This window comes from Mytilus edulis, chromosome 6 (genome assembly GCF_963676685.1).
Source record: "Mytilus edulis chromosome 6, xbMytEdul2.2, whole genome shotgun sequence".
In the NCBI taxonomy this organism is placed as follows: domain Eukaryota; kingdom Metazoa; phylum Mollusca; class Bivalvia; order Mytilida; family Mytilidae; genus Mytilus; species Mytilus edulis.
In genome coordinates, this window is record NC_092349.1 from 86,872,379 (window position 1) to 86,989,390 (window position 117,012).

General features: G+C 32.9%; 3 protein-coding genes across 6 annotated transcripts; all 3 read right to left on the minus strand.

Annotated features, from left to right (window-relative positions):
* Positions 1–14,454: 14,454 nt before the first annotated feature.
* On the minus strand, positions 14,455–24,510 carry LOC139526716 (uncharacterized). The gene is made up of 6 exons (XM_071321880.1): positions 24,370–24,510; positions 22,291–22,480; positions 20,756–20,850; positions 18,599–18,679; positions 16,316–16,330; positions 14,455–14,555 (listed from the first exon to the last, which is right to left on the minus strand). Exons 1-6 carry the CDS (start codon positions 24,422–24,424, stop codon positions 14,455–14,457), a joined length of 537 nt encoding a protein of 178 aa, XP_071177981.1. The 5' UTR covers positions 24,425–24,510.
* Positions 24,511–28,236: 3,726 nt separating this feature from the next.
* LOC139528774 (uncharacterized) lies at positions 28,237–86,482 on the minus strand. 4 transcript variants are annotated; one of them, XM_071324974.1, is made up of 6 exons: positions 86,332–86,469; positions 81,794–81,880; positions 66,315–66,425; positions 63,976–64,974; positions 29,379–29,472; positions 28,237–28,513 (listed from the first exon to the last, which is right to left on the minus strand). In XM_071324974.1, the coding sequence occupies exons 1-6, from the start codon at positions 86,354–86,356 to the stop codon at positions 28,414–28,416; spliced, it is 1,416 nt and encodes a 471-aa protein (XP_071181075.1). In that variant the 5' UTR covers positions 86,357–86,469; the 3' UTR covers positions 28,237–28,413. The 4 variants fall into 4 exon arrangements, with proteins under 4 accessions (XP_071181075.1, XP_071181074.1, XP_071181077.1 ...); XM_071324973.1 differs by lacking the exons at positions 28,237–28,513; positions 29,379–29,472 and adding exons at positions 61,529–61,799; positions 63,417–63,510 and having other exon boundaries at positions 86,332–86,482; XM_071324976.1 differs by lacking the exons at positions 28,237–28,513; positions 29,379–29,472 and adding exons at positions 61,529–61,799; positions 63,417–63,510 and having other exon boundaries at positions 66,315–66,429; positions 86,332–86,352.
* Positions 86,483–91,956: 5,474 nt separating this feature from the next.
* On the minus strand, positions 91,957–97,476 carry LOC139528776 (uncharacterized). The gene is made up of 7 exons (XM_071324979.1): positions 97,320–97,476; positions 95,926–96,106; positions 95,602–95,687; positions 94,767–94,853; positions 94,339–94,359; positions 93,242–93,259; positions 91,957–92,154 (listed from the first exon to the last, which is right to left on the minus strand). Exons 1-7 carry the CDS (start codon positions 97,381–97,383, stop codon positions 92,033–92,035), a joined length of 579 nt encoding a protein of 192 aa, XP_071181080.1. The 5' UTR covers positions 97,384–97,476; the 3' UTR covers positions 91,957–92,032.
* Between the last annotated feature and the right edge of the window lie 19,536 nt (positions 97,477–117,012).

The window sequence follows — 117,012 nt, forward strand, 5'->3', positions numbered from 1 at the left end:
TGTTGCTAGTATTGATTCTATGATGGATATCAGCTGATAAATTTGGAGATCTAGTTCCCAATGTGTCATTCATGTATCTGATGTGATTGTTTAATGCCTTTATTTGCTTTAATAAAGTGTCATCATCATTTCTGAATTGTTGAACATCAGGATGTTTTTGATACGAGTTCCAAAGAGATACGGAGTATGGTGGAGTTTCAACTATCTTAATTTACACCCAGGATAACTCTTAAGGAGATCACCAATTTCTTGATAATTGTTAACAATTGTTTGAATGGAATCATTCGTTTCAGTTCTCAAGTTAATATGTCATAAATAGTGAGATCGCATGTGCCAAACCAAACATATAATGCAATGTTATCAAGATGTCCAATTTTATATTTAAGGTTTTGTTTTCACCATACAAGAGCTTGAGAGGAGCTACGCCCAGATTGATTCCACCATTAAATACTATTCTCGCCTGAATTTCTGCAATACCTTTCCAAATATTTCCCTTTACTGTCAGTAAACACCACAGGAGTCAGTTGTTTTACCCCAGCTGGTATTACGAATGGTTTTGCAAGATACTTTTAAAGTTTATGTTCCGTCATGAATAAAAACTAAGAGTGTCACTATATATACGATGAAGTTTAAGAGGGTAATATAATATTGTTGACTACACACTACTTTAAAATCTAGCTATGCAATTAAAAGCAGATATATCACGCAGGTACTAATTAGTTCGTGCAAGCAAGTCTATATATATGTTTTGCTAAAAGCCACAGGTGAATAAAATTTTATATAATGCTATATGAATTGTTGGAATCCTCCGATAGAAATTTGTTTATGTAGGATAAAACGAATAAAATCTAAAACTGAGTCTCATTTCTAGAAATCACTTCGATAAATTTCAAGATAATTCTGCTCGTTTAAAACCACACTGTTTAAAATAGAGGTTCACTAAAATGTCAACAATGCAATAGTATTGAGAAGTTTTCTTGTATATAAACTGACTACGTATTAGAATGATTGCAGATCGCTAAAGACCAGATTGTTTTAGCATGTTTAGTATTTTTTTTTTAAAGCCGCCATTTTTTCTCGTGCGGAAGTGTCGGGAAAAATTTACTTGTAACAGACTTTTAAAATGAAGGAATTGACGTTTTCTGAATGTAAAATAATAGTTTCTGGCTAGTTATAAATGTTTGGGATAACTAATAAACTTGAATCTTCTCAATGTTATGCCTCCATCACATAAAATACAATTTTCAATCGCACAGGTAAAATACACATCCACCACCTTTGAACATTCGGAACTCCATCAATATGATATAACATCCATGGGATATAACTTTAACACATCATTATAAATTAATCCGTGATTTTAATCTCAAAATAATCCAACTCTTGACATTCTATTATATAAACATTCTCACTATTTGCACTATCACAGATTTATTAAAATTCTAATTTTTAAATCTCATCAAAGATACCATATGCATCCCGCTCAAATGAATGTATCTATTTTCTTGTGTTATAAACTGCTTAGTGAAGTTTGAAGGTTCTTCAAAGCAAAATAATTATCTAAAATACATAAGAAGATCTCATTTGGTCCAATATCTCTTTTGTTAACTTATTATATGCCAACTTATTACCATGGAAAATTTAACTACATTGTATATAACATATTCCAATAATTATGAAATCTTAAGAAGCTAAATTGCCAGATTTATAAACCTTGTTTGATCTACGGTTAAAAGAACTGCATATAAATTGGAGAAAATCAGTAGCTATAGTTAATGGTTAAAAATCAAAGAATAACCAAATTATGTCAAATAGTGTAAACACTTTGAATGTTATCGTATGTTTTACGCTTATCCGGGGAATACATGCTATGCCGATAGTTTACTCTTGCAAAACGTTCGTTCTTGCAATTCAAGATTCTACAAGCATCAATTAGGAGTTATTTATTTGAAATTGTAAATTATAATTTACAATCTAAAATAAAGAACTCCGAATCGTCATTGTGTTTGTATTATTCAAAATTTAATTATCTTTTCATTGTACTACTACATTTCCTGAAATAAGTACAGTAGCTGTCGAGATTTTGAAATAATGCCTATCGTGTTCTTGTTACCCTTTATAAAAGTGAAAAAGGAACCAGCTCACATCATAAGTCTCTGTTGGAGAGTTTTTAAATATTCTTTAAACCACATGTCCAGCACTTAATCCTCTTCTTTTAATAAATTGTCTTCTCTTATGCGTGCATCGCTAATCGTTCAAATAAAGAGAGCATAGTCGGGAATAATACAACATCGGCCATTCAGGTGACTATGCTGGTATCTTAGTATCGAAGGTCAAGTAGTAAATATGCAGGTCGTGAGTTGATCAACCGACACCTGACATCAATCAGTTATTCGTGAATCTATCGAAATATACATTTTTATTGATATGAAATACAAAGATGTATGGTCCTCCCCTGGCAATTTATACATATGTTACCCTGCTCTGTTGCTCCGTTATTCTTGTATCACAGCTTTGAGACGAGAGCATGCATTACCATAGAATTGACAAAGTCTGAGGAATTATAATTAACGACGTCACAAAGTGTGCAGAGACGTAATAAAGCTCACATTTGTCGAGTGTAAAACTGTCTTAAGGAGGATGAAGAGACCAGTAATAGAACGACAAACAGAAAATCGGGTTTTCTTCATATATATGAGATTCTTGTCATATAGAAATGCAGAATAAAACGAATTAATGATAAGATTCGAGGCGGCACATCGCATATTTTTTTCTCTTTGTGCCAACTAGAAACAAACTGATGTTTAACATATAAAGTAATCGTGATCCGATATCTGTTAATTTTTTTGTCCTACTCCATTACTCAATAGAAGTTTAAGAGGTTTTAGACAGAAAATAATTTAGTTATAAAATGAGACATGTACTTACCAGGTACTTCAACTGAAACGATATTAATTAAAAAATTCAAAAGTTAATTCTTGAACTGGACTTTTTTAAAGGTTGGGAATTCTGCAGACATGGATTGAATTGTCTGCGATTAAAATAATTTGTTCTTATGTATATTGGTAATTAATACAATTCCGTAAATATTGCATATCTTTCTCTCCGATACATTATCAGGGGTTGTTAATAACTCAGTACAATTTATCACGTTGTTTTCGCGACGTTGCTAATAAAATTCAACATAATGTCGCAAAAGCAGACTTAAATGGTGTATCACAATCATAAAATGTTAATCTGTTATAGAAAGTCATAAAGTTATTTTACACTTACTTATTCGAAAACCGAAAAAAAGAAAGTTATGGAATGAAACAGCCAATACAAGTGTTCGAAACCCTTCAACACTAAGAAAAAGTTAAATCACAAAAGTACTGAACGAAAAGTCCCTAATCAATTGGCAAAATCTTTGTTATACCATTTATTTGACAAGTTTGCATTAGAAATGGTTGAAAACTTGTTACAATAAGAACTGCTGAAAAATCTGAAGATAATTTTCTCGGCAAAATTTTCTTGAATAAGAATCAACATTTGAGCTTTTTATTCTTTTAATTGATGATATAGAAACAGATATATCGTCAGTACAAGGTAGACCCTCTTTTACACTGAACTGTATATCAATATTTTCATCTATCTGGAAATATCACATATTGTTCATAAGTTTATCATTATTATCTTCTGTTATTGATATATCAGTGTGTTTTTCATATTAATATGCTTCAAATAATCTGTGGAATTAATGAATGAAAGAGCCGTTATAAGACCTAAGTGGTGTCCAAAAAGTAGACTGTTTTAATAATTATCTTACCTCCTATACATTTCTGGGAATGTGATTGGTTAAAAGCGTCCTCGTGGAAACCGTGCATATTTGATATTAGGTTAGTAGGGAGGCAGGGCTTATTTTATACAGGGTTAGTAGTGGAGTTACGTCCTTTTATATTCCATATAAGGTAGTAGGGAGGCGGGGCTTATTCCATACACAATTAGTAGTGGTGTTGCGTCCCTTTAGGAAATCAAAACAGTACGGAGAAAATTTTTTAAAAGATATCAACAGACGAAGAAATTGATGATTAAGATTGAAATAAATTCATAAAACACATTTAAATCTAACAAGTTGTCATTGTTGGCATCTGTTTTTGTAGGATTAATGGAGTAGTTTCTTAATCATGTGAATGCTAACTCGGTATTGAAGACTTGCTCATTTTGATAGGTCATTGGTCTATATTTTACACGTGATGATAGTCGGTAAGATAAATTTGTTACATAGTGTGCTAGTTACGTAACACGGTATATATTGGGTCAGTAAATTCCATATGGGGATTCGAGCTTCGCTCTCACCCCATATGGAATTTACTGACCCCATATATACCATATAAGGTCACTAGCACACAAGTAACTTATAATCTTTTGTTTAAAAGCATCAATCAAATTAAATAATTCGACGATTTCATGTGTGAATCTTATTTACGAATCAAATAAAATTGTGTAGCTGGATATCAATATTTTTTTAACTAAACTTCTTGATAATCATTCGATAATGTGTATTACAGAAAAAAATTGAATTTTCATTTTTGAAATTCTGTATGAATAATACAGCGAAAGAAAACTGAATGCGTAACATTGTTATTTAGATATATATTCTTACTAGATTTTTCTACATCAGAAAAAAAACCAACATTTTTTTTTATCTCAGCATTCTTATAAGAAAATATGTAAGTGGATGACCGCTGCTGGTCTGAGCCTCATGGGTTTGTAACCATTGATCTCACGAGCACCAAGGCAAATGGGAAGTATCGAAGCAAATTAGATAAATTCTATGTAGTGTAAAATAAAAGATGAATTTTAGATATGCATTCTTAATGCTTGAAATCGAACTGGAGGAAGGCAAGTTGGTTGACATCAAGAATGAAAAGGAATACCTCTTACATTCCCACTTCGAACTGGACGGCTATCCGAGTTGGCTCTCACTCTGGATAGGTAGTTGTGAAGGATGTTCTACCAATCACTATTTTGGTCAGTACACTGAGATGTATGACAATGGATGTAGCGATAAGGAATACAATGGTAGGAGAGTGATAGAAAAAAGTGATATTTGTCTATCCTGCATCCGCCGGCATATGGGTGAATTTGGAGAGTGTAAGTGTCCATGTAAGTACAAATGAGAGGTTTATTCTCGACTAGGGTAACTATATAATGCGGTAAAAGCGGTTATGTTAAGCCTAAATGCCCAATTGACTATGACGATTTTATAGGAAGGAATTGCAATTATTATTCTCGCCAAAAACTGAAACCAACACAATGTAGTGCTAAGACAGTTCGAGGCCACCAGTGCACACACCAATGCCAACCGGGCGTTCACACCAACGCTATGGGGCGTTCGATCCAACGCTTAGGGGCATTCACACCAACGCTTAGGAGCGTTCAACAGCGTTCGATCCTATAAATAAATGACGTTTATCAAGATTACCGACCCTAAGCAGCGTGAGGCACTTGCCAGGGAGTTGCAAGACACCAAGTGGAAGATTCAAGCCAGTAATATGAAGGATCGTCTCGACAAAATTGGACTCAGTCGGGACCTCTCCAAGGGGTTCAAACCTGTGGTTGAGGCTCAGCGGGAAGCGGCTTCAAAATTACCAAGACGATTGAAGATCTTCCTGTAGCAGTGCCAGCCCTCCCTCCTCCACCGCCCGATTTGCCGAACCACTACCCATCGCACCACCTACAGACACCGTTCTCAGACCTCGAACACAGCAGTATTTACAGCTCAGTATGACTCCTTCCGCCGAAAACACCTTTGGATTACGATCTGGAAACGATGGTATATTCATCGGAAGCTCACCAATAACTTTTGACGGCGATGATATTTTCGTGGATGGTGTGAGGTACAAAGGAACCCTTGGCCTCTGGGAACTCATGGTAAAAAAGAAACCAGAATCGTTCGAGCCTGACGACCTTGACGACTATGCAGAGATCCTAAACAGTTCGGGTGCCATGTATCAAGGCAATTCCACCCTATCAAGAACCCCAAAGGCGAATAAACGTTTCAAGTGGAAGGGAATCGTGTCCCACATCTACAAGAAGGATAAGTTTGGCAGTGGGCTGCAAGCCGTACTTCTTCCTGCCAACTTCAAGCAGCTTCTCGATCGGTGTTTATTAGGTAGGTCACATTCGAGGTAAAAAAAAAAAACAATTGTATACTAGTTACGATGACTGGACTATTTCCGTTGTCATCTGTAAAATAAATATTCCATAACGGATAAATAACTTATAGCGTCCGTAAAGAAAGGAAATAGCAGTATACCGCTGTTCAATGGTCATAAATTGATTTAATTGAAGCAAATTAGGATCACCCACTAACATTTCTATATGTGGAAAACTAAAAGAGAATTCGCCTAGTTTATAACAACAGATGTTTTACACAAGCCTCAAATTGTTTTTGTGACCCCAGACTATGTTTTCTTCGTAAACTGCAAAATCATTTGGAATACAGATGTAGTTGTGAGCTTTTTTCCTAACGATTCTGTTTCCACTTAAAGTATGAAGTTTATTGTTTTCAACGAAGGGTCAAGTTATTGCATTTAAACAATGCTGAAAATTCAGTTATTTCTTAATTTATAACATGTGAACATCAAATTTTCGCCTCAGCTCTATTCATTGTAAGGAATTGTTAAAAACAAATTCCAATGCACTTTGAAACTGATTTAGGAATCTATCATTTCAAATGAACGAAAGATGCACCCTATTGTCTCTAAAAATACCAAAATGCGTATACTTTAAATCTTTATTTAAGATAAAGTAACCTTCTGGTTTAAGCAAATATAAACGCATACCCTATTTGTTCTCCGTCGGTTAATTTACAAAGCTCCTGTTTAACTAATAAAGCGAGGATTTTCTTTTAATTTTTAAAGGTGAAAAAAGGCAAAACAGGTGGTCATCCTTCGGGCGACATATTTAGAGTTTGCTACCTAAGGTTGAATTCGATTTGGAACAGTTTGTCTCTGGTTACTTTGAGGTAAACAAATTATGTTTTTCATATATGAATTCTGCAATATTTTGAAACCCCTTGAAGTATCGGTAGATGCATATTTAGGCCTATATGTTTATCACAAAGTCCGAACAAAAGAAGACCCGTTTCGTTAGTATTTGAAATTTTGGTACGTTGATAACTCAATATATTGCTTTTATGAAGTTGAATACAAAATCTACACTCGTAAAAAGCGAACGAGAATCCGAACTTGAAACGGAAACATTCGTCAATCGGTTAGCTTCAAGTTTTGCTCCAGACATTTTTATAGACGTTTTATGTCGTAATTTTTTTTCGATTTTCAAAATAACTTAAACGTTTTATGAAAAGTCACCTCGCGTAAAACTAAAATATCAAAATCTAGATAAGAACGATCACTATCGTTTATTTATGATTTATTAAGTCAATTCCTTTGGATAAATTCATGCAGTGTACAAAATGTATTAAGAAAATTCACAATTTTTCAAATCATTAATATAACAATAATTGTTATTCAATTGATCAATTGATCGTAACTACAATCCCCTTCCCTTTCATGAATGTGACCTACCGAATTAGACTATTAACCGGATTTGTAATCACATAAGCAACACGACGGGTGCCACATCTAGAGCAGGATCTGCTTACCCTTCCGGAGCACCTGAGATCACTCCTAGTTTTTGGTGGGGTTCGTGTTGTTAATTCTTTAGTTTTCTATGTTGTGTCATGTGTACTATTGTTTTTCTGTTTTTCTGTTTGTCTTTTTCATTTTTAGCCATGGCGTTGTCAGTTTGTTTTGGATTTATGAGTTTGACTGTCCCTTTGGTATCGTTCGTCCCTCTTTTAAAAGAAATTTAGACGGGTCTATACTGAGTTGGGTCAACACCTGGGACTCTTTAACAATACAAGTTAAGTCTGTTTTGAAAAGGGCGTATTTTGGTACTTGTGAGGATTCAACGACCTTTTGATACTTGAATGTCGTTCAAGTGAGAGGTTTAGCGCTATAAAACCAGGTTCAATCCACCATAGTCTACATTTGTAAATGCCTGTACCAAGTCAGGAATATGACAGTTGTTGTCCATTCGTTTAATGTGTTTTGTCATTTGATTTTGCCATGTGATTAGGGACTTTCCAATTGAATTTTCCTCGGAGTTCAGTATTTTTGTGATTTTACTTTTTGATACACTTTATTGACAAATATTACAGGAATTTAGTCAAAGAGAAAGTTAACAGCTTCAATCATCTTGTCATACCTATAGGTAGTATACCTAGCATATTCAACTCTCATCTCAAAAGAAGGCTTAACATAAGTCGCGGCAAATACATTTTTCAAACAACTATTTATTCAAATAAGATAACTTTTGTTTGATAAGAATGTTTCAAAGAAAGGTGTAAAGAGTTGAAGAGACAAAACTGCCAGTAAAATCAAAAGGACCACCAAAAGCACAAAATTTGTCTTAAATTTCCGTTTTTTTTTTTTAAATTTCCCATAAAATAGTACTACCATTATTTTCATTCAACGAACTAGTTATGCATGTATTTGTTAAAATTACAAAGTAAATTGTGTTAGGACACTTTAGGCCGAGGTGAACCAATAGTTTCCTTTTTTTTTATGTTTAGTTGAGTTGCCATAGTATGAACCTTGAAATGGTCAGAAGATGCCTTTTAAAGCTGTAATGTGGTTATGAGATGACTATTTACTATTTGACACTATGTGGAGCTCACTGACCTGCATGTGAAAGAAGTTAAAATTCTATTCATAGGAATTTTCGTGTAGTATTTACATCATACAACCACAATATTGGCTAGTTGGTTGGCCGGTAAAACACAAATCGTTTAAAAGTTATCAAAGTTTTTTTTCTAGAAACAAGCGTAGTATGAACCCTTTTAGTTTATTTTGTTTATTTCTAAATCATTTTCATAATTTGATAATCGAATAACTACAACATTTATACATTTATTCAAATGAGAATCAAAAGATTTTTTTGTAATATGTTTTCCTTTCTACACTAATTTTCACAATACGACAAATGAGCGAACGACCAGACAACACTGTTTCTACCTATTTTAGACGGCGGGCGATTTTCTTGTCCTTATTGCAAACGATTATTAACAAGTAGTTCTTTAGTATGTTACATTTGAGGGACAAACAGATGGTATAGTGATTTCCATTGTGATCTGTAAAAGAAATATTATATAATGAATAAATTACTTATGTCGTCCGTAAAAATGGCAATAGTGTTTTACCGCTGTTCAATAGTCATAATCAATTGAAATTTAACGAATCCGGATCACACACTGAAATTTCTCTATGTGGGAAAATCTGAAAGAGAAGTAGCCGAGTTCATAAAAACAGAGTTCTAATAGAGTTTCCTAACTTTCTAATTACATTATGAAACTTAATGTTTTCAATGAAAGGTGAAAGGTCATGTCACTGCATTTAAACAATGCTGAAAATTAACTTCTTTTTATATTTACCACATGTGCACATCGAAGTTTTCGCCTCAGCTCTAAATTTTCTGTCAAACATCCCATACACAAACGGGTTGACAATGTTATTGATAATCATCATTTGTTCAATAAACGTGATAATAATCAGCTCATCCTCCGTTCTTTTGATCCAGAAATTGCGATTAAAAAAAAACGATAAGAGTAAAGCTAACTGAGGAATATAACAAAGAATGAATACTACGTTTATAACTATAATCATCAATGAAAACCGTTTAGCTGCATAAATACGTTCTTCTGGTATTGACGTATTCGTCCGCCGTTCAGTGACATCACAATTAGTAGACCTATTTTCATTGTTAGTTCCATTGGAGGTTTTTTCCAGGTCAGTTTCATCTAATGAAATACTCACAGAATGGATGTTGGTAAAACTTGTGTCCAAGCTGTTTCTTGATGCCGACATTTGTTCGTTTGTGGTTCTCATCCTCAAAACATTATTCACTATAGTAAACATTTTACTCGCAATTATCATTTGTCTTCCAATCAATAAATTTAAAATGATTAGCTCCAGCATAACACCAACAATGATAAAAGATCGATAGAATATAAATGTTCGATAGGCGTTCTGGTCAACTTTCATTATGTTGATACCACACATATATCCTGTCACATTTAATTCAATGTTTGGAATGGGTAATTGTTCCCTTATGATAATAAACGGAGCAGACACGGTAAGTGACAAAACAAATATTACAAGCAGTGATATACGTCTCGTCTTCAGAGCAAGTTGAGGTCCAAATTGTCGACATACTTTCAAATAACGCTGCAAGGTTATGACTGCCAGAAGCAATATTGACGAAAACCCAAACATGTTGAATAAAAACATCATAATCTGACAAGAAATTATATATGTAAATTTAACAGGCAGTAAATTTATCCATAGATTTAATGGTGCTTTCAAAATGCAGACAAACATATCAACAAATGCTAAAATTGGAATAAAGTACTTCCCTTCAGTTTGTTTCAGTCTCAATTTATAGACAACCAACACAACCAAATTGCCTACCAATCCCAGTATGAAATATAAAACGAGAAATACGTCGTGCAGTATGTACTTTCTAGCTTCTACCAAATTCCAAGTTGTCAGTCTATCTTCTTCTGAATAGTTCATTTTATTCTCCAATCGAATTCACTATATATGTATTAAGTTAGGTACTACAGTTTGTAAGTAAACACATAACATTAAAATAGTTGATATCTCATAAAGAGTCTACATGTGTATTGGAATTGCTTTATATTTAACAGTGGAGTAAAAGTCACGGAATAGCTGCGATCAAATAGCAAAATCATAATAAAAAAAAGTAAATTCCATACGTCGTATTTATGTATAGCTGTGTCATGTGATATAACAAACAAATACTGTGTTTATACAATTAAAAATTAATCCGTGATTTTAATAACAAAATAACCGAACTCTTGACCTTATTTTGTTTTTAAAGCTTTATAAACATTTTAACTCTTTGCAATCTCACAGATTTATTAAAATGCTAATTTTTAAATCTTATCAAAGAAACCATATACTTCCCGCTCAAATTAATGACTTTTTCGTATCTATTTTCTTGTGCTTTAAACCATTTCATGAAGTTTGAAGGGTATTCAAAGCAAAATAATTTTCTAAAATACATATGAAGATCACAATTGGTACAATATCTCTTTTGTTTACTTATTATACCTGAACGTATTAACTTGGGAGTTTTAAATATAAAAACATTGATGTATAGATATATAAACCCATTTATGATATAACATATTCACAAAGCTTGATAGCTATATTGATAAGCCTTGTTTGATCGACAGTGTAAAGAACAGGCTTTAAATTACTGCAAAAAGTAAAATCACAAAAATACTTAATCCGAGGAAAATTCAAAACGGAAAGTTCCTAATCAAATAATAAAATCAAAGGATTTAACACATCAAACGAATGGACAACATCTGTCATATTCCTGACTTGGTACAGGCATTTTCAAATGTAGAAAATGGTGGAATGAACCTGGTTTTATAGCGCGTAACCTTTACAACACTCTATTTAAATAACATTAACATAAATCAAAGAATAACCATCTTATATTACATTGTAGAAAGAAGACATATAAAGACTTTAAAATCTGTGTTATTGTTAGATTTATTTCTACTTGTATCTATTTGATGAGTTAAGCCTTTTTCAACTGAGTTCTATAGTTCGTTATGTTGTACTGTTACACCACTGTCCCAGGTTTAGGGAGGGTGGGGGTCCCGCTAACATGTTTAACCACGCCACAGTCTGAATGTATGTGCCTGTACCAAGTAATTCAGTGGTTGTCGTTTGATTTGATTTTTCGTTCATAGTTTTTTGTACGTAAATTAGACCGTAAGTTTTCTCGCAATCATACTACGTCTTCTTTTTTATATTGTAATGTTATCGTATGTGTTGAGCTTATCCGGAGAATACATTTGATGTCGATAGTTAATTCTGAGAGCACCCCAGTTTTGGTGGGGTTCGTGTTGCTTAGTCATTGGTTTTCTATGTTTACCAGATGATCTGAATTGTAAATCTACAAATGTTTATTATGGATTTAATCCGCCTGAGCATTACATCGTTTCTGTGACAGTTCGCATTATCGAAAAATATACAACATGACTAAAAATTCTCTCCGTAGACAAAAGAAGGTCTGCTAGATTCGACATTTCGGAACTGATACACCATATGGTTGCAAGGACAAAATTGATTGTATAGGTGTTCTATCTAGTCCTTCCTGTAGCTCGGTGAATGTGATAAATATTTTCCACCTTACTCCTCGACGTAGACGCAGTTTTGGTCATCATCAATAAACATCAAATATTCTGTATGATAAAATTGAGAATGGAAATGGGGAATGTGTCAAAGAGACAACAACCCGACCATGGAAGAATCTCTATTAATGACTTGCTGTCATTTATACAAAATTTAAAGCCGTTAGGTATTCATCACATTCGCACGAAACTTACTTCATTTCCCAATTCTCTGTTCAATTTATGTTACGAAACCACTGTTACAAACCCCAATTCAAACCAATACAAACGTAAGGCTATCATTTCGGATATTGCAAGTCGCAGACTAATCAAGCCAGATCGCATTGGAAAAAATGAAAAAGAGAAAAGATGTTTTCTGAAATTTTCTTTTGCACAACAAAGGTGTCGATGGCGTTTACTATCTCAATCTCAGGATCTCAATATGGACGATTTCAAGTTTAAACCTCTTAATTGAACCTGTGCTAGTTCACAATTCACATATAATCCGGCTGGGTACGTTATTACTGGTGACCTCAACGTTGTCAAGAACACGTCCTACGTCAATCTTTAAAGACCCAAATGTTGCAAAACACTTGTCCTACCTTCATGACAAATATTGTGTTATCCCCGCAGATAAAGCTCCAAACAACAACGTTTAGTGTGTAAATCTCATTGCATAAGTCAATTAGAGACTGACAATTCACTTGGAAACACAACATATATCCCCATGATACGTACAAAGGAGAAAATCCTGGATAGTCAAAGGTCTGTTCTTTGATCCTGTTTCCTTTGTTTGGAATTTCAACCAAAAATGAAGATCTTGATCTTCTATCACTGTATTGGGTACTAATTCCTTAACTACATAAGTGTCCTTACAAACACCGGTATATTACTGGGTCTTCCAAATTCTCCTTGACACCTCTTTCTAAATTATAAAGACTAGTTGATCAGCAATCAGAGCCGGGCTTCAAACTTATTGTGAAACTGTTTATTGTAGTGGTGGCGTGAATCAGATGTTGATACTTAGATATTCCAAAGATCTTTTAGAATACATACAATTGAGGACTCTTTTAACAATAATTGACTTTTCTACACTTTACAAAAGTATTGCCCATTCCAAACTAAATGATAAATTGAAATAGTTGGTATTGCTTTTCCTAAAACATGAATGGCCAGCGTAGATACAAGTATCTTGTCTTAGGGAGGGATAAATCCTACTTTGCAAAGAATCACTCGGATTCAAACAAAACTGCGCCCCTTTTCTTGTCGACTTGTTTCTTTATTATTACGAGGCTAACTTCATAACGGGACTTCTTAGGAAGAAAGATAAGAAGTTAGCAATATCCGTTAACTTTACTTCTCGCTATATAGGCGATGTGCTCTCACGAAAAAGTTAAAAATTTGAACGCATCTATCCCCTCGAACTAGAGATAAAGGATATAACAGATACAGTTAATTCAGCCTCATATCTTGACTTACATATAGAAGTTGACAATGAGGGTCGGCTGAAAACAAAACTTTACGACGAAAGAAATGAGTTGAGCTTCCCAATTGTGAACTCTCCATTTCTATGATGCAACATTCCAGCAGCGCTTGCATAAGGAGTATATATCTCCCAATTGCTACGATATTCCCTTGCTTGTATGTCCGATCATGATTTCCAAGATAAAGAGTTTGCTGCTCACAAGGAAGCTATCAAACCAAGAGTTCCATATTTTTGAAGTTGAAATCATTGCTTCGTTATAAATGTTACGAGTTGGTTAACCGTTATGACATAACCGTTTCACAGATGATACCGTAAATGTTCCTCATATCGTAACTACAATCCCCTTCCTTTTTCAAGAATATGACCCACAAAATGAGTCTATTTACCGGGTTTGTAATAGCATGAGCATCGGGGGCCAAATGTGGAGCAGGATCATCTTACCCGTCTGCAGCACATGAGATAACCCCCATATTTTGTTTGGGTTCCTGCTGCTTAGTGTCTGGTTATTTTATGTATTGTGTGTTGTTTTCAAATATTTGTCTGCATGTTTTTTTTTTAGCCATGGCGTTGTCAGTTTACGTTTGATCTATGAGTTTGACAGTCCCTCTGATATCGTTCGCCCCTCTCTTTAACACACTCTGTTTATACTTATACATGTAACTACTTATATATCAACTTTATAGTAATGTTTGTTTTATTAACATTAAAACAATTAAGAACAACAAAGTCCATCGTCTTCATTATCACATGCCTTGCACTGAATCTGTCCTGGTCGTGTTACGGGACATACCGTTGGTATATTACACTTAACGTCTTAAAATATACAAAAATAAATAAATCACATTTAATTAAATTCACAGAAATATGATATACAAAATGAATTTGTTGAATCTTTTCTTTGTTCCATATATAAAGTAATGACATGCATTATTATGCGTATTGAATTGCAAAATTAAATGGGAATTTCTTACCATATAGAAATGCAGAATTAAACGAATTATAGATTAAAAAACATGAACGGTAATTCGGTTATTAGATTCAAGGCTGCACATTGCATACTGTTTACTACTTAATCAAACTAGAAACAAACTTATATTACAAATATCGGATATATGTTTAACTTTTGTCCTACTCTATTACTCAATGGAGGTTTTAGAAAGAAAATCTTAGATATAAAATTATACATCTACTTACCAGGTACTTTAACTGAAACGATATTATAAAACAAATTCAAACGTCAATTGTTGAACTGAACGTTTTTAAAGGTTGGGAGTTCTGCAGCCATGGATTGACTTAATTTGTTTCTAATGTATACTGGTAATTAATGCAATTCTGCAGTTAATGAATATGTTCTATCCTATACATTAGCAGGGACAGGTAATAACTCAGTATAATTTATCACGTTGCTTCCGCGCCGATGCTTATAAACTTCACCATAGTGTCACGAAAGCAGACTTACGTCAACAAACAATCAACAACCTGAAAAAAGCCACATGGACAATACGGAAATGTGCTGCTTATAATGAATACTGTTTGACATAAAGCTGCAGTTCAACAACAGAAATTATATATTGTTGTGGTAAATGACATTTACACGATGATGTGTTGCATAATCAAAACAAAGCTCAGGGACGTTTTCAGTCCTTGTTCAATGCGATGAACCAATCACTATTTTTTGTCTAGTAATATGCAATATTTTACCATAATGTTAACATGTAAAATTATTATAAAATGTTATAGAAAGTATCATAGTTGTTTTTATACTTACTTATTCGGCATCCTAAAAAAAAGAAAGTTATAGAATGAAACAGCCAAAACAAATGTTGGAAACCAATCAAAACTAAGAAAAAGGTAAAATCACAAAAATACTGAACAAAATGTCCCGAATCAAATAGCAAACTCATCGTAATACCATTTATTTGACAAGTGTGCATTCAAAATGGTTAAACAATTGTCACAATAAGAACTGATTATGGTCTAATAATCCTTTTTTCAATTGCAGGACCAAAAATCTAAATCTAAAGATTATATTTCGGCAATCTGTTCTTTAATAAGGATTAACATTTGAGCTTTATTTTATCTTAATTTATGATATATCAACAGCACAAGGCAGATCCACTTTTTGTCTTGTACCGTATAGTTATTGCGTATTTTTCATAAGTTTATCATCTTATTGTTCTGTTAATAATATAAATATTTATGGTTCATGATAATATAATTAATGCATTCTGAAGAGGAAATAAAAGTAAGAAACGAATCATTGAATGAAAGAGCCTTCATAACCCCTAAGATATCTCCAAAAAGTAGACAGTCACCAGAATATCTTAATATTCTAATGTCCTTTTGTTTAAAAGCAACAATCAAAATAAATAATTGTAGGATTTCATGTGTGAATCATTTTTTACGAATCAATTATCAAAATTGTGTTGCTGGATATCGAATTTCTTTCTAACTAAACTGCTTGACAATGTGTAATACAGAAAAAATGAATTTTCATCCGTAAAAATCTGTAAGAATAATAACGCGAAACAAAGCTGAATGCGTAACATTGTTATTTAAACATATATTCTTACCAGATTTTTCTACATCTGAAATAAAAATTAACATTTTTCTATTTCCACATTCTTATAAAAAATATTTAAGCGGCAAAAAACAGGAATTATAATTTTTTACAATAAATGTTACAAAAATAAAGGTGTAGGTCCGGTAATGACCGATTTTGGCCTCAATTTTCAAGTTCATCTAACGAAAGATTTTAGACACTTTTTAAACACTTAAATGTCTATTTTAATTGATTCGATAAGTTTTTGTGATAGATTTTAACTGATTTAGTCATTAAAAACGCTCCGATTCAAGCTTAAATCTACAAATCTATCAAATATGGCAAAAAACCTCACTTTTTAGATGGCTTTTGTCAACCTTTATATATATTATGTATTATCAACAAATACAACTTATATTTCTATATTATAAATGAACACGAATGCGGCCACTTCCATTCAAGACGGAAACCGTCTAAAATTTAACTAAAATGCTAATAGATTTCAGTGATTTAGCATGACTTAATGGTGCTACTACCCGATATATGCGCATTGTATTGTTAAAAACAGCCAAAATCCATGTACAATGATGTAGCAGAGACATTCTTCTTTCCAATAAAAAGCTTAAATATTACATTTACACAATTTTGTAAAACTGCTATATTTTGGGGCCAAAAAAGGGGTCTTACTGAACCTACTCTTTTGTTTTCCTTCTCTCAATTCAGTTTCGATTTACTTCCTATTTATCAAAACGGTGATTTCTATCTTATATATATATATTAACGCACCAAACGGAGAATAGAAAAAATCTTCAGCTAAAAAACTATAAATGTTTAAAAATGAAACTATACAACCGTGTTTCATGCAGCCATGCTAATTAGTGGCGCTCGAGTCAAAACAGTTAAAGCCCACATTCTCACTTGTTGTAAGAGTTTTAAAAAAATTTTAGATTTGTTTCTTTACTGTCAATACAATCTGAAAAGCTCAAACTTTAACTAAGTTTGACTTATAGGAATGGAACGTTTTAAATGTCACACCAGGCAAACAGCAAGAGACTTCCATTTACTGACAACTGAGTTAACACAAGCTTTAAGTCGATTGCGTGGTGATACATTTGTACGTGTCGGATGTGTGCTGGTACGTGTCGGATGCGTGTTGAAACGTTTCGGATACGTGTTGATACGTGTTGAATGCGTGCTAATTCGTGTTGGATGCATGCTTGTACGTGTCGGATGCGTGCCGGTACTTGTTTAATATTATGTGAAACGTTTATGACTATATTGACTTTGCATCGTTTTTCTCGTAGGCAAGGTATTGTTTTATCTATGGATTTTGACTGACATTTGGTTCAAGTATTATTCCTTTTCAACGATAGAGAAAACATTTCTTAGAATGACTGTGTATGGCTTAAGTATTTACCCACAAAAAAAGATGCAATAAATTGGTACAAACTTGTTTTTGTAACATCTAGCGGCAATAAATCTTTTGTGTGCAGGACACAAGCTATTTTGAAATGAAGGACTTTTTGTATTATCATTGGAAATCATACCATATGTCCTTATTTTTTATAGTGTAGACAGTAAAGAACAGCTTGTTTGGAATTCATACTCTTTTCAGCTAGATCTAACATTTATACGTTCATCCAGCAAATTTAGAAGCATTCGTTCATTTACATACGAATTAGAGTCACGTCGGAAATTTCGAGTAAAAACTTCGTACCAATCACAAATAAAGTAAGAAAATGAAACATTTAAAAAAAAGGACGACAGATACCAAAAGGACAGTCAAGTTAAGATTGTTTCCTTTTGTAAATTAATTATATGAACATTAAAACATTTTACTTTAATTTTAAACGAGTAAGTTATTAAAAAATTACGATATGAAAAAAGACTATAAGATTATTCTAAATATCCAATCGTAACAATATTATTAGCATATTTAAATCACGTTTGTCGTTGTTTATAATGATCGCTTTGTTTTATAGGCAAGGCTTTTTGTAATATACAATATGTGAAAGTAGCTCTTATGTTTTGGCATGCAACATTTACTCCTTTCGTTTTTCACATGTTTCAGTCAACAAATGTAAAGTTAAATATTTTGTTTCATAGATTTTAATTTACAAAATTCATATAATTTACCGTTGGATACCAACTTCGTGGGTTTATATGATAAAGATGGACTACGATTTTATGCGTTCAATTGAGACTCGAAATCAAACTTCGGCAAAACAACAACATCAAGTATTGATCCAATTAAAATCTTCTTCATATAAAAACTGACACCAAAGTTAATCTAAATGTATTGATCAAAAATTACCGATTCCAAGGTGACTCTCCTTTTCTACATAATCAATACCAATGCACACGTCACAAATGGTTGGCAGTTTGGCGTATGGCGCTGAAAGTGAAATACAAGTTTAAAGGTCAATCTTTTGAATTGTTTGTTACTATGTTACTCATTTCATTTGCTGTAAAGTTAGTGGTACACATTTAAACCAAAATAGATATGGTATCAAAAGCAAACCTCAGATTAATAACAACGATCTTCAAACCTTAATTATACTTTGCAAGCTATTTATATTATAATAAAACGATGTGGTATGATTGCCAATGAAACGATCATCCATTATCAAAGTTCAAATGCAGGGGATGTAAGCAACTGTACGACCGCAATTGAACAATGTTATAAATACCATACTGTATAGATGAATATAAAAGGCCCAGACATAAAAGATATAAAACAATTCAATAAAGCGTCAAATTCATAACAAAACAGTTAACGAATAACAATTATAACAAACATGAACCGATGACAACCACTGAACTTCAGGTCCCTGACTTGAAATATCGGAAATTGATGAGACTGTCATTAAAGTGAGAGGGTTGGCGCTATAGTACCAGGTTTAATCCACCATTTTCTACATTTGAAAATGCCTGTACCAAGTCAGGAATTTGACAGTTTTTGTCCATTCGTTTTTGATGCGTTTTGTTATTTGATTTTGCCATGTGATTATGGACTTTACCAATTGATCTTCCTCTAAGTTCAGTATTTTTGTGATTTTACTTTTTGGTACAGGGACAAAAAGAATGAGGCGGGATTAAACATGTTTGTGAGCGATCAACCCTCCCCGTAACATGGGACAGTGGTGAAACAGTTCAAAATAGGAACACACTGTAAAAACCAGTTGGATACAAACAAAAAATGAGTGTACTAGCTTTTACTTACAGCAAGTTCAAAGCCAATATATAACAACTATTGAAAAAAAAATCAATAATCTAAGAATAAAAATCAATCAGTACAACTATGCGTACTGAGTTTTATATATGTTCCAGACCGTATGACTTTTTTTAAATACTCATACGCGTACGGTCTGACTAATAATGAAGTTTGTCAAGTTATTAGATACAAATGCATATTACAGATACAAATAACGTAACTCTAAAATTAATATAAAAGAGTTCAATTGAAATTGAAATAAAAACTTTATATTTTAACTATATAAAAAAAATCACGCTAATCAACTCTGTTATTCTTTTGTAATTAGCATGTCGGTCAGTTATACATTAATTAAATTATGATCACTGAAATTGAAGATATCTGAAGTAAACATAATATGGGAAGACAGTTGCTTTAGAATGTTTATCAACTTTACAAAAACATGTAAATGCAAAGGAACATGCATGAACTGCAAACATGTACATATTTAAATGTAAAATTATTATATAACTTGTTGTAGCAAGTGTCACCTTGGACGAGTGTACCAACATAGGATTCAGATATACAATTTAGTTCAGTTTATCCATCTAATTGTATTAATAACAATTTGTAAAACTAAAAATAAAGATTGTGATAAATTGTTTAAATATAACCCATATGATCCAATCACATGTATGGTCAGCTCGCACTGGACCATACGCGTATACTTATACGATCCGACCGTACGCGTATGATCGGACCGTACGAGTATACATATACGGTCCATACCGTACGCGTACTGTCTAAATACTCATATGGTCTGGAACATATATATATCGTTGTGCTAATGCTTTTTTGGTTTTACCAATGTGCAAGATAAATGGTATGAGCATTGAATATGTCAATCATCTCCAATTTTTTGTATATCTGTTTAAGGTTAGAAGCATGTTTTGTGGATGTTGTTTTCTGCATATATTTTTTTCATTTTTGCATAAAACCGCTGAAGATAAGTTCATTTGTATTAATTTCGATTTTATCATACTTGTTTTAACTTTCACTGGCTGTAAATGATGCTTCTAGCCTTTTTTCTAGGCAGTAATGATTACAATACAAAAAGGTTTTCATCATTATAGGGTGATATTTTTGTCCAGAACTATTCTAGAACCCTTAGAACTGAACACACACAGTTTCTTTATTTGTTTTGGTAAATCCGCCTCTTATATACATAGCCATTGCATAATATGTTTCATCGCGTGATATTTTGTAACAATTACATACCCCAGTTATTTGAAAGATAGAAAATTGCATCTCTATTAGTTCCATGAAATGTGTCTTGAATACATTTGTACAACCAGTTGGAACCATTGAAGAAGCTGTTATTTGAATATATATTGAATTTACATTGATATCACTAGTAATATTTAGTCAGACTTTTTAAATTCAAAACTTTATTTTTGATTGGAGGAGCAAAATTAGACTATTATAGAGGAGAGTATATATGTGTAAAACAAAGATTGATATCTGTTGCATAGAGCAACAGATATCAGTCTTTGTTTTACACATATATACTCTTCTCTATTTAAAATAGGTATAGATATTGCATTTGGTGCTTAAAACTCGCCAAATATGTTTAAGTATGCAAACCAATTGAAGGAGAATGTATGTTTTGCTTGTTTTACATTAACTCCCATTGTTTTGTATTTCTGAAAAATTTGAACTTGTATGTTAAACAAACTCTATAAAATTTAACATGGAGATCTATATTTTCAATAAAGTTATTAGTCAATACGTATATCTAGGTTCCATGAAGAGCATTGGACAGACAACATATGAGAAAAACATATTTCTTGTTTGTCCAGACTAGGCATACAAGTACATGGTTTAGCTAGCTATCAAACCAGGTTTAATCCAACATGTTATACATAAGAAAATATATGTATCAAGTCAGGAATATGACAGTTATTATCTAGTCGTTTGATGTGTTTTAGCTTTTCATTTTGTCATTTGATTGGGGACTTTTCATTTTGTCATTTGATTGGGGATTTTTCATTTTGTCATTTGATTGGGGACTTTTCATTTTTTCATTTGATTGGGGACTTTTCGTTTTGAATTTTCCACGGAGTTCTGTATTTTTATGATTTTACTTTATACCTAAAACTGAAATGAACTTAATAAAACGTCGGTCAATCTTTCGTTTATCCCTTAGAAATTGTTCATAGCTATATTTATTTATCATTATTCTATTTCGGTGTTCCTATTTAGGTAAACGTTGAATGAATTGTATTTCGACCATAAAATGGCCATAAAGATTAAGACCAATTGTTTACGGTTGAAATTGTTAGCATTAATTGGCAGCAGTGAAGGGAATTTGTGTTGGTCTATAGTGGCAAGCGCCCTTGATATGTAATGTAAAGATAAGGTGACAGTATGATAGGTTTTCAAAAACACATAAAAACAATTTAGTTTGATTCCAACATTCTATTGTCATGCTCGTTTATTGACATCCTCATTTCAAGTGCTTAATTTTCCGGAAACAAACCGAAATGTTGAATAATTCTAAGATATGTTTCTAGAACACAATGCAAATGTATCTTTATACTAAAAGTTTTACCTGTGTCGTTTTGATAATCGGTTGAACATTTGCACTTTAGCTAGTTAGTGAACTTTCTTAACTGTGTTTTCAATAGTAAGTTAATTTGTATCACTAGCAAAACCGAATGATATACAACACATATAATTGGTAAGACTAGTCTTGCTTTTAAACAATATCAATCAATTTGTATATTCGTGCTCAATCAACTAGTTTTTCATACCCAATAACATAAAATTCTCCACTTCTGTGCACACATTCGAAAGTAGCTTTTACCGTGCCATTTACTAATGTTAATATTTGCGTTAAGTTCCCAGGTGGACTAAAAACTGTTGATTGATAGCTAGTATCAGTTCCTATAACGGTAAAATGGTAAACCCGATTCTGCTTACTGCATGGAAATGCACAAGAGCCTGGAATTATAAACATATATTGATGTGATGATGCTAAATGATTAGTAAAAGGTCGAGTACATTATCACGTTGGTCAATTGCTTTCTTGCACTGAGTCAATAGATTTGACTTACTGTGAACCGACAATATAGGATGATAAAGTTTTTAACTTTCAAAAAGACACATCTGTATGATTGGTCTATCTTAGAATTAAATGGTGCAAAATTCCTTAACAAAAATAGAACCGAACAGAATTTCATTTTGTTAATGACTTCTACATCAGCAATATGACTGTATATTAAAGTTTCCATCTGACTGAATGGGTCCTGTTCGCCTAAAACACAATACATCTGTTTTAACTAATTTAACTAATTTGACATAGAAATTACATTCAATGACTTTTCTTTATTTCAATCAAACATGATTTATTTATCAAAAGCTCCGTTGATCAACATGTATTGCCAATTTTCCGATCCTTTCGGAGGTTTACCATTGTTTTGCCGGCCCTTTTACGTCTATTGATAACATTAGGGAGCTGTTAACGTTTTTGTTTTCCCCATTTGACAGTTTTTGCAAACTATGTCAATCAATTAGTGAATCTTATTAAGAAACTCAGGTTTCAACTCCATCAGGCAAAGTTGACTTTAGATGAATTTGGCTATTTATTTTAGGTATTTTTGACATATAGCTCTTTAACGGTACTTATACATCGTCGGATTTCAAATGTTTGGCTTTGAGCGTTTCTGATGAAGGTAAATCCAGAAAAGCGCTTCGGACGCAAAAAACATATTAAACGTGTTGTTTTCAATTTTTTCTTTATGTTCTAAACGGCACTTTCTTAAAATTGAGTACATCAACAGACGTATTGAGTTTGACAACTTATCGAGTATATTTAATGACTTTACCGTTTAAAACTTTATACTTCCCTATTTTGATAACACAGAACCACCTATAATTTTGTACATATACAAAAAAACAAACAGCAGAAGTTCCATTTTTAAGTATACGTAGGTAACACCAGACTTCAATATAGAAAATAATACTCCTTTAACTTGAAATTGTAAATCATCGAAGTTTAGATATGCTCAATATTGCCATATTATTACAGGGAACCTCATTATGGTCCAGGACTGAGAGGTGTAAACAAAATGGAAAAAAGGACCAAAATATCGTCCTTCATCTAAAATAGACTGCAAACAGTGTCGTCAGGTCACCAAAGACGCTATTTCCTCGTTTTGTAAAAATTGGTGTAAACGGGAAAGTCTGATAGAAAATCCCTTGATTCTTATTTAAATAAATGTATGAATGTTGTAGATTATAGAATATCACATTTTGAAAATGATTGAGAAATAAATAAAAGAGTACATAATATGCCTATTTTCAGAATAAGAAATAAACTTCACGAATTTTCAAATATTCAAAGTAATTTGTGTAAGTACCAGCCGCCGTCAACAATGTGGTGGTTGTATGTCATAAATACTACACGGACGTTCTTAAGAATGAAATTTTAAATCCATCTACATTCAAGTCCGTGCGCTCCACAGAGAGTCATACAGTGAAAAAACATATCATAACCACATCACAACCTATTGCTTCTACTGATCATTTGAAAATCCCTAATATACATTGGTTACCTAAACTACACAATAAAAACAGTGTAAAAGGTCCCTACTATGTATTGGTTACCTAAACTACTATAAAAACAGTGTTAAAGGTCCCTACTATGTATTGGTTACCTAAACTACTATAAAAACTGTAAAGTATATTAATTGTTTTCTACTCGTTTGATGTGTTTTAGCTTATGAACACAACATAGAAAAAACTATAAACGTCGCTGTTGAAATACACTCCATTAAAATATGTTTGAACTCCTTGCCTAATTATCAATCATAATTTTAGCGGCTACTCACCTAATGTTTGGGCAGTACATGCCATACCAAGGAACATAAATGCTTCCAAATACATTTTCTAAATTCGTAATCGACTTCTTTTGTCTTTAGAATTGAAAGAAATTTGAAGAACTGGCCACAGCGTGTCTTAGGAATAATTCAAATATGTAGTTTTTACGACATAAGTACGTCAGATGTTGTCCAATCTATAATGTTTTACTTACATTTGCATAAGTATGTACTTGATACACTATTGATTTCTCATTTCCATTTGGATGTAGAAGTAGAAAAACAATATTATATTAATATTCATGAGAAAACAATTTCATAATCATTTCCGGAAAAGACTTATTAAAAACGGAATACCACAAAGTACTTTTATTCGATGATGTTGCAAACGGGGCACGTAGATATAAATACGGTCTTGATAAAATTGTCGATCTTTTACTTAAAAACACTTATGTCAAAAGGTTACCAACTTGTGGATTATGTTTTAACTGTATACATTTTGATTGTGTTATCAGTAAATTCAAACCAAACTAAATAGCATCTTTGAAAATCATAGTGAATTGAATGGTCATGACTCAGCAGACAACAATGAACAAACCATTGAGTTAGAAACAAAAACAATGGTAGTTGAATTATGTGATGCTAACATATAACTGATGAAAAAGTTTCAGGATGACATCTACTGGTATAATAGTACTTCCTCGAAAGAGGGCATTTTCTGGTGGTGATACTCCTCCTGTCAATACGAGTGAGGGTCTGTCTGAAATTTCTGATATCGATATCAACCATGTACAAAAAGGTCCCTTTCTGGCCAGCAGATACAAGCTGATGCCCAATTCCGTTCATTGATAAAAGCGGGCACTTCCGGTGAGAGAAACACAAAGGTGTGATGATTAATGTGATTGTGCATGGCGGATTTAAAATTGGAACTAAAATTGAACAAATAAAGGGATGCTTGAGTAGAAACCAGGTGAACTTTTTTTTACAAATGCAAATTTAAATGTGTCTGAAGTCGCAATGCGTGATATGAGTGTGCAAGAGATAGCGCGTAAGATATCATTGAGTGAAGGGCAAGGTTTTGTGCATTGTCAATGTTAGAAAGGAAGTTGTAAGTCTGGTAGGTGTAAATGTAGAGGAATGAACGTTTTGTGCAACTCAAAGTGTCACATGTCTCTGTCTTGTAGCAACAAGTAAAAAATGTTGCTAAAAGACAGAGACAAGGGACACATTCGTGCTATTCATGGATCCGTTAGAGTAGGATTACTAGTGAAATAAGAGCTGTTAAATGAATTTGATAGCGATATTTTGAGTTCAGAATATGCAGAAGTATTATGGATAAAATTAAATTCTAAAGTGAACGATGTATGCTTCTTCGAATGTGTCACATGTCTCTGTCTTGTAGCAACAAGTAAAAAAATGCTTTCTAAAATGCATGAAATGTAAACTGTAAACTGCGTTTGATTCATGTTTTTTAATCATTAATAAACTTCAAATCTGCACATATATTCCACTTTATATATTACGATTGCTAGATCTCTTTCAAAACGTTTGAGGCATCATGGTATTCCTTTTAGATTTTAATATGAACGTGAAACAAGATGTTTGAATTTCATTCGTGTATTTTCAATGTGACTTCAGAACAATAGAAACGTTCGTCTTCCATTTTAGACGTTAGTAATTTCCATTGGCAAACAAACGGATTCAAAACTAGTATGGAATTTGGCGTAAATACAAAATGTAATCCTGGTATCTTTGATCAGTCAGGGGCATTACTTAAACAAGTAACAATTAAAATTACCTATACAAGTAATGTTGAAAACGAGGCTTATTTAAATATAACTTATATAAGTTATTTTTCTGAATATTCTTTTTATAGGTGTCCAAGAATACAGATTTTACTAGCTTTAAATAATTTTCACAGTTATCTGGTTATTTTTCCCTTGATATATAAAAACTAATTCTTCAGAAACACTAATTAACTTTCCGACGCACTTATCTTTCATACCGACGCTTCTGGGTCAAAGATTGGTCTCTTGGGACTATTAAATTATCATTTTCCTCTAAAATCTTGAAGGTAGACTGATATAAATAGTTAGATACTTGTGAATTAATTAAGACCTGAAGTTATTTATAATTTGTAACCTAAATCAATTACATATGTGCCTTAGATAAGTGTAATTGCTATTTTTTTCAAAAATGTTTAAAATAACTTATTCAAGTAATATTTTTGTTATTATTTTCAAAGTAACCCTTCATCTCTATACTCCTCTCAAATTTGATAAATTCTTTATTTTATGATATAAAATGTAGTTTAAAATCATGAAAACTACATTTAGTCTATGTTTCTATTGAAAATTAAAATAACTCTATTAAGTAATTTTATTGTATTTAAAATAAAAAATTACTTACATAAGTAATTAAAAAAAATAACTTTTTTAAGTAACGCCCCTGACTGTTGATGATAAAATTGAAAATGGAAATGGGGAATGTGTCAAAGAGACAACAACCCGACCAAATAAAAAACAACAGCAGAGGGTCACCAACAGGTCTTCAATGTAGCGAGAAATTCCCGCACCCGGAGGCGTACTTCAGCTGGCCCCTAAACAAATATATACTAGTCCAGTGATAATGAACGCAAGAAAACTAAAATTAAAATAACACAAGACTAACAAAGGCCAGAGGCTGTTTATTTACAACCACTGGGTCGATGCTAATGCTGGTAGAGTTTTAATTCTCCGACATATCACCAGCCCAGGAGTTAGCACTTCTGTGCTGACATGAATTATCATTGATATGGTCATATTTATAAATTAATTGTTTACCAAACGTTTGAATTTTTTAAATACCAAGGCTTTTCTACCTTAGGAATTGATAACCTTAGCTGTGTCTTATAATACATTTAGAAAGTTTGGTCCTCAATTCGTTCTTTTTTTGGTCCTTTTTTCACTTTTGTTGGTTCGAGCGTCACTAATGAGTCTTTTGTAGATGAAATGCTGGAGTAAATACACAATTCAATCCTGGTTTCTATGCTGAGTTTATTTACAACCACTGGGTCAATACCAATGCTGATGGAGTTTTAATTCCCCGAGGGTATCACCAGCCCAGAAGTCAGCACTTCTGTGCTGACATGAATTATCATTGATATGGTCATATTTATAGATTAACTGTTTACGAAACGTTTGAAATTTTTTAATTTTAAGGCTCTACTACATAAGGAATACATTACCTTCGCTGTATTTGGCAAAACGTTTAGGAATTTTGGTCCTCAATGCTCTTCAACTTCGTTTTTTTTTTTACCTTTTTAACGTTTTAGGATTCGAGCGTCATTGATGAGTCTTTTGTAGACGAAACGTGCATCTGGAGTAAATACAAAATTCAATCCTGGTATCTATGCTGAGTTTATTTACAACCACTGGGTCGACGCCACTGCTTGGGGAGTTTTAATTCCTCGACGGTATCAACAGCCCAGTAGTCAGCACTTCAGCTCAATTAGCATTCATTTGGTAAGGAATTTCGTTTTTATGTCAACAATGATTTGGCACGTGGCAATATATAAAATAATAGCTATTAGAGATCAATGATATTTGTGTACTCTGTTGAAAAACAAAGTACTAATCATTCCTCTGTTATATTTAAGTTTTTTATAGACTGTCAAACAAGTGAGAGGTTATGCTGGCTTTAAAACCAGGTTCAATCCACCAATTTTCTACAAAAGAAAATGTCTGTTCCAAGTAAGGAATATGACAGTTGTTATCCATTCGTTTGGTGTGTTTGCGTTTATGATTTTGCCATTTGATTAGGGACTCGTTTTGAATTTTCCTCGGAGTTCAGTATTTTTGTAATTTTACTTTATACATACAAAACTGAAACAATTCATAGTTGAGTATAACAATTTAATGTGTAACATCAATACTGTTCAACTCAATTTACATTTATAAGGTAAGGAATTTCATTTAAATGTCAACAATGTAATGTTTTGGCACGTGGACATATAATATTATCTATTAGAGATCAATGATATTGGTGTACTCTGTTGAAAGGCGATGTTTTAATCACTCAACCATTAGATTTAGGTTTTGTTTCCTTTGGTACAATGTCTGGGTGGACAATATCTATACTGGTTATACTTCCAAATTCTTTTTTCCTCGTCTTTTTCCTGAAAAAAAGACAAAAATTAATTTACATTTAATATGTAATCATGAACCTTTATGTTTAAAGACGTATTTACCAGTAATGCATACCAAATATCTTTTTTATAATATGTTTGATGAATTTATCTCATTTTTATCTGTTTATAGCATGCATCAATTTGTTACATTATTTGAAAAGATATAGTAATCATAATTATTCTACTATGTTATTTAATAGTATACTATAAATATATATAAATTTCAGATCCTTAATTCAGATATATAAACTGTATTACTAACGATTTTATCGACATAACTATACATTAAGATAAAAACTATCATCTTCCTAATTTTTCATTGATGATAAACAATACGAACTATAATTAGTTAACAGCATAGTATATATGGAGCCATTATCGCTCTTCAACTTTGTACTTGTTTGGCTTTACAGCTATTTTGATCTGAGCCTCACTGATGAATCTTATGTATACGAAACGCGCGTCTGGCGTATTAAATTATAATCCTGGTACCTTTGATAACTATTTAAGGACTCTGTGATTCCTTATATAGGGTGCGTACATTGTTATCGTGGAAAACCTGAAATATTTTTAAAGGATACAGAGTATACCAAAAATGTGCTGCATCGTTGATATTCGGTTTATTCGTACCATTTTGTGAACATTTATCTTGTATATCTTTTTAATATATACTTGTGGTTTCTCCTATTGATATCCACACTTTGTTTAACGAACGTCATGACAATCAACAAAGGACATTCGATACCAAGTGTAGTCATTCAAATACCTTGTAAACATTGTCACAAAAACGTTCTCATTAACATGCAATATCAATTATGTGATTATACTAAAATACTGAACTGTTGCATCTTACCTGACGTAATGCCTATATATTATATACAAAGTCGTCACGGCAATCAAAATAATAACAGCTATAATTGGAATGACCCAATAAGGAAAGGCTGTACCTGAAATGAAAACAAAACTGCGGAAATGAAATGTAGGCAAATGTATATAATTTCTATGAAAACCAAGCTTTTAAATCAATTAAGCATGCTTCGTATACCAGTTTGATACATAATACTGAAGGTTTGATTCAGAATCAAAACACGTAGTCTCTTATAATGTAATGAGCAATAATAAACCCGACAAAAAATTGATAGTTTTAAAGATTTTCCTTATCCTAACAAATACAAGCAATACTTTATAAATTGTATGCGTCTGAAGCGCTTGTCTAGGTTAAAACTTCACCTGGAACACTCAAAGCCGAATATTTGAAAGACAAGGATGTAACAGTAAAACATGTATAAGAACCAAAACAGTAAAAGATCGATATGACAAGAAAAAACTAACTTAAACGATAGCCAAATCAATATGATAAATCTAAGATCAACCGAAGTACTACTGTGCAGATAGTATCATCGAATCTGAAAGGCCACCTTTACATGTATCAACCCAGTGCTAAAATATATATTTGAAGTATAACATCAGTAACTGTTTATGTTAACCAAAAAGCTAAATCAAGTTACCGATATCTTGATTGTTAACTAATTTTTTTTTATAGCATTGTTTCTTGGAACCTATGAGATCACTTACTTTCCTATTTTATTCAACAAGGATCGCAGATTTTTCTGCCGAATGTCGCTAGTTTCTAAGGATTTGCTAATTTAAAACCTCCGCCTCAATATCCCAAGTGTAGCAGAAAATTGCGTTAATCACCAACAAGTAAACACAGAACAAATACTTCTTTTAAACGTCGCTTTCAAACATTTGTCTGTATGCTCCAAAGGCAAATCTTTACCTAATATCAACGTTTGGTTACGAGCATTCTTTGTAGGGGGTTGTTTTATTAGATCTTTATTTTGTCTGTGTAGTATTATGTGGAGTGTTGTTTGTCTTCACTCCGCTTTGATGTCCCTTGTTTCAATATGTATGTACTCATTTATATTATGTTTAATTTAACTCTAAAATTTCCTTGATTTTGGATTCGCGATCATAAACAGACACACATACAAATATGTTTGTATCGTTTACAAGCATAACGCATCTTCGCATTTTTGTATCTATGGTTGTCCAATATACCTTCTTTAAACAGGGCCGTGGGAGTATGTTGTGTTACAACTTTGCCAACATCTAATTTATTTATAAAGTCTCTAATACGATGATTTCCGAACAATTTTTCATCTAATGTTTTGAATTCACATTTATCTTATGATTCGCCATACACACACTTTGGTCTCATTGTAATCATATCCAATCAACGTAACTTATATCAGAATACAGTTGTATCTTCACAATGATCCTTAAATATTTAATTGTTTGGGTTTTTTTTCAAGCGACTGCCACCACAAACAATATTCTGTCTCCATGCTCAAATATTGTGCTTATAACTCCTCAATTTATGGAAAAGTAAACACTATTTTGTATTAATTGTGTTAAGTACTGTGCAAACGCTAGTTCAAGAAGGCAAGATAGATTTTGCTTGAGCAAAATCTCCTGAGACCAAATCTCATTAGGGATAAGTATATAAAGAATATGCACTTACCATTATCTTTTTTATCTTCCGGAATGGTACTTTCAAAAGAAGGAGTTGTTTTTATTGTTGGATGTTCTGTACTACTTGATGTACTCTCAAACAGACCATTTAGTGATGTTGATGTTCTTTGCTGTTCAGATGTTGTCAAGGTAACTAACATGGACTTTACGTCTTTTGAAGAACATTTGATTGGCGGAAATATAGTATACAATAAATCATGTACACTTGGTTCCGAAACCGAGATCCACGAATTATCTGCTGAAGTGTGACGAAATAATTTTGATGATACAATTGTTGACGAATACATTAAAGGCGTTGAGGTTACTGACTGCAAAGGTTTTGGTGATACCGTTCGTGGGGAATTAACAAACAAAAGAGAGTAATGATTTGTTGTTTTATCAAGTTTTGATGTCTCAAAAAAAATACTTTTACTTGCCCCGATAGTCATCGACGATGCTATAAAGTTCGACATGTTATGAGTTTGTGTGGTTGTTCGTTGGTCCGTATTTGATGATATGATAGCTGATAACTGACCAACAGTGGTTGGTGGTTGCAAAGATGACAAAGATACTAGTGACGTCAGACTTTTGTTTGGCTGTAGATTTGATTCTGGAGATAACTTAAATGTTGTGGATTGTGTTGAATAAAGCTCTAAATAGGAATACGATCTACTTGCAGTATGACTAGGTGGTGATGTAGTGATATAGGATGAAAACAAATCACTTGATAGAGTCGTCTGCTCCAAACTGTATGAATAACTGCTTGCGTCCAAAATAAAAGATGACGAATAGTGTTTTTCATAAATTTCGGAAAATGTTAGCATTGGTGTCACCTGATGATTTGATGTTTGACTAGGTATGTATTGCGTGGCCGTTGAAACTAGCTGATCATCCACAAAAGATGATGGTGACGGCATAACAGACACTAAGGAAGTACATTTCGCTTTATTATCAACACATTGTCCTGTTTCACATTGGTAGAAAGCTTCTAGACAAGGTTGAACAGATATGCCTGTAATTAGTATGAAGTAATATAGTCTCTAACACGTAGTTGTTAACATTGTAATCTTCAGGTGGATTCAAATAATAACACACGTAGATTGTTAAGAAACAACTTGTCACAACTTAATTAAATCCATCGCTTAAAGTTCCTATTGAAAAACAATAAACGCGTCTGACGAACCACATTAATAGCCTGGTATCTTTTATGAGTTACATTTGGTGTTATCAAATGATTGATTGTTTGTATTCGCGTGCATATAAAATGGTCACTAGTCATCGGAGTAAAATGAATATCAGCAACTTTTCTCAGACTTTGTAAAACGTCACAATTGTCTGAGCAGAAAGTTAATAAACCAGGGGTATGTCAAAGAACGTCTCGTCCTATTTCTAAAAAAATTCATCAGAAGGTACCAAGACCTTGTTTATAAATATTCCGTATCAACTTCGCAAATAATACATGATGGTCTTGATTAATAGATTTATCGTTATCGTTGTTTATCGTCTTAACTACGTGTTATATTGTTCTTTTATTTGTCTTTGTTCAATTATTATTTTTACTTTTACTGTGTGGTCTGTTTTATGATATATCCATTTGACGTGTTTCGGTACTTATACATCCCGTCAATGTGTTTGTATTATCTTTCAGTTTTGCTGGTGTTTTTTGAATATGCGACTTTTTGGGTTTCTTTGGTTCTTATAACGTGACTCTGTACTTTTAAAGATCCCGTCATTATGTTATTGTTCTATCATATGTCATTATGTTATTCTTCTATAATTATAACTTTGATAATACTTTGAGCGACAAAATTGTTTTCCTCTCGTAGTGATATTAACAATATATGGATTCTTAAAAATTCTAAGGAACTTCTGGATAATTTCAAATCTCGGTCTGTTTCTAAAACGAATTCGAACATAACTTTTGATTTTTTAACCCTGCATACCGCCACTCCCCATGTGAAATTATAATTGTTTTGAATATACACTGAACGAAAAAAAATCTTCCTATGTGACGTTTACAATTTCTAAGGCCAAACACGCGAAACAATGAATGCGGTTTTTAGTTTGATAGATGCTGTTTGTGCTTTTTTTGTAAATGTTTGCTCGTTTTGAGAATGTAACACAGGGATGACTGCTGTAATCATATTTTGACTATTTTATCGATTATGTCGGCTTTGTTCACTCACTGTTGTAAATATAACGGAATTTAATGCGACTGTCATACAAGTGAAAGGTTTATAAGCGCTATAAACCAGGTTCAATCCACCATTTTCTATATTTGAAAATGTCTGTACCAAGTCAGCAATATGACAGTTGTTGTCCATTCGTTTGATTTGTTTTATCATTTTATTTTGCCATTTGATTAGGGACTTTCCGTTTTGAATTTTCCTCGGAGTTCAGTATTCTTGTGATGTTATTTTTTGTTATAATGTATGTAATCATGATAACGCGACCCGTTATTTTTTAACATGACTTATATTCAACAGCATCAATATTGAATGAAAGTTTACGAATAAACACTATAGATTGACAAAACAGACCGAAAATAAAGATAACGAATAGCAGTTTTAAAAATATTGCTAATGTCTAATGAACTATTTATGAAATCATTCTAACTGAATGTTATCTGTAAACTCAAATGTATTGATTTGTGTTCTATATGTACTATGAATATATTAAAATTTCATATTATAAAGTATATATTTACAGTTAAGTTCATCAGAATAATCTAAACATTCAAAGTTATCGTCGCATTTGGCTTTGGCTGGAATACACTGCCCATTGGTACATTGGAACTGGTCAGCATCACATGATTCGACTGTCAAAATAGAAAAGCTCAAAAACAAATATTTAGTTTGAAGAAAAGCTTATGATATACATATACATTTACACTATAGACATGAAGTGGAATTGCAACACGTGTTCGACATATCTTTATGAAATCATTACTGTTTACCTTTATATTATTCTTATAAAAACTACATACTCAGGTAACGTGTAAACACTATCTTTATATTAACACTATCATAAACGTCTAAACAGAATCCGGAACATTTTAACAAAAAAGAATAACCTATTTTTAACGATTGTTGGTTTTTCAATTTACAAAGCCTATTGCATATCTGATCAAAAGACAAAAAATGTCAAAGTTTTCTCATTTTAGCTCACCTGGTCCGAAGGGCCAAGTGAGCTTTTTTCATCACTTTGCGTCCGTCGTCCGTCGTCGTCGTCTGTTAACTTTTACAAAAATCTTCTTCTCTGAAACTACTGAGTCAAATTTAACCGAACTTGGCCACAATCATCATTGGGGTATCTAGTTTATAAAATGTGTCCGGTGACCCGGCCAACCAACCAAGATGGCCGCCATGACTAAAAATAGAACATTGGGGTAAAATGTAAATTTTGGCTTATAACTCTGAAACCAAAGCATTTAGAGCCGTGGGGTAAACTTGTTTATCAGGTCAAGATCTATCTTCCCTAAAATTTTCAGATGAATCGGACAACCGATTGTTGGGTTGTTGCCCCTGAATTGGTAATCTAAGGAAATTTTGCCGTTTTTGGTTATTATCTTGAATATTATTATAGATAGAGATAAACTGTAAATAGCAATAATGTTCAGCAAAGATCTACAAATAATTCAACAAGACCAAAATGGTCAATTGACGCCTTAAGGAGTTTTTGCCCTTAATAGTAATTTTTTACCAATTTTTCGTAAATTTTTGTAATCTTTTACAAAAATCTTCTCCTCTGAAACTATTGAGTCAAATCTAACCAAACTTAGCCAAAATCATTATTAGGGTATCTAGTTTAAAAATTGTGTGCGGTGACCCAGCAAACCAATCAAAATGGCCGCCATGGCTAACAATAGAACATAGGGGTAAAATGTAGATTTTTGCTTATAACTCTGAAACCAAAGCATTAAGAGAAAGTCAATATGACCAAAATGGTCAGTTGACCCCTTAAGGAGTTATTGCCCTTTAGAGTCAATTTGTAACAATTTTCATTAATTTGGTAAATTTTTGTAAATTTTTACAAAATGTTTTCCTCTGTATCTAAAGGGCCAATTTTATTATAGATAGAGAAAATTGTAAGTATCAAATATGTTCAGTATAGTAAATAGTTATCAAAGGTACCCGGATAATAATTTAGTACGCCAGACGCGCGTTTCGTCTTCATCAGTGACGCTCATATCAAAATATTTATAAAGCCAAACTAGTACAAAGTTGAAGAGCATTGAAGATCTACAAACACATCAACATCCTAAAACACAACTTTGTCATGAATCCATCTGTGTCCTTTGTTTAATATGCACATAGGCCAAGGTGAGCGACACATGCTCTTTAGAGCCTCTAGTTTCTCAATGAGTTCAATAGAAGAGTATGTTTGAAAATTTAAAGTAATTTTTTAGCAACTATTAGAAAACATATGAATAGTCAAACTAAGTGATATTATTTAATATATATTTATGTACAAATGAAATATGTATTTTACAACTAATCACTACACATCAGGGGTATCTTGGACTCCTGAAGGATATTGTAACAAGCCAATATTTGAAATAAATATTTAATTATGTTGTTAAAAAAAAAATCCGGGTTTATTTTTATAGGCTTTTAACATCATATAGAGAGTGACAATGGGTAGATTACACATGGACATGCTAACATTTAGTCTATATAAATGTGTTTGGTACGTCCAGTTGATACATTAAATAACATTACAGTGCTGCTTAAAAGTTATGGTTATTCGTGGTCATGTCTCCAACTTTACATTTGTACACATGACACATACTATCTTGATAAAACTTTATTTTTCTATAAGCATACATTTTGCAAGTATAATCTGTAACAGTATATTGCAAAGGTAATATGAACAAAGAGACAGTAACCATATAAACACGTCTAGAGACTTAAACACTATTTATTTTGCAGCACAATATGTTTTTACCACCTTTGTATTCAATGAAAAAATGTTTAATGCAGCTAGAACACACAAATAAAACAAACGTTTTCTCGTTTGAATTGTTTTTACATTGTCATTTCGGGGCCTTGTGTAGCTGACTCTGCGGTACTGGCTTTGTTTATTATTGAAGGCCGTACAGTTACCAATAGTTGTTAATTTCTGTGTCATTTTGTGTTGACGAATGTATTTAAAACATAACACCATTTCAAAGTAAATGCATTAATAAAATCTTGGTTAATAACTGTTGATAAAAAATGCTGATAAAACAAAATTTTGAGATAACATTTACCTGAACAGTTTTCTCGTTTGGTATTCATTTGGTTTAGGGTTTTGCTCATTGTCAAAGGCCGTACGATTTACTATAGTTGTTATAGACAAGCCCACGTCCAATCTATGCTTTTGTTATTTCTATGTAATAAAATTGAGAAAGGAAATGGGGAATGTGTCAAAGCGACAACAACCTTACCATAGAGCAGACAACAACCGAAGGCCACCAATGGGTCTTCAATATAGCGAGAAACTCCCGCACCCGTAGGCGACCTTCAGCTGGCACCTTAAAAAATAAGTATACTAGTACAGTGATAATGGACGTCATACTAAACTCCGATTATACACAAGAAACTAAAATTAAAAATCATACAAGACTAACAAAGGCCAGAGGCTCCTGACTTGGGACAGGTGCAAAATTGCGGCGGGGTAAACATGTTTGTGAGATCTCAACTCTCCCTCACATCTCTAGCCAATGTAGAAAAGTAAACGCATAGCGATATGCACACTAAACACTAAAATTCAGTTCAAGAGAAGTCCGAGTCCGTTGTCAGAAGATGTATATAAAAAAAAATAACATGACAATAATACATAAATAACAACAGACTACTAGCAGTTAACTGACATGCCAGCTCTAGACCTCAATTAAACTGATTGAAAGATTATGTCTTCATCATATGAATATCAGGCACAATCCCTCCCGATAGCGGTTTAGTAACATACTATCATAAAATATATGAGAAGAACATAACCCGTGTCATGCCAACAACTGCTTTTTAAATAAATGTGTTTAGTTCCGATACAAAGACCTTATACGTGAATCAATATTAAAGCCAAAATATGTAATCTTTAATGACCTTACAATGGTATCGTAACTATATCCCTTCTTAATAAGTCTGTTTAAAGGTTTCGTAACCTTTTGAGGTGAATACTGACATTTTTGTGCTTTGTAAATAATATTACCATAAATGATTGGATGTGAAATACCTGAACGTATAAGATGTCTGCATGTTGAGTTATATTTACGAATTATTTCCTTATACCGATGATAAAATTTAGTAATTGTTTTGACTAGTTTGTGATATCGAAAACCCTGGTATAATAATTTTTCAGTAACACATAAATTTTTCTCGCTAAAATCTAATACGTTATTACATACACGAGCGAATCGTACAAGTTGAGATATATAAACACCATAAGATGGTGACAAGGGAACGCCTCCATCTAAGAATGAATAATTAACGATAGGAAATGACAAATCGTCTCTTTTATCATAAATTTTTGTATTAAGCTTCCCGTTAATGATAGAGATATCAAGATCGAGGAAAGGGCAGTGGTCATTGTTAGTATTTGCTTTATTTAAAGTAAGTTCAACAGGATAAAATTCTTTAGTATACATACTGAAGTCGTCATTATTGAGAGCTAATATATCATCCAAATATCTAAAAGTATTGTTAAATGTTTGTATCAAATGTTGTTTCGATGGTTCTTAGCTAATTTTAGTCATAAATTGTAACTCATAGCGATACAAAAACAGGTCCGCAATAAGTGGTGCACAGTTAGTCCCCATTTGAATTCCAAAAAAACTTGACGATATACGGAATCTCCAAAGCGAACAAAGATGTTATCAAGTAAACATTTAAGCGCATAGAACAGTTCTTAACTGACGTCACTGCAGTTAGGGCACTTTAGAATTTAGAAGAAATAAATCACTTCCAATTACTTTGCTATATAATAGCAGATTTTCTATATTTCTTTCTGATCATACGTTCTGAGCATACGTTACATGTACAAATATCGAAGTGAATAGGAGGTTATCCAACTCATCGGAGAAATATTTTTCTAAAATTGCATAGGAAACATCATTGTTTACGTTTCTTCGTTCCCCGTTTTTAACAGTCTCTTCATACATGTCATAAATATATCTCTGCATTTAATTCATGGAATTTTAATCGTAATTTACCTTGTTTGCCTTGGATTTATATTCATTTAAGATTCTGTTTTGACAAATGTTCATACGAAAATTGTACAGTGGATGAATTATGGGATATTAATGATAAAAGTGTTGTATTATAACGTAAAAAAACTATATACATTTGCACCATCTCGTCAATTTAGCCAGACTTATCCATAACGATTATAAAAGATATCTGGGAGTCTGACACTCAGAAAAATATACTCATCTGAACATGAATGAAGCATTTGCCACTGGACGTTCGGCTACAAACAAAATCATGCATTTTTCTTTGCCTTCTTCCATTTGTCTTCAAATTATATTAACAGTATACTATTCCAAGAAGAGAACTTCCCATACATGTACTTTTTATTTTAAAATAAAGTATATGAATCAGTCATGTGAGTGTTGGATGATGCCGTAAAATAGAGTTGTTTAAAAAAAAACATCACAAACTAACTGACTAAAAAAGTCACTTTAGTGACGGTTCATTATTATGGATACCAAGGATTTGTATAGTTATACAAATCCTTGTGGATACAGAGAGCAAATAAGGGTGCGCTAAATTTTTAGATATGGTATAAATACACCTTACCGCTATTTTTCTGCCATTACTGGATATCGCACAGGTTCCCGTAAAAATTTGACATCATAAAACAAAATATCTGACGCAACATTGGAAAAGTGATTGTTGTATGCTTCAAAAGTTCAAGAGGCCGGGTCAGCCAAAATATCTGACGCCACAATGGAAAAGTGATTGTTGTATGCTTCAAAAGTTCAAGAGGCCGGGTCATCGTGATATGTAACTACATGTATAAGTGATTTACTATGTGGCTATATATATATGTATATATATAATATCACAGTAGCATGGGTTCGAATCCCGGCGAGGGAAGAACCAAAAATTTGCGAAAGCAAATTTACAGATCTAACATTGTTGGGTTGATGTTTAGACGAGTTGTATATACATTATTTACACAGCCATGTATCACCATCATTGATGGCGATCCGATGGATACATCTGGTGTAGAGTTGTCACTGACTCAGACGTACTTATGAATATAATTATTTTCTGTGACTGTATATTACATTAATTTGTAGGATCCTTTACTATAGATAATTTAGCTGATCTGTAACAATAACATCTTCATGCCTTATATATCATGTACTGTAGTACGCCGCTAGATTAAAACTGACGTGGAAAGGTAACACATGCCCACCGAAAGCTCTTTTTTTAGAGAGCCCAGGTGGTCGTGTGGTCTAGCGGGACGGCTGCAGTGCAGGCGATTTGGTGTCACAATATCACAGTAGCATGGGTTCGAATCCCGGCGAGGGAAAAACCAAAAATTTGCGAAAGCAAATTTACAGATCTAACATTGTTGGGTTGATGTTTAGACGAGTTGTATATACATTATGTACACAGCCATGTATCACCATCATTGATGGCGATCCGATGGATACATCTGTTGTAGAGTTGTCACTGACTCAGACGTACTTATGAATATAATTATTTTCTGTGACTGTATATTACATTAATTTGTAGGATCCTTTACTATAGATAATTTAGCTGATCTGTAACAATAACATCTTCATGCCTTATATATCATGTACTGTAGTACGCCGCTAGATTAAAACTGACGTGGAAAGGTAACACATGCCCACCGAAAGCTCTTTTTTTAGAGAGCCCAGGTGGTCGTGTGTTCTAGCGGGACGGCTGCAGTGCAGGCGATTTGGTGTCACGATATCACAGTAGCATGGGTTCGAATCCCGGCGAGGGAAGAACCAAAAATTTGCGAAAGCAAATTTACAGATCTAACATTGTTGGGTTGATGTTTAGACGAGTTGTATATATATATATAGATATCACAGTAGCATGGGTTCGAATCCCGGCGAGGGAAGAACCAAAAATTTGCGAAAGCAAATTTACAGATCTAACATTGTTGGGTTGATGTTTAGACGAGTTGTATATATATATATATAATTTGCGAAAGCAAATTTACAGATCTAACATTGTTGGGTTGATGTTTAGACGAGTTGTAATATTGTTGGGTTGATGTTTAGACGAGTTGTATATATATGGTATATATATATATATATATATACAACTCGTCTAAACATCAACCCAACAATATTACAACTCGTCTAAACATCAACCCAACAATATTGTTGGGTTGATGTTTAGACGAGTTGTATATATATATATATATATATATACAACTCGTCTAAACATCAACCCAACAATGTTAGATCTGTAAATTTGCTATATATATATATACAACTCGTCTAAACATCAACCCAACAATGTTAGATCTGTAAATTTGCTTTCGCAAATTTTTGGTTCTTCCCTCGGCGGGATTCGAACCCATGCTACTGTGATATCGTGACACCAAATCGCCTGCACATATATATTAAGATTTACATTATAAAGTGTAAATATGGTCAGTTTTGGTTGATGCTGTCACATATGGTCAGTTTTGGTTGATGCGGTCAAATATGGTCAGTTTTCATGGTTTTGGTTGATGCGGACAAATAATTTTGTTATATCCATGAGTCAGTCTGAGATATCAAAACTACTGAAATTAGTTTACGATTCAAAATTTTGATTAAAAAGAGGACATGCTGGCAATTTACACTGTGTAAATATGGTCAGTTTTGGTTGATGCTGTCAAATATGGTCAGTTTTGGTTGATGCTGTCAAATATGGTCAGTTTTGATTGATACAGACAAATAATTTTGTAACATGAGTCAGTCTGAGGAATGAAAACTACTGATATTTGTTTCTGATGCGATATTTTGAATAAAAATAGGAAATGCTGGCACCCTCAATTAATGCGAGAAAAAAAATTTGTGGTCATTGATTTCCAATATTGCAGTTATTAATATACTACAGTCCCTCTCGAACTAAAATTATAACTAAATTGCTGTGCAGCTATATAGATTTACATAATAAAAAGCAAATACGGTAAGTTTTGGTTGATGCAGTCAAAAGATTTTATTACACGACTCAGTCTGAAGTATAAAAACTACTGATGTTTGTTTATGATTCAATATTTTGAATAAAACAAGGACATGCTCATTGGAGGATCAAGGGGAGGGGGTCCAGGGGTTGGAACCCCACTTTTTTTAAACATCAATTCATATGAATGGGAGCATATAGTTGGACCCCCAGCCTGGATCTAGCTGCCCCTGCATGCTGGCACTATAAATTGATGTGAACAATTACATGTTTTTCCAAAATTGCTGTTACTTGTATATTACAGTCCCTCTAGACCTAAAATTAAAACTGAAGTACTGTGCAGCTATATAGATTTGCAGAAAGAAAAAGCAAATAAAGGCAGTTTAGATAGATGCGGTCAAAAGATTTTTGTTAAACAGGTCGTCCGAGGTATGAAAACTACTCGTAAACAGATTATATTGGTTATTGAGGTCCGATAATTTTGTTATGTGATAAAAAGCCATCCTGACTCCCGGAATAACAAATGTAAAACAATTCAAATAATAATGCCCCCCCCCCTAATACTAACGGCCTAATTTATGTACAAAAATTGAGAGAAAAACAAAAATTTATGTAACACATCAACAAAAGAAAATCACTGAATTACATGCTCCTGACTCGGAACAGGCACATACATGCAGAATATGGCGGGGTTAACAGGTTAAACATGTTCTCTAAGGCAGCAACCATTTGATTTTCGGGGGGGGGGGGGGGGGCTATGGGTTTTTTTCTGTACAAACTTTTTTTTCGACTTCCGCGAAGAACAATCTATTTTTTAGCGACAAACCGAAAACAATTTTTATTTTTTTCACCAAAAACTGGAAACAAACTTTTTTTTCCAAATAAAAACATAGCCCCCCCCCCCCCCCCCCCCCCCCCTAGAAAATCAAATGGTTGCTGCCTAAATCTTGCCGATTATAAATCTGAAATAAAACCGGCAAAATAGCAAAACTCTATATAATTTAAATCGCGTTTTTACCCAACCCTTTATATTAAGGCAAAGTTTTCTTAAAACTTACAAATCAACTCTAGCCGTAGAATTTATTAATCAATTTTAGCCGCAGAATTTATAAATCAATTTTAGCCGTAGAATTTATAAATCAATTCTGGCCGTAACATTTATAAAAATCAATTTTAGCTGTAGAATTTGTAAATCAATTTTAGCCGTAGAATTTATAAATCAATTCTGGCCGTAGAATTCATAAAAATCAATTCTAGCCGTAGAATTAGAAATCAATTCTAACCGTAGAACTGTTCTATTAAGTAGAACTGACCAAATATCTGGTCAGTTGTAGCTAGAACTGTCAGGATCAGTTCTAGGTAGAACTGGGGTTACACTAATGTCCTGACAATGTCCTAACAATGTCCTGACAGTGTCCTGACAGAAATGAAATCACTAAATACTTTTTTATTATTGGATGGATTTACTTGAAATTTGGAATCAAGCAAGATGAGAACTTATAATTAATAAATAAAATTTAAAAAACAATAAAAAATATTTATAAGAGTTAGAAAACTTGACCTGACCCAAGTCATGAGCCTGTAATTCAGTGGTTGTCGTTTGTTGATGTGTTACACACTTGTTTTTCGTTCATTTGTTTTACATAGATTAGGCCGTTTTTTCGTTTGAATTGTTTTAAATTTGTCATTTCATGACTTTTTATAACTGACTAAGCATATGGGCTTTGCTCATTGTTGAAGGCTTTACGGTGACCTATATTTGTTAATTTCTGTGCCATTTTGGTCTATTGTGGAGTTTGTCTCATTTGCAATCATACCACATCTTTTTTTTTTTTATATTAGATGCATGATTTCTTTTATTAGTTGCTTTTGGCTGTCAGTAACTGCGTGTACTATCAGATCTGTACTAAGTGTCTTTTTGTTTTCGTGATGTTCAAGTACCCGGCCAGTAAAGTTCGATCTAATGTTGTACTGATTCACTACTGTCCCAGTTAGAGGATGGTTCGGAGACCACTTAAATGTTTAACCCCGCCACATTTTATGTGTAAGTTCATGTCTCAAGTCAGGAATCTGTAACTAAGTGGTTGCCATTTGTTGCTGTTTTATATATTTGTTTTTCGTGCATTTTTTTTTGTACATCAATAAGACCGTCAATTTTCCCGTTTGAATTGGTTTACATTTGTCATGTTGGGGCTTTTTAAAGCGGTATGGGCTTTGCTCATTGTTGAAAGTCTTACGTTGATCTATAATTTATGTGTCATTTGATCTCTTGTGAAGACTATTCTCATTGGCAATCATACTACAACTTCTTTTTTTTATAAAGGTCAAAACGAGTATTTTAATTTTCCTTGAAAGCAAACATTTTTTTAAGTAAGTCCAAAGACTGGTCAGGTGGTAGCTGAGAAGATGTATAGGAATGTGTCCATGATGTGTGCTATATCTGCTAGTACGTTTACCACTTAAACACTTCAAAGTATTTGTGTCAGTTTGATAAATATTTTTGTATAATAGTTTCATGTTTTGGCCTTGAATCTGCTGGTGCACTATTATGTCTTACATTGAAATCATATAACAATCTTTAATACTATACATATGTGCTTTTTCAAATGACAAGGAACACATCCGTAAATATTTTAACAGCAGAAATGTACGTTAATCCTTAACGTACAGATCTATAAAATGGTTTCCGGTTTTTTTCAGATGCATATTAAAAAAAAACCACACAAATTCCATTGTTTGCTTATTGTTTCTTTAACCCTAAGTTACACATATTTCATTCCAATTCAGGACGAGCACACATTCAAATTAAATCCACTATGCGGTTTAGCCAAATTTCGACTGGAAAATGTTTACTTGTATTTGAAAATGACATTCACCTTTCAAATATATGTCACCTTTGGCCATATGAAATTATTGCACGGTTATTTTACTTTCAGAGACACGGTCCTAATAAGAGCTATGGAGTGCATTATTTTCGTTTTCGGAGAACGTACGTCTACGTTTGAATCATTCTATATACCCCCTTGTTAAAAGCACCTCAGCAGGGATTGAAATGTTTTTAGTGATAATTCAGTATGAATATATATTATTTATACCCAAATCAAACCTTTTTTTTTGTGGTAAAAATGACACTGTTAATTTTTTACTTATGAGGGGCAACGGAAACAAAATTCGTAATCTTAATAGAAAATGGTGGTAGGAAAAATCGTTTTATTCTAAAATTACTGTTATCACAAGTGGTATTTATAATGAAGAACAGATGTCCACTCTATTTGAAATGTGATGATTGATTTCTAGTAAAATTCGATTATCTCAAGAGTACACCAGTTAGATTACAAACGACTGGAAATACAATCATGATAATATTTAAGCGTGTGCTTTAATCGGCAAATTAATGACAATACAATGTAAATTATTTATAGTATACTTACAAGAATAAATAATACACCACATCTTACCATATGAAAAGCAGACTCACAATTTCTTGTGTTTACTACACAGTTTAAACAGTTAAAAACGGTTTGCTGTCGATCTGCATTTCTGATTAAAACTTTTATGAAAGTATTTTATGTATACAGTTCGTATATTAAGAATCTCTCAACATTCTATAACAAATAGGTACATTGTATTTAATTTCAAACCAGGGTCATTTTTAGTAATTCTTCAATCTTTACTTAAAATCACAGTTTGTTAGTACATGCGTTGAATTATACACGGGGGGGGGGGGGGGGGGGTAACTTCGATATTTTCTTGGTAGGGGTGTGCCATTTTAGCCTAAAAAAAACGTACCCATTTTAATATATTAACATTCACTGAAATTCAGTACCTATAGTTATATAAATATTTAAGAAAGAATGACCTATACTTATATACAATATTTAAAATATGACCCATGCTTATTTAAGCACTAACTCATCGGTATTCATTTGGGAACTTATTTGAAAGCATTTTGTTTGAAAGGTGAACTTTCAAATGAATTGATTTGATTTAACATAATAATTGACCATTAATAATGTATGATTCTCAATAGCATATTTATTTATGATATGTAGATCATACCCCAAATCAATATATAGTTGTCAAACGCAAATGCATTTTAATATAGGATGTCATTAAAAAGGAGAGTCATTTTTATATAAAATCTCGCAAAATTATGACCCATATTTTTGGCACATCCCCGTATACCCAATAATAGGAAGTGGACCCCCCGTGGAATTATATTTGGTAACAAAATTATATGTCACAAAACTGTAAAATAGAGGTATTTCTAAACGGTTAACAAGAATTAAAAGAGGGACGAAAGATACAAAGGGACAATCAAACTCATAAATCTAAAACAAACTGACAACGCCATGGCTAAAAATGAAAAGACAAACAGAAAAACAATAGTACACATGACACAACATAGAAAACTAAAGAATAAACAACACGAACCCCACCAAAAACTAGGGGTGATCTCAGGTGCTCTGGAAGGGTAAGCAGATCCTGCTCCACATGTGGCACCCGTCGTGTTGCATACAGATCGCTCATCAAAGCAATTATGCTAGATTTGTAAGGTGTATCAAAGTTGTCTTCAGTCAAAAAGAACGAAAATTGCTTCAAACAGATTGATTTCGATGAAATGTTGTATTTATCACATCGGTCGGATTTTGAACCTTGATTTCAATTAAGGTCAAAAGGGGAAGTTTGGTCCTATCACTTTCATGTATTTGGTACATGTAAATAAAACCATGAGGCAGTATAATTATATTATTTACATTTGTCGATGTTATTGTTATTTTTAATAGTACATTGTACATTGTACTATAGAATAAAGGAGCATAGTCATGTAAACGTTTTAATATTGCTACATATCATTGTGTTATTATAACTGGCTGTTTCTGAGTTGTCACTGGTATAGATTCAATGTTTGCTGTATTGGCCTCGAGACCCGTATAACACTTTTATTAGATATTCCAACTTTTTCAATACATACTTGTTCTGAATGCTGTATTACATATATCAAATGTGAATATAGGGCCAATATTTCCAATACGGACTAGTAATGGTGTGAATATATAGGGCCAATATTTCCAATACGCACTGGCAATGAATCCTGAATTACATGCACAATATATGCTTACAGGTTATTCATGAGTCATTGCCAGTCCGTATTGGAAATATTGGACCGGGCCGAAAAGCAATATAGATCATGATTTATATGACCAGGACGACGTCACAAGTATGACACATGCCATTTCGGTTGTATTAGGGCTGTTTTAATCGTATTATTTAATAACATCTGGTATTTAAAAATATACGCTGTATTTAACAGCTTGTTAATTTCAATTGCTAATATAAAAGCCATTGTCCCTAAAAAAAAATACCTATATATCTATATGACAATCAGATATCTATATGAAAAAAACATAGTTTTTACTTACTAGGTATTGAGTTGTTGTAAATAAAAACACACACAAGTGGAATATTGTTCTTTCCTTCATGAACTCTGTACGTTAACGTCCCTACTCCTAAAATAAAAATTCAACAATACTCCGACGGATTTTTTTTTTTTTTTGAAAATAATATCAACATATTCTTTTTAAACATGAATTCTATCTAAAAGAATAAAACATCCTTATCACCAAGATCAAAATTACACAGCAACATGACAGCTCTTCATGTAGGTAATATGTATGGTTCTATCAATTTCTCGTTAACGTGTTTGATAAAGTTTGTACCTCATTTATTTCCCGTAGAATAGAAGGACAGAAGAATGTACAATGTTTTACTTGAAGATTGATGACCTTGCATGGTTACACGAATTGAGAGTTGAAATCGCGGTTAAATTTTTACACTTCAAGGTCTCAATGGTACCACTTAAAAGAACCTACATATGTAATTTTATACAACATTAACAATGAAGATATTAAGAAATGCATGTTTATTTCGATGCAGTTTAATAGTGCAGTTGTAACATGTGTAAGTGGAATACCTCACGTCTTGAATTCAATGATGCTGTAAATATTTAAAACTGTGATCATTAAATATTGAAGCGCGGCATGTTCATAATAACATATTTGATGCATATTTTAGATAAAACAAAGTATAATTAATTTCATTACTGAATTTAACATGTGCATGTAGAGTGTAATTGGCTGATAGATAAAAGTAAACAGGTGCGCTAAGCAAAGGAAATGAAAAGTCAGAGAAAATAAGAATTTTTGTATTGCTCTAGATCTGTACAGTCTGTTATCGTGAGAATCTCGAAATTTGTTCGACTTTTGTTGTGGTTGTAATATACCTTTCATAACCATTTAAAATGGGTCACTGTTATTTTCCCTTCATTTTCCGATATACATGTAAGTTTACAAAAAAATAAATCACAAAAATAAGGAAATATGATATGATTGCCAGTGAGACAACTGTCAACCAAAGTTTAAAAGGAGTGAATGTAAGCAAGTATAGGCAACCGTTCGGCCTTCAACAATGAGAAATGCCGTATGGTCGGATATAAAAGACCCTGACATAAAAATACGAAACAGTTCAATTGAGAAAAAATACGGCCTAATTTATATATATAGATATTAAACTTCGTATCCACTTCATTCGTCACTTGTGAGTAAGAGAAAAGGCTGTTCGGTTAGGATACAGAATACAACAAATGGACGTTTTTAGCGACATTGACTGGCTATACAGCCCTTGCACGGATACAGAATAATATGTCGGATGACATGTTTTCCTGTGGATTACATTATCAAAACGCAATTCAAAATCTTCCCACTGGACGTCAATCATACATTCAACATAATCGGGCTTTATCATAGTTGTATATGTGGTTCTTTCTTCGAGTTTTATTATCCTAACGCTTAGCTGTTTTGGTACTCTTCTATTCGTTTTAACTTCGTAATTAGGGAAATAATTTGTCGTTTATATAATAAATATATCTATATGTAAATGTACTACAGAACACACTAGTGTATAAAACGTACTTCAGATTTTGAAGATATTATACAAATTATATTGAAGACTGAAGACCCATTAGAGGCCTTCGGCTGTTATCTGTTATCTGCCTTTGACAATTTTTGCAATAGTATATACTACAGAGTATAGCATTGTAAAACGTATGCAAAGTATAAAAATCATTGAAATAAATATATAACAGGGTCTAGGATTGCAGTATATAGTTCTTCAGAGTTAAATTCTCCCTCGCCCTGCTCGTCCGAATTAAAGTATTTAATCTCTAAATTCAATAGGCTATAAACAAAACAAACACAGATATAGGATTAGTTGCTCGCAGTAACATCGAAACAAAGGAAATGAAACAGTTCAGAATAAGATGCCGATAGAAAAAGATATTACCAACTGATGATCTAAAAAATTTCTTCATATAACCATCTTCAAACTGACATCACGAGCTCTATTATACGATAAAGGTGTATTATCTTCTCTTAGCTAGTAAACACTTCGCGACTTCAAAGAGAACACAAAACGAAAATGAAATAAGATTCTATCAAACATAGGTATTGGTACGGCAACTGTTTGCCCAACTTCTGCCGTCCCTAGTTCCTTTTTGCTCCTGGCTATCATAGTGTTTGCCTGCTTCAGTTGACTATCCATGGCTCCAGAACGATGTCGAACTCTGTTGGTATCAATTTTACAATTTGGACGAACCACCTTTGAACCGTATCTCTCTTCACTTACAGTAGTACCACATATAACATGAATGTGTTTGTCACATTTAATACACATATGAGCTCCAGATGTATCCTTTTCACATACATAGCACTGTGAGACATCCTGAAAAATAGTTTCCATAAATAATAAGGTAAAATAAATCATTTGGTGTGGTCATACATCAGTTTTTAAGATTTAACTACAGTTTTGTGGTAATAAAGTGTTTTTGTTCAAAATGATCAAACACTCAATTTAAAAATACGAAGATGTGGTATGCTTGTCAATAGGACAACTGTCCGCCAGAGACAGAATAGTATATAAGATAAGACCTATAGGTAACCATACGGCCTTCAACAAAAACTCATAGTAAGCAGACTCTTTTTTTCTTAAGCTCCGAATATCATTCCTGTGGTTTATCTGTTATATATTACATGGAAGTACTTTAGTTCAAGCTCCCGCCAGGATTAAAGAGTCGTGTTTTTTTTTAATATTTCTGAGACTATTTTCTACTTACCTTTTGCGTTTCATCAGTGATTGGAGTAGAAGGTTCCACATTTGGTTCTGCAATAGATTCTGGTATATCAGAGGCATCGACAATGTTTTCTGTTTTATTTTCAGTTACAGGTTGATCATTTACAGACTCTGTCTGGAGCTTAAGTAAGTCCTCTTCCTTTTCTAAGGTCATCAATATTTCTTTCGGAATTTTGGTTTCTGATGTTAATCCAATTGTTGCACATTTACCAAATAAGGCCTCATAGGGGGACCGTCCAATGCCTTTGTTTAGAGCTGAATTCTTTTGAATTTGGACGAACTTGATACCAATTGACCACTTTGTTGATTCATTGTCCCTCAGCCATGCAGTTAGCATGTCATGGATATCTCCATTTGAGCTACCCTGTGATTGAAGATGTCTCGGTTTCCCATGAACGATAACAAGTTCTGGCCACATTAATTTTAACTCGGATATGACCAAAGCTGTGAATTCCCGACCATTGTCATTTTGCAGTATATGGGGCGCACCAAAAATTGTAAAAATATCAATTAGATTAAAAGCCACCTCTGATGCACATTTTGAGGTAAGGGCTTTAATGTTACAAAATTTTGTAAGGTGGTCTTGAAATACCATAATAAATTTATAGTTTCCATCTGGGTTTGATTGAAAATCCATCAAATCAACTTGTCCTCTACTGTTAAAGTCTTTAGATAAAATGGGTTTCACTACTACTCCTTTTCCTATATGTTTTTTTTTCATATTGCAATTTTCACAAAGTGACAGAAATAATTCAATTGCGTGAAATGTTAGCATATCCATTATTTAGTTGTTTTATCATGCGATCTCTGCCGCCATGACCTGTTTCTTTATGTGCCTTTTCCAAAATACCTTAGAGTTCCTCTAGGAAGACATAAATTTTGAAATTTCCCTCGTCATTCTCGCTGACTTCAGTTATCAACCTCTCAAAACCACCAATGTTAAAAATGTCATACCTTCTTAAATTGTAGTAATCTTTTGTCAATTTCTTTTCCGATGATTCCAAAAGTTTAATCTTTGCCAAAAGATCATGGTACTTTACTCTAGGGTATATGCTCCTTGTTTTCCCCGATTCGAATTTAGACCTCAAAGATTCAAGGAATTTTTCCTCAATAGACATGGTGTCACTTAATGCGAATAATCCAGATAAAGAAGTGAAAAAGACAAGATGGCCTGAGGGCATTTGAAAAATATTTTAACAAAGAAAATTTACTTATCCAATAAAATGGTATGAGCAAAAAATCATATCTTAATTTTGTCTACTTTTGACCAGTTCAAACCAGCTTGACCAGTGAAGTGTAAACATTTTCAAATAATTATTATAAGGATTATATAGAATCTCCCCTTTTTTATGGGATACAATCACTTTTTTATTTTTTATACTTCCACAAAAAAGTATGAGTTAATTCTGTTTTAAATAAGAAAAGTACTAAAATTTGAAGATTTGTCAGATAAACATATATTAATATTAGGAATATAATTAAGAAAATACTTTAGTTCAAGAAAAATCACTAAACATGCTAAAAACACCTTAATTCTAAAATTTCACTTATTGCCTAAAATCATGTTCGGCAATAGGATGAATACTCATCACCAAATTTCAGGTAATAAGCTTAATGCCTGGAAATTTCAGGCAATAACTTAATGCCTAGGCGTTAGCTTATTGCCTAGGATTTAAGATTAATGCCTAATTTCACTTATTGCCGCTAACATATACATGTATAGTGAACTAGACTGACGCTTTCACAGGAGATGGTAATGCAAAGACAACTTTTCAAATCTTGAATCATTGGATAATTTCCCAGACTGTTTCCATTGATTCTGCAAATAGAAGAAAACAATCAAAAACTTTTATATACATGTATGTTAATTAGATAAACATTAAACTTCTATTGATATATACATACTTCATATCTATATACAACTTATAATCAAACTGTGTGATTCTTTATGTTGCACTGTGCATCATAGCGCACGAAAGTCTATACATATCTCATATCTACATACATCAACTTCTAATCACATTGTGTGATTCTTTATGTTACATGTACACTGTGCAACATACAATGTAGCTCATGAAAGTCAAAACATATACATATATCATATCTACGTACATCAACTTCTAATCACATTGTGCGATTCTTTATGTTACTCTGTGCAACAAAGCTCATGAAAGTCAAAACATATACATATCTCATATCTACATACATCAATTTCTAATCACACTGATTCTTTATGGTACACTGTACAACATAGCTCGAGCTCGTGAAAGTCTATACATATACATATCACATATCTATATAACATATGAAAAAACAAAGACCACAATTTTTCCCAAAACGAAACCAGGATATATACATGAACTATTAGGTACAACTTGACTAAATTAGTGTGAATCATATACAAACAATAACTTATGTATGGTTGACATGAATGTAAACACAATAACTGAATAAATGAATAACTCAGGAACTACCCCGCCGGCTAGGAACAACCAAATAAACCTAATATAGGGGTCAACTGGAAACCTGGATCCGATCTAATGCGACAAGACGTCTCGCCAGACATACTCGGACGTGCATTGTTTTAAAAATAAATATACAAGTATCACTGTACATTCATAATATGAATGAAACTTGAATGTTGCCCTGTCTGCACCGGCCTATAAAGTGATAGTATCAGAGGAAGATTTCCGCTATAAAACAATCACTTATCTTAACCTTATACAAACTATACACTAGTATTGTACATACAATTATTTCTCCGTAAACTAACGACACGTGAAACATTAAACTTCTAACCACACTGCGATACTTTATGTTACACTGTGCAACACGACCTCTACATACATTAACATCTAATCACACTGCTACACTGTACATCTATGGTACAACATAGCTCATGAAATTCCATACAAAGTCCATCATAATACTGTATATTATGTCACAGAACAGCTATATTGTTCACGAATAAACTGTACACACTGTTTGCCATACCCTTATAAGTGTATATTATTTAAATATATACCTTCTAAATTACTATTAGACCGTATTAAATCTAACAAATTACTGTTAAATGGTTGCATATCAAAAATGCTGTATTTGTCCGATCCTTGCATAAAACTTAATTTGATTTCTCTAATCACGGAAATATCTTATATAGCATTACTGTTCGTACTGTAAACAATTCACAGCTGATTTTCACTTAAGTACCACTAATGTAGCTGTTGCTTTTTTCGCATATGCAGTATAAAACTAATTAAATAACCCTATCAATCAAATAATTATACATGTAGGAACTATCCAAACTAATGCAGTTATTTAATGCTGACCAATCATATGCAAATGCGTCAACACTGGATGTACCAGGTGTAAAAAACTTTAAGACTAACTACAACACCATATTTCTTCTGTCGGTAAATAAATCACAAATGAATGAACACCGTAACAGATCAAATTATTTGAAATTAATATCTGAAACACCCGGATCTTCGAAATCAAAATTTCACTAAATTTGTCAGCTTTTATATATTTATCTCTAGGAATCCATTCAGCTTTAATCATATCTAATACAATTTAAGCATATCGTTAAAAACTCAAAGCTGTGTCTGAAGCTCCTACTTCATACAAACTTTTCTTATTTTCTTTAGTTTATACATTCTAATTATCGGTGTAAATCTAAACTAATTATCCACTCAATAGGTTATGTACGGATTGTAAAATATAATTGCTTATCGCTTTTAATTCTCTCCTAGTTTAACTCTTGGTTCATTCCGATTTATCTCTCTTAAAATGTGTTACATTTATTACCTGGTACATCTGCATATTCGGTGGCATCGGAAAAAAACCCAAATCCTCTCAGGTATTCTATGAAAATATAAAAGATGCCTTAAATTAGATTTGTCATATTCAAAATACCCAAACCTAAGTTTTGTCTTTCAAAATACAAAAGAATCCCAATAAGCTCTACAAGATAGTCATACATAAAAGCCTCATCATAATTGACAAATACTGCAAAATGCTGTTAACATTGAAATTACTTTTCAACCCACTTTAACTAAATTTCCACAATTAATAGTAATATAGCATTCAAATAAAACAGATATAATGTTTTATAAACTCTCAAATTTTTAACAGGTATTTCTAATGTCCCTTATTTTAAATTACAATTAACACCTAGTCATTCTATAATTTGAACTGGTGTCCATATGCTCTAGTCTTACTATAATTTAAAATAAAACCATAGTTTAACTAACTCACTTTTAACCTGCAAGTCCATAATTTCACAAATTTTAGAACTTTCTGTCGCTCCCTATCAGTCGTCTAAATAAACCACAATCGGGATACTTACAGCTCTCCAATATTGTACTAAAACTCTGATCGTTTTCTAGTAAAACTGTGAAAGTAAATAATCTGATTTTAGTCAAATTTCTAGGTGAAAAAAATAAAAAAAAATTGAAATCTTTGATGATCACAATTCTCATCTATGCTTCAAATAAAATTTATACATATATTGAATTGTGTACAAACGTTTATACTCCATTAACACCTTCAAATTTGATCTTTCGTTTTTTTATATAATATAAAAATTATTTGTTTACACGACTCAAATCTAGTACACGTCTTTCTATACCTGAACTTTGTACTGAAACAGTTATCGGATTTAATACAAATTATGGACACTCTATTTCATTGATACAATTATAGAATTTCATAAAGACTTTTCAACAAAAATTGCATGCTTAAAAGCTGATTTGTTTTAAGGTTAACACAACATGCATTATATTAAATGGAATTGTATAACCAAATTCTATAGTATCTAAAATAAATTATAAGCCTGTAAAACGGTTTTCCAAAAGTATACATTATATTTTAAATTCGCTTTAACGTTAATAATTTTATCTCCAGACTTAATTTTAAAATTGTAAATACAATCAACATTATACTCAACTCCATTCATTATACTTCCATATAACATTGTTTCTCTTTCGCACCTTTACTTAATACACCAATGTGACCAACTTAAATTCGACGCAACTGCGAGCACCTTCGATAATATTACATTCAAATGCCAAACTTTATATAGTACCATTAAATCCCACCCGTAGAAACCGCCAAAACTTTCCTCGTGCATTATACACCCGACATCAAACTCTATAAATAGTACATACATGTACTGTTGCAGAACTAGTTATACTAGTTCACATCTATGAATAATTACCACTAATAGCAAACTGGAAAACACCAATTTCAAACGAAATAAAATATATTATTTCATTAAAATTGATAATGGAAATGGGGAATGTGCCAAAGAGACAACAACCCGACCATAGAAAAAAAAAACAACAGCAGAAGGTCACCAACAGGTCTTTAATGTAGCGAGAAATTCCCGCAGCCGGAGGCGTCATTACAATACATAGTACTACATTTTATACATAGTATACCACAGCAATGCATAGAAATACATTAACATAATTATCATTGTAAAATTTTACGTAAAAGTTATACAAAATATAAAAGTAGTGTAATAGATATATGACAGAGCCTATGATTGAAATATATAGTGTATCTTTGTAATATATTTAGAATAAGATCCTTATTGTGAAACTGCATATACATATAAAAAGGGAGATGTTGTGTGATTGCCAATGAGACAACTCTACATTAGAGACTAAAATGACACAGAAATTAATAATTATAGGTCACTGTATGACCTTCAACAATGAGCAAAGCCCATACCGCACATTCAGCTATACAATGGCCCGAAATGACAATGTAAAACAATTCAATCGAAAAAAATAACGGCCGTATTTATGTACAAAAATGAACGAAAAACAAATATGTAACACATAAACCAACGACTACCATTGAATTATAGGCTCCTGAATGGGGACAGGCACATACATAAAGAATGTGGCGGGGTTCAACATGTTAGCAGGAGCCCAACCCTTCCCTAATATAACCTTGAACAGTGGTATTTAAGAATTGAATGCTTCTTTTTGTAAATTTATTGGGGTGTAAAAGCGTTGACCGAAGTACATTTTGTATGAAGCGCGGAAGCGCTTCATTCTAAAAATGTGCGCACGGTCAACGCTTTTACAATCCTATAAAGTTACAAAAAGAAGCATTCAATACTTATAATTACATTTTTTAGCTATGATCATGAAAACACGAATTTTATATATTTTTTTATTTAATTTATCTGTGCACTTTATTGTTGGATCACGTGTTATCATGAGTGAAAGTTGTATTGAGCATTGCAACTGCTTACGGATTAACACGTGATGTGCAGTTAGCCAATCAGAATAAAGTATTATAATGAAACATACATCTAATGTAATTATTTAAGAATTAAATGCTTCTTTTTGTAAATTTATTGGGGTGTAAAAGCGTTGACCGAAGTACATTTTCTATGAAGCGCGGAAGCGCTTCATTCTAGAAATGTACGCACTGTCTACGCTTTTACAACCCTATAAAGTTACAAAAAGAAGCATTCAATACTTATAATTACATTTTTTAGCTATGATCATGAAAACACGAATTTTATATATTTTATTATTTAATTCATCTGTGCACTTTATTGTTGGATCACGTGTTATCATGAGTGAAAGTTGTATTGAGCAATGGAACTGCTTACGGAATAACACGTGATGTGCAGTTAGCCAATCAGAATAAAATATTATAATGAAACATACATCTAATGTAATTATAACAGTATAACATAAGAACGAATTATAAAAATCAGTTGAAAAAGGCTTAATTTATCAGATGGACAAAACGTTCATGTAATACGGAATATATTCCCTGTTTCTATTCTCAATTTTATCAATGGTAAAATTGACCTATGTCTATTAGTGCAAAACTATATTGGTTTCATATTTGTTTTTTATAAAACTAGGTTACTTTTTTTCAGATTTTCAGCTGATATCCTGCTAAGCATATTCAAAACTCTACTAAATTTCTCAAATTTTATTGAACTAGTTGTAAAACAAATGACGACGAAACAAGAATTGGTATTATCAAATGTATCTCCAGTCTACTATGTAAAAATGTCTACATACATCATAAGTAAGTACCAACTTCTGTCAAAGTGGTTATCTGATGTCTTGTGTTTTCTTATGAAGATAAAATAGAAGATGATTTCCAATGAGACAACTCTTTAAAACAGACCAATGACATAGAAAATAACATCATTAGATAGTCGATACTTATATATAAATTACAAATTATGTCCTAATCAGGAGTAATATATCAGGTATTCAAGAACAAATAAGTTTTGTACATTGTCAAGTTACCAAAGTTGCAAATAAAGAAATTAAATTAAGAATTAAAATGAGGAATATGTCAAAGAGACAACAACCCGACCATAGAGAAGACAACAGCCGAAGTCCAGCAATGGGTCTTCAATGAATCGAGAAACTCCCACACCCGGAGGTGTCCTTCAGCTGGCCCCTACAAAAATATACTAGTTCAGTGATAATGGACGTCATACTAAACTCCGAAATATACACAAGAAACTAAAAATTAAAAATCATACAAGACTAACAAAGGCCAGTGGCTGAACCCAATAGCATTTAATTAATACGTTAATATGCAACTGTCTCTTCTCTACAAGATGCATATTTCAACAATTAATGTCTTATCTTTGATGTTTAAATCGTGTCAATTACAAAGCACTTGAAATCTGACCAACATTTATATTGAGTGAAGGTAGAACCGCGCTGAAGTACGTCCATCATTCATAGTTCATTATTAAAAATTCAATAATGAATAATGAAATAGTTCACTATTCACTATTCAATGTTTAAAAAATGAATAATGAATAATGAAACAGTTTATATTTCTTTATTCAACTTGAAGCGGTGAATAGTGAAATAAAAATAAAAAAAAATGACTGTGACACTATAGCTATATCCCGTATTTCTAAATTCGTCTTTTTGGTCATATCTAACAAATATTCAAATTAATATCAGAAAAAGTAGATAAAACCACTCTTTAAATTTTGATTTTATATATTTATCTAGTTCCTAGTTTCGAAGGATAAACTAGTGGGTTTTCCTAACTATTTTTAACAGAAATTCCTTGGTTCAATGTATGGACGACCTGAACACCAGAACATTTTTTTTTTTTAAATTGAAATATTCTACGTGGTCTTTCTTTTTTTAATTTTCACTGGACCTTTGCTATTCTTCATGCTTTAAAAAAATGTAGATAAAACAAGTCGATTGTGTCGCAATGACCATTATAGGTGTTTTGGAGAACCTAAATGCCAAAATACGCGTGAAAAGAAATAGCCAATTTTGAATAATGAAATGGATATTTTGAATAATGGAATGCACTGCTGCGACCCTTTAGCCCCTAATTATAGATAAACCTTATACCTCATTCAAAAGCTTATTACGAGAGGAACAAAATATGTATAGTCAATTTGTTCCGCAACGAATATTAGAGGAGAAACGAAGGACTTAAATATCGAAATACTCGTGAACATTGAGAAATAGTTTACTTTGAATAAAGGAATGGACTGCTGCAACCCTTCAGTCCCTAATCACGTATATAATTAGGGGCTAAAGGGTCGCAGCAGTCCATTCCATTATTTAAAATATCCAGTTCATTATTCAAAATTGGCTATTTCTTAATTTTCACACGTATTTTGGCATTTCGAATGAGGTATAAGGTAAGGGATACATCAAAATAAAGCTTATTGGTAGAGGAAAAAACTGAGTATAAACGATACGTGCCGCAATGACCATTGGAGGTGTTACGGAGGACCTAAATGCCAAAATACGCGTGAAAATTAAGAAATAGCCAATTTTGAATAATGAAATGGATATTTTGAATAATGGAATGGACTGCTGCGACCCTTTAGCCCCTAATTATAGATAAACCTTATACCTCATTCGAAAGCTTATTACGAGAGGAACAAAATGTATATATTCAATTTGTTCCGCAACGATTATTAGAGGAGAAACGAAGGATTTAAATATCAAAATACGCGTGAACATTGAGAAATAGTTTATTTTGAATAATGGAATGGACTGCTGCAACCCTTCAGTCCCTAATCAAGGAAAATTCATACATCAAGATAAAGCTTATTGGTAGACGAAAAAACTGAGTATAAACGATACGTGCCGCAATGACCATTGGAGGTGTTACGGAGGACCTTAATGCCAAAATACGCGTGAAAATTAAGAAATAGCCAATTTTGAATAATGAAATGGATATTTTGAATAATGGAATGGACTGCTGCGACCCTTTAGCCCCTAATTATAGATAAACCTTATACCTCATTCGACAGCTTATTACGAGTGGAACAAAATGTATATATTCAATTTGTTCCGCAACGATTATTAGAGGAGAAACGAAGGATTTAAATATCAAAATACGCGTGAACATTGAGAAATAGTTTATTTTGAATAATGGAATGGACTGCTGCAACCCTTCAGTCCCTAATCAAGGAAAAATTCATACATCAAAATAAAGCTTATTGGTAGAGGAAAAAACTGAGTATAACCGATACGTGCCGCAATGACCATTGGAGGTGTTACGGAGGACCTAAATGCCAAAATACGCGTGAAAATTAAGAAATAGCCAATTTTGAATAATGAAATGGATATTTTGAATAATGGAATGGACTGCTGCGACCCTTTAGCCCCTAATTATAGATAAACCTTATACCTCATTAGAACGCTTATTACGAGAGGAACAAAATGTATATAGTCAATTTGTTCCGCAACGAATATTAGAGGAGAAACGAAGGATTTAAATATATAAATACGCGTGAATATTGATAAATAGTTTATTTTGAATAATGGAATGGACTGCTGCAACCCTTCAGTCCAATCTATATTTTTTACTTACATTTAAACAGTATGTACTCTATACACTATTGATTTCCCATTTCCATTTGATTGTAGAAAAACATTGTTTTATAAATATTCATGATAATACAATTTCCTAATCATTTCCGGAAGAAGACTAATTACAAACGGGATACCACATACTATTTGTATTCTGTTATGTTGTAAACGGAGCCAGTAAATATAAATACGGTCTTAGGTAAGTTTATCGATCTTTTATATAAAAAAAAACAGTTACTTCAAAAGGTTTCAAAATTTTGAATAATGTTTTAACTGCATTAATTTTGATTGTGTTATCAGTAACTTCAAACCAAACTAAATTCATGTCGACTCTGACTGTTTAAAGTCTGCACACAAATTTCATTTGATTTTGGATATGTCTTGATGGCGAGTTAGAGTCTTAGACACATGCTTTTGGAATAGTTGTTATTGGTTGTGAACTAGCTTTCAATAACTATACGGGCTAGGATGAAAAAATTGTCCTGCAAATTATAATTTCTGTCCTGCATTTTTATTTTTTCACTCTATTCGGTCTTGATTTTTTTTACCTTAAGTGTCATCGTGCCTTCATTTTGGCATAGTGTCTCAAACCTTTGCTAAAAAGTAGCTTTTATCAATTGTAATCTGATAAATTATCTTTCTGTCTTTTATTTCAATTTAATTTTTCTTAAGGTAATAATATTTTGTGACAATTATATCCGGAATCGTAGACTTAATATTCACTTATATCCTAAAATCATCCTCGTCTCTATTCCTATATAACGATTGCTAGATCTCTTTCATCACGATGGCACATCATGTAATTATTTCTAGATTTTAATATAAACGTGAAACAAGATATTTAAATTTTAATTCTTTTATTATCAATGGGACTTCAGAACAATAGAAACGTTCGTCTTCCATTTTAGACGTTTGTAATTTTCATTGGCAAATAAACGGATTCAAACCTAGTATGGCGTTTGGCGTAACTACAAATTTCAATCCTGGTATCTATGATGATTTTCTTTACAACCACTTGGTCGATGCCACTGCTGGTGGAGTTTTAATTCCCCGAGGGTATCACCAGCCCAGTAGTCACCAAGTATGTCCTGACATGAATTATCATTGATATGGCAAATTTATAGATTAACTGTTTACAAAACTTTTGATTTTTTTAAATACTTAGGCTTGTTTTACCTTAGGAATTGATAACTTTAGCTGTATTTTACAAAACATTTTGGATTTTTGATCCTCAATGCCCTTATACTTTGTACTTTTTTTTGTCTTTTTTTAATTTATTTTTTTAACTCTTTTGGATATGAACGTCACTGATGAGTCTTTTGTAGACAAAACGCGCGTTTGGCGTCGATACAAGATTCAATCCTGGTTTCTTTGCTGAGTTTATTTACAGCCACTGGGTCAATGCCACTGCTAGTGGAGTTTTAATTCCCCGAGGGTATCAATAACCCTGTAGTCACTACTTCTGTGCTGACATGAATTATCTTCTGTGCTGACATGAATTATCTTATGTGCTGACATGAATTATCTTCTGTGCTGACATGAATTATCTTCTGTGCTGACATGAATTATCTTCTGTGCTGACATGAAGTATCATTGATATGGTCATATTTATAGATTAACTGTTTGATTTATTTTAATACTAATGCACTTCTACCGAAGGAATAGATTACCTTATATGTATTTGGCAAAACTTTTAGGAATTGTGGTCATCAATGCCTTTCAACTTTGTTCTTTTTCTTTTGCCTTTTTAATTTTTTTGGATTCGAGCGTCACTGGTGAGTCTTTTGTAAATGAAACTCATATCTGGCGTCAAAACAAAGTTCAATCATGGTATCTATATATGATACGTTTATTTACAACCACTGGGTCGATGCCTCTACTAGGGGAGTTTTCATTCCTCAACGATATCACCAGCCCAGTAGTCAGCACTTCACTCAATTAGCATTTATTTGATAAGGAATTTCGTTTTTATGTCAACAATGATTTGGCACGTGGAAATATATAATACTAGCTATTGGAGATCAATGATATGTGTGTACTTTGTTGAAAGACAAAGTTTTAATTATTCCTCCGTTATATTTAGGTTTTCTTTTATAGACTGTCAAACAAGCGAGAGGTTATGCTAGCTTTTAAACCAAGTTCAATCCACCATTTTCTACATAAGAAAAGGAATATGACAGGTGTTATCTATTCGTTTGATGTGTTTATGATTTTGCCATTTGATTAGGAACTCGTTTTGAATTTTCCTCGGAGATCATTATTTTTGTAATTTTACTTTATACATACAAAACTGAAACAATTCATAGTTGAGTATAACAATTTAATGTGTAACATCAATACTGAACTCAATTTACATTTATAAGGAATTTCATTTAAATGTCAACAAATGTAATGATTTGGCACGTGGACATATATAATACTAGTTATAGAGATCAATGGTATTGTTGTACTCTGTTAAAAGACGAAGTTTTAATCATTCCTCCATGAGATTTATGTTTTGTGTTCTTTGGTACAATGTCTGGATGGACCATATCCATGCTGGTAATACTTCCAAACTCTTTTTTCCTCGTCCTTTTCCTAAAAAAAATGACAAAAATTAAATTTCCATCAAATATGTAATCAAGAACCGATATGTTTAATGACGTATTTACCAGTTCTTCATACCAAATGTCTATCCTTAGAATATGTTTGCATCTTGATTAATATATAGTATTTATTTTGACATAAATTAAAATTATTCGAAATATCTATTCATTCGAAAACAAATAATATGCTACATCTAGCTAGGATGCAATATACGACACAGAGATCATATCCGTTTCGTTCAATACTTTGTAATACTAAACTTAATATGATCTCATATTAAGTGCAGTATTGCGGAGCATGTATGGAACGGATATGAACTCTGCGCCGGAGATTGGCATCTAGCTAGGATGAAAATTGTGTCCCGTACTTTTGATTCAGTTGTTATCTCTGTCCTGCCTTTTTTATTTTTCACGTTTTTTGGTTCTGCCCTTTTTTATTAGTTTTTTATATCCTTTTTATACATTAATTGGCATCCTACCGTTTTTGTATAAAATATTCCATCTTGCCATTTTTTTAACTCAAAACACCTGTCCTGTCTATATTTTTAATACATCCTAGTACCCCCATAAAAATCAAATGATCAGTGGCGGATCTAGAAGTTTTCATAAGTGGGGGCCCACTGACTGCCTAAGAGGGGGCCCACTTTAGTCAGGCTTCAGTGATTCCCTATAAAAGCAACCAATTTTATTCCAAAAAGGGGGGAAGGGGCAGGGCCCCCTAAATCCGCCTCTGATGATAGATGTCTAACAAACGTCATGTCAATCAACAAAGTACATTTGATACTAAGTGAATGGGTACCAATACACTGTCAATGTTTTCATAAAACGTTGTCATAAACATGCAATAATTACATAAGATGTATAGTTTAATAGTTCGTTCTTATATTGTACTGTTATACCACTGTCCCAGGTTAGGGGGAGGGTTGGGATCCCGCTAACATGTTTAACCCCGCCACATTATTTATGTATGTGCATGTCCCAAGTCAGGAGCCTGTAATTCAGTGGTTGTCGTTTGATTATGAGTTACATATTTGTTTTTCGTTCATATTTTTATATAGATAAGGCCGTTAGTTTTCTCGTTTGAATTGTTTTACATTGTCTTATCGGGGACTTTTATAGCTGATTATGCGGTATGGGCTTTGCTCATTGTTGAAGGCCGTACGGTGACTTACAGTTGTTAATGTCTGTGTCATTTTGGTCTCTTGTGGACAGTTGTCTCATTGGAAATCATACCACATCTTCTTTTTTATATTGAATATAATACGTTATTCTGATAGGTTACACTGCAATCTCTCGTTATTCCTTAATCAAGCTCATTACACAATAAAATTTACCATTCATAATGAGAGGGGTCCCACAATAAAGTGCACAGGTAAATTAAATAAAAACTTGATAAAAATCGTGTTTTTATGATCCTAGCAAACAAATGTAATTATAAGTATTGAATGCTTTTTTTGTAACTTCATAGGGTTGTAAAAACGTTGACCGTGCTCACACATGCATGTTTAGAATGAAACGCTTCCGCGCTTCATACAAAATGTACTTCGGTCAACGCTTTTACACCCCAATGAATTAAATGTGCTGATATCAAAAAACTGTTGCCTCTTACCTGACGTAATGCCTATATATTATATACAAAATCGTCATGGCAATCAAAATAATAACAGCTATAATTGGAATGACCCAATAAGGAAAGGCTGTACCTGAAATGAAATCAAAACTGCGGAAATAGAATTTACAGCAAATGTATATTATTTCTATGAAAACCAAGCTATTAAATCAATTAAGCACGCCTCATAAACCAGTTTGATACAAAATACTGAAGGTTTGAATCAGAAATAAAACGTGTACATGTAGTATCTTATATTGTAATAAGCAATTATAAACTCGACCAAAAAAAAAATTTTTTTTCGTGCGACTGTCATCAAAGAAAATACTCAACTTCCATGCTATAAATAATGTGCTAAATAACTCATCAATTTATTGAAAAGTAAACAATATTATTTTTTGGCACATTTATGGTATTACAAAAATTAGCAAACGATAGTTCAAGAAGGCAAACGACAAGCACCAGAGTTCAGAGCCCATTTTTGGTTGAACAGAATCTACGGAAACAAAATCGAATAAAGATTACTATCCTCTTTTTGTATAAAAGTTATCGGACTTACCGTTATCTTTTTTATCTTCCGGAATGGTACTTTCAAATAAAGGGGTTGTTTTTATTGTTGGATGTTCTGTTTTACTCGATGTACTCTCAAACAGATCATTTAATGTCGATGTTCGGTGCTGTTCAGATAATGGCAAGGAAGCTGACATGGACTTTACGTCCCTTGAAGAAAAGTTGTTTGGCGGAAATTTCGTATACAATGAAGTACGTGTTCTTGGTTCCGCTGCCGATATCACCGAAATATCTCCCGATGAGTGAACAAATGATTTTGATGATACACTTGTTGATGAATACATTGAAGGCGTTGAGATTACTGACTGCAAAGGTTTTGATGAGACAATTCTTGAGGAATTAACAAACAGATGAGAGTGATAATTTGTTGTAAAATCAAGTTCTGAGGCATCAAAATTTACACTTTTGCTAGCTACGATATCAATCGAAGAAGCCATCATGGTCGACGCGATATGATTTTGTGTAGTTGTTCGTTGGTCTGTATTTGATGATATCATATATGATAACTGGTCAAAAGTGGTTGTTAGCTGCAAAGATGACAAAGATATAAGCGACGTAAGACTTCTGCTGGGCAGTATCTCAGATCCTGGAGATGACTTTAATGTTGTTGATAGTGTTGAAAAAAGCTCAAAATCAGTATGCATTCCACTTGCGGCAGGATAAGTTGTTGATGAAGTAATGAAGGGTGAAAATGAATCTGTCAATACAGTCGTCTGCTTCAAACTGGATGGATAAATAATTGCGTCCAATAGAGAAGATGACAAATATTTGTTTTCGTTAATTATGGTAAATGTAAGCATCGACGTCGCCTGATGATTGGATGTTTGACTTGGTATGTATGTCCTGACCGTTGTAACTTGCAAATTATCCAAAGTAGATAATATTGACGGCAGAACAGACTCTGATGAAGTACATTTAGCTTTGTTATCAACGCATTTTCCTGTTTCACATCGGTAGAGAGCTTCGGGACAAGGTTGAACAAATATGCCTGTAATAGGTATGAAATAATATAGATTCTAACCTTTTACATGGTAATTTTTATATGGATGCAAATAATAATACACGGTCAGGTATAGATTGTTAATAACATAACATATCACTTTCAAACCTAATTGCAGTGCAAACAACAAATACCTTTTGAATAACCTTGGTTAGTTTCTCGAAGTCAAAATGATGTCACATCTTTATTAAATCCATCGCTTAGGATTTCGAGGTATTTAAAGCTTAAACTAGGTATTGCATATTTTGTATGCCCCATTTATGGGCATTATGTTTTCTTGTCTGTGCATCCGTCTGATCGTTCGTTCGTTCGTTCGTCCGCCAGTTCGTCAGTTCGTCCATCTGTCCCGCTTCAGGTTAAAGTTTTTAATCGAGGTAGTTTTTGAGGAACTTGAAGTTCAATCAACTTGAAACTTAGTAAACATGTTCCCTATAATATGATTTTATCCAATATTTACGGCCCACTGAACATAAAAAATAAGACTGCTGATGGGGCATCTGTGTACTTGGGACACATTCTTGTTTTTCGAATATTTGTTGTTGAATGCTTTTCAACTTCATAATTGATTTTACTTTACATAGGTTTTGATTCGAGCGTAACTGATTAGTATTATTACTAAATGCGTCTGGCGAACCACATTAATAGCCTAGCTTATATCTATGAAAGATCTTTTTAGTGTTAATCAATGATCGTTTGTATTTTTGGCAAATATATGCATATACAATAGTCACAAGTCATTGGAGTAAATAGTTACAAAATGAGTGTCAGCTACTTTTTTTCATGACAAAACAGTTTTAATAAAATGTGCTATTAATGCAACAAATACGTCTGCCAGTTTTAGTGTTGACACATTTGTTAAATTCAACAGTAGTTTACCAGTGTGCAATACTCGTTAATCTATTTTAAATATAAAAACAACGAGAAATATAGAAAATAGATAAATAGAGACTATTTTTCGGTCATGATTGATATCGACAACTAGGCGAGCAAAATGGACTATCAAGAGCCTTAATTTCGCTGCATTGAAAGTGAAGAACCATTTCAAAAGCGAACATCAATTTATAATTACGCGACACGTTTTTTAAACATGACTTTTATTCAACAGCATTAATATTGAACATGTTGAATGGAAGCTTACGAATGGTCATTGTAGATTGGCAAAACTGACAAAATTGATGATACAAAAGAGCAGTTTTAAAAATATTCCTGTAATCAAATGATCTATTTATAAAATTATTCTGACCATTAATTCTATCTGTACTTTCAAATTTGCGTTCTATATTTACTAACAATATATTAGAATTCTATATCATAATATATATATTTACAGTTAAGTTCATCAGAATAATCTAAACATTCAAAGTTATCATCGCATCTGGCTTTGACTGGAATACACTGCCCATTGGTACATTGGAACTGGTCAGCATCACATGATTCGACTGTCAATATAGAAAAGCTCAAAAAACAAATATTTCGTTTGAAGAAAATGCAAATGATATACAGAAACTTTCACACTAAAAACATGGTTGCAAATTTGTAAACATGTTCAGCATATTTACATGTATCGTTATAAAATATTAGTTTCCTTTATATTATACTAATTTTTAACTAATGTGTAAACACTATCTTAACACTATCCTAAACGTCATAGGACAATCCGGATCATACAAAAATGTTTACCGTGCTTAGGCCACATCAATTTAATTTCTTGTTCTACGGATTTTTGGACTCCAAAATTTGGGGCGAGCGAGCGATTTGACAATTTTAATAAAAAAATATTTAATTTGCAAATTTTTGAGGCGAAGCTTGAAAAGTAAAGGCGAGCAATTATATATTTTTTTTGTAAACATAAAATAGTAGGTTTTGACAATATTAAAACTTGATTCATCACTTGTACTTTGACATTTCTTTAATTTCTGTAGTATTTGTTCCCTGCTCACCATTGTTCACCAAGAAATAATTAAATCTGGTCTATGTATGTGTGACTGACAATGAGACAATTCTCCGTTCAAGTCATAATCAGTTTGGGGGCAACCCCTAATGTTATAAATATCCCTTTTACATGTTTTATGACGGATCAATATAAGTTATAATATAATTGTTTGTACAAAAGAGCTCATATTTCTCAAAGAACTATATATTTATCTGGTATTAAATGGTCAAAGCATGTTCAAGAATTTTGTTATATACCTGGGGCCGGTTTCACAAAGCTATCCTAAGACATGTCACAAGACATGACATATCTTAGGACATGTCTTATGATCCTCTTATGACTATCCTATGACATATCTCAGACCTCGTCTCGAAGCTGTCTTAGGATCATCTTAGCTAAGACATCCCAAACCTGTCGCAATATAAATATGATCTACGGAAAAAAATCATGTAAATGTAGTATGTCTTACCATAAATTATTCTAAACGTATTGATTAATATAACGACATAATTTGTAAAATAAATATAAAAAAATAAAAGTAATTTATATATAAATTATCTTTAAAAAATACATCAATATAAATATGAAATTTTCAATGCAAAATTAAGAAAAAAAATATAAAATTATGACATTGTTTTGGTACAAGTGAGTTGAATTCAATTTCGACTTTATTGGTTATAAAAGGTTAAGAGATAAAATCGTGCAATTTTTATATCAATACATCGAATTTTCATTGTTGACAAATCCTGATAATCCGTCGATGTATATATGTTTTAAGCAGGCTTAGGAGAATAGATAATAAGTTAATAATAAGATATTTTTTTTTCAAAATTAATGTAACAAATGAGTGTAATTTATATAAATAAACGTATAACTATCATAAGACCATCATAAGACAGCTCTCGCGTTGTCCTAACTTTATGACCAACTTTAAGAGATGTCCTAATTTAGGACCGCTTTGTGAAACCCAGTTAGGACTAAGATATGTCGTAAGACCATCCTAAGACATGTCTTAGTCCTAAGACAGCTTCGTGAAACTGGGCCCTGGACTTTATACCATGTTAAATTAACACATTTACTTTAACAGTTTAATATTATTCAAAATAAGTGGACCCCTCTTTTAGAAAAAGTTGTTTAAAATATGATGTAACTCTCCTCTTTTTGAGTACAAAATCCTAAATTTTCAAAGGTTTTGTATAGAAGAACTAGAAAAATCCTTGGTATTTCTATTTTCTTTTCTACATCAGTAAAATGACCCCTTGTCTAAGGGAGGGTTGTTCTCAACCTGATAATAACAAACACAGGTCAAAGTACGGCCTTTTACACAGGGCTTTGATACAGACCAAACAGCAAGCTACATGTATAAAGGACCCCAAAATTATAGCGTACACAATTGGAACAGGAAAACAACGATCTAATTTATATATCCAAACGGGAAACTACCAATGATCTACATCAATAAACAATAACTGCTGAACAACAGGCCCCCGAATCAATCAGGACAGGTGCATAAACATGCAGCGGCTATGGATAGTTTTGTTTTGCAGTGGAAGGCAAATCCTTCAGAAGTTCTTTGTACTTTATTCTAACAACGAACATTTTTTGATAGGGAATATAAGTAAGGGGAAAGGAAACCAATTTTTTGTTCTTTACAGGTATTTCCGCTGTTGTAAATTTATCGGAGCACTCCCTTGGATAAATAGGTTTCATGCTGAAAAAAATATTCTCACAGATATTTACAGTGTAGTGGGGTGCTTTTATGTTTAAAATCGTTATATATACAGGTTAGACTGTGATTTTAAACACAAATGTTGATATCTTTTTATAATATTTACAAAATAAAACGGTGTGGGAAATGGACATGATTACATTTCCGGATGCGGGAAGCGGGAATATAAAAAAAATAAAAAAATTCTGTTTTGAAAAAAATAGGTGCGGGCGGGTCCGTCGAACAAGGAATCAAATTGGTGTGGCCTTAGACACTTTTAAAAAATTCCGATTGATAAATATTGCGAAGCGTCTGTGGGTAGATCTATATTTTCATAAGCATATATTTTGCATTGCAAGTAACGGTATGTTACACAGTTAGGAATTGTGCATGTACAAAGAGACAGTAATCATCTAAACACGTTTAACGACTAAATACTTAGTATTTTGAAACCATTTGTAATAATGTGTCGTGGTCATTTGTGTGAATAATTTTTTGCTGTTAGTCAATGCTAAAGACGGTATTTTTTAAAAAGATTTGTTTACTTATCTGAAAATAGTCTTTTAAACATATAGTTGTCTGGTGACATTTTAGTCATACAAAAGTATCAATACTACTTTAACTATTATATAGCCTATGTTTTCTTTTGTAGCTCTATTTAAAATGAAAAGGATAGTGTTTGATTCAATCCGAAGAAAGAGAGATCAATTGGGGGCCTTCTGCTGTTGTCTGCTTTATGGTCGGGTTGTTGTATCTTTGACACATTCCCCATGTTCATTCTCATTTAGTCTTAGATGCATGATTCGTACAGTGACCTATAGATTCTATAATGTCTATGTCATTTGGTATCTTTAGATAGGTTGTCTTATTTGCAAACATTTTTTAAATAGATCAAAACCAACATTTTCATTTTTCCTGAAAAACAGACGGCTCTTTGAAGTAAGTCCAAGGTCAGCAGGTAGCCAAAACAATGTGTCCACGTTATGTGCTATATATAGTAACGTACTTTTACCAGTTAAACACTTCAGAGTATAATTTGTATAACATTATCATGCTTCGGCCTCGAATCTGCTGGTAAACTATTGTGTCATACATTGAAATAATACAACAACCTTTAATACTATACATATGTGCAATATCAAATGACAAAGAACAAATCCGCAAATATTTATTTGTATGAAATTATACCACAAACAAATACGTTGCTCCTTATATAAAATGGTTCAGTTTACTAGTATTCAGATGTTTAAAAAAAAATTAAACACGTTCGCTTGGTTGGTTCACAGGGGTTTGTTGAAATTTTCCCTGGTTCACATCCATACGAACCCCGAAATAAACTTTTCGGGGTTCGCATGGATAGTTATTCCGGAAAATTATTTCGGGGTTCGTATGGATAGTAAACCCGCAAATTGTAACAAACTCTTGTGGTTGATGATTGCCAAACGTACGCCCCTCTGTGAGATTCACAACCAAATACAGATGTTCTATAAAATGACCATATATATTGTTAATATTAATGTCAAACTTAATATTCAACAGCATATGTTTGTTATTCATATTATGGAGTTAAAATAAAGAATAGACAGGGTATAGGATTTACACAGCCTATCTATCGTGAAGAAAGGCTGGCAATTTTGACTCAAACAGTGAAAAAGGTACTCTGCTTTGGGTTCAACTTTCCATTATATGTCACCTTCTGCCTAGTCGAATTGTTGCACGGGTTCTTTTACTTTAATAGAATATTATACTGTCTCAAAAAGACATACGGAGTGCAATTCATCATTCTTAGATTTGTTTACGTTTTAAATTACCGCCTAGGAAACAAATTTAATATTTTAAAAAGAAAGCCATCGACCATATAAGTATTTTATATCATTAGAAAGGAAATTTATGTATCTACAAACATTTTTTCTAAAAAAAATCTACGAATTTTAAGGTGTAGATTTGAGGATTTTATTTCATGTGCATTCTGAGCAAATGATCACCTGTTTTGAAAGAATCCAATAAAAATTTAAAACCAATTGTTCAGAGAACCACTGATGGTCTTTCCACCAGTAAGGACCTTTTTGATATGAAAATATTAAAATTTGGTTTTAAATGTCAATGTTAGCGTCAAATGACAGCTTATTAGACTATTTACCGGATTTGTAATCACTTAAGCAACACGACGGGTGCCACATGTGGAGCAGGTTCTGCTTACCCTTCCGGAGCACCTGAGATCACCCCTAGTTTTTGGTGGGGTTCGTGTTGTTTATTCTTTAGTTTTCTATGTTGTGTCGTGTGTACTATTGTTTTTCTGTTTGTCTTTTTTATTTTTAGCCATGGCGTTGTCAGTTTGTTTTAGATTTATGAGTTTGACTGTCCCTTTGGTATCTTTCGTCCCTCTTTTATTGAACGCTGATTCCAAAAATATATGGTTTCTATACAAAAAGGTATATATAAGGGAGATAATTTTAACTTCCGGTTTAAAAGATGTTACTTCCGGTATTTTTTTATAGTTTAATTGACACTGATTCCAAAAATACATGGTTTTATATACTTTTACATTCATTAAGTTAAAAAAAATAGATACTCCCGGTTAATAAAAGGTCACTTCCGGTTGGCTTTTTCAAGGTCACATTGCTTGCAAACTATTGCAAAAAGCACTATGGCTTTATCTTGTATACATATGAGGTAAAAGAAAAGGTCAAAATCTAGAACGTTAAATTGTCCTATTACCTTGAGTTCAATGTCAAGGTCATCAACGAAGGACCTCAAATCAAAAGACTCTAAGCCTCTAATCTTTATTGTTAATGAGTTATATTACAACACAACTAATATTAGATATAAAAGAGGGAAAAACTCACATCAAATGTCTACGTACCATTTTAACTAAAATTTAAGTGTTACGACATGTCGCAACTAACATTTGTGTTAAAATATCTTGTTGATATCTTATATGATTTCTGAAAATAAGAGATGACAAGCAAAAATCAAAATTTTTAACATGACCTTTATCTTTGAACTTGACCTCATTTTCATTTTTTTGGACCAAGGACCTCTAATCAAAAGACCCTAGGCCTCTATCACTTATAGTTTTCCTGTTACAAATACATTTCATTTATATCAAATACAAAGGGGGAAATAACTCTCATAATATGGAGTCTTCGTAAAGCTTTGGTCAAAATAAAACCTAACATCCTGAGGATATAAAGAGCAATTTGGAAAAATAAATTTGTCGCTTTCTTTTACGGTTGCGGATGAGATCTCATAACAAGAAAATCAGTGTTTTTGGGAGATAACTCTTACAAAGAAAAGTGTTCGGTTAAACATGGTCAAAAGCGTATAGACTGTATGATATCATATACAAAAAAAACTAAGCGACATCTTTCGAAACAAAATTACACCGCAAGAAAAAAATTAGGCGGAAGAAAAAAAAACATAATCAGAAGACCTAATTAATTCAAAGAGTAAAGCAGAGAAATGCACGATTATTATTTTCCTATATTCAGTGTTAGTTCAAAGGAGTAGGTCCAGTAAAAACCCTTTTTGGCCCCAAAATATAGCAGTTTTACAAAATTGTTAAAATGTATATTTTAAGGTATTTTTTAGAAGTAAGAATGCTTCTTCTACATAAATATGGGCTATTTTTTTACAATACAATGCACATATAGCGGGTACTAGCATCATTAAGTCATGCTAAATTACTGAAATCTTCACAATTTTGACATTTTAGTTGAATTTTAGACGGTTTTCGTCTTAAATAAGGTGGTCGCATTAATGTTCATTCTTAATATTGAAATGTAAGTTGTATTTGATGATACTTCATATCATATATAAAGGTTGAGGATGAACACGGATGCGGCCACTTTTGTTTTTGACAAAAACTATATGAAAAATGTAAAAAGTTTCCAAAATTTTTCGTCAGATGAACCTTAAATGTTAGGTCAAATCGGCGCTTACCGGACCTACTACTTTGTATGCAACATTACCATTTCCTTGACCTTGTATCAAACAGAACGACTATAATGTAAACAGTATACATTAGCCAGGCTTAATATTAATTCACACCATGCTAAATATATCAGATTGTTCTGTAGATTGTAAATATAACTCGAGATTTATATACTGACAGATAGAATCATTATACTGCTTTTAAAGTATGTCATTCAATCAAATCATGCTCGGGAGAAAAATGCTCCTCTGATTAAAATTTTTAGAATGTATTCAATACATGTACAGGTATATACAGTTCGTATATTCATTCGATAATAAAGATGTACATTGCATCTAAAAGAAGGGTCATTTTCAGAAAGTCTTCAATCCTTACTTTACATTACAATTTGTTAGCTTAATGTTTTGAATATAATATTAAGCGCAAAAACAATGTGTCACAAAACAGTAAAATGAAGGTATTTCAAGTCGGGTTACAAACAAAAAAAATGTTAAAAGATTTCTCATTACAGCAATAATGTTAGATTTTAAATGTTATCAAAACTTTCGATGTAATTTTTGTTTTCAAAAGTAATATGAAATAAAAGGGAATATTACTGTAAACATTTAAACATTTTTACGTTTCATCTGGCATTTAAAACATTGATTACGCTGTATTCGGTATTTAGTAGCATCTTAATTTCACGTGATGGTATCAAAGCAATTAAGACCTATAATGGATTACTTTTTTAAATTGTTATTTGGATGGAGAGTTGTCTATTTGGCACTCACACCACATCTTCCTACATGTATATCTAATTACCCCAGAAATAACAAGAAATCAATCACTTTGCATTTAAATAAAATGTTTTAAATATGCATGCCTTTGAAAGTTTACTAAAAAGCAATTAACAAGCGTATTAACATTAACATGCAATATAAAGAACAACAATAAAATTTGTAGATAATGAATGATAGGAATGAGGAACCCAACCGATTAATGATACATTTCCCTTCGTGTGACGCTAACGATGGCAAACAAGGGGGTGGGGGCATTTTGCCGCTTTGTAAAACAGGTCATTCATTTTTTACATTCCCGTTGTACATGTTCTTTTGTTATGCTTTGCTTTATGTTTACAATATTGTCACGTTAATTTATAAAGTTTTATTAAACCTTGTTTCTGTCAAGGGTGTAAACCGTGTATCTGTCAAGGATGTAAACCGTGTATCTGTCAAGGATGTAACCCGTGTATCTGTCAAGGATGTAAACCGTGTATCTGTCAAGGATGTAAACCGTGTATCTGTCAAGGATGTAACCCGTGTATCTGTCAAGGATGTAAACCGTGTATCTGTCAAGGATGTAAACCGTGTATCTGTCAAGGGTGTAAACCGTGTATCTGTCAAGGATGTAAACCGTGTATCTGTCAAGGATGTAAACCGTGTATCTGTCAAGGATGTAAACCGTGTATCTGTCAAGGATGTAAACCGTGTATCTGTCAAGGATGTAAACCGTGTATCTGTCAAGGATGTAAACCGTGTATCTGTCAAGGGTGTAAACCGTGTATCTGTCAAGGGTGTAAACCGTGTATCTGTAAAGGATGTAAACCTTGTTTCTGTCAAGGATGTAAACCGTGTATCTGTCAAGGATGTAAACCGTGTATCTGTCAAGGATGTAAACCTTGTTTCTGTCAAGGGTGTAAACCGTGTATTTGTCAAGGATGTAAACCGTGTATCTGTCAAGGGTGTACATCGTGTATCTGTCAAGGATGTAAACCGTGTATCTGTCAAGGATGTAACCCGTGTATCTGTCAAGGATGTAAACCGTGTACCTGTCAAGGATGTTACACGTGTATCTGTCAAGGATGTAAACCGTGTATCTGTCAAGGGTGTAAACCGTGTATCTGTCAAGGATGTAAACCTTGTTTCTGTCAAGGGTGTAAACCGTGTATTTGTCAAGGATGTAAACCGTGTATCTGTCAAGGGTGTACATCGTGTATCTGTCAAGGATGTAAACCGTGTATCTGTCAAGGATGTAACCCGTGTATCTGTCAAGGATGTAAACCGTGTACCTGTCAAGGATGTTACACGTGTATCTGTCAAGGATGTAAACCGTGTATCTGTCAAGGATGTAAACCGTGTATCTGTCAAGGATGTAAACCGTGTATCTGCCAAGGATGTAACCCGTGTATCTGTCAAGGATGTAAACCGTGTATCTGTCAAGAATGTAAACCGTGTATCTGTCAAGGATGTAAACCGTGTATCTGTCAAGGATGTAACCCGTGTATCTGTCAAGGATGTAAACCGTGTATCTGTCAAGAATGTAAACCGTGTATCTGTCAAGGATGTAAACCGTGTATCTGTCAAGGATGTAAACCGTGTATCTGTCAAGAATGTTAACCGTGTATCTGTCAAGGATGTAAACCGTGTATCTGTCAAGAATGTAAACCGTGTATCTGTCAAGAATGTAAACCGTGTATCTGTCAAGGATGTAAACCGTGTATCTGTCAAGGTTGTAAACCGTGTATCTGTCAAGGATGTAAACCGTGTATCTGTCAAGGGTGTAAACCGTGTATCTGTCAAGGATGTAAAGCGTGTTTCTGTCAAGGGTGTAAACCGTGTATCTGTCAAGGATGTAACCCGTGTATCTGTCAAGGGTGTAAACCGTGTATCTGTCAAGGATGTAAAGCGTGTATCTGTCAAGGGTGTAAACCGTGTATCTGTCAAGGATGTAAACCTTGTTTCTGTCAAGGGTGTAAACCGTGTATCTGTCAAGGATGTAAACCTTGTTTCTGTCAAGGGTGTAAACCGTGTATTTGTCAAGGATGTAACCCGTGTATCTGTCAAGGATGTAAACCGTGTATCTGTCAAGGATGTAAACCGTGTATCTGTCAAGGATGTAAACCGTGTATCTGCCAAGGATGTAAACCGTGTATCTGTCAAGGATGTAAACCTTGTTTCTGTCAAGGGTGTAAACCGTGTATCTGTCAAGGATGTAAACCGTGTATCTGTCAAGGATGTAAACCTTGTTTCTGTCAAGGGTGTAAACCGTGTATTTGTCAAGGATGTAAACCGTGTATCTGTCAAGGATGTAAACCGTGCACCTGTCAAGGATGTAAACCGTGTATCTGTCAAGGATGTAAACCGTGTACCTGTCAAGGATGTAAACCGTGTATCTGTCAAGGATGTAAACCGTGTATCTGCCAAGGATGTAAACCGTGTATCTGTCAAGGATGTAAACCTGTTTCTGTCAAGGGTGTAAACCGTGTATCTGTCAAGGATGTAAACCGTGTATCTGTCAAGGATGTAAACCTTGTTTCTGTCAAGGGTGTAAACCGTGTATTTGTCAAGGATGTAAACCGTGTATCTGTCAAGGGTGTAAACCGTGTATCTGTCAAGGATGTAAACCGTGTACCTGTCAAGGATGTAAACCGTGTATCTGTCAAGGATGTAAACCGTGTTTCTGTCAAGGGTGTACATCGTGTATCTGTCAAGGATGTTAACCTTGTTTCTGTCAAGGATGTAAACCTTGTTTCTGTCAAGGGTGTAAACCGTGTATCTGTCAAGGGTGTAAACCGTGTATCTGTCAAGAATGTAAACCGTGTATCTGTCAAGGATGTAACCCGTGTATCTGTCAAGGGTGTAAACCGTGTATCTGTCAAGGATGTAACCCGTGTATCTGTCAAGGATGTAAACCGTGTATCTGTCAAGGATGTAAACCGTGTATCTGTCAAGGATGTAAACCTTGTTTCTGTCAAGGGTGTAAACCGTATATTTGTCAAGGATGTAAACCGTGTATCTGTCAAGGATGTAAACCGTGTATCTGTCAAGGATGTAAACCTTGTTTCTGTCAAGGGTGTAAACCGTGTATTTGTCAAGGATGTAAACCGTGTATCTGTCAAGGGTGTAAACCGTGTATCTGTCAAGGATGTAAACCGTGTACCTGTCAAGGATGTAAACCGTGTATCTGTCAAGGATGTAAACCGTGTATCTGTCAAGGGTGTAAATCGTGTATCTGTCAAGGATGTAAACCGTGTATCTGTCAAGGATGTAAACCGTGTATCTGTCAAGGATCTAAACCGTGTATCTGTCAAGGATCTAAACCGTGTATCTGTCAAGGATCTAAACCGTGTATATGTCAAGGATCTAAACCGTGTATATGTCAAGGATGTAAACCGTGTATCTGCCAAGGATGTAAACCGTGTATCTGTCAAGGATGTAAACCTTGTTTCTGTCAAGGGTGTAAACCGTGTATCTGTCAAGGATGTAAACCGTGTATCTGTCAAGGATGTAAACCTTGTTTCTGTCAAGGGTGTAAACCGTGTATTTGTCAAGGATGTAAACCGTGTATCTGTCAAGGATGTAAACCGTGCACCTGTCAAGGATGTAAACCGTGTATCTGTCAAGGATGTAAACCTTGTTTCTGTCAAGGGTGTAAACCGTGTATCTGTCAAGGATGTAAACCGTGTATCTGTCAAGGATGTAAACCTTGTTTCTGTCAAGGGTGTAAACCGTGTATTTGTCAAGGATGTAAACCGTGTATCTGTCAAGGGTGTAAACCGTGTATCTGTCAAGGATGTAAACCGTGTACCTGTCAAGGATGTAAACCGTGTATCTGTCAAGGATGTAAACCGTGTTTCTGTCAAGGGTGTACATCGTGTATCTGTCAAGGATGTTAACCTTGTTTCTGTCAAGGATGTAAACCTTGTTTCTGTCAAGGGTGTAAACCGTGTATCTGTCAAGGGTGTAAACCGTGTATCTGTCAAGAATGTAAACCGTGTATCTGTCAAGGATGTAACCCGTGTATCTGTCAAGGGTGTAAACCGTGTATCTGTCAAGGATGTAACCCGTGTATCTGTCAAGGATGTAAACCGTGTATCTGTCAAGGATGTAAACCGTGTATCTGTCAAGGATGTAAACCTTGTTTCTGTCAAGGGTGTAAACCGTATATTTGTCAAGGATGTAAACCGTGTATCTGTCAAGGATGTAAACCGTGTATCTGTCAAGGATGTAAACCTTGTTTCTGTCAAGGGTGTAAACCGTGTATTTGTCAAGGATGTAAACCGTGTATCTGTCAAGGGTGTAAACCGTGTATCTGTCAAGGATGTAAACCGTGTACCTGTCAAGGATGTAAACCGTGTATCTGTCAAGGATGTAAACCGTGTATCTGTCAAGGGTGTAAATCGTGTATCTGTCAAGGATGTAAACCGTGTATCTGTCAAGGATGTAAACCGTGTATCTGTCAAGGATCTAAACCGTGTATCTGTCAAGGATCTAAACCGTGTATCTGTCAAGGATCTAAACCGTGTATATGTCAAGGATCTAAACCGTGTATATGTCAAGGATGTAAACCGTGTATCTGTCAAGGATGTAAACCGTGTATATGTCAAGGATGTAAACCGTGTATCTGTCAAGGATGTAAACCGTGTATCTGTCAAGGATGTAACCCGTGTATCTGTCAAGGATGTAAACCGTGTATCTGTCAAGGATGTTAACCGTGTACCTGTCAAGGATGTAAACCGTGTATTTGTCAAGGATGTAACCCGTGTATCTGTCAAGGATGTAACCCGTGTATCTGTCAAGGATGTAACCCGTGTATCTGTCAAGGATGTAACCCGTGTATCTGTCAAGAATGTAAACCGTGTATCTGTCAAGGATGTTACACGTGTATCTGTCAAGGATGTAAACCGTGCATCTGTCAAAGATGTAAACCGTGTATCTGTCAAGGATGTAACCCGTGTATCTGTCAAGGATGTAACCCGTGTATCTGTCAAGAATGTAAACCGTGTATCTGTCAAGGATGTTACACGTGTATCTGTCAAGAATGTAAACCGTGTATCTGTCAAGTATGTAAACCGTGTATCTGTCAAGGATGTAAACCGTGTATCTGTCAAGGATGTAACCCGTGTATCTGTCAAGAATGTAAACCGTGTATCTGTCAAGGATGTAAACCGTGTATCTGTCAAGGATGTAAACCGTGTATCTGTCAAGGGTGTAAACCTTGTTTCTGTCAAGGGTGTAAACCGTGTATCTGTCAAGGATGTAAACCGTGTATCTGTCAAGGGTGTAAACCGTGTATCTGTCAAGGATGTAAACCGTGTTTCTGTCAAGGGTGTAAACCGTGTATCTGTCAAGGATGTAAACCGTGTATCTGTCAAGGGTGTAAACCGTGTATCTGTCAAGGATGTAAAGCGTGTTTCTGTCAAGGATGTAAACCGTGTATCTGTCAAGGATGTAACCCGTGTATCTGTCAAGAATGTAAACCGTGTATCTGTCAAGGATGTAAACCGTGTATCTGTCAAGGATGTAAAGCGTGTTTCTGTCAAGGGTGTAAACCGTGTATCTGTCAAGGATGTAAACCGTGTATCTGTCAAGGATGTAAACCGTGTATCTGTCAAGAATGTAAACCGTGTATCTGTCAAGGATGTAAACCGTGTATCTGTCAAGAATGTAAACCGTGTATCTGTCAAGGATGTAAACCGTGTATCTGTCAAGGTTGTAAACCGTGTATCTGTCAAGGATGTAAACCGTGTATCTGTCAAGGGTGTAAACCGTGTATCTGTCAAGGATGTAAAGCGTGTTTCTGTCAAGGGTGTAAACCGTGTATCTGTCAAGGATGTAACCCGTGTATCTGTCAAGGGTGTAAACCGTGTATCTGTCAAGGATGTAAACCGTGTATCTGTCAAGGATGTAAACCGTGTATCTGTCAAGGATGTAAACCTTGTTTCTGTCAAGGGTGTAAACCGTGTATTTGTTAAGGATGTAACCCGTGTATCTGTCAAGGATGTAAACCGTGTATCTGTCAAGGATGTAAACCGTGTATCTGTCAAGGATGTAAACCGTGTATCTGCCAAGGATGTAAACCGTGTATCTGTCAAGGATGTAAACCTTGTTTCTGTCAAGGGTGTAAACCGTGTATCTGTCAAGGATGTAAACCGTGTATCTGTCAAGGATGTAAACCTTGTTTCTGTCAAGGGTGTAAACCGTGTATTTGTTAAGGATGTAACCCGTGTATCTGTCAAGGATGTAAACCGTGTATCTGTCAAGGATGTAAACCGTGTATCTGTCAAGGATGTAAACCGTGTATCTGCCAAGGATGTAAACCGTGTATCTGTCAAGGATGTAAACCTTGTTTCTGTCAAGGGTGTAAACCGTGTATCTGTCAAGGATGTAAACCGTGTATCTGTCAAGGATGTAAACCTTGTTTCTGTCAAGGGTGTAAACCGTGTATTTGTCAAGGATGTAAACCGTGTATCTGTCAAGGGTGTAAACCGTGTATCTGTCAAGGATGTAAACCGTGTATCTGTCAAGGATGTAAACCGTGTATCTGTAAAGGATGTAACCCGTGTATCTGTCAAGGATGTAAACCGTGTATCTGTCAAGGATGTAAACCGTGTATCTGTCAAGGATGTAAACCTTGTTTCTGTCAAGGGTGTAAACCGTGTATTTGTCAAGGATGTAAACCGTGTATCTGTCAAGGATGTAAACCGTGTATCTGTCAAGGATGTAAACCTTGTTTCTGTCAAGGGTGTAAACCGTGTATTTGTCAAGGATGTAAACCGTGTATCTGTCAAGGTTGTAAACCGTGTATCTGTCAAGGATGTAAACCGTGTACCTGTCAAGGATGTAATCCGTGTATCTGTCAAGGATGTAAACCGTGTATCTGTCAAGGGTGTAAATCGTGTATCTGTCAAGGATGTAAACCGTGTATCTGTCAAGGATGTAAACCGTGTATCTGTCAAGGATCTAAACCGTGTATCTGTCAAGGATCTAAACCGTGTATCTGTCAAGGATCTAAACCGTGTATCTGTCAAGGATGTAACCCGTGTATCTGTCAAGGATGTAACCCGTGTATCTGTCAAGGATGTAACCCGTGTATCTGTCAAGGATGTAACCCGTGTATCTGTCAAGAATGTAAACCGTGTATCTGTCAAGGATGTTACACGTGTATCTGTCAAGGATGTAAACCGTGTATCTGTCAAGGATGTAAACCGTGTATCTGTCAAGGATGTAACCCGTGTATCTGTCAAGGATGTAAACCGTGTATCTGTCAAGGATGTAAACCGTGTATCTGTCAAGGGTGTAAACCGTGTATCTGTCAAGGATGTAACCCGTGTATCTGTCAAGAATGTAAACCGTGTATCTGTCAAGGATGTTACACGTGTATCTGTCAAGGATGTAAACCGTGTATCTGTCAAGGATGTAAACCGTGTATCTGTCAAGGATGTAAACCGTGTATCTGTCAAGGATGTAAACCGTGTATCTGTCAAGGATGTTACACGTGTATCTGTCAAGGATGTAAACCGTGTATCTGTCAAGGATGTAAACCGTGTATCTGTCAAGGATGTAACCCGTGTATCTGTCAAGGATGTAACCCGTGTATCTGTCAAGAATGTAAACCGTGTATCTGTCAAGGATGTAAACCGTGTATCTGTCAAGGATGTAAACCGTGTATCTGTCAAGGGTGTAAACCTTGTTTCTGTCAAGGGTGTAAACCGTGTATCTGTCAAGGGTGTAAACCGTGTATCTGTCAAGGGTGTAAACCGTGTATTTGTCAAGGATGTAACCCGTGTATCTGTCAAGGGTGTAAACCGTGTATCTGTCAAGGGTGTAAACCGTGTATCTGTCAAGGGTGTAAACCGTGTATTTGTCAAGGATGTAACCCGTGTATCTGTCAAGGATGTAAACCGTGTATCTGTCAAGGATGTAAACCGTGTATCTGTCAAGGATGTAAACCGTGTATCTGTCAAGGGTGTAAACCGTGTATCTGTCAAGGATGTAAACCGTGTATCTGTCAAGGATGTAAACCGTGTATCTGTCAAGGATGTAAACCGTGTATCTGTCAAGGATCTAAACCGTGTATCTGTCAAGGATCTAAACCGTGTATCTGTCAAGGATGTAATTTAACCCGTGTATCTGTCAAGGATGTTCGATCCTCTTGTTATATCATTTTTTCCAGATATTCGGAATCCTGCAATGGAGTGCCACTAAAAACTTTACCTGCTTACCGTTACTTTTCTATTATACGTTTTACAGTCTAAAAGGTTATATTTTGATATTTCTTATAAAATCCTGTCTATCAAATTTCCAATGGCTTATAGCGTTAAAATCAGATTTGTAATTTATTTACTATTGATTTATTTGTGAACGTTTGTTATTTTGAAAAAGGGGGTCGAACATCCTTAAATTCATTTACATTTATCATGTTTATCTATATGAATAATTATCTATATAGAAAAGAAATACATGTTACTTACTAGGTACTGAATAGTTGTAAATAAACACACACACAAGTGGAACATTGTTCTTTCCTTCATGAACTCTGCACGTTAACGTCCTTAATCCTAAAATAAAAATTCAACGATACTTCTGGTTATTTTTTTTGAAAGAAAATAATATCAACACATTTTTTTCAAACATGAATTCTATCTAAAAGAATAAAACATCCTTATCACCAAGATCAAAATCGCACAGCAACATGACAGCTCTTCACGTAGGTAATATGTATGGTTCTATCAATTTCTCGTTAACGTGTTTGATAACGTTTGTACCTCATTTATTTTCTATAGAATTGAAAGACAGAAGAAGGTAAAATGTTTTACTTGAAGTTTGCTGACCTTGCATGGTTATACGAATTGAGAGTTGAAATCGCGGTTAAATTTTGACACTCCAAGGTCTTTTAATAATACCACTTAAAAGAACATACATAATTTTATACAACATAAACAATGTGAATATTAAGAAATGCATGTTTATCTAAATTCAGTCAGTGCAGTTGTAAGTTGAATACTTTACGTCTTGAATTCAATGATACTGTAAATATTTAGAACTGTGATCATTAAATATTGAAGCTTGTTCATACTAACATATTTGATGCATATTTTAGATAAAACAAAGTATAATTAATTTCATTACTGGATTTAACATGTGCATGTAGAAGTGTAATTGGCTGATAGATAAAAGTAAACAGGTGCGCTAAGCAAAGGAAATGAAAAGTCAGAGAAAATAAAAAAAATTGTATTGCTCTAGATCTGTACAGTTTGTTATCGTGAGAATCTCGAAATTTTTTCGACTTTTGTTGTGGTTGTAATATACCTTTCAAACCATTTAAAAAGGGTCACTGTTATTTTCGCTTCATTTTCCTATATACATGTAATGTACATGTAAGTTTACAAAAAAATACATCACAAAAATAAGGAAATATTATATGATCGCCAGTGAGACAACTGTCAACCAAAGTTTAAAAGGAGTGAATGTAAGCAAGTATAGGAAACCGTACGGCCTTCAACAATGAGAAATGCCGTATGGTCGGATATAAAAGACCCTGACATAAAAATACTAACCAGTTCAATGAGAAAAAAGACGGCCTAATTTCTATATATATATATATTAAACTTCGTATTATCTTCAAAAAATAAAAGCAGTCATATATACCTTCATTTTCAGAAGGTTGAATTGTCAACTAAAAATTTCAAATTCGTTTCCTATCAAACGACAGTAAAAACCTATAGCGGTATCGAAAGGTTTTTTAAAAACATTAACCTATTATTTAACAAACTTTTACGAATGAATGCTCATCTACATACCTTCAAATCACGTATATAATCCGACGTTTCGTCTAGGTTTCAAAAGTTAAATGCGTAATTCGAATTAAATTGAATCTCTCATAAATTCAATAACATCATTAGTCATTTGTGTTAGACATGTTTTCAAATAAGGTAATGTGTATTACCTGTTGTGTAATTTCAAATACCAAACCACAAGGCAATTCCATGATACCTTATATTAAACAAGTTCAGTAAACAAAAAATTTGAATAGCGAAATACGGTTCATTGCGGATTCAGTCGTTAATTTACGGTGAGAGCTTATCCTTTTGGTCAAGTTTATATAGTTTAGTTTTCTGTTAGCATATACAGAATTAACCAAAAAGGTTTGTGGGAGAAGAATTCAAGCTTCAAATTGATAAACTGTTTTAGCCATTGCTATTGTGATCCCCTTAGCCCACTAATAAACACAGTAATAAGGCATCGGAAGTATTTATCACGCCTATGCAAATGTAAAATAAATCTGATACCAGTTCAGAGCGAATAATGGTATGGTATTGGTTGCAAAAATTCGATATTTTTCATTTAAATGCAATATTTTATATTTAAATGCAATATTTTTACATTTGAATGGTATATTTTTTCATTTAGATGCAATATATTTTATTCAAATGGTATAATTTTTCATTTAAATGGTATATTTTTGCATTTAAATGCAATATTTTTTATTCAAATGGTATATTTTTTCATTCAAATTGTATAATTTTTCATTCAATTGGTATAATAGTTTTTTTATTTATATGCAATAAATATTAATTGCATCATGGGAAATATTTTGACGCCTTAAAGTCAAATTTTAAACAAGAGGCACATAACAACCATTGCGTCGTTTAGACTAAATGAAATTAATAGATTTACTAATGCAGACTACACGGACAATAACTGTTAAGCAACAATTATTTGATATTCTAGGGGAGGGTTTTTGATTGATTAGTGTTTAACGCTAATTTCAACACTATTGGGCTATTCCGTGGTGGTCAGTTTTAATTTATAAATGAAGCTCTTACCAGGCAACCATATTCATATATGAAATCCTTCTGTCCCCCACCGAACAAATAAATAAATATGAAATGGCTCTTATTTAACACAAGTTTAAATTGATTGATTGTATGTTGCTAATGTTAACACTCAGTGACAAAAATCTTGTTCATGAAAACACGAGTTTAGAAGTCAGGTATATAATATAAAAAGGAAGAGATGGAATGTGCAAATAAGGCAACTATCCACCGGAGTTCAAATATGAAGTGGATGTACGCAATTATAGACAATCGTAAGGCCTTCAACAATGACAAAAACCTGATACTGTAAAGTCGTCTATAAAAGGCCCGACATGAAAATGTAAACAATTCAAACGAAAAAACTGCCTAATTATACATAATTATACATAACAAAACAATTTACAAAATATCAAATATGAGTCGAGACATGAACCAAAGACAAACACTAAACTACAGGCTCCTGACCTTGGACAAGTAAATAAGGAATACGGCAGGGTTGATATAGAAAGGAAGATGTGGTATGATTGCAAATGAGACAACTCTCCACAAGAGACCAAATGACATAGAAATCAACAGCTATAAGTCGCCGTACGGCCTTAATGGGCTTTGCTCATTGTTGAAGGCCGTACGGTAACCTATAGTTGTTAATATCTCAATTTCAGCGTAAAAAAAAAGTTTTTATTTCGTTTTGCAGTTTAGTAGTACCCCTCTTTTCGCCCCTTTTCTATTTTGATACCTTAGTCAAAAATTTAAAAAATCAAATTTTCAAAAAGTGAAATCATCAAAATTGCACGTTGGGTTTAGTATTTTTAAAGTTTGATCAAATTTCTAAACTATCAAATTTATAAACGATATTTATAATTTTAATATTTTAATTATTTGATTAAAATTTCAAAATTTCAAAACTTTAACACAATTTGGAATTTTGATATTTTAAAACTTTTTAACTTTGAATTGATAAGTGTTACACGGACCGTAATATCAGCTATTCAAGAAGAAATAAGTTTCGTACTGGAAAAACTTCTCCGTTTTGCATGCATTGTGACATGCGTCTCATTGTCAAGTTACCAAAGATGCACACACAGAAATGAAATTGAGAATTGAAATGGGGAATATGTCAGAGAAGACAACAGCCGAAGTCCACCAATGGGTCTTCAATGCAGAGAGAAACTCCCACACCCGGAGTTGTCTTTCAGCTGGCCCCTACACAAATATTTATACTAGTTTAGTGATAACGGACGTCATACTAAACTCTTAATTATACACAAGAAACTAAAAATCATACAATACTAACAAAGGCTAGAGGCTGTACCCAATATAATTCAATTCATACGTTAATAAGTAACTGTTCATGGGATTGCCATCAAATCTTGACACGCGCTTACTAGGTAACAAAAGGACTAGTTTATGCGCTAGAACTACCTGTAATTTTATTAAAACAAGATGTATCGACACAACGGTAGTAATAACATTAACGGTACCAATTTTACTCTACAAGATGCGTATTTCAACCATTAATGTCTTATCTTTGATGCTTAAATCGTGTCAATTACAAAGCACTTACAATCTGACCAAGATTTAGATTGAGTGAAGTAATTGTACTTTAATATCTTAGTTCGGTACAATTCTTGAAACCAGACATAGCAATCCCCACTCATTAAGGCAAATACAAACATCTAAAGGCAGTTATAAATATTCATTTTATCCACGTACAATTATAGATTGGAATCCTCTGCCACGATAAATAGTATTATTCCCCTACATATTGATTTTGATAGCGAAATCAACATTTCATTGGTTGAATCGTTCACACGTGACGACGAACATAACTTCATATTCACCTCTGAGTATCATATTCCCCTCTGAAATGTCGCCCGGCGAATAATCTTCATTATAATTAAAGCATCGCTAGAAACTTAAAGAAGGAGAATTCACCTATTTCAAGTGTAAATTAGAAGAGTACAGTGATTATGCTTTTTTAAATTCGTTAGTAATTTTTTTATTAAATGACGAGATACTTTTTTGAAATATATTTTCTACACGCTAGGAATATTATGTTAAGGTTTGTACACACAACAGACAGAAGAAATCTTCTATACTTATCTTCGGTAAAAACCTTTAAGTTCAAAATTTCAATATTTTTAACTGATAATATATTGAAAAGTCAGAAAATGTATTTAAATGTGATTTACCTGATGTTATAACATTAATAGCCATTCCTTAAATACACAAAATAATATACACTAATTGACAGTTGTTTATACAGATAACGTTATACAAAATCAAAATACTTTTTGCGTTCTTTTAATCTTTGGGTCACTGATTACACTGCAAGTATTACGTAACCCTTGTATTGTTTGGACTCTACTTTTTCATTCAGTAATACGTAATTCATGGGATATCTACATGCATATGACTGTGTAGATTTACTAAGTAGTTATATAAAGATCTATAAATGGAAATCAAATCTATAAAGTTGGATATCATTCTCATTCAGCTGTCAAATGCTGGTACTACAACCTACATTTCAATATAAACAATAATTTGAATAAATATTGTCACAAGGTCTCAAATATTCGTCGAAAAGCTCTCAAAAGTCAAAAGTCTGCTATATATTTTTGTTTTGGAATTTGGATTATCGCAGTCTCTGAGGTCACAGTAAAGTTTTTTCAACCTAAGCCTAAACGTGTTAGTCATCAGAAACATTAATTCAACAAAACAAAACACAATTCTATACTTTCAACGATTCAGGAACAACATGAACATTCAGTCTGGAGTGTAACCATTGACGGCAAAAAGCTGTTGTTTTTATGACACATTTCCCGGTTGATATGTATAATATATACGCTTGATATATAGTTTAGGCAATGTAGTTACTTTCTTATGAAGAAAAAATATTTTATATATATATTCGATTACTTATAATTAAATTGTAGTGACATAATAATTGCAGACGAGTTAAGGTACACCATGTTATCTATAATGATAACGTTTAAAAGTTCGTTTTAACTGGATAAAAGTAACTATCTTGACTATACTGGGAAACCAAATGCAGCGAATCGTTGGAAATAAATATATCAAATATACCCTGATACATGTACCAAGTCATTATACAAATGTTAGAACAAATGTATGTGTATATAATTATTAGTTTATTAAAAACATTCACAATGTCAGTTACCTTTTCTACATATTCAACATTACAATGAAAGTAAAAATTAAAAAAAGTCGCAGGCTTTAAATCGTCTGTTTTAACAATGCGCGGAGTAGAAATGTAACAAAATTTAAATTCCCTTGTTAAAACAGTACAATGATATAATTTCTTTATGCAATGATAATGTTTCAAATTATGGGAACCTGTGTGAGACGTCCTTGTGTCTAGCATTATTTGTTAACCTTGGGCCGGTAACAAGAAGCATTCTTATGTCTTACGAACGTCTAAAGGGTGTCTTAAGATTTAAGAATGTAACAAGACCCAACCTCAGACCTATCTTAAAATGATTGACAGCCCTTAATGTTTTGAAAAAGTGCATGATATAAGAACGATTCTTACGTCTACCTTAAAGCGATCTTACTAATTCCGGTAACACAAAATCATTCTTAAATTTTGGTCAGTTATTAAGTGTTCTTAAAACAAACTTAGCAACTAAGGGTTTGTACCAAGAACAATTCGCAATAGCTTCACTTGATATTTTTTGTAAGAGTGGTCCCGACTACTCTTAGCACATTCACTTGTAAATAATAGAACAAGTTGCTTAAAAAAAAGTTAAAACATGAACCTTAGAACTTTTTTTCTTCTAATTATTAATTCATCTGAATAGGAAATTATATATCAGTGTTTTCTTGGCCATGTGTGTGGAGGATGGTAGTTTCTCTTTATTGTAAATCATTACAATTTTGGCTTGTTGAGAGAAGTGTTAAATATAAAGCAAGGAGACATTTGTGACCTTTTTCAATTTTAAACCGAGAGTTCCAAATGGTGAAGTTTAAATCATGATCACTTCTTAAATTTTACGGAAGCCACCATGAGTTGGTTGACCGTTATGGAATACATGTATACAGATGATATCGGACATGTTCATTAGGCAGATTGTGAGCGTACATGAACGGTGACCCCATTTTTTATTTTATTTTTCTATTAAGTATATTAAGATAAAGTTCATAAAGTTTATAGAAAAATATAGCGAAATCCTATATTAAATAAAAAAAGTTGATTTAGACCCTCGAGCCCCCAGACGTCACAGAAGCAGAAACAAATGCATCGTTTAATCAGAGTTTGCTGAATTTGCACAATTACTTTCATATTTGAAAAATCCGCCGGTGCCAACATTGCAGGATGTTCTTCCTTTCCGGAACACCTGAGATCTTCCCAGGTTTTGTTGGGTTACGTGTTGCTGAGTTTTTAGTTTTCTATGTTTTGTTGACTGCTGTTTGTCTTCTCGTCGGTTTTTCGTTATGGCTGTCTCGGTTTGTTTTCGACCTTTGGGTTTGATTAGTCCTTTGGTGTCTTTTGCCTCTCTTTTGAAATGTTACCTCTCCTTGCAAAGGCTAAGACACGTACTTTATTTTACCTCCTATACATTTCTAGGAATATGATTAGTTAATAACGTCCGCGTGGAGACGGTGTATATTCCATATTAGGTAAGAAGGAAGGCGGGGCTTATTTCATACACGGTTAGTAGTGGTGTTGCGTTCCTTTATAAAAACAAAACGGTACTGAGAAATTTCTTATAGGTTACTACAGACGAAGAAATTGATGATTAAGATTGAAATAAATTCATAAAACACATTTAAACCTATTAAGTTGTTATTGCTGGCATCTGTCTTTGTAGGATCAATGGAAGTATTTTATTAATGCCAATAGTATTGAAGACTTGCTTATTTTGATAGGTCACTAGTCTAAATTGCACACTTAAGATAGTCGGTAAGATAAATTCGTTACATAAAATGGTCACGTGGTTTTACCCCGTAGTAGTTATGGGATAGCCACATCAAAGAATGACATGACCACATCAAATAATGAAACAAACACATCATGTAGTGTAAAATCGTCAAATTTCAAAACATCATTACGCAATGTTAAAGCCATATAAAGAATTGACAAATCATTATTACGAAATAACAAAACCACATCATGTAATGAAACAACTGCATTACGTTATGTCACATACACATCAAGTAATGTTCAAACCATTTGGCTTAATGACATAACCACATTAAATCATGGTGAAACCACATCGAGTAATGACAGAACCATATTAAGTAATGACAAACTATATCAAGTCAATACGAAACCATATCATATAATATCGAAATATTATTATGCAATGACTATTCCATATTAAGTTATATCAAAACATCATTACGTAATGTCAAAACCATATTATGTAAAGAAAAACTATCATCAATTAATAATAGAACAACATAATTTGATATCAGAGTTCCACATAAGACAGCTGTGGCGTTCCATATGTCCCCCTCACTCAAAAATTGTACGGTCGTCAAAATTATACTTTTACAATGTGCTGAATATATTTCGTCTTGTTTTGGTGTCTATAAAAGCAGTTCAGGTGGAAATGACCGTTTAAAATCAAAATTGATTTCTTGTATAAGTTTCCGTCTTGCATCCGCCTTAATCACTTTCTTATTTATTTCTCACTTTGTTCTTTATTCAACTTGAATTAACGGTCTATATTATAAACCAAACATTTAGCAATCTCTATAAATTCTTGTACAAAAATATTATCAAACACTTGTACCTGGATCAGTTAATGAATGGCCTCATATATTCGATTCTAAATACTTTCATAAATCTAATGACAATTAGTTGATGAATGTATTATATCGAGGTATCCTCTCTTTTCATTATACCCAAGGCAACTCAATATTCGAATCCAAAAAGGTATCATTGGATTTTAAAATTGAGTTACCTTATGGTACCAATTTAGGAAGGGGGTTACTATAACTGCTTGCTAGCAATTTGGTATGAGATAGTTAGATGGTCGGAATCAGTAGACCACCTGACTGTTGAATCAGTTGATTACCATAATTGAGATTTGCCAATACTTCTTATATATAAGAATACAAACAAATATAATGAATCGACGAAAATCTGGCTTCACGGTCATAAAACTTTCGAGCATGATTTTTGTACTCAGACTCGAAAATCAACCAATCAAATTGCTGGATTTCATGTTTCGAGCATGATTTTTGTGCTCCGAGCACTGAGCAAAGTTTTATGCCTTCAACTGCTGGACGAGTAATAAATCTAAGCCTTGCTAGTCTTAACGACCAAAGTTGAATATATGGAGAATCTATAACAATCACTTATATACATGTTGTGGATGTGATTCGTGTTGCGTAGTCTCTAGTTTATAGTTTTACAGTCAAATGAAGACGTTTCTTACCATTTGACAATTTTTGGTTGAGGTTAACTAGCTTCAAAATAGAGGCATTATTTATCAAAAGAACATCTAAAGTCGTATATCGAAAAATATATAATTAAAACACATGGTAAAAAGGGCTCATACCAGTACCAACCAATCAACGTATTAGACTAAAGACTGACCTAGACGAACCCAACCAATCAATGGGGGTTATCACAAGTTTTTTGGAATGGTAGGTTGACATTGCTCCAAATGCGGCATACGATGGGTTTCTCACCCCAAAAAACATCCGGTGATCATTTTTATGTGGTAGGTCACAATCGAGGATAATAAGACGGGATTATCATATGAAAATGTGTACATAACTCTCGTCATCGGATAGTCTATAACATATATGCATCAGTCAACTCGTGACCTTGAACGTAAGAGTTTCGACGGGAAGATATATACCCCGTGTGCAGGCACTGCTGTAATTTTGCTACACGTCAATGAAAGATCAAAATAGGGAAGCTGCCGTCATCTCTTTTAAATAAAGGTTTGTTCTCAACCGAACCTCATTGTGCATGTCTAGACATAGTTTAAGATATGATGCAGAATGAACTCTATCGGTTGTATTTTTTTCCATCAATGGGGTAGATGTGTCCAATACATATATTCACTTAAGTTATCTTTGAACTATTTAGTGAAATAATAAGATGCATATAACGGTACATAAAGTTAAAGGATAATGCTAGCTTCAAAAAGCTATTGTATCAAGTCAGCCTAATATGCATGATTAGAAGGAACTAGTCAGCAAGAAGAGGAGCACAGATGGTTAACATTGGAATAACGATAGTTCAATACACAACAAAAAACGTGTCCAAAACTTAACAAATATATAATAGATCAAACAATCCATAACTTTGGAGTTGATTTTCCCAAAGTACGATTTATACCTTCCAAATACAGGCAAATTGTGTCTTTGTCGATACTTCATACTTAATTCTTAATATTTGCAATGGAGGAATACTTGGTTAAAGGATAAACATTTCGAGTGGTTAAGAAATAATAAAAGCAAAGATATTTTGATTGTATATACTCAGGATCCCATGAAATTTGAGCATCTACATCTGAATCATACCACCTTGATTTGATATTGTCATCAAAACTTTAGACGCCCAGCTAAGATAAGATGTTTTATTAAAAATCAAGAAATATGTTTCGTAGACTGCTTAGACGACCCAGTTATTTTAAGGGCACTACGTACTTTATGTTACCAAAACAGCGAAGGAAGATCCTGTTTATCATCTTGAGTTGAACTTTCAAAGAAACCTTGAACAGACTTATGATTATAGAACAAGTAAATGGACAAAACGTTCGTCCTTTCAAAAAACATTTCATCGCAGCTAATCATGAACGTCTTGTTAAAGAATAGATAATAAAAACACGGAAACGTTATCAATTTTTCTTTATATTCGTATACGTGTTATACATCTTTGCTTTCAAACTCGAAGAAGTTTCAAGATGATTAACAAGCATTGTTTATACTTCCGTTGTCTTTACATTTACGACACTGTCCACAATTTGGGTGTGTGCAACATTCACAGCCTTTCGGTATATTACATCCAAACTTGCGTGATTGCTTGGGTGCTGCAATGATAATTTATACAAAACATATTATATAGCAACTAACACTTCAAATAATCAACCATACACTTCCTCGGGTATAAAGTTCGCGCTATGGACCCACATACTTATTATAAACACGGCTTCTCGTATTTTGCTTATTTCCATATCATGCTGTTTTGAAACTGTAGACGGAGAGACTGTATACCATACAATTCAAATTACAAACATGGAAAATAGCTACAATGAAATATCGAGTAAGAGTAAAGATCAAATAGAAAATGTGAAGAAAATGTGAAGCCTTTTAAGACAAAATAGTATGTGATTGTACAAAGTCAAGAACCAATCCACTCAGCTAAAACTTCCTGTTTTCTTTTTCAGTTTTACAAATTTATCATTTCCATTGCACCGATACTGTAACTTTTTTTTAAACTGCTTCTTGAATTGTGAAGCCTTTTAAGACAAAAATGTGAAGCCTTTTAAGACAAAAATGTGAAGCCTTTTAAGACAAAAATGTGAAGCCTTTTAAGACAAAATAGTATGTGATTGTACAAAGTCAAGAACCAATCCACTCAGCTAAAACTTCCTGTTTTCTTTTTCAGTTTTACATCATTTCCATTGCACCGGTACTGTAACTTTCTTTAAACTGCTTCTTGAATTGAGTATCGGCCACTATGAACTCGTTTGTTGAATATCTAGTGAAATGTTTAAACAAAGTAGTTCTTTAAAGTTAGTTTGGTTAGTTTAGGGTGGAAACATAATACTGCTGATTGATCAATCGTCATGATGGTAAATTAGTTTATGTGGAGTAACGTCCTACCAAGCACAAAACTACATGAATTACTAGTATATAACAAATGGCACAATATTAGTCTTTGATAGGATTCTTGGAGATAATCTTGCTGTTTAGCACTCGTGGATACAAGCTCTTGTGAATTTATTTTGTAATGAGGGGATCCAATAAGGTACAAAATAGGGCCAAATTAGAACTTGACTCAAACGTATCAAAATATTTCGAATTTGATGAATGAATGTAGGAATATATGTACTTCAATTGAACATTACAGATTTGTACACCATTATAGTTTCCATATAGTGTCAGACAACTTACGACGTCGATAGGCATATCCTAAAACAAACAAAACCAAGAATCATATATCGGATAATAATTAGTGCACAATATTAAACTAAATAAAATATAAGTGGAGACCATTGATATATTAATGATATTTGATCGTATCACATTGTAACATGAATATCAATATATAATTATGTATATATCTTTCTTTTAATGCTAACTTATATACTTAGAGATTCGGCCACCAGTTAAAGTATTGCACTTTGATATGAATATGTCAGAGTAAATCATTTTTCGAGACTCACATCAAGTTATTATTTATAAGGGATAAATGGTCTTATATTGACTATCTTATCTTATATAAGGTCAAGTAACAGTATATCAGGTAAGTCACAGATTTTACGAAAATTTGCATACTACTTTGGCTAGTTTCACTTTCAAATGGAAACAGAAAATCGAAAAAAAAATTGCATAAATATCTTTGATTGTTTTAAATATTATTGATTGAATTTTTTCAAGAAGGTTAACAAGGAAAATGTGTCTTTTTTTTTCTTCTAAAATATCATCAAATCTCCATTTTTAAACACAACGTTTTTTCTTTAAAAGTATATGTTGCTGATAACCTCATTTCCTTTCTATTGATGTAATATGATTATATGAGTCAAGGTTATTTGCATATTTTTTTTAAATATCTTCGACATAGCCAATTTACTATAACTTTACCTTAAATGTGCTTTCTTGATTTATTTGATTATAGATTGTAGTGAAATTGACCATGCTGTTCACACACACTCGTAACTAATGGCATTTCAATTTGGGTATATTCATATGCGATAACCATGAATAGTACGGTTTAAAGTAAAATAATGATATGAAAACATACACGAGTGGGGCAAGCTCTTGTTACATGATGGAATCTTTAAAAAAAGTTTTGATTATCATTTTCCATAAACACATTCTGTATGAGCGATTCATTCGTTTATCATTTTTTTGGTCCTATTATTATATAGAAGGAAAAAACAAAGTAGCTTTTGAAAAACGATAAACTGTATTTTCTTAACGGAGAGTTATGTAATTTGCACATCAATGTTTTTTAACCAAAAATGGTTCCGTACAATTAAACAACTTACTGTACGAATGGGATCCACGTGCTACAAAATATCATACATATATCGTACAGATACATAAAATATAGTACCATACACCAAACTAATCACAATGTTTAAAAAAGTTTATGCAGACTCTTTCAATGATTAAGATGATCAAATTTAGATCCTGGAAACAATGTTTACAACTAGATGTATAGATCAAAAGAACACTCGGTATGCTAGTATTTAAAAATATGTCTTGCATCTGAGTTATTGGCTTTTAAATGAGTTGTATCAAATTTACAATTCTTGTTAGAGACATTTGTTTAATTTCAAATTTTGAGGGCAGTATGTTGCCCCTTATCAATGATATAGGTCGTTATTACAACCTGTACAATAAACTATTATAGTTCAGATGCATGTCGAGGTCACATATTAAATATCTAAAATTACACGATTCTTGTACTTGCCTATAGCTGTGAAAAAGTTCTTGCCTGGATATGCACAGACTTCGCAAATTTTAAACGCGTCTTTTTTACCTGGAAAATCTCCGGTTACTACAATGAAATAAATATTGGCACGTTATCGGGATATTACTTTTTTTTATCCGAAACTAAGAATAAGTAAGTTGATCATTTCTGTATGTCATATATAAATTATGAAGAAGATGTGGTATGACTGCCAATAAAACATCCATCCAACAACATTCAGATGAAGTACAACGGCTTATAGGCTACCATGTTGTTATTAACAATGGGGTAAATCCGTACCGTATAGTATGCTTCAAAAGGTCATGACATAAAACAAGTGAAAAATGATTTGTTTTCAATTGAGAAAATAAGTTGTTGCAGTCTCAATTAGTTCTCAAAACTGTTTTAGATGTTGTCACTTAACGTTTACTTCTCTCTAAGTTATGAACTATGTCTTTAGTTGTCATATATAGTTTGTTTACGTTTTTCGTTTTGGTTTTTGTAACTTTTATTCAATCATTTGAAAACCTAAACGATTTCTAAAGTCTGGATGTAATTTTCATGGGTAGAGAAACCGTTGTTACTCGTAAATATGTGATTTGTGGTTTGCTAAAGTCTGCGAACAAACATAGATGTATTTTGTTGAGCATTCAAATTTCTATTAGCACGAAATTACACAATGGTATGAGGTAAAGAATAGTGAATCGTCATTAGTTTCCAAGACTTGTATTCCTACATCTATCTTTTATTGTTGTGTTGCTGTCTTGTTGAAGTGAATATAAACTTCAACTACAAATGTTTATTGGTTTTGTGTTACAAATGGTCTTAAACTTACATCCATTGTGAAGTCTAAAAGTTGTCGGACGTTTGGTTTTGTCATACTGTATCTTAAAACAAGCCCAGTTGTCTTCTCCTTTTGTTCTATAAAGGACGAGAAATCTCAATTATAAAAAACAAATTATTTGAAATAAAAGAAAAACTGTCTTTTTGCACCAGTTACTCATTTCAATGAGAATTAATAAGTAGATTTAAGAATGTTTTCCTTAACACACTTGTTATTGATTTATGTAAATGTTTTTTTCTTAAATCCTACATTAACGTTTGTTAATCTTTCTTTATTTGTTTTAAGTTGAAACTGGAACACGACCTTAGTATTTACCTTATCACTAGAAATCCGTCTAATATCTGATAACACTCAGATGTTGTACCAAATGACCACGTGATTCTCCTTCCATCCTTCGAAAACTTTGCATAGTACTCAGATTTTGATTTCCCAATTTCCCAGAGATCGAAGGTTTTCCCTCTCCATGGACATGGAAACTTACAACTAGGTGTTTTATCTGAAATCATTAACACAAAATGATACAGTACATGGTGTATGGTTTTGTTTATATAAATTGTATACAAAATATTTATTAGACTGTCTTTCTTAATAATGTTTGCTCCTCCGTTTTTTGGTTTTTTTTTTGCAAGATTTACGGAATCCTTTGGTTTAAGCCATGTATTGTCGTTAAACAATTTTGCACACTAACCCCTACCATTTTTCATAATTTTATTACATGTAATTTAGAAATCCATATTTCAAAATTTTATAAAATTCTTGCTGTTCTTACATTGTTTTTGAGACAGGTAAGGTGCCAATGTTAAATATAGGAAAAATCTAGAGAGAATTGTTTCCCGCCAAATTTTCAATGGCTTATGTCTCGAAAACGAGCACACGGATCTCAATGTTTTTCAACTTTTTTAGTTTCTTTATTTATATACTGTATATATAACTATCAATTGATAACAGTCTTTTAAAAAGCTTGTATTTTTTTTAACAGAGTAGCCAACACCTTTATACCGAACATTTTTTTAGGTGTTTATATAATTTATTTATTGTGTACATGTATATATATCGTTACTCGTAACGATCCAGCGCTCGCGTGGGGAAAATCGTTGACTATTATTCAGACGTTTTATATATATAATTATATATATATAGTTGTAACTAATGATATTCCATGTTATAATTTGTATTGTAGTGATACAGTTTTATCCCAATTAAAGTGTTTATCCTTTTGCCGGTACATTTTTTGTGTTAAAGCTGCATCCATAAATACAATGTATGTTTAATTTTAAAATAAATTTTCGATTCCAATGCAAACAAATATATACTTATTTGATATGAATAGTTATCAAAGGTACCAGGGTTATGACGCGTCATCTACATAAGACTCACCAGTGACGCTCAGATCAAAATATTTGCAAAGCCAAACAAGTACAAAGTTAAAGAGCATTGAGAACCCAAAATTCCAAAAAAAAATTTCAAAATACAGCTAAGGTAATTTGTAACTGGGATAAGAAAATCCTTGGTTTTTCGAAAAATTCAATGTTTTGTAACAGGAAATTTATAAAATGACCAGATATTTGATATTCATGTCAACACCGAAGTGTTGATTACCGGGCTAATGATACCCGCGGGGACGAAACGTCCAAGAGGAGTGGCATCGACCCAATGGTGTAAATAGTTATCAGACAAGATAATAAGGCATAAATAAATATAGACGTTACCTTTATCATAATAGTGAGCTCCAACCACAACAAAAACCAATAACAATACCACTGAACCTTGCATTTTCTATTAGCCTCTATTTCTTAGAAATATTTTCCTTTAATAACACCTGATGAAGTTGATAAAACTATTTTTAATCAATCAAAACATCGTTTTATACCTCTTTGTATATCAGTTAATTAAATCATGTATGTAATGTTTTCCTTTAAAGTCCCTCTTCCTTGTACTTTACAATTTCAGTTTTATGTTTCGTTTATGCAGATATATGTAAATTTAAACAAGAACATATTTTTTTTTGGCTTCACACAACATTTACAGATGGTACTTGGAAAACAATTTGTCGATAAACTGTATATATTTGTAAAACTAAGAACATAACATGCGGAGGTCTAAACGCGTAGGTGTAGGTGTATTTGCCATATTCACAATTTATGAAAGAGTGTTCATCATTAGTTAATTTTTTCCTAAAAGTCAAAGAATTTATCGTCAATTAAACATCCCTAAGAATTCGCTAAGATATAAAAAAAAAAAAATACAAAAAAACAAAAAACAAAAAACAAACCACCTTTTTTTACTATTTTGGCAGAAAACTGCATGATAGAATGGGGCCTCTATTTTATGTTTAAAAACACGGTAAACAACTACGTGATATATAATTACTGATTCAACGTTTTTTACAAGTTAAGATCCACATGTGCAGTTTTCTATCACAACCCCACTTTAACATTTCTTGTACGTCTCGTTCTCAGCTTAATTTGTTTCATGAAAAACATGACTATCTGTATCTGTAAATTTTCCTAAATAGAATACTCTGGATTATAGTTAAAAAAATAGTGGGTAAATGGGAATAACTGTCTAGTTTTTCAACAGAAACTTAGCATTTAAAAGTTGACCTCTGCATGTGTTCACATACCGGGCCCTTTAATTTTGTATGGCAGTCATTCCGTGCATTGTATACATGCTTTAAATATGAAATGAACAATTTACATTGAAAGGACACTTTAATAAAAAGACAAGGGTACTTATCAGAGAACAATATAATACATATAAACCTAAAACATTACATACAGAACGTTGAAATTGCAGTCATAGATTGATAATAAACTGACAACACCATGGCTAGAAAAATGATACTATAAACAGACAAATTATAGTACCCAAGACACAACATAGAAAACTAAAGAATATGCAACACGAACCCCACCAAAAACTGGGGGTAATATCAGGTGCTCCGGAAAAGTAAGCAGATCCTGCTCCACATGTAGCACCCGTCGTGTTGCTTATTTTGTTATAAATCCGGTAAATAGTCTAATTCGGTAGGTCACATTCGTGAAAAGAAAGGGTATTGTAGTTAATTTATGATTGCAACTGCCTTTAGTCAGGAACATGATATTCAGTTATTGTCGTTTGTTTGTGCAATCATAAGTGTTTTTAAAATTCTCTTTTTTTATATAGATAGGACCGTTGCATTTCCTGTTTGAATGGTTTTACTCTAGTCATTATTTGAGCCCTGTATAGTTTGCTGTTTGGTGTGAACCAAGGGTCCGTGTCGAAGGCCTCACGTTTACCTATAATGTTATTGGCAGACATACCGCCTCTTCTTTAGCTTTTATATAAAGTTTAATTTAGATAGTTTTAATTACTTAAATCACTCTTAATAAAAAAAAATATTAAACAGACGATATAGTATTGTAAGTTAGAACATTTATCTAGGAATAAGGTTATGCAGTTTGTACTGTAATACTCCATTAATTATCATAATTACTTTTTAAAGATATATTTTTGATGATTAAAAACCTGACCTTGACCTGAACTATCCTTGAAATGGTCTTAACTACAAATTAAGTTTACACCTCTATTTAATTTTTTTTTAGAAATTCTAGGGATTTTTCCCATTGAATAAGTAAGACTTGGCGCCTTCATACTTATTAAAATCCACTATATTGCCATGTTCCTGTTCAAAGTCAAGAGCCAGTAAATGTATGTTTGTCCTTGGTTTTATGTCTTTCATATTTTGTTTTTCGTTTTGTTTTTGTTATAAAGTAGCCCCTAAATCTTCCCAATTGCATTGTTTCATAGTGTTTTTTATGTCGTAACATTTTATAGCGGTATGTTTTTTGTAATCGTTGTTGAAGACCCTACGATTGCCTATAATTGTTTATATCCGATTCGTTGGAACTTTAGTAGTCTCATTGACAATTATACCATGACTCCTTGTCTCAATATCATAGATGGGTTTGGCAAATAATTTCGGAATTTTGGGAACACAAATGCTATTCGTACCCTATCGGACCATTTTACATGTATATTTGTTGATTTCAACGTCACCGGTGTATGTATTGTAGACAGTACCCGCTGCTAGAGTACAAATCAGTTTTCTTAATAAAAAGGAATACCAATGAACTGTTTCCAAAAATCTCCTGTAATCATATTAAATATAATTGCTATGGCAAGTTTGTATTTCATACGAAATCTCTTTCTATCTCTCTAGTGTACAAAATACATAAACTAGCTACATAAATTTCATAAATGATTTAGGTATCTAAAGATAGCTCATAATTTTGAAGCAAACAGCTAATTTCATTCGACATAAAATCAATACAAACAGGCATATATAAAAGTATAGAAATTATCGTCACGCTTGTTGTATGATACAAATACATCACAGTGGCATAGAAATATCCCGGATATTTTCATTTTAGAATATTCACTTCTATTTTAGTAAAGGAATGGTTCTTATTTGTTAAGATTAAATTTGATAGATTTAACTGGAAAATATAATTCACAGTACATTTTGTACCTCTTTTTAAATCTAGCCAATCAAAACAATGCTGCTTGTTTTCCTCTGAGACCCTCTTCCTTGTTCTATCCAAAATAATTTCTTTACATATTATTAACATCTGCTTTGTTTATGTATAACATGAAAACGTTTACAATACAAAAAAAAAGACATATAATGTATAGATGTTGTTTAGTGCAAAGTTGGTCAATAGAAAAATATTTTCTATTTAGTGAAAAACTGCAATTTAAGTAGCTACTCCATGTAAAAAAAAACTAAAAGTCAAATATCGACGCTTCACTACGAATTTAACTTAAAAAGACAGGCGCCTTATACATGTTACAAGGCTATAACAAAGATAATGGGGTATTATTGCCAATGAGACAACTCTGCGAAAGAGAACAAATGACACAAAAATTAACAACTATAGGTCACCGTACGGCCTTCAACAATGAGCAAAGCCCATAGCGCATAGCTATAAAAGACCCGGAAATGAAAATGTAAAACAATTAAACGAGAAAACTAACGGCCTTATTCATGTACAAAAAATAAACGAAAAACAAATATCACCAGCCCAGTAGTCAACATTTCGGTGTTGACATGAATATCAATGATGTGGTCTTTTTTTTAAATAAATTTCCTGTTAACAAAACTTTGAATTATTCGAAAAACTAAGGATTTTCTTATCCAAGGCATAACTTACATTAGCCGTATTTAGAACAACTTTTTGGAATTTCGGATCCTCAATGGTCTTCAACTTTGTACTTGTTTGGCTTTATAAATATTTAGATATGAGCGTCACTAATGAGTCTTATGTAGACGAAACGTCTGGCGTACTAAGTTATAATCCTGGTACCTTTGATAACTATTTACACCACTGGGTCGATGCCACTGCTAACGAACGTTTCGTCCCCGAGGGTATTACAAGCCCAGTAGTCAACATTTTGGTGTTGACATGAATATCAATAATGTGGTCATTTTTATAAATTTCCTGTTTACAAAACTTTGAATTTTTCGAAAAGATAGGATTTTCTTATCCCAGGCATAGAATATCTTAGCCGCATTTGGCACAACTTTTTGTAATTTTGAATCCTCAATGCTCTTCAACTTTGTACCTGTTTGGCCTTATAAATATTTTGATATGAGCGTCACTGATGAGTCTTATGTAGACGAAACGCGCGTCTGGCGTACTAAATTATAATCCTGGTACCTTTGATAACTATGTTACACATAAACAAACGACAACCACTACATAACATGATTCTGACTGGAGACAGGCACACACATCCATAATGTGGTGGGGTGAAACATGTTTGTAAAATTAATATTGCGTGATTAATAATAATATACCTAAGGTTAGCAACAGTAAAAACAATAAAAACTGCTAAAACAATACTTAAGATCTTAACTATTCTTCTTTAGTGGAACTATGCCGACTTTCACAAAATGAACTAATAAATTGTGAGGAATTGTATATCGGAGGGGCAAATCAGATATGAGCTGCAGACCACATTGACTGTTCATTTACAGGAACATATTATGAATATTTAACACGCGCTTAGGACAACGAACAGTTTCATAGTTTTTAATGGATAATTTAAAATATTCCCAATGTGAAATTATGATCAATCATTTAAAATGATTTTCTCCGTTTGTCTCCGGAAGAAAAAAGAAATACTCATACATATAAATAGTTACAGTTTTCCTTAAATAACATAACTTGCCTATGTATATGAGCGCTAATATCAAATGTAAAAGATGTTAACCATATAATTTCATCTTATTCGTACATATTTGGTAAGGTGTATCAGTATCTTTAATCTGGATTATATTTTACTGTTTGTTCAGCGTCTGTCATTCAAGATGATCTGGAATCTATTGATGTTGCTTTTTGACGATGTATAAAAATTATAATACACACTATCAATGACTGACCATTGACCTCCGTGTAAAAAGGCAAAGACTGTTTAACGACTGCCAGACATGTACTAATATCAAACCAATTGACAGACCATATGGTGTTGAAATATCAAAGCCACTGATCATGAATACAGGTAATCATTTTCATCCATATCCATTTGCCTTTCATATGTTGTATTTTTAACAGTGATTTAACATTTCTCCAAAACACATTGCTCCATTGAATATTGCAAGATTATGCAACAAATTCAAAGACCAAAGACTCTGAGATTTAAAAAAAAAGACATATAGGTAGACACATTTTTCTTTTGGGAATAGGTTGGTACAATAATAACCTTTAAAAAATACGTAATCATGAGTAGGTACATTTTAGATGAATAATCCATGTAATTCTAACACATGTACGGTAATTACTACATTTTATACTTTTTATTTAAAGAAAATGTACAGATAATACTCGGGACGTCGTCTCTAGTTTGACGCCACGGTCAGAATAAGCCAGCATATCCTAGATAGTAGATTTTAAACAATGTTTAGTCACGTTGGAAGAACAGCTATTTTGTTGTCATATGCACAAAGCCATGACTTGCTGACCATTCATAGCTTTGATAGCTATGTATTGAAAACATATGCTGAATTGCGCATTACAGGAAATATTCCATTCCTTTTGTATTGAACACATGCATCGTTCGCTGTTTAAGAGGCATGACAATAATTTGATATGTCAATAATTACTAGGGTCACCAATAATATCGATAGATATATGAATTGTATATCTATAAATGTACATAAAATTAAGAAGACTGGCAATCGAAAAACCCTTCATGAGAAATATAAAATGTGAAACCAACACGCTGTCTTGTATAAACATATTACTATGGTTTTATGGTCAGTATCTGAATATTAGTATGTTTATGCAAGCGGCGATGAATATCACTTATATTTACTTAAGGCCACACCAATTTGATTCCTTGTTCGACGGACCCGCCCGCACCTATTTTTTTCAAGACAGAATTTTTTTATTTTTTTTATATTCCCGCTTCCCGCATCCGGAAATGTAATCATGTCCATTTCCCGCACCGTTTTTTTGTAAATATTATAAAAAGATATCAACATTTGTTTTTAAAATCACAGTCTAACGGCTCTAACCTGTATAAATAACGATTTTAAACATAAAAGCACCCCACCACAAATAAAAATGTAAATATCTGTGAGAATATTTGTTTCAGCATGAAACCTATTTATCTAAAGCGGGAGTTCTTCGATATATAAATTTATATCAGCGGGAATACCTGTAAAGAACAAAAAATTGGTTACTTTCCCCCTTACTTATATTCCCTATCAAAAAATGTTCGTTGTTAGAATAAAGTACAAAGAACTTCTGAAGGATTTGCCTTCAACTGCAATTATATTGTATGCTGTCGAAACAAAACTATCCATAGCCGCTGCATGTTTATGCACCCGTCCTGATTGATTGAGGGGCCTGTCGTTCAGCAGTTATCGTTTGTTGATGTTGTTCATTGGTATTTCCCCGTTTGGATATACATGATATATAAATTAGATCGTTGGTTTTCCTGTTCGAATTGTGTACGCTACTAATTTTGCGGTCCTTTATAGCCTGCTGTTTGGTCTGTATCAAAGCCCTGTGTAAAAGACCGTACTTTGACCTGTGTTTGTTATTATCAGGTTGAGAACAACCCTCCCTCAGACAAGGGGTCATTTTACTGATGTAGAAAAGAAAATAGAAATACCAAGGATTTGTATAGTCCTTCTATGCAAAACCTTTGAAAACCTATAATTTTGTACTCAAAAAGAGGAGAGTTGCATCATATTTTAAACAACTTTTTCTAAAAGAGGGGTCCACTTATTTTGAATAATATTAAACTGTTAAAGTAAATGTGTTAACATGGTTCAAGTCCATGCAGGAATATTACAAAATTTTTGGACATGTTTTGACCATTTAATACCAGATAGATATATAGTTTTTTGAGAAAATATGAGCCCTTTTGTACAAACACATATATTATTAATTATAACTTATATTGATCCCTCATAAAACATGTAAAAGGGATATTTATAACATTAAGGGGTTGTCCCCAAACTGATTATGACTTGGATGGAGAATTGTCTCATTGTCAGTCACACATACATAGACCAGATTTAATTATTTCTTGGTGAACAGGGAAAAAATACTTCAGAAATTAAAGAAATGTCAAAGTACAAGTGAGAAATTAAGCTTTAATATTGCCAAAACCTACTATTTTATGTTTACAAAAAAAAATTATAATCGCTCGCCTTCACTTTTCAAGCGTCGCCTCAAAAATTTGCAAATTAAATATTTTTTTATTAAAATTTTCAAATCGCTCGCTCGCCCCAAATTTTGGAGTCCAAAAATCCGTAGAACAAGAAATTAAATTGGTGTGGCCTAACTTATAGTTTCATTGTCGACTCCATGTCATTAGATAATATGCATTGCATTGTGTAATGTTTCGATATTCTACATATGTATGGAGGCAATACAATAGCAATCGAAACCAAGGAGTAAACAAAGACTCACAAAACCAATGGACATTTACATCAACAGTTATAAATAATAATTAAAAAACAACACGAACTCCACTAAAAACCGGGAGTGAAATCAGGTGCTCCGAAATGGTAAGCCTTTCCTGCACCGTTTACGGCACCCGTCGTGTTATTTCCTTGTTCAGTTCGGTAATGATGGAAGGTTCTTATGACTGAGGAAGGATATCAGATATGATTTCTGACACACTTTTGTTATAATGGCCAATCAGCTTATGATGGCGACCGTAAAATTTCTTGAGTGATGACCTTAATTTGATTGGTTTATAGCCCTGTCTTAGCAACTTTTGATAAAGCAATGAGAACAACACTTTGTTTAAGATAATATTCAACAATAGTTTAATGCAATGTACATTTCAAAGATGTAAATTTGAATTTCTATTTGTTAATATGCAGTCTTTCTGGAATCTGAAATAAAGGAAAAGAATATCAGCAGATTTTCCCTAACTAAAAATAGTGTTTATTTCAATGACTTGCGATTTATTTTAATTAAAACAGTGCACTTATTCCTAAGTAGTTCAAACATCATAGGAATTAAGCATAATTATTTTAAACCGTCCATTGTTATTTGCGGGCAAACATGTTTACATATGAGGATATTTTGTTTTACTTTAACTCGAATTTAGCCATGTTTTGTATAGTATTTATCGCTCAATTTTAAGTTTTGTATCACTTATTTTTGTTAGGGTATCATCTTTCGAATATTTTGTTTTCTTATTTTCCGAATGCTTAACATTGTCCTTCTTCTATTTATATACCTTGATTGTCCTCTCTTAAACTACAACATTGCGTCATGTTCATGAGAGCAAAAGAATAATTTCATTTACAAACAATATTCAATGTTATGGCTGCTGAACACATATTGTAACAGATATTCATGCATTTACATTTGTAAATTTACTATAATAAAAACAACCGTGATGTACGGAAGTTGCCATTCAGTTGTATTGTTTCGAAACAAACATTCGAATGAACTGCGTTCTTGTGGCTTTTATGATATAAAAAATACACTCACTCATCTCATTATGGACAGGTTCTCTGACATGATGAAAGAGATTCAAAATTGTTTGCATTTCCAGCACAACCGCCATATTCGAATGTTTCACACTGTGAACTTTTCTGGTTGTAAAAGTAACGTTGTATCACTGCTCTGCATGGGCCTTTGTCGCTAGGAAGCTGACACATAGTAGTACCTGTCATACAGATATATAATTAATTGATGTAAACAGTGCAAACGGAAATAACAAATATAGATCCTCTTAGAAATAAATATATACACACAAAACAAACAAACAACCACGATGTTTATTTGTTTCCCTCTGTTTTATTTTGTACCCCAGATTTGTTTTCTCGCAATCGATTTATATCTTTTGAACAGCGGTGTACTACTTTTGCCTTTATTTAAACTGTCGTCACTATATGACTGTTGTATTGTCACAATATTAACTCCGAGGATCGTTTTACAAAATAGTTTTACACTTTTGATAAACCTTATTATAGGTAAAAAATAAACTGAATAATATTTACGATAGACTTTGCAAAATGTTTTGTTTTAAAAAAAATCAGTTTGAAATTCGTTACTGAATTTGTTTAAAATATATATACATGTACATGTATATATATATATTAATTATTTTAGAAGGATGGGTATATTTAAGGAACGATGTACTTATTAAATGGATGACGAAGATTTAAGAAATATCATATGATTACCAGTGACATATATTTAGTACAGGTTTAAGGTGAGAATAAACAAGAACTAACATTAATACTGAACACTAGCTGTGTTGCTATACAATGGGTACATTACCGGCCACGTGAATAAGATGGATTTTTTTAATCCAAATAATGCTATTCAATACATTAATCAGCATGGCTAAGGAAATGAAATCCAATAAAAACAAGAAGAGAGTAAAGTGTTATACGATTTCAGTCTAAAACCCGGATTTATTTTCTCGAAATAGATTTATGACTTTTGAACACTGGTATTACTACATTTTGATTCAATGTTACAAGATATGTATTCGAGGAATGATATTAAATGACAAATATGAATGTGTATTTCGAGTACATGTATATATCCATGCGACTATCAATCTATCAATAAAACAAATTTGCTTGTCACTATATGAATAAACTCATCATCAATACCAGTATTGAAATTTTGTATTTACGCCAAACACACGTCTATACGAGATTCATCAGTGACGCTAGATTAAAAAAAAGTTTAAACGTCAACACAACACGAAGTTTAAGACCAAAAATATCTAAAACGTTTTGCCAAATACAGGTATGTTAATCTATTCCTGAAATAGATAAGCCTTAATATTTAAAAACAGTTAATTCATAAGGATGAACATTTCAAATGCACTTACCTTCTGGTAGAGCAGGAAATAATGGCATTTTTGACTGAACTGAGACAAATATAAGACAGAAACAAACCAGTAATGTACTGTAACCTCTCATAGTGTACAATAGAAAATGATAAACCAACTTATTAACTACAAGTAAAAAAGTCTGTTAACTTGCAACACAAATTAATCGTTTTTATATTGTTATTAGGATGTATATGTAGATACATTTTTTTTTAAATATAACAACAGATGTGTTTTACATATGTTTGTATGTAACTTGTAAAAATAATATTCAATTGTATAACCAGAGCTACATGTACTTTCATTAGCAATTAAAAATGAACTGCATAGTTTTTTTTTGTTCTAATCAGAGAATATTCTATATCAGTGATAAGTGGCTTTACATTTACTATATGCCTAAAACAATGAGTGAACATAATCATTTGATTATTTCCGTGTAAAAATCTGAATAATACAGTTAGATGACAAAATCTTTAGTTAATAAAAAAAAAAATGGCTATTACACGTACTACCTTTAGAAATTATAAAGTCGTCCTCTCTGATGAAAAACCATAAATTAACTTAGCAGAAATGTTGTATATTAAAAATTGACTAATTCTCATTTAGTATTTTGTGGTGATCGTTCGAAAGAAAATTCTGACATAAGATTATTTTTATTCTGAAAACCAAATTTTCAATCTGATTTGCAAGAATGATATTTGGGTACTTAGAAATAAAGTCACCACATTGTTACGTTTAATCTAAAATCGTGGTTAGCAACTTTTCAAAAGCGCAACCATATGCAATAACGTCATATTGATACATTTTCGAACCATAGGGTCTTTTGTAATTGGTAAGAACCGGCATTAGATATTCATTGCATTGATTTTATGTTAAAGTATTTACAACCATATATATCTGAAATCAGTGTCAAGTAACTTATTTTATATTATCGCACATAACATTTGTCTGACATGTAGTAGTAATTGTCCTCTTTATTGTGAGCAAAAGTGCATAACATTCTTCGATTGTTTAAAGTGTAATTATTATTCTGTTTTCTCAGTTAAATTTCAAAGTAGAAGGTAAAATAAAGTATTAAAATGATCTTTGATACCAAGTGTCGGGTAACTGAATTATTTCTTATGGTTAGGACACCAAATTGTACTATTTACCTTTAAAGATTAATTTCTCCTATTCCATAAAAGCAGTGATAGTGCTACTCTCCATTACCTGAAAGAAGTGGCGACAAATTGATTTAATATTGCTTGCCACAAATAGCAACTTTAATAAATTTCACCGAAGCGATCCATTGACTTAGTTCAGTAGTGATGTCCCGTGTTGTACATTTTGTCTCAGGAATATGTTGAGGCATTTCCGTAAAAAATATGGTATTTTGATTTACAATCATTGGACCAAAACTTGAGCATATAAGTCTAGGACAAAGTTCAATGTCGTGTTTTAAATTATGAGTATCTTCATTTTTCATATAGTTTCACAATGATTACAGATAGAACAACCCTGTTACTTATAGCGGAATGTTTAAAAAAAATTGTTTATAAATTACCAAAATTGACGGTCTGCTTAAACAAATGATAAGGCAACACTGTTAATCAATAAGTCGCATATTTAGCCTAGGATAATAATGGACTAATGATATTGAAAAAGGCAAGGACATGTCCTCAAATCATAATTTAAGGATTTCATGCACGTTTAAAAGCCTTGAATTACCTACTGCGTTTATTTAATGATATATACACACTACATACACAATGATAGGATATATACAAAAGCGCCTTTGAAACATATCGCATTTGAAAAGTTTGATAATCTTAGCCTCAGTTTTACGATTCGTTAATCATAGTTTTTGTGTTTCGTCTGATTACAAACACTATAGGCAATACACCAAATATATCTGGTGAATGGAAAAGTTGAATGGTACATATTTCTATCCTTGACCTCATGTTAATGGTTCATTAACCAATGTTAAGAGTTTTGGTAAGGTCTCTTTTTAAAGATACTATAAGCAAATCATCAACTATATTTGCAGTATGGGTTGATTGTAAGATGCACATGTCTGTTTGGCAGGGTCAATCTTTTGTTCTTTAGTTGGTGTATTTAACAATGTTTAATTGTTGTTAGGTGTGCAATAATAATATACAATTCATATAAATGTTCATAACCATGTTCATAATGTGTACAATTTGGAAATTAGTATGGCGTTCATTATCACTGGACTAGTATATATTTATTTAGGGGCCAGCTGAAGGACGCCTCCGGGTGCGGGAATTTCTCGCTACATTGAAGACCTGCTGGTGACCCTCTGCTGTTGTTTTTTATTTGGTCGGGTTGTTTTCTCTTTGACACATTCCCCATTTCCATTCTCAATTTTATCATAACCCTTCATTTCTTACGGAAGATTCACTATACTCTGCCATATTCGAATTTACATTAGCAGTACACAACCAGGCTAGTTATCTGCCTAAGTCCTCAGATAAGTCTATGTAACAAAGTTACTTGGGTCAACATTATATGAGTCAGCAAATTATAATACGTCCAGTAATTAATATCTACTCATATAGACTTACATCTAGGATTTACGTTAAGAAACAGTAGAACGCACGTCCAGTGATTGATGTCCGTTAATATGGACTTATACTTATGAACTTACATCGAGGATTTGTGTTGAGAAACAATAAAGCGCAACACATGTTGCTGAGGTCAGCCGAATGTTAAGATATATAAACGGTGTCGTTTTTCTAACGAGGAGCGACTTCTCCGATGCCACTATACGCACGGTGTCTCTCACATACATTGTAAAATAATGTAATAAAAGTTTGTTTGTCAAATTATCTAGTGTTAGTGTTACACTAGTAATTTTTGGTGCCGCGTGACCAGGATAGACTTGGATTCAAGCTAAAACAACGCAAAGGAATATAAAACGTAAGAACTAAGTTACTTTCATTTTTCTTGATGGACAATCAAGATATTTCTTGTATGTCAGTACAAAAAGTAGAAATGGCTTTTCAAGGGATGGCACACATATAAGGTAAAGTTTTTAGTTTCAAAGGGATAGAGGCCGTATGTTTAAAAAGGCTAAAAATCAGAAGTTTGTTCACGAGATGTGGTTGGCACGAATATTGTTATTAGGTATTTTAAGGTATTATAGGTCAAATTGAAACATTATGAATACACATTTTTTTTATCAGAATGAAGGGTTATTTGGGTTATTTTTTAGGGTTATTTTATGCTGCTATACAATGGATAGGATAAATCATATATATGATTCTTAAAAAAGAAATTTTAAGTTTAAAGAAGCTAGTTTTTCGTTTAGTGTAAATATGTAAAAAACTAAAATGTCTGATACTATAAAGCATACCCCCCCCCCCCCCCCGTATTTCATGGTGGGTTTTGGTCATATCATGGGTTATTTTTTGAAGATACATTCAATTATTCTAGACAATATATGTTTTACGTAAAATTTGTAGAGCACCGGTATACATTGTATATGAAAGTTGAATTAGAACCTTTGGTAGATGAAGTTAAGGGTACATTGAGAACAAATATGTTTGCGTATTATAGCCATTGATGATTATGGTTTACGCAGTTGGGTAGTGTTGACACACGTTTGTTTAGAGAAAACAAATAGTCTATAATTTTAGATTCCAACCCCTTCTTTAGAGGATCAACATAAGTGATGATAATTAATTTACATAATGTTAATAGATAAAGAAAAGTATCTTCAGAAAAAAGCCAATTAAAGAAAAACATAGATATATTTTGCCCTAAGGGATTTACAGTATTTTTGTAGTAGATTGATATTTAAAAAAAAAATTATCTGTGGGTAAGGTGCGATCTTCATTGGAATAGCCATATTTTTGTACTGTTAATTTATTGGGAATATGTCTTGGTTAGCCAAAAGGAAAGGTGTGAGTTCTGGTTCTAATGACACGAACAATGGGTACAAAATGGTGTCAACACAATTGGTTGGGAAAAATTTAAAACACTGGTTAGCCAAAACTTTCATTAGAGCAAGACAGAATTGGACAAAGCCTGATGAAGAAGTGGTGGGTTTCACAGATGAAACTCGGAGCGTGGTCACCGCGAAGAAAGATGAACAATCTAAGCCACTATCATTTATAAAGGGCTTGAGACAGAAGTCGAAACGGAAAAGATACACTTCGTTGTCAAATCGAACACCTCAGTATACATATATATGTAACAAGGAACCTGAAGAACCTTCATTAGAAAATAGGTTGCTGAGGATAAGCCGAATGTCAACCCTCGGAAATATTCCCGAGTCGATTCAAGAAGTTAATCTGAGCACTTATTTGTACAGAAATACTATTATATAACATTATATTTTGTTGTGATAATAATTATATATTATTACTGTGGGAACTCTATAGCAAGTGAAAAGTGAAGAAACATTATATCAGGAGTAAATATGTTAAAGTATATATAACATAAATTATAATATGAAGGAACCAGACAACGTCATGTTGGACTTACCTTGGAACATTTTGTATAAACATTTTATTTCCATATAAACTTTTAGTTAGATATATAAATATATCTCACGAGGACATTGTTATGAAAATCGAACTTTAAAGAAAATTTCTATGTGTAGAAACTTTCTTTTATTATCATTGAAGGAATGTAACAAAGTTACTTGGGTCAACATCATATGAGTCAGCAAATTATAATACGTCCAGTAATTAATATCTACTCATATAGACTTACATCTAGGATTTACGTTAAGAAACAGTAGAACGCACGTCCAGTGATTGATGTCCGTTAATATGACTTATACTTATGAACTTACATCGAGGATTTGTGTTGAGAAACAATAAAGCGCAACACATGTTGCTGAGGTCAGCCGAATGTTAAGATATATAAACTGTGTCGTTTTTCTAACGAGGAGCGACTTCTCCGATGCCACTATACGCACGGTGTCTCTCACATACATTGTAAAATAATGTAATAAAAGTTTGTTTGTCAAATTATCTAGTGTTAGTGTTACATCTAGTTATCTGCCAAAGTCCTCCGATCAGGCTAGTTATCTGCATAAGTCCTCAGATCAGGCTAGTTAACTGCCTAAGTCCTCAGTGGTGACACTTTTTTTCCATTGTACTTTCTTTAAGCATATTATGAAACCTATCTTTTCATATTTATCTCAATATAATATTTTAAAGTTTTCTTTCTAATCACAGGTGTGTTTTGTTCTTGAACAATCTACGCATTCATGGTTTGTATAATTTTGGACTTGACTTGTAGCTTTAAACAATTGTAAGATGACCAACACTTATTATTATATCTTTTACAAAATAGTTCAATCCCAATTTTAGCAAAGTACAAGAAAATTCTATTTTGAGGAAACTGATACCGATGATCCATCTTAAATCAAACATATGTAACCAAAGTTTTTTTTCAAGCGTTTATAAAAAACAACCATGGAAGTTAAACCAGGAAGAAATAGCTGCATAACTCCACACAATTATCCATTAAATGGAACGACGAAAAAATGTTGAACATGCATCTATTGTACATTTTTGTGATTGAAATGTTTGGTTGAATATTGGGAATTTGTGTTTCATTTTGAAATCATAATAAGTTGTATATGATATCAAATTTGAAGAAGTCATGCATCATCTTTTATCAACTCCTGTGTATATTCTCCTTACAAAATCTGTCAAGTAATATTTGTAAATTGTATTCATATATTTATATTTGCTATTTCTTCCATGTTATTGTGTATATCATGGAAATGACAAATTCCTATCAGAATGAAAAAAAAACCACAGAGCCTGTAAATTGTTTGTTTAACATCTGCATTAAAAAAAGTCTTTAAATTATTATTCTATTTGCGATTCTGTAACACACATTTTTATATATATATATATTTATATATAAGAATTTGAGGTATTAATCCAGGACACAACATGAATGCATGCGCAACCAAACAAAAACCCACAGAAACCAAAGAAACAACGTTTAATTACTGTTCTTCATTTCAAAGTCACACTGAGGCCTTGAACACGGAGCAAAACATAATTCGATCAAATTTAAAACAACAAGCTATGATAGTTACAGAAAGAAATTACTTCTATCATAACAGTGAACCTCAAACACAACAAAAACGAAAAACAATTCCACTGAAATTTTCATTTGCTGTTTTTTTATTTTGCTTTAAATTACACTTGTATTCTCTTTTTAAAAGACCCGATGCAGTAGGGAAAGTGTGTTTAATAAAAAAAAAATACCGTTTAATACCTTTTTGTATAACAGCAAATCAAAAATGATTATATTTGAATTTCCTCTTACGTCCCTCTTCCTGGTACATTTACTTCACTACTATTTTCATCATGTTCTGTTTATGCAGATATATTCAAATTTAAACAAGTTTTTTTTTTTCAAATCTGAAACAACATTTACAGATGTGACTAAGAATACAATTAGTCGATAAATGTTATTTTCCACAAAATACTGTGATATTATACTCAACGTGGCCACCCAAATCATAAGATAATAACACCAGTTACATCTGAAGTAACAACAAATTGCCAACAGTTTCACCCCATGTACCATTAATAATTCTAAGTTACCATTAATCCTCAAGTATATAATCCGTAAGAGGGCTCATCATATGGCCATCAACAATGAGCAAGCCTAATACTATATATTATAACTATACAAAATACGAAATATGTGAATGGAAAAGAAATACTTAAAAAAAAAAAAAAAATAAAGCAGAAATATATGACAAAACAAGTGTTTTGTTTTGATAGATAACAAGAAACGCTAACCACAGAATAACAGGCTCATGGGTTGGGAATGAAAACACAGAAAGGGCGGGGTTTAACATGTTTACCATTGCCTAGCCTACTATAGTGTTTAAAGAGAACAACATATGAAATATCTGAAATCTAGTTCTGGTTGTGGTGAAAAGATTGCCATTTCAAACTGCTTACAAATATAAAACACCTTGTTCTCAGATTGATTCGTTTTGTTCATAATATATTTTAAAACTTGATATTAATATATGTGCATTCTCTTACAAAGAGTTTTTAAATACAAGTTAATGGAACAATGTGTACTACTTTTACAAAATCTTTAAACATGAAAGTTGTCCTTATGCAAATAACAGGCATGGTAGTTCAAACATTTATAGTGGATTGGGAAACACGTTTTGCAACTTAAAATAATCCATTTCCACTTTGGTGCGAGTGCTGCCTTGTAGCGGCATTAGCCTACTCTTTTTCGAAATCTACAAGGGTGTCTTTTACGTGCAAGAGATATGGCTCTCTCTTTACACGGGTCGGCCATTTATCGTCCCCTCCGACGGACTATTATCGTTTCCTCAAGACCAGACTCCTAAATGGTGTCAAGGGAGAGCCGAAAATTCAGTCCCTGAAATCATCATCCCATAACGGGAATCGAATTAGGAGTCTTTGTGTTAGTATTCCGATGCACTAACCACTACACCATGGCTCTCCTTTAAAATGATAATAGTATTTCCTTAACAATCTTCCAACTAAGCCCTTCAGAGTGAAAATTTCATATCTTCTCTCAATTATAAAATGGTTAAGTAGAGATATAAATATGTCATCCACTACACAAAGACACTAGTCAACAAAGTGAGGAAACCATATGATGTCCATAACAGGCATAGCAATGCCACTTATCTTTTAACAAAGTGCCTTTGAAACATAACGCATTTGAAAAGTTTGATAATCTTAGCCTCAGTTTTACGATTCTTTAATCATGGTTTTTGTGTTTCGTCTGATTACAAACACTATAGGCAATACACCAAATATATCTGGTGAATGGAAAAGTTTAATGGTACATATTTCTATCCTTGACCTCATGTTAATGGTTCATTAACCAATGTTAAGTTTTGGTAAGGTATCTTTTTAAAGATACTATAAGCAAATCATCAACTATATTTGGAGTTTGGGTTGATTGTTAGATGCACATGTCTGTTTGGCAGGGTCAATCTTTTGTTCTTTAGTTGGTGCATTTAACAATGTTTAATTGTTGTTAGGTGTGCAATAATAATATACAATTCATATAAATGTTCATAACCATGTTCAATAATGTGTACAATTTGGAATTTAGTATGGCGTTCATTATCACTGGACTAGTATATATTTATTTAGGGGCCAGCTGAAGGACGCCTCCGGGTTCGGGAATTTCTCGCTACATTGAAGACCTGTTGGTGACCCTCTGCTGTTGTTTTTTATTTGGTCGGGTTGTTGTCTCTTTGACACATTTCCCATTTCCATTCTCAATTTTATCATAACCCTTCATTTCTAACGGAAGATTCACTATACTCTGCCATATTCGAATTTACATTAGCAGTACACAACCAGGCTAGTTATCTGCCTAAGTCCTCAGATAAGGCTAGTTATCTGCCAAAGTCCTCCGATCAGGCTAGTTATCTGCATAAGTCCTCAGATCAGGCTAGTTAACTGCCTAAGTCCTCAAATCAAGCTAGTTATCTGCCTAAGTCCCGCGATCAGGCTAGTTATCTGCCTAAGTCCTCAGATCAGGCTAGTTATCTGCCTTAGTCCTCAGATCAGGCTAGTTATCTGTCTAAGCTCTCAGATCATGCTAGTTATCTGCCTAAGTCCTCAGATCAGGCTAGTTATCTACCTAAGTCCTCAGAACATGCTAGTTATCTGCCTAAGTCCTAAGATCAGGCTAGTTATCTGCCTAAGTCCTAAGATTTTCAGACAGATTTGCATATGTGTATAAGAATTTTTATCGATATTAAAAAAAGTAAGCTATGTATTGCATAACCCAAAATGTTTAAACAAATGCCAAATATTTGTGTTTTAAAAACATTTTTTAACTTAGTAATTGTGAATTTCTTTTTTTGTCTACAGAAAACCAAGTTTGGTGACACTATTTTTCCATTGTACTTTCTTAAAGCATATTATGAAACCTATCTTTTCATATTTATCTCAAAATAATATTTTAAAGTTTTCTTTCTAATCACAGGTGTGTTTTGTTTTTGAACAATCTACGCCTTCATAGTTTGTATAACTTTGGACTCGACTTGTAGCTTTAAACAATTGTAAGATGACCAACACTTATTAGTATATCTTTTACAAAATAGTTCAATCCTAATTTTAGCAAAGTACAAGAAAATTCTATTTTGAGGAAACTGATACCGATGATCCATCTTAAATCAAACATAAGTAACCAAAGTTTTTTTCAAGCGTTTATAAAAAAAAACAACCAGGAAGAAATAGCTGCATAACTCCACACAATTATCAATTAAATGGAACGACGAAAAAATGTTGAACATGCATCTATTGTACATATTTGTTATTGAAATGTTTGGTTGAATATTGGGAATTTGTGTTTTATTTTGAAATCATAATAAGTTGTATAAGACATCAAATTTGAAGAAGTCATGCATCATCTTTTATCAACTCCTGTGTATATTCTCCTTGCAAAATCTGTCAAGTAATATTTGTAAATTGTATTCATATATTTATATTTGCTATTTCTTCCATGTTATTGTGTATATCATGGAAATGACAAATTCCTATCAGAATGAAAAAAAAAACACAGAGCCTGTAAATTGTTTGTTTAACATCTGCATTAAAAAAAAGTCTTTAAATTATTATTCTATTTGCGATTCTGTAACACACACTTTTATATATATATATTTATAAATAAGAATTTGAGGTATTAATCCAGGACACAACATGAATGCATGCGCAACCAAAAAAAAACCCCACAGAAACCAAAGAAACAACGTTTTATTACTGTTCTTCATTTCAAAGTCACACTGAGGCCTTGAACACTGAGCAAAACATAATTCGATAAAATTTAAAACAACAAGCTATGATAGTTACAGAAAGAAATTACTTCTATCATAACAGTGAACCTCAAACACAACAAAAACGAAAAACATTTCCACTGAAATTTTCATTTTCTGTTTTCTTATTTTGCTATAAACTACACTTGTATTCTCTTTTTAAAAGACCCGATGCAGTAGGGAAAGTGTGTTTAATAAAAAAAAAATACCGTTTAATACCTTTTTGTATA

Coding starts and splice junctions, on each gene's coding strand:
- LOC139528774 (XM_071324973.1), bottom strand. CDS start 86,356: ATGGCTATTAATGTTATAACATCAG. Junction 66,426..81,793: donor TTACAACTATTCAGTACCTA/GTAAGTAACATG, acceptor CTATATTGACAG/TCGAATCATGTGATGCTGAC. Junction 64,975..66,314: donor TTATTCTGATGAACTTAACT/GTAAATATATAT, acceptor TACCTATTACAG/GCATATTTGTTCAACCTTGT.
- LOC139526716 (XM_071321880.1), bottom strand. CDS start 24,424: ATGTATTTGGAAGCATTTATGTTCCTTGGTATGGCATGTACTGCCCAA. Junction 22,481..24,369: donor ATGTACTGCCCAAACATTAG/GTGAGTAGCCGC, acceptor TTATAATTCCAG/GCTCTTGTGCATTTCCATGC. Junction 20,851..22,290: donor GGAGAATTTTATGTTATTGG/GTATGAAAAACT, acceptor TTCAAATAACAG/CTTCTTCAATGGTTCCAACT.
- LOC139528776 (XM_071324979.1), bottom strand. CDS start 97,383: ATGCAAGGTTCAGTGGTATTGTTATTGGTTTTTGTTGTGGTTGGAGCT. Junction 96,107..97,319: donor AGCTCACTATTATGATAAAG/GTAACGTCTATA, acceptor TAATGATTTCAG/ATAAAACACCTAGTTGTAAG. Junction 94,854..95,601: donor TTTTAGACTTCACAATGGAT/GTAAGTTTAAGA, acceptor ATTTCATTGTAG/TAACCGGAGATTTTCCAGGT.